Raw genomic sequence first — 139262 nt, forward strand, 5'->3', positions numbered from 1 at the left:
GGGACCGCACAGGTTGTTACGAGGCTGAATGAGGGGGCTGGCATGCACACGGGCTTTGGGGTCAACCAGATTGGGATAGCCCTGCACAGACGGCTGCAGAGCTGTGGTCGAATTATTTTCGTTCTCTAAACCTGTTTCCCACTCTAGAAAATGGACATAATGCTACTGACTTCAAAGTCACGAAGATTTGTAGTAGCACTTTGAAGATTAAGTGCCCCTGAGATTGGGGCGCCTGCGTGGCTCAGTCGGTTGAGCATCCGACTTTGGCTCAGGTCACGATCTCTCACGGTTTGTGGGTTCGAGCCCTGCGTCGGGCTCTGGGCTCACGGCTTGGAGCCTGGAGCCTGCTTCGGATTCTGTGTCTCCCTCCTTCTCTGCCCCTCCCCTGCTCATGCTCTGTCTCTGTCTCTCCAAAGTGAATAAAGATTTTTTAAAAATTAAAAAAAAAAAGAATACGTGTAAAATGCTTAGCACACTATGGGCACGAGTTATCAGTCCCTTCCTTTCCTCTTGTTTTCTGGAGGATTTTTACTTATCGCATCAAGGAAAGCAATGCTTTCAACACTTCTGATGCAGCAAAGCGGCCTGCCTGAACTACAACTAATTGGTTGTCTATTGCTGAAATACTATTCATAATGAACTTCTTGGTATTTTTTTTTTCTTTAAAATAGCTTCCATCAGTTTCCAGCTTAAAATTCTCCATTTGTTTAGCATCCAAACTTCTAAGGACCCAAGAAAGCAGTCAAGTGGAAAAAGCTGGACTGGGATAAAAGTCACAACTCTCTGGCGAGTAGAATCTTAAAACTGCGACCGATTTTTCACCTGATTGTGGAATTTCCCCCGAAGGTCTTTGAAAATGTGCACGAAATCAGGAAAAACCAGCTGTCCTATGACCAAGCAAGTTACACACTGTGCCGCCAAGCTGAGAAGTGAATTTGATGTTTTTCTCCAAACCACGGGACTTAAGATGCGTCAGGGCCTCGTTTTTCCAAGAAGATCACTCTCTGTAGGAACACCTGATGGACTTCCCCATGCCCCACGAAACGAAGCTTCAAGCCAAAGAACAAGAGTGATGTTTGACTTCTGAATGTATTTTTTTTTTAATTTTTTTTTTTAACGTTTATTTATTTTTGAGACAAAGAGAGACAGAGCATGAACGGGGGAGGGTCAGAGAGAGGGAGACACAGAATCTGAAACAGGCTCCCGGCTCTGAGCTGTCAGCACAGAACCCGACGCAGGGCTCGAACTCACGGACCATGAGATCATGACCTGAGCCAAAGTCGGACGCTTAACCGACCAAGCCACCCAGGCGCCCCGACTTCTGAATGTATTTACAGAGGTCTGGGGTCTTAAATATCAACTCTTTTGATAAGAAAAACATATGGCAATTATACCTTATTACAGCTGGAGAACATTAACCCGCTAATTTCTATAAGATTTCTGGAAATGTCTGGAAACTTCTAAATGGATACCAAAGATGATTAATAGTACTAGGTTCAAAATACAGATTCAGCTACTAGTGGCAAACTTTGGTGGATCCTGCAAAGTTAGAGGAAATGGAAAAACAAAACAGACTTGACTAAGAGAGCAAGGTTAAAAGCCAGCTTTGGGAGATCAGTCTTTGCACCTCCTCCGGGCTTTTTCAGGCGATACCTTAAAGTTCAACGTCCCTTTGAAAATGTTGCCAGGGAGAAGCAGGCATAACTTGTTCTATTGCTCAACATGTCTGTTTCCAGTTACAGCATCATGATTATGCAAATAATCTTTTGTTGAAACTCTGAAATTATGTGCCCGAATAGGATTGTCAAGAGAGTTTTCACCTTATTTGAAAAATAATTATCTTAAAAAAAAAAAAACAAAACAAAACACTTCACTTTTAAGTCTTTGTAATTAGCGCTCCCTTTCATAATTCTCTCAATTTTAAACTAATGACTGGCACAATATGGTTCTCAAATACGTGAAGGAAGATACTACTTATAAACTTCTGGACAGATACCATTGGTACGTGACCCGGCGAAGGTCACAGAATAATTCCCAAGGGGAAAGCAGCAAAGAGTAAGAATCCAACTTTAAGCCCTTGTAAAGTTGTTCCCCAGAAACTTTAAAAAAAAAAAAAAAAGGCTTTCTATTTTATAAACTATTTAAATGTTTCATGACTATTATATCACTTAATGAAATTAAGACTCTTCCTGGTCATTCCGTTTTTAGAAGACAATTAGTATGTTCAAATTAAAAACCAGAGAGTCTCAAAAATGGTATCTCACTTTACAAAGTATAAAATCCAGGGGTGGGGCGGCTGGGTGGCTCAGTTGGTTAAGCGTCCGACTTCAGCTCAGGTCATGATCTCTCGGTCAGTTGAGTTCAAGCCCTGCGTCAGGCTCTGTGCTGACCGCTCAGAGCCTGGAGCCTGTTTCTGATTCTGTGTCTCCCTCTCTCTCTGCCCCTCCCCTGCTCATGCTCAGTCTCTCTCTCTCTCTCTTTCCCCTTCAAAAATAAATAAACATGTTTTAAAAAGTGTAAAAACCGGAAATACTCTAAAGCATTGCAGACTGCCTTTAAAAACGAAACTGCAATGAAAAATCACCTTTTCCTTGAACGGCTTGTTTCATATTGACATGAGAATCAGTTAACTGTTGTTGAAGTGTCCTCTTGATACCAAAAAAGAAAGGATCATTTATTTTATACTCTTACTATGTTCTTTCATATTGCTGGTTTGTAAAATACGTTCTGAACATTTTTCTAGCATTTGATAACACACCAGTTACTTATATTCTGGGCTTTTAACTTTTTGAAATATTAAAACGGTGATAATTAGAAAACCATGCAGGGTTCAGTGCCAGAAGCACAGACTGGGCTTTGTGGTTGGGCCCTGAATGAGAGTTTGGGAGTCCCATCTGGGTTATTTGTGAATGAGGAGAGGCCTTTGAATAAGTCGCATCTTTTAAAAAAGGAATCAAAACAGGGGCGCCTGGGTGGCGCAGTCGGTTAAGCGTCCGACTTCAGCCAGGTCACGATCTCGCGGTCCGTGAGTTCGAGCCCCGGGTCGGGCTCTGGGCTGATGGCTCGGAGCCTGGAGCCTGTTTCCGATTCTGTGTCTCCCTCTCTCTTTGCTCCCCCGTTCATGCTCTGTCTCTCTCTGTCCCAAAAATAAATAAAAACGTTGAAAAAAAAATTAAAAAAAAAAAAGGAATCAAAACATACATCTTTTATAAGGTTTTGGTGACGTTAAGTGAGATCATGCGTATGTAAAGTACTGAGCAACATTTTGGCAAATTTAACCACTCGACAAATGAATTTAACTATTATTATCTCCCTGTGTGGATTTGCAAAATAATAGTTTCTTGTGCCCCGTTTCTTCATCTGTAAAATGGGGTAGTGAGAGCAGATAAAAATTCTGTGCAAAGATGTAAGATTACGTATTCGTAACGGATGGCCAAAGACCAGAGGTTGGGGAAAGATGTGCCTCACCAGCTGGTAAACAGTGCCTCCCTCTTCCGGGCTCCACCTCGTCGCCCTACTTTCGTCCTTACGGTGTGACAGAATTTGTACAGATTGTTCATTCAAGGGAGGAATTCATTGATTCATGATGTTACCAAAATTGCACACAGCTAAATAAAAAATCTAGGACCTTCCCTTTCTCCCATCCCCCTCATGCTTCCTTCTCCTATTCTGTATTTGACCGATTTTTTTTTTTTAATTAATGTCTATTTATTTTTGAAGGAGAGAGAGACAGAGAGTGAGCGGGGGAGGAGCAGAGAGAGAGGGAGACACAGAATCCCAAGCAGGCCCCAGGCTCCCAGGTGTCAGCACAGAGCCAGATGCGGGACTGGAGCTCACAAGCCGTGAGATCATGACCCCCTGCGGAAGTCAGACGCTTAACTCACTGAGCCACCCAGGAGCCCCACCCCCATTTTTTTTTTTTTTTTTTTAAACCTGAGTGCAGCCCATTCAAATAGATCATGTTAATTTCAGTTCCTCGTTCCAGGGAAAACTTTAAAAATCGGACTGTGTCATACAATACACTAGTATACTAGTTTTTTTTACTTTTTCCTCTTTGATGATTTCACACGAAGAGCACGCATTGCTTGCGTGGCAAGCTACAAACGAAATCTAAAAACTAAATAAACTTGTCTAGTTTATTGGCAATTTTCATGATCATGTTCCTTTGTAACTTTTATTTCAATTTTTTAATGTTTATTTATTTTTGGCACAGACAAAGACAGAGAGAGACAGAGTGCGACTGGGGGAGGGGCAGAGAGAGAGAGAGGGAGACGCAGGACCCGAAGCGGGCTCCAGGCTCCGAGCTGTCAGCACAGAGCCCCACCCCGGGCTGGAACCCCCCAACCAGGAGACCATGACCTGAGCTGAAGTCAGACGCTTGACCGACTGAGCCACCCAGGCGCCCCGTTTCTCTAGCTTCTTGATAAAAGGTGGTGAGAGAGGGAACCCACTACTGAATTCGCTATTGAAGATCTCCCTACAAATCCCAGATTGGAAGCAAAGAAAGTCTCCACACAGAACTCAGGGACAAACGTTGACCCTCAGGCTCTAGCGGTCGGATGAAATAATATGGGGCCATACAACACAGTACTTGGAAGTTTCCGTGTGATCCTCAGCTCAACCTGGAACAAACGACTTATCTCAGAGCCTCAGTTTGCTTACCTGTAAAGTGGGGATAACGGTCCTGCCTACCTCCTACCTCACCAGACTGCTCCAAGGATTCAACGCAGTAATGCAACACAAAAGGCCTAAGCACCTGATGAGGGCTCAATAAATCGTCTCACTGCAAGCATTTCGTCTGACACTTTAGTGTGAGGTGCCTCCACAAAACCAAGGGCCCTACGACAAGCCCGGAACTTGGTATTTTCCACCGAGTCCACGCCGCTCCCGAAAGCAGGCCGATCGTCGGCGGGGCACGGTGCTGTGGCCACAGCGAAAGACTCCCCGCCCGCAGACGACCCGGATCCCCCTGCGGCCGCGGTCCTGCAGGCCCAAGGTGGCTTTCGAAACTCCGCGGGGCGGAGGTGAGGCCCCTGGGTGGGTGGGGGGAGGGTTTCCTGCCCGGGGCTTTTGCCATGGCAACCGCCACAGACTTCCCCACGGGGGGAGGAGGAAACTCCACCTCTTCCGGCTAAACAGAGAGTCTGCGTCGGAGAGGCCAACTGAATCGCCCCAAGGTGGCCGCTCTCAGCCCCTCGGCGACCTCCCGGGCCGCACGCTCCAGGTCAAGGCCCACAAGCCCCCGGCGGCCGGCCTCCGAGCCCCGCTTCCAGGCCCTTCCGGGGGCCGGCGCCCTTTGCCCCCGGAAGTGGGCGGGAGAGGAAGCGGCTGGTGATGCTGGAACAAACATGGCCGCCCCGGCGCCCGTCGGCCCTTCGGGCTCCCGCCGTCCCCCGCTGGCCGCCGGCCTCCGGCTGCTGCCGCTGCTGGGGCTGCTGCAGCTGCTGGCTCAGCCCGGCCTGGGCCGCGTCCACCACCTGGCGCTCAAGGTAAGGCCGGCCAGGGCCGCGCGGGGGGCGGAGGCCGAGGCCGAGGCCGCTCTCCGGGGCTGGGGGCAACTTTGGCCCACGGTGGGCGGGAGCCTCTGAGCGATGGCCCTCCGCCCCTCCTTGCCCCAGGCGCCGCCTCTTGCCGAGGGAGGGTTCTGCGGGGAACTGTGGTCACGGCGGGGGTCCTCGGACCGTCTGGAAGGGGCAGGAAGGTTGGGAGCTGAGCCGCCGAGGGGAAGGGGCTGAACTGCGGCGTAACCCTAAGGACTCAGGGGGCCGCCCTTGCTGACTTTCCGCGCTTCCCGGCCGAGAGCGACCAGCTATCCGACTGTTATCCCCGCTTCACTTGTCCGCGGTGCCCACTCTTCCATCCTCTTGTGCCCCTTGAAGGGACGCGAAACCCTAGCCTCAGTTTCCCGGTTTGGCGTAGGGCGCTCTCTGGACTGATGAAAGCGGGAATCTCCTGGAGGAGTTGCAAATGGTTGTTGTTAAGGAATTTCAAATCTTGCCGGAAATACACGACCAGCATTAAAAATGTGTTTCTAATTAGAGGGCCTGCCCTTTCTTCCCCTCGCTCCTGTCACTGTCAGTCTAGGGAAGAGACTTACACAGGCCTAGAATGATCTTACCTTACAGTTCACCGCTAAGAGTCGTCTGAGGCTAAAACGTGCCTCCAGGCGATTCAGCAGGTTAATCTATCTGAGGAGTAGAAAAATAAATCGTTACGACCCAAAGCCTTGTACATTATTTTCACAACGTACAGTTTTCTAAGAAGTTGTGGGATTGTAAGAACTTTGTCTTACAAGAACACATTACTTGAAAACCACGAAGCATTGTTATTTTGTGACGGTGGAGTTTGAAGAGTATGGAATCCAGATGAAAAAGCCTGCCCAGACCCATGCACCATACTTTGGGTTATCAGCTTTTGCTGTTTGTTAAGTAAAAATTATCCTGATTAAAATGGCTCCTAAGTGCAGGGAAATAGGTGAGTCTTGGCCCCTTTTGAGAATCCGTTGAAAACTATAGAACCTTTCCCCAGAAAAGTACAAGTAGAAATGTAGACAACACATTCAGGGGAATTTCTGTGGCTTTATAAGCCCCCGATGATTATCCATAGGCCCTAGTCCCCAGGCTTATGACTGTGACTCCAGATCTACAGAATTCTTTCTTTTATAGTTCAGGATCCTTGATGTTAGATTAAGTGGTGGAACTGAATTGATACAGGTTATAAATTGGAGACAGCTAGTAATGACCACACTGGACCGTGCCTTTTGGTTCCCAATCCAGTGCTCTTTGTAGATTTTTGGAATTAAAGTGTCAGGTGTTCAGCACCATTGGGTAAATACTGACAGTATTGATATAGGTGAAAAACGTACACTAACCTCAGTGGTGGAAGCAAACCGAATTGGTGTGATTCTGGTGATGGGTTTCTTCCTGTTGTGCTAAATTACGTAATGTTTTTCATCCGTGTACGTGATTCGTAAGTACTGTGGTAGTTATCCCGTAATAATACTGTAGTGGTTTCTTTCCTCTTTGGATAAATATTCTGACTTCTTCCCCCAAGGAAACAGAAATCACCTGACGAGAGCCTTTCAGAGCAGCAGCATTAGATGGTCTTGTTTTGCTTGAGACGGCATGAACTAGGAGACTTGATCAGGATATAGACCTAGAGTGGCAAGAATAACATGAAGAAGTCACTGAGCATTATAAATATGCATTGACCTGTTTGAAAACTTCATGGAGTTTTCATGGAGAGAAATTCATGGAGACTTTCAAACAGACATCCATAGCAGCCAGAATGAACTCCCATGTACCTGTCATCCAGCCTCAATAACCATTAACCCGTAGCTACTTCTGCCCCATCCCCATACACATGACTTCTCTCTTGACATTCTTTTTTTTTTTTAAGTTAGAAATGAGTCTTTTCATTTTTGATTCACTTTTCTTATCCCATATTGTGCTTTTCTTTCTTTTTAAAATTTATTTATTTATTGGGTGCGGAGGGAGGGGGAGAAAGAGAGAGGGAGGGAGGGCGGGGAGAGAGAGAGAGAGAGAGAGAGAGAGAGAGAGAGAGAGAGAGAGGGAATCTTAAGCAAGCTCCATGCTCAGTGTGGAACCTGATGCAGGGCTCGAGCCCACGATCCTGGGATCATGACCTGAGCTGAAATCAAGAGTCAGATGCTCAACTGACTGCACCATTGGGCGCCCCTCTTCCTTTCCTTTCCTTTCCTTTCCTTTCCTTTCCTTTCCTTTCCTTTCCTTTCCTTTCCTTTCCTTTCTTTCCCTTCCCTCCCCTCCCCTCCCCTCCCCTCCCCCCCTCCCCCTTCCCCCCTCCCCTCCCCTCCTTCCCCCCTCCTGTCCCGTCCTTCATTCCTTCATTCTTCTTCCATAGGCTCTAGGCAAAACCTGGGGCTTGAACTCATGACCCCCAAGATCAAGAGTCTCACGCTCTACCGACTGAAGCGGCCAGTGTTCATCTATCCTTTAAATTGTTAATCGGATGTAGAGGCTTGATCATGTTCAGGTTTGATTCTGTTGGCAAGACCGCTTTGTAGCGCTGTGTGCTTCCACTGGGAGGCGTAGTGTATGATTTTCTTTCTGTCACGTTTGCCCCATCGATGCCCGATGCTTATATCTCTGTGTTCATTTGTGTCTTAGTCTTTTCAAGCTGCTGTAACAGAATACCACACACTGGGTAGCTCATAAACAACATAAATTTATTTCTCACAGGTCTGGAGGCTAAGTCCAAGATCAAGGTGCTAGCTTTGGTGAGGGCCGTCTTCCTGGTTCCTAGCGGGTGCCTACTCACTGTGCCCTTAACGGTGGAAGGGGTGAGGGATGTCTGTGGGGTCTCTCTTACAAGAACACTAATCCCATTCATGAAGGCTCAGCCCTCACGACACAAGTACCTCCCTGCTAATACCATTACCTTTGGGGATTAGGATTTCAACATACGAATTTTGGGGGAGAACAAACATTCGGACCGTAGCAATTTGGCATTTGATCTTTACATTGTCTGGTGTCAAAGTGTAGGACTGTCTTGATTAAGTTTTATGTTTTATTGTATAGTAGATCTGGTTATATTTCTCAAATTTGGCACACAAGGCAAAGTGTATGAAGTGCAAACAAGTATTGTTCCTTAGACGTTTATTTGCTCAGGAAACATTTATGCATCACATGTATTAAGCGTAATCCCTACCCCCAGGCTGACCAGGCATGGAAGTTTTAGACCAGCAAAGAAAACAGATACGGTCCTCCATCTTCTGCGTTGTAGTATAGACTTCTCTATCGATGGAAATTTTTCTCAAGTATTTTAATACTTCTTGACTTCATAAACCTAAGATACGGGATAAAATTAGCTTTTCCTGGATAATGGGTGGTTTCCATTCATTTATTCACTAAACGTTTATTTTCTGACTCCTAACTTTGAACAGATGGAATATTTGTTTAAAAAAAAATTTTTTTTTTTTTTTGTTTATTTGACAGAGAGAGAGACAGGGTATGAGCGGGGTGGGGGGGGTGGGGCAGAGAGCGAGGGAGACACAGAATCTAAAGCAGGCTCCAGGCTCCAGGCCGTCAGCACAGAGCCCGTCGCTAGGCTCGAACTTGCAGACCGCGAGATCATGACCTGAGCCGAAGTCGGCCGCTCAACCGACTGAGCCACCCAGGCGCCCCTGAAGTTTCCTTAGGTTGGGAGTGACCGAATTTACATTTTAGGTAGGTTTCTGTGGGCACGTGATCAGGGGGGCAGGACCGGAAGCGATAGGAGCCAGTGATGACTCTGGGTACAAGATTAGGGCTGAGAGCAGGGCGCTGTGGGGAGGGCGCTTCGTAGCCAGCCGGGCTGGGAACTTAGGAGCGGCGTGCGTATTTATCCTCAGACTGTAAACACACGTCCTCTGCCTCCCACTCGCATTCGCATTCGTGGTACAAGGATTAAGTCTGGGGATCTGATGACCCAACCGGCATATCTCGCAGGGTGTGAAGGGCACTTCCTGCGTAATTACCCATTTGCGTAGCTGAATTACTCTTTTCCCTCCTGTTAGACCAACAGAGCGAAGCGCCAGTTTGGCTTGCGCACATGCCGTCCTGTGGTTCTGGGCCTGGCCAAAAGGCAGCGGGTTCCCGTTTCGTTTGGGCTTTTGGGTCATGCGAACATACGGACTGATCCGCGCCCCACCCTCGTCTTTCATACGTTCTGCTGCCTACTTTCATGCACCGCAGCGGAACAGTCTATAACACTCTGAAGGTTCTTTTCACACCGGCACCTGGCATTTTTTTTTTTTTAATTTTTTTTTCAACGTTTATTTATTTTTGGGACAGAGAGAGACAGAGCATGAACGGGTGAGGGGCAGAGAGAGAGGGAGACACAGAATCGGAAACAGGCTCCAGGCTCCGAGCCATCAGCCCAGAGCCTGACGCGGGGCTCGAACTCACGGGCCGCGAGATCGTGACCTGGCTGAAGTCGGACGCTTCACCGACTGCGCCACCCAGGCGCCCCGGCACCTGGCATTTTTAATTAGCCTCCTAACTTCAGTGTATGCTTTAAATGGCTTCTGTTTGTTTGTCTGTTTTTAATGTTTTTTTTCCGAGGGGAGCCAGAGAGTGCGTGGGGGAGGGGCAGAGAGACCGAGAGGGAATCGAGAGAATCTGAAACAGGTTCCAGGCGCTGAGCTGTCAGCACAGAGCCCGACGCGGGCTCGAACTCGCTAACTGCACGATCGTGACCTGAGCCGAAGTCACACGCCTAACCGTCGAGCCGCCCAGGCGCCCCTTTAAATGGTTTCTCACACACGCCGCTCAGGGTTTCATCCCTTTTAAGTACAACGATCTGTTGAGTATCTGTTCCTCGGTATGTGTGTACATAAGCACATAACGTGCCCTTTTGCAGTGACTCTCGTCACTGCACGTGTGCCGGCTTGCTTTCTTCCGAGAATACTAGCACGGAAGAATCAAGTATTTGATCGGTGGAGTTTCTTAATAAGACAGCCCTGGAAAATTCTAGTGACCGCTTTGTCTTTTTTCCACTTTTCCTGCCCCTGCCCCTTCCACGGCTGCTGTTATACATTTTTGCTGCTGCTGCTGCTTCTTCTTCTAATTCTTCTTCTTTTTGGTCTCCCCCCAGTGCACCCTCACATGTAGTTTACTACTTTTGTAACTTGTAGAAAAAAAGTTGGGGTCAAAAAATACTCTCTGGACTAGCCGACAGGTTTTCTTCTCCTTCACCTCTTTACTTGAAGGATGACGTCTACATGGGCCAGGTAAGTAAGCGCTGAAACACTTCACTGTGAATGATTAGGAAGATGGGTATATATGCTGCGGTGACAGTGTCCCTCCAAAATGAACGTCTACCTGGAACCTCAGAATGTGGCCTTGTCTGGAAATGGGGTGTTCGCAGAAGTGAGTGGTTAAGATTAGGTCATGCTGGCTTAGGATGGGCCCTAATTCCAGCACGACTGGTGTCCTTACAGGAAGAGGGGACACACACAGAAGGAAGAAGGCCGTGTGAAGACAGAACGGAGATTGCGGTGAGGTGTCTGTAAACCAGGAAACTCCAGGGCTTGCCAGCAGCCTCCAGAAGCACAGAAGACACGGGGAGGATTTTTTTCTTAGAGCCTTTCCAGGGAGAACAGCCATGCCCAGGCCTTGATTTTGGACTTGTAGCCTCCAGAACTGTAGGAGTAGAAGTTTCTGTTGTTTTAAGCCGCCCACTCTGTGGGTATCCTGACAGCAGCTCTCGAAAGTAATCAATATGTAGCAACCTTACTTCAAAACTCTACCTTCTGTGGCAATGTGTTATTACTGTGTGTGTGTGTGTGTGTGTGTGTGTGTGTGTGTGTGTAATTTTTATTTATTTTGAGAGAGAGAGAATCAGAGCGCAAGCACGGGAGGGGCAGAGAGAGGGGAAGACAACAGAATCCGAAGCAGGCCCCAGGCTCTGAGCTGTCAGGACAGAGCCCGACGCGGGGCTCAAACCCACGAGCCATGAGGTCATGACCTGAGCTGAAGTTGGACACTCAACTGACTGAGCCACCCAGGGGCCCCACGTTATTACTCTGTTTTTGAGTAGTAACTTTTAGAGAACACCTTTGGCAGTTTGACGTAGCGGTGATCCCCGGCGCGTAAGCCCAGTCCCTCTCTGTACAAATACTCGAGAACCTGACCGCATTAGCCTTCTGTGGTGGGTCTTCCTTAAGCCGGTGGCTGCAGCCCCACTGCACAGACTGCTCTGTGAGGCCCCCTCACCCCCAAGAGTTTCTGAAGAGTTTTGGGAAATTGAGAGAGCATCTTCCTCCTCCACGCCATGCCCCGTCTCAGGGCGGGGCCGTCCTGGTAAACCTCAGACCCTTCCCAGGCAGCCTCCGGAACTGTGGTCAGCATGTAAAATGAATGTGGGTAGCCTTGTCTGTCCAGAGTACTGATCAGGGCGGTACGGAAAAGGATGCAGTGTGTTCTGGCAACAGCAGTGTGAGGTCAGACCCGTTACGTGGGCCTTGTGAGCATTGCAGAGAGCTCGGTCGAGGCAGCCAACAGCCCGTCCGCGGCAACGCAGAGCGAGACACGAAGGAGCTGGGACAAACGTGACACTGAGGTAGATGCCGTTGGCACATTCGTTGTTGTCTTAAATCTTTTTTTTTTTTTTAATGGTTATTTATTTTGAAAGAGAGAGAGCAAGTGAGCAGGGGACGTACAGAAAGAGGGAGAGAGAGAATCCCAAGCAGGCTCCACACCGTCAGCGCAGAGCCTGACGCAGGGCTCGAACCCACGAACCGTGGGATCATGACCTGAGCCGAAACCATGAGTCGGACGCTCAGCCGACCGAGCCCCCCGGGCACCCCATGTCCCTCTTCAGGGTGCCTCCAGGGCTCTAGTATGTGAGACTGCCGTGTTCACAAGAAGGTGGACACTGCTCCAGTGTCAGATGTTCTAGGCTCACTTGGAAATGAGGGTTCTACAGAATCTAAGTTTGAAGTGGTGGTGATAGCAACTTGTTATTAAAGTGCCCCCTGTAAGCCAAAGACGGGGCCGATATTGGATGTTTTTATTCATTGACTCCTCATAACAGCCCTTTGTGGTGAATGTTACCGTTCCTACTTTGTAAATTGGGAAAACAGAACTTGGGTTACAGAAGTGGAGGCGACAGAATTTGAACCCAAGACCAGGGCTCCTCCCATCTTCCCCCTTGCACTGGGTGAGCAGCCCTCAGTGACTGTCCCCGAGGAAAGCCCTGATTGCCAAGACCCCGGATTTCGGTGTTTCTGTGTTTTTGTTTGGCATTCTCTTTCAGCTTTTTGTAGTTTTTCTCTCGTGTGTGCTTAGCTGTCACAATTTTGCTTCTTTGAGTAAATTGGACCTCATTCCTTTTGTGAGTTGCTGTCTAAATACAGTGAGCCAAGAATTCAGATACTAAGCTTCTTACGGGAATGTCTCCTAGCGTTGATAGTAGGCAGGCAAGGAATGGGGATGGTAGATGGCATTATTCTTGGTTTTCTCTGTAGTAGAGAAATTGATTGTGGGTGCCTTTTGCTGAAAGGCACTGTTGCTTGCCTTGGAGATGTGAGGTTTGTTTTAATCCGAGGTCACCAATTTAGATGCTGCTGGAAGCCAGCTAGATACTGTGAGCAGGCTGGCTCCAGGGGACCCCGGGGGGCACGGCCGGCTGAGGGGCACCTGTTCCTTCTACAGGGGGCTGCTTCTCTGCTTTTGCCGCGTTGGAATGTGGCCCAGACATAGTGGGTCTTGTGGGTTTTCTCCCCCCGCCCCCAAGAAAACCTAGAAGTTTCGCCTTTTGTGTGAAATTAGCCAGCAACTAACTGAAGTTAAAAAACAAAAAACCACCATTTTAGCCAAATAGAACACATTTATGGGCCCACACAGTCTTACTGCCAGTTGGTGAGCTGTTTAAAACGAAGTGGCCAGGTAGGTGACCTTGAGCTAGCTCAGTTAAGTGTTACTGTACTTACCCTCTCAAGTTCAGTTCATGCGAACAACTAAACTGAAGCATCATTATTCTCCTTGCTTTATATGTGAAAACAGTTTAATGTGAAGTTGTTGAGGAGGTTAAAGCAAAAACACTGCTTATATCCTGATATTTAGTCAAAAGAACAGGATCGTCCGCAGAAAACATTATTGTTACAGGGAGGAAAAAAGGAGAAAGCACACCAAAATAGTAGTTTTCATTAGGGATTATGAGTCGCTTTTTTTTTTTTATGTTTATTTGTTTTTGAGAGAGAGAGAGAGAGAGAGAGAGAGAGCGCTTGAGTGTGTGAGCAGGGGAGGGGCAGAAAGAGAGGGAGACCCAGAATCTGAAGCACACTCCTGTTTCAGATTCTGTGTCTCTCTTTCTCTCTGCCTCTCTCTCTCAAAAATAAACATTAAAAAAATTTTTTTTTTTAATAAAAAAAGAAACAGGTGCCCCAAACTCATGAAGTATCAGGAAATGCAGCTGAATTAGTGTCCGCAAAATGGAATGCCTGACGTCAAGGTTCGGTGAGGATGTAAGGAGGAAGCTCTCCTATACCTTGGAGAGCCCTTTGGCAGTTTCTGGCAAATTGAAAAGGTGCACATTCCGTGTCCCAGAATGTTCACACCTGGGCGTACGCATGTACTCCCGATCTCTGCACAACTATGTGTAAGAAGGCACGTACAGGGATGTTCATGACAGCATTGTGATGGCAAAAGGTTGGACATTCCCTGAATGTACGCAGATGGGGAAATGGATATACCGATGTTCCTCGACTTACGATCAAGCTGTGTCCCGATAAACCCAGTGTACGTTGAAAATGCCTTGATACGCCTACCCTCCTGATCATCAGAGCCTAGCCTGGCCCACCTTCAGCTCCCGGAACACTTACATTCGCCTACATCTGGGCAGAATCACCTCACAGGCTCATCAAACGAGCCTGTTTTATACCAAAGTGCCGAATGCCTCGTGTAATGTACCGAATACCGTCCTGAAAGCGACAAACAGAACGGTCGTCCGGGTAGGGGTCGGTTACGCTTGTGACCGCGGGGCTGCCCGAGAGCCGCGGCCGCTGCCGCCGCCCAGCATCCCGAGAGAGGATCGTGCACACCTCTATCTAGCCTGGGAAGAGAGCCAAATCCAAATCTCAGAGTCCGGTTTCTACTGCGTGTGTATTCCTTCTGCACCATCGAAAGGCCAGAAAATTTGAGGCTGGACCGGTCTTCCTGTGATGTACGTGTGGTGAAATACAAGCCGGTAAAGTGGGACCCGGAGCATGATAAATGTATCAACACAGATGGGTCCTCAAAAACAGTGTTGTCTGAAAATGCAAGTTACAGATGTGCTTCTACGTTATGACACCGTGTATCCAAAGTTTTAAAACACCGAATGATACTGTATGATGTTTACGGATATGGATAGATGTATCTAGTAAAGGTACTGTTGTTATCTTTTTTTTAAAAACGTTTATTTATTTTTGAGAGACAGAAACAGAACGAGCAGGGGGGTGGGGGACGGAGAGACAGGGAGACACAGAATCGGAAGCAGGCTCCAGGCTCGGAGCTGTCGGCACAGAGCCCGACGCGGGGCCGGAACTCGAGCTGTGAGACCATGACCTGAGCCGAAGTCGCACGCCTAATGACTGAGCCACCCAGGCGCCCCCGTAGTAAAAGTACTTTCAAAGGGAGAGCAGGAAGGCCCCTAATCAGTTCATGAGCACAGGGAGGGGGGGGTGAGAGGGGACGAGGGTTCGACAGAGGGACGAAGGCATTTTTCTTTGTCACCAGTGTTTTATTTTCCCTTCTTCACACCCTCCCTTCCTGTGAATCCAAAGCAGCTGCAACACAGGCATCTAATAAGCCCGGAGAGCGGGGGATCTGGGTATTTGTTGTTATCCCTTTTACTTTTCTACAACTAGGAGGGTGGGGAGGCCCCCGAGGCCGCGGGCTCGCTTGTCCGGCTGACCGCTGATGCCCGGTGCCCGACACGCGCTGGGGCTTCAGCAGGCGTTTGTCGAATCACGGAATGAGTGCATTTCTGTGTCCCAGTTTTTCTCAAGTGAACACTTGTTGCTAGAAAAGGTATCGTTGCCACGTTGGTAAAAGCAGAGGTTCTCTGGGTCGCCTGGGTGGCTCGGTCGGTCGAGTGTCCAACTTCTGCTCAGGTCATGATCTCGTGGATCATGGGTTCGACTGCTCAGAGCCTGGAGCCTGCCCCTCCCCTGTTCGCGCTTTGTCTCTCTCTCAAAAATAAACAAACATTAAAAAAAAAAAATTTTTTTTTTAAAGTAGAAATTCCCTGAACCTGGGTGGTGGGCTTGTGAGTGCTTAGTCCTACACGCCTGATCTTGTTATGGATGCCACCAAACAGCAAGATTATACGTTGTGGCTGTGCTTATATCTTTCTGACGTGTGTGTGTGTGTGTGTGTATAGACACACACACACACACACACACACACACACACAGAAGATTTGAAGCGGGCTCCACACTGACAGCAGCGAGCCCCGATGTAGAGCTTGAACTCACAAACCATGAGACCCAGTTGGTTTATTTATTTTTAGTAACCTCTACACCCAGTGTGAGGCTCAAACTCTCCACCCCAAGACCAGGAGTGGCACCTCTTCCAACCGAGCCAGCCGGGCGCTCCTCTAACATGGTATTTGGTTGCTGCGTACCAGTTCAGAGCTTTGAGATCTGAAGTACGTGTTTGACATTTTCTTAGATCAAAAGGAAAACCCCGAACCGTTATTATGACTTATCCCTGAGTGGTAAGGTTGCAGCTACTTTTCTGCACGGTTCGCTTATGTTTTCTCTGACCACGTACAGGCTTTATAATTCACAATAACTGATGGTAAAGTAGGTGAGGAGCTTCCGGGGTGGCGGGCATGTGGGGGTGAGGGGGGAGTGGCGGGGAAGCTTTGCGCCCCTTCCTTCTCGCATTTCTTTCATCTGACTCTGAGTTCTAGTCTTTTGTAATAACTCTGTTCTACGGGGCGCTTGGGTGGCTCAGTTGGCTAAGCGTCCGACTCTTAATTTCAGCTCAGGTCATGATCTCACGGTTCGTGAGATCGAGCCCTGTGCCGGGTTCTGTGCTGACCATTGAGAGCCTGCTTAGGATTCTGTCTCTCTCTCTCTCTCTCTCTGTCCCTCCTTCCTTGCACGTGCTCACTTGCTCTATCTCCCTCTAATAACTAAACTGAAAACAATTTTAAAAACCAGTGAACTAGTGAAGTAACAGGACATTAAATTCCATTAAAATAGATTAGAGGAAAATCTCCAAATTCTGAATGGTTTTCACACATTGGTGAAATTGAGGTACCTTTTTTTCCTTTGGCTTTGGCTCTTTTTTTCCCTAGTGTAGGGGAAATTTTTATATTTTTTTAAATATATTATTAATTAAAACCGTTGTTTTTAAATTTTAAGTAGGCTCCACACCCAACACGAGGCCCGTACTCACAACCCCAAGATCAAGAGTCGCACACTCTACCAGCTGAGCCAGCCAGGCACCCCTGTCATTTATAATTTTTAAAAGTTATATTTGATTGTAAAAACGATCCTAAATCTCACTCAAAGGTAAAATAAAAATGATTTTTTGAATATAATGCTTCATTTTCGGAGGCATAGTTTATAGAAAACCATATTTTCATTTGGGTAAGTACACATTAGAACAGCTCAAGTTACAATTACCTTTCCTAAAGCATTTGAAAGAGGAAAATAGTTTCTAGCATGTGACAGGTGACCTTTTCCTTTTTGCTGATCCAAAAGCTTGTCTAACACAAGAGGACGACGGGCGTGGTGAAGAGTCCTCTCTTCTCCCCATCCCTGTGGGCAGGTTCCTCAGACTTAACCACTCTCACCCTCCGTGGGTCCTTCCACGTTTTTCTATATAACTTTAAAGATCTTCGTCTGTACATTCCCCACTTGTAGGTTTCTTTTTTTTCTTTTCTTTTCTTTCTTTCTTTCTTTTTTTTTTTTTTTTTGGCATAATCACACTTTATAAAAATCTAAGGTCAGGGGGCTTCTGGGTGGCTCAGTCGGTTAAGTGTCCGACTTCGGCTCTGGTCATGATCTCACGGTTTGTGGGCTCAAGCCCCGCGTCGGGCTCTCTGCTGTCAGCACAGAGCCTGGAGCCTGCTTGGGATTCTGTGTCTCCCTCTCTCTGTCTCTGCCCCTGCCCTGCTCACACTCTGTCTCTGTCTCTCAAAAAGTGAATAAACATTTAAAAAAAAAAATTTTTTTTTAATTTTTAGAAATGTATTTATTTTGAGATAGCACGAGTAGGGGAGAGGCAGAAAGAGAGGGGGGAGAAAGAATCCCCAACAGGCTCCATGCTGTCAACACAGAGCCCCATGCGGGGCTCGAACTCTCATGAACCGTGAGATCATGACCCGAACTGAAGTCAAAAGTCAGATGCCCGACTGACTGAGCCACCCAGGCGCCCTGCCTTTCGGTGACTTCTAAGCCAAAGTCCAGCCACAGCGGTGTCTTGTTGTCCTCAGTCCACCGAGCTCCGTGCCAAGGTCCAGAACATCCTTCCCGCTGACGTCTACATGGCCTGTGCCCTCACTACGGTGCCTTCTCAGTGAAGCTCTCCAGGACCACCTTCCTCCAAGTGGCCTGCCCTGCCCCCCACCCGGTGCTGTTTGCTGGTGCACTCCTCACGGACTGATAGACCGTGGCCTTCACAGTGCGTGTGTTCTCATCTGCTCTCTCCACTAGACTGGAAGCTCAACAAGGCAGGACTTTCTGTTCACCTCACTCAGTGCTCCATTGTCACAGCCTAGGGCAGTGCCTGTTCAATGAGTGGCCTTGTCTCTTTCTTTTTTTTTTTTTTTTAATGTTTACTTATTTATTTGCGGGGGGTGGGGGGGTGCAGGCAGAGAGAGGGAGAGAAAGAATCCCAAGCAGGTTTCCACGCTTAGCCCGGAGCCCGATGCAGGGCTTGATCTCACGACCCGAGGACCATGACCTGAGCCAAAATCAAGAGTCAGACTCTTAACCAACTGAACCACCTGGGCACCCCATCTTTTTCTTTATTATATTACAGGCTCGCTTTATTTATTTATTTATTTATTTATTTAGTATGTATGTATGTATGTATGTATGTATGTATGTATGTAGGCTCCCTGCCCAACAGGGGGCTTGAACTCACGACCCTGAGATCAGGTGTTTGCTCTTCTGAATAAGCCAGCCAAGCGCCCCTCTCTTGCAGTCTTTTTTCAAATGTTGGTATACGCGGGCCTACATCCTTCTTTTTAACCACTATGATAATTCTTCATTGTAAAGAGCACTCAGCATTGATAGAAATCATTCGTTTGTTGACAGAAATTTATACTGCATTTTGACTGCTTGATTTTAGCTATTGTAAACAGAGCTGCTTTGAATATTCTTGTAGAAATATCTTTATGTTTCAGCTCTAGTATTTCTGTCGGGGTAGATTCCTAGGCATGGGATTACTTTAAATGGAAGGCTCCAAAGAGCCCTGTATGGACAAGGTTCTGTCAGTTCACACTACCGCCAAGTGGCGTGTAAGTGTTTGGTGTTCATTTGCACACATGCGTCACAAGGGATCACGTTGTAGGTCTTAACTTCCACCAACCTGATCAGAGAAAGGTGCCGTTTCATGTTGACTCTTGGTGACGTTCAGGATCTCAAGCGTGTTTATTGTCTTTTAGTTTCAGACTTTCTCTGTAACCCAGAAATTTTAGGAAAACTTATTTCAATACGAGTTTACTTCTCGGCGCGTATATACTCTTAAATGCGAGGAAAACTTTTGTGGTAAAAATAAAGGTGCCTGCAAACAGCTAACAGGAAGGAGAGGGGAAACGTACGCATCCGTAATCATGCCCTGAAACCGCACATTTTAAAGTGTACTTTTTGGGTAAAGTTTTGGTTTAGAACTTTGATAGTGATACGATGAAGTTTTAATTTTACAAGTAGTTTATTGAAAATAGAGACAACCCATTTAGAATAATCTGAAATAACTCAGAATAATCGGCCAGTGCCACATTTTCTCTCATTGGATCCTCTGTAACAAATTAACTACCCGTTTTTTAGATCGTTTCTTCATCATTGTCGTCAGAGTAATGCTTAGGTCCTTATTTGCCTTAGTGCCTTGGAGATTGTAATTGTGTTTCCACTGATTTCAGATAATAAAAGTCGACTAGGAGAGCAGGAGTTTACAACCAGCCGTAGAGATAAGTACCTGAGAACAGTCCTGTGTTTTATGTTCCTGTAAACGTCTCGTGGACGAACAGTCTTGTGTACCTAACTTGATAAGCAGTTTATTGTGGTTACGAATATGCCATATTATCATGGTTATGTTTTTTAAAGACGTTCTCATCAAACATACACTGAAGTATTAATGGATGAAATGATAGCACATCTAGGATTTGATTCCGTTGAATCCAATCTATTGATTGGAGTGAGATCCTATTTAGATGAGATTGGGGGTGGGGAGAAGTACAGAAGAACAAAGTGGACCGTGAGTCGATGGTTTGAAATTTCCTATAATAAAAAATGCAAAACAAACAAAAGATAGACTGGTTGGTTGGTTGTAATGAGGTGGCTAAAACCATAGGTTGGGGTTTAAACAAACCTGAGTTTGAATACTGGCTCTGTCGCCTACTGACGTCTTGATTCTAAGCAGGTTTTACCACTCTGAGCCTCTATTTCCTCATCTATAAAATGGACGTAATGACACCTGCCTTGTAGTGTTGCGATAAGAATGAGTGGCGGTAGGGGTGCCCGGGTGGCTCAGTTGGTTGAGTATCTGACTCTCGGTTTCGGCTCAGGTCATAATTTCGGGGTTTGTGGGATCGAGCCCTGTGTCAGGCTCTGTGCTGAGAGCGGAGGCCTGCTTGCGATTCTCTGCCCCTCCCTCCGTGCTCGCTCACTCTCTCTCTTTCAAAATGAACAGATGAGCCTAAAACTAAATGAGTGGTGGTAGATAAAGCTCTTAGCATAGTACTGGCTACAAGGTCAAGTGTTTGCAGTCTCTGAAATCCTTGGGGAAACAGACATTACTGCTGTGTCGGTGCTAACAGAATTAATGGGGGCGGGTGCTTCTGGCTGCCTCAGTTGGAGCACGAGACTCTTGATCTCAGGGTTGTGAGTTCGAGCCCCATGTTGGGTGTAGAGCTTACCTTAAAATCTTACCAAAAAAAAAAAAAAAAAAAGTGTGGTTGTTGCAAATGTAATTAAATCGTCTTTGTGTCTGATATTGTCGTTTTCACCCTACTTTGGCACCCGCCCCGCCCCGTGTCTCCTTTTTGCTTCCTCATCCAGTCAGACTGACCTCGCCGCTCCTCCTAGGAGAGTGTCTGGAGGGAGAAATGTGACGATTCTGACTCACTCCTACCTCCTCCCCAGACGCTGGCTGGAGCACTCTGGCATAGGAGTTACGGAACAGATGGGGCATTTGTCCCAGGGTACCCAGGTCTGGAAGGAGCGTTTTTTGTATCCCTCTGCACTCAGAACCGACTACTGGCCGTTTTTTCTGGGACTGAGTATTCTTCACGTTTGGGGCCTCAGCCATTCGTGGTATCATGTGAATGTTGGTTTATTTACACTACATCGAATCAAATGAAGTTGAATGAACAATTAGAATGGATGACCTTCCCGGTTCCTTCCAGTTTCAAAGTGTCCATGTATCTACGGTTTGTATAGTAAAATAGGGTTTGCACAATGCCTTCCACACACACCTTATTTGACACAGCGACGCGGTAACTTAAAACAGATGGGGGTTAGGTTAGGTGCAGGTCGTACAGATGATACTGGCAAATGGTAATACTGAACACTTTTTTTATTTTTAATTTTTTTTGTGTTTTTTTTATTTTTTTTTTTAACGTTTATTTATTTTTGAGACAGAGAGAGACAGAGCATGAAGAGGGGAGGGTCAGAGAGAGGGAGACACAGAATCGGAAACAGGCTCCAGGCTCTGAGCTGTCAGCACAGAGCCCGACGCGGGGCTCGAACTCACGGACCCTAAGATCATGACCTGAGCCGCAGTCGGCTGCTCAACCGACTGAGCCACCCAGGCGCCCCTTTTTGTGTTTATTTTTGAGAGAGCGAGAGAGAGAGAGAGAGAGAGAGAGAGAGGAAGAGAGAGAGAGAGCATGAGCAGGAGAAGGTCAGAGAGAGAGGGGGACACCGAATCGGAAGCAGGCTCCAGGGTCCGAGCTGTCAGCACGGAGCCCAATGTGGGGCTTGAACTCAGGAACTGTGAGATCATGACCTGAGCCGAAGTCGGACGCTTAACTGACTGAGCCACCCAGGCGGCCCGATGCTTTGCCCATTTTTAAGTCAGGTTATTTGGGTTTTTTGGGTTTTTTTGTTTTGCTGTTGAGTTGTTTGAGATCCTCATGTATTTTGGGTATTAGCCCGGTATCAGATATATGATTTGCCAATATTTTCTCTCCTTTCAGAATGTTGTCTCTTCACTCTCTTGTTTTCTTTCCTGTGCAGAAGCTTCTCAGTTTGATGCAGTCCCCATTTGTCTGTTCGTGCTGTTTTTTTTGGTTGCCTGTGCTTTGGGTTTTACCCAAAAAGTCATTGCCCAGACCAGCGTCAAGAAGTTTTTCTTATGTTTTCTTCTACTAGTAGTTTTACAGTTTATAATCTTACGTTTGAGTCTTCAGTCCATTTTGAACTGATGTGTGTGCATGGAGTGAGAAAGGGTCCGGTTTATTCTCGTGCATGAAGAGATCTAGTTTTCCCAGCGCCATTTGCAGTGGAGACTGTCCTCCGCTTTGTCAGAGATCAGTTGGACATACACGTGCAGACTTATTTCTGGGCCCTTTGTGTCCTGTTCCATCGGCCTCTGTTTTCATGCCAGTGTCGCACTGTTTTGATCACTGTGGCTTCGTAATAGACTTTGAAACCAGGCAGTGTGATGCCTCCAGCTTTGTCCTACTCAAGAGTGCTTTGGTTATTTGGGGGCTTCTGTGGTCCCGTAGGAGTTTGGGGTTGTTTGGTCTATTTCTATGAAAAATGCCGTTGGCATTTTAGTAGGGTTGACATTGAATGTGTAGGTTGCTTTGGATAGTATTGACGTTTTTACAATAGTAAGTCTTCCGATCCATGAACACAGATGATTTTTCCATTTATTTCTGTCTTCAGTTTCTCTCATCATTGTTTTTATGGTTTTCAGGGTATATATAGATCTATCACTTCCTTTGCTAAACTTATGCCTAAGTATTTTATTGCTTTTGATGCTTGTAAAATTTTTTTTCTCTCTCTCAGATGCTTTGTTGCTAGTGTATGGAGATGCCACTGATTTTTTTTTAAGTTTATTTATTTTGAGAGAGGCAGAGACAGTATGAGGGGGGAGGGGCAGAGAGAGAGAGAGAGAGAGAGAGAGAGAGAGACACCGAGCATCCCAAGTAGGCTCCGAGATGCCAGCACAGAGCCCGATGCGGGGCTCAAATGCACGAACCATGAGATCGTGACCTGAGCCGAAACCAAGAGTCAGACGCTTGAGCAACTGAGCCACCTCAGTGCTATTGATTTTTGTATTCTAGAGCTTTAAGGAATTCACGTATTAGTTCTAACAGTGGAAGCTTATTGTTTTCTATATAAAATAGCATGCCATCTGTAAATAGTGACAGTTTTACATCTTCCTTTGTAGTTCGATGCCTGTTACTTGTTTTTCACGCCTGATTGCTCTGGCCAGGACTGCCAGTACTGTGTTGAATAAGCATGGTAACAGTGGGGAACCTTATTTTGTTCCCGAGCTTAGAGGACAAATCTTCCGCTTTTCCCTGTTAAGGATGATGTCAGCTCTGGGCTTGTCATTTATACGGCCTGTATTATACTGCGGTGCGTTCCTTCTGTACCTGATTTGTTGAGGGTCTTTATCATGAAATGATGTGTTTTTTTTTTGTTGACTACTTTTTCTGCGTTTATTGAGGTGATCATAGGATTTTTTTCTCCCTTCATTTTGTTATTGTGACGTATCACATTTCTTGATTTGCATATATTCAGCCATCCTTGCATCCTGGGGGTGAATCGCGCTTGATCATGGCGTGTGATCCTTCCATGTGCTGTCGAGTTCAGTTTGGTCGTATCGTGTTACGGAGTTTCTCGTCTGCGTTCATCAGGGATATTGGCCTCTACTGTTCTTGTCTTGTAGTGTCCTTATATGGCTTCGGTTTCAGGATAAAGCTGGCCTTGTACAGTGGCTTTGGACATGCTCCTGCCTCTTCGGTTTTTTGGGAAGAAGTTGAGAGGGGTGGCTGTTAATTTGGCCTCAACTCTTTTTCCCGTTTGATTGGTCTCCTTACTCATTGTTAGTTTGTTCAGATTTTCTCTTTCTTTAGGAGTCAGCCTTGGGAAGTTGTGTGTTTTTAGGAATTTGTCCATTTCTTCTAGGTTGTCCAGTTTGCATTTAATATCATGTCGTGATTACCTTTGCATATTGGGAGGGTGAAATGGCTTTCCCGTCAGATCTGTGTTGCAATCCCAGCTTTACCACTGATCGTCTCTGTTGTCTTGGGCCACGATTTCACCCCTGAACCTGTGTCTGCGTCTCTACCGTGGAGCTGCCGCTCTGAATCACACTGGGCTGGGTGAGGATGGGATGCCCTGGGAAAGCCCTCGGCCCGTAACCCGTTTCTCGAAAGGTGTGGAAAATGTGGAGTTATGATGCTGTTACGAATGTTTAAAAGGAAACTTGGAGATTTTAGAGGAGTATTTCTCTCAAAATGTGGTTTCTGCATTATAAGTAGCCGTGGTGTTATGTTAAATATGATGATTTGTGTATTTTTACCATAATTTAAAAAATAATGGAGGGGCACCTGGCTGGTTCAGTCGGTTAAGTGTCCGGCTCTTGATTTCGGCTCAGGTCACGATCTCGCAGTTCATGGAATCGAGCCCCGTGTTAGGCTCCGCGCTGATAGCGTGGAGCCCGCTTGGGATGCTCTCTCTCTCTCCCTCCCTCCCTCTGGCCCTCTTCCACTTGCGCGTTCACATGCACGCTCTCTCTCTAAATAAAAAGCAAAAATAAAATTATTCAAAAACATGTATTTTGTGGCAGTGTTTTATCAAGTGAAATGCTAATATAAAAGTGAGAAAAAACAATAAAGGAATGTAATGTTTAAATAGAAAAAACAACTGTTTTAAGCTTGCTATTGAAACATTTTCCCCCAAATATGCAGAAAATATCTTTGGTGGACTGAATGAGTTAAGCATTTTTTTTTTTTAAAACCAGGCTTCCAGGGGCGCCTGGGTGGCTCAGTCGGTTAAGCGTCCGACTTCGGCTCAGGTCATGATCTCACAGTCTGTGGGTTCGAGCCCCGCGTCGGGCTCTGTGCTGACAGCTCGGAGCCTGGAGCCTGCTTCCGATTCTGTGTCTCCCTCTCTCTCTGCCCCTCCCCCATTCATGCTCTGTCTCTCTCTGTCCCCAAAATAAATAAACGTTAAAAAAAAAAAAATTAAAAAAAAAAACAAACCAGGCTTCCATTTTGTCACGTAGCATCTAAATGCTGGATAAATTAGAACAAGCATACTTGTAGGACTTAAACCTTCGTGTATAATACACATGCTAAAAAATAGTCATTATTGGCTCATAACCTGGTGAATTTCCACAACGTAAATAAACACAATTGTGCAACCACAAGAGTGTCACCAAACACTTCCAGAAGCTCCTTCCGACCCCCTCCTGTAGCCACTGAAGCCTCTTCCTCCCAAGGATCCCCCTCACCTGACTCTATTCCCGTAGACAATTTCCCTGTGTTTGAATGGATCGTACCTACGGCGGCCTCGTTTATCTTAGTGTTCTGTTGTGAGGCTCCGCTCGGGGCAGGAATTTGTTTATTCATTCTGTCTCTGGGGATCCTGCCAGAGCCTGAAACCGCAGTGTCCCGAGGTGTCCGTCATATGGAGTTGAATTGATTTCTCTCCCGTGCATCTAGGACTGTGCTAGTCTTGTGCCTTCGGGAGCATTGGGAAAAGAGGCACTCACATCATTCTCTTAGAATCCTGAAAAAGGATGTGAGCTTTGGCATTTTGGGGTTTGTGGTCGAGCCTTCCAGCGGATGACTTCTAATATCTTCTCTGCTTCTCTTGTCCTCCCTGGGAGTTCCCGTGTGCTGCAGGCTACTCTCTCCCACCCGGGAGTGGGAGTCCAGCGACGTTCTCTAAATGCACAGCTGGCTCCTAGGAAAATTAGGGAAATTCCTAGAGGCCAAAAAAAAAAAGACGGTGGGGGTGGGGAAGCTGCAGCCTCTGGAGCCAAAGCCTTGGGTGCAAGGAGGCAGAGGGGGTGGGATGGTCAGGGTGTGGCTGGAGCTTTGTCCCTCTCCTTAGCCCCTAATATTATAGGACCCTCAGAGCTGGAGTCCTTGAATTGATGAGTGGGCTAGGAAACATAACCCTCCTAATGGCAGTAAAGTAAGTGTTTTCGCTATCGTGTAGGGGGTTACAGTTTATGATTTTTTTAAAAAAATGTTAATGTTTATTTATCTTTGAGAGAGTGCAAGCAGGGGAGGGGCAGAGAGAGGGAGACACAGAATCCAAAGCGGGCTCCAGGCTCCGAGCCGTCAGCACAGAACCCTACGCGGGGCTCGAACTCATGAATGGCAAGATCGTGACCCGGGCCGAAGTCTGACGTTCAACCGACCCAGACACCCCCAGTTTATGATTTGAATGCTGCAGACTGATCCACAGCCTCTCCTCCGAGGCCTTTGGGGTTTGCGATTTTAGACTCCCTCTGATGTCCGGGAGACCCAAGTCTAGAGAGAAAATTAGCACTCACGCGAAGAAACAGCCGGCTGTGAAAGCCAACAGAGAACACCGGAAGCAGAATTAGAGCCCCCAGAGCATCTCAGTGGATTGTAACGTAGTTTATGTTTAAAACTGGAAGGAACAAAGGGTAGAATTAAAAAACATGAGCCAGAAGCAAACAGTAGCAAAAAGGACTGTGCAGATTGGAGGAAGGACCAAATGCAGGATTTAGAAAAGTGCTCGGCTTAGTGCCTTGCATCTAGAAGCTTCCTAATTAATAACTGTTAGCTTCTGAAGGTGCTCAGATTTAGGCACGTGATTCTCAACATAAAACTCCTGACTTACCCAATATGCACTGTCTTCACGGAGCCTCCGTTTTAGAAGTATTCCCTAGAGCTTTTGTTCTTTTGGCCTTAAAATGTATTAGTTGAGATTGGAGTCCCAACTTTGAGATGGCTTCAGGCGGCCGTGGTAGCACCTGCCCACGTGTCGCAGTTTCAGCAGATCTCAGGGCTGTCCTGTGTCCGAGACATCGCCCTCCACCCGGCTAGTGCCTGGATTCCTGCTGCATAAGGCTTTGTTTCCTGAAACCCCATCGTGTGTGACATCATTTTAGATGCAGATGTTAAAAAATTGTATCGTAGGTCAGAAAAATAATGTCAGGCGTCCTTCATCGTCCCGCAGTGGGAGGAGCCGGGTAGGTGCGTAAAACTCTCATAGGAAGATTTATATAAATGAGCGTATTGTCGGAGCACCTTTGGCCACTTTTCCCCTCCCCCCTCCCCTCTCCCCTCCCCCATCATGTTTTGAGCGCCTCCTGATGCCAGGCCTTGTGCTAGCGGGAAGCTTGTGAGGATGACTAAAACATTGTTCCTCCTTCCCGGGGAGTCACATTCCGCTTGACCACCAAGTCTGCCCCTGGGGCCCTTACAAATGCACGGGGATGAATTGAATCTATTGTATGCCTCTTTCTGCAAAACTGTTGATATGAATTTCTGATGAGTCTGCTTCAGCCTTTGGAGCAGGAAGGTATATGTATTGTGTATATTGCCAAGTATACGGAAACGTGAGCTAGCTAGCTAGATACTGTAGTTTTTCAAGCAATAAATAGGTTACATAAATCAAGTTAACTTCTCCCTTTGACTAATTCCACCACGGCAAATCTTTCTAGGACGATGTGAGGCATAAGGTTCATCTGAACACCTTTGGATTCTTCAAGGACGGGTACATGGTGGTTAATGTCAGTAGCCTTTCAGTGAATGAACCTGAAGGAGCCACAGACAAGGACACAACCGTAAGTGCCTTCCAGGAGGTCAAGGGCTTTACCCGTTTCTGTTGTGTAGATGAGAGCTTCAACCCCCGCCCCCCACTTAAATATGAAGTATCCCAATGTAGAGAAAATTAAACTTGGGCGGTGGGCATCAGATAGTTTTATTTATTTATTTATTTTTTTTCAACGTTTATTTATTTTTGGGACAGAGAGAGACAGAGCATGAACGGGGGAGGGGCAGAGAGAGAGGGAGACACAGAATCGGAAACAGGCTCCAGGCTCCGGGCCATCAGCCCAGAGCCTGACGCAGGGCTCGAACTCACGGACCGCGAGATCGTGACCTGGCTGAAGTCGGACGCTTAACCGACTGCGCCACCCAGGCGCCCCGATAGTTTTATTTTTTAACACTTAAGTTGTAATTCTTGAATAATTTTTCGTAACTGGGGTTGCTTCTTACAAAATGAATGCTCAGAAGACCAAGAGCAGGCTAGGCCAAAGAATCGCCTTTTCTGCTCCTTGAGTAAGAAAGGTGTGGATGCCAAAGCACTGTGTGGACACTTAGCTCTGCCCTTTCCTCCCCCTCTTAGATTGGATTCAGCCTGGACCGTACAAAGAATGACGGGTTTTCTTCCTACCTGGTGAGCATCCCTTGCATGACCCGGTTCCCCTCATCACCTTGAGCCCAAGACGCTGGGTGGGAGCCTCCTGCTTTTGTCAGTGCTGTGTTCCTGGCGGTGGGGGCTGCTTTGAGTCCCTGGCCTCTCCGAGCACCCACAGCTGTGTGGTCTGGGGCGGAGCACGGGTCACTTGCTTGCCTTGGTCCTGAAAACTTTCTGTTCTTATTCTGACGTGAGCGAATGAGATGATGTACCCCCGGGGCTTCCTTTCTCAGGATGAAGATGTGAATTACTGTATTTTAAAAAAAAAGTCCATCTCCGTCACCCTTCTAATCCTAGACATCTCCAGAAGCGAGTAAGTAATTGCAGTGTTCCTTCAGTCCCATCCTAGAGGAGACTTAGGGGGGGTTGGGTAGCTAAGCTGACATTCGCGGAGCGTCTACCAGGTACTGGGCCGAAGGCAGGACGTCAAGAACGTGATGAGGGGGACAGAGGCGCCGCCCCCGAGAAGCGTGCAGATTAATGACGGAGACCCAACGGCAATACACGTGGTCACGGCAATATAGAGAGGAAGTAGGGTGGAGAAACGGGTGACTTAGAGAAGAGGAGGGAAGGCTTCAGGCAACCGTTGGCTCCTTGGCAGGACAGGGTCTGCCGAGCGGGGAGAAGGGAGGGAATGCACGTTCGGCAGGCCACACATAGCGCCCACTGCCCCTCACATGCCCTCCCAGAGTTCCCTTTAACATCTTACTCGGTTTTTTTACCCCTCGCTCCACTTCCCTTGTGCGCCAATTCGTTGAACACATTTTAGACGCTAAGGGGGAAAATACGTTCATCAGAGCCGTGTGGTCGCTAGGAATGTAAGCTTCGGAGTGAGAACGTCAGGTCCTCGCCCGGCTGCTTCCGGCCTCACCACTCTTGGGCAAGTTATTAACCTCCCCGAGCCCCCATTTCAGCAGGTGTACAAAGCAGACAGTAGAATCCACATCAGGGACCTCGTAAGGCCTACCTGAGATGATGGGTTTAGACCCCGGGACAGTGTGTAACACGGGGCACTCAAAGGGCCCTAGCCTTCCTTTGAACTTGTTTACTTTTCTCTTATTTGAACTTAGGGTGAGAGTAAGATCTCCACCAGATGCTGGTACCCAGCTACCAAAGATCATCTTCAGCAAGGATGAGAAAGTCCTTGGCCAGAGCCAGGAGCCTGGTGTTGACCCTGTTCCAGCGGGCAACCAGACTCAGCAGAAACAAGGTAAACTATAAGGTGGAGAACAGCATTTTCTTTACCACCCTGCTTCGTAGATTCTTCTTTGTCCCCAGGTAAAAACCACACACGGTCATAGCATTATTTTATTTTGGAGGTTGTCCAAGAATAAATAACCATCAAAGAAAAAGGTGGAAACTGGGGGAAAGGAGAAACAGAACAGTAATTTCTCTGACCTTGTTGTGTTAGAATTTTAGTATTTCTGTTTTCTTTTTCTTTTCTTTTCTTTTTTTTTCTTTTTTTTTAAGTTTATTTTTGAGAGAGTGAGAGAGAACCCTTACACAAGTGAGGAAGGGGCAGAGAGAGAGAAAAACCCAAGCAGGCTATGCACCAGCCCAGAGCCCACTGCGGGGTTCGAACTCAGGAACTGTGAGATCATGACCTGAGCTGAAGTTAGAGGCTTAACCGACTGAGCCATTCGGGTGCCCCCGTATTTCTGTTTTCTTCTGAGCTGTTTCCTGGGTGGGTCTAGAACATTTGATTTTTATTTCTTGTAAAAATTCTTTTAATGTTTATTCATTTTTGAGAGAGACAGAGTGCAGGCAGGGGAGGGCCAGAGAGAGAGGGAGACACAGAATCTGAAGCAGACTCCAGGCTCTGAGCAGTCGCACAGAGCCCAATGCAGGACTCGAACCCACGAACCGTGAGATTGTGACCTGAGCCAAAGTCGGAGGCTTAACTGACTGAGCCACCCAGGCGCCCCCGATGTTTAAGAGTCATAGTCATGTTTGTAATTTCCTAAGCATCCCTGTTCACTCAACTTTAAGATAGTTCATTCTTACCAGCCATCCCATTATATGGATACTGTAACTTGCTCAAGCTTTCCCCTTAAGGAGACGTATTTCCATGGTCATGCTATTATAAATATTGCTGCACTGGAGGTTCTTTATTGTAGAACTTTGGTCATTTCTAGAACTTTCTTTAGGATGGGTTCCCTGAACTGGAATATTCGCTTCAAAGGATAGGAGTACTGAGAGAATATTGGTACTATTTTCAGCTCCTTTCCAAATGAGTTGTATGAATTGATACTCCTTTTGGAAAATATATGAGAATAGTGCCCACATCACCTTGTCCTAGCCAGGACTGGGATTTTGGTGTACGTTTGTTTGTTTTGGACCCAAAGTAAAAGGCAAAAAGGACTCCTGTTTGGGTATTTACTCTTAACTACCGAGGTTGCACTTTTCCTCCATATGTTGATTAACCAGTTTATATTTATTGCCTCTTTTATTAACTGTCAGGTTTATCTGATAGTTTAGTTCTTAAAGAGAACTTACTCTTTATTTTATTTATTTATTTATTTATTTATTTATTTTTTTAAACATTTTTATTTATTTTTGGGACAGAGAGAGACAGAGTATGAACGGGGGAGGGGCAGAGAGAGAGGGAGACACAGAATCGGAAACAGGCTCCAGGCTCTGAGCCATCAGCCCAGAGCCCGACGCGGGGCTCGAACTCGCAGACCGCGAGATCGTGACCTGGCTGAAGTCGGACGCTTAACCGACTGCGCCACCCAGGCGCCCCGAGAACTTACTCTTTATTATTGACACTTTTTTTTCTCAGTGTGTCAAAACTCTAATCCCAATTAAAAGACATACAGAAACGTTACCTTTGCGTGATGGTGCAGCTTAGTGTCTGCGTACCATTTCCTCCTCGTGCTGGTTTCTCATGCTCACGTACACATTCGCTGCACGGAAAGTATCCTTTCCCTACTTTTATTGTGAAACTCTCTCCCTACAGCGAGGTTGAGATCCTGTCTTCCCCATGAAGATATCTTAAATAAAAATAAGGCCCAGATGCCCTCTCTGTTCCATGAAAGAAGCCATTAGCAATCTTAACACTCCCTGCTGTCGGGAAAAAGCATCAATTATGCTACCGTTATTTGCTATGAATTTTTCCGTATGTGTAAATAGATGTCATACACACACACATATATATGTGTGTGTGTGTGTGTGTGTGTATATATATGTGTGTGTGTATGTATGTATGTATATATGTATATATACACACTCATATTTTGTTGTTGTTGTTTATTTATTTTGAGAGGGAGAGAGTGTGTGTGTGCATGTAGAAACAGGGGAGGGGCAGAGAGAGAGAGGGAGAGAGAGAAGATCCCCAAGCAGGCTCCACGCTGTCAGCACAGAGCCCGATGTGGGGCTGGAACTCAGGAACCATGAGATCGTGACCTAAGCCAAAATCAAGAGTCGGATGTTAACCGACTGAGCCACCCAGGTGCCCCGTGTGTACATATTTTGAAACAATGATCTGTTTTTAAATTTTTTTTTTCAACGTTTATTTATTTTTGGGACAGAGAGAGACAGAGCATGAACGGGGGAGGGGCAGAGAGAGAGGGAGACACAGAATCGGAAACAGGCTCCAGGCTCTGAGCCATCAGCCCAGAGCCCGACGCGGGGCTCGAACTCACGGACCGCGAGATCGTGACCTGGCTGAAGTCGGACGCTTAACCTACTGCACCACCCAGGTGCCCCTGATCTGTTTTTAAATGTGATTACTTAGAAAATGAGGAAGGTCACTCCGTGTGGCATCTCTGGCAATAACATACACTAGATTATTCAGAGATGAGTTTCCCTGTTGGGACTGAATGTTATCCTTTGTTAGAGAGCATTTATGGGGCACCTGGGTGGTTCAGTCAGTTAAGCGTCCGACTTCCGCTCAGGTCATGATCTCGCGGTTCGTGAGTTCTAGCCCCGCGTCGGGCTCTGTGCTGACAGCTCGGAGCCTGGAGCCTGCTTTGGATCCTGTGTCTCCCTCTCTCTCTCCCCCTCCCCTACTCGTGCTCTCTCTGTCTCTCAACACTAAATAAACCTTAAAAAAATTTAAAAAGAGAGCATTTATAAGCTCCAATTTGCTGCTTCTGCAATTGAAGAATCGTTTTAGAATCTGAGGAGTTGGTATTCTACAAGATGGCATACGGCCTCACCTTGTTTGTTTGATTTATTTGATACTAGACAAGCGAGAGCCTCATCACGTGACACTGTAATCTATCTAAGAGCTGAATCGTGCAGTAACATCTTTTAAATGTTTCTGCTTCTAGACGGTGGAAAGTCTAAAAGAAGCACGGTAGATTCCAAGGTAAGAACTGACCACCCACTGCTCAGCTTTTCTGCGTATATTTGTAGCTGTGTGTATATGTGTGTGGCTGTATGTATGTGTAAGCGACTGAATGTGGGGATACGAATGTGGGTATGAACGTATGGGCATACACACAAGCAGGTACACACACAGGTGCGCGTGCCTACTCCACGGGGCGTTGCTCTCTGTCGGGAGAGCTATTACTACACTGGAAGAATAAGCCTGACAGGTGCCGGGCGCCGGCCTGTGGGAAATAGAAGGTGTGCCTTGGGCAGAGCGGGGGATCTTAGATAATATAGGTCCAGACAATAGAGGGTGTTTATTGATGCACCCAAAATAGGAAGTCCTCAGGAGTTCTTGGTTAGGAGAGACTGATACAGATGGTGTTTGGGGCAGACGCTGCCCTGCAAGTAACGTGCAGAGGAGCCTGGGAGTGGGGGAGAGTGGAACGAGGAGGACCCGGAAGAGCGCCCGCTGTGAAAACACACGGTGCCCTGACAGCGTCGCGAGGGTCTGCAACCAGAGCAGAGCCTCGGGATGGGAAGTAAGGGCTGGGGGCGAGGCAGGGGAGGGAGGTGTTTATCTTCTACTGTTTGCAGTAGACGAAGAGGTGGTAGAAGTCGCAGAAGGAAAAATCGGCAACGTCTGGGCTTGGGGTATCTTGAGTTTTCAGCGAGGGGGCACCCAGACGGCAGCGCTCCGTCGGAACCGATGCGTTGAAGGGTAATCGTCATACGGTTAAGTGCGCACTTTGAAAAGTTTCGCCCTAAGCGTCCACCTGTGAACCCGCCACCACGATCGAGACCGGGCACCCATTCACTGTCCTGCAGGCTCCTCCTCCCACCCCCGGCAGCCACCGATCCGCCTCTGCAGATCAGTGACGCAGAGCTTTGTAGAAGTGCCTTATGCGGCACGCGCCCCGGTTGTCGTCTTTGAGTCCGCGTGACCGTTTTGAGTTCGGCCATGTTGTTGGCTGTATCCGGAGTCCCTTCCTTTCCGTTGCCGAGAACTTGTCGGTTGCGCCGATGGCAGCAGGCCGGTGGTTTGAAATCGGGAATGGCGTCCAGGTGGCATGTCGGGGTGTGACCTGGGCAGGCATCCGTAGTCTTGCTGAAGCCGGAAGAGCAGAGATGTGCTCCGGGGTGGGGGTGGGGGCGAGATCGGGAGGGCGGGGGCAGGGAATAGGGGGTTATCGGGGAGGCAGAAGAGACCGCAGGGAATAGGAAGTAGGCGAGGAGGAATTCCCATTCTCTGGGAAAGGGGATCTCAGACATCTTGAAAGGATGGTGAATTTTATTTTCAGAGAGCTTTTGAAGGTCAGCCAACTCAGGATTTTTTTTAAAAGGATGTGTTTTTGGTTTCGTTTTTCCATTTCCATTTTTATGAGCATACGTTTTTTGCCAGTGTCCTCCTAAAACAGGCGATTGTGTTTTGTTTTTTGTTTTTTAGGCCACGGGAGAAAAATCCTTTTCTGTTCACAACAGCGATGGGGCAGTTTCTTTTCAGGTATGTATTCTCTTTGAGTCATCTCCGTAGGATTTATCCCTACAGCGTAAATGGGTGAATTTGTGAAGGAAGTTTGAGTTTAGGAACGATAGTTTAGGCATGCTACACATCGGTCACTCGAACGCGGTCACTCTTTCCCTGGCAAACCTACAAGGTGGACACGGTTACCCACCGCTTACCAGATCATGTCTCTGAGAATGAGCCACTTTGTGAATGTCCAGCGTGAGTGACAGGGTCCAGATTCCAGCCCACGTCGGCCCGGCTGTCCCCACACCTCTGCCTCTTTAATCCCGTGCTGCCCCCTATTCAGAGTGTTCTAGAAGCACAGAATTCTGTACCTAGGAAGACCTGTGGCGATCATTGACGATGCTGGTAGGATTTGAGAGATGAATTCACCGGGGCCCCTAGGCCTTGAGTGACCGGCCCAGCTGGTCCCGCTGTTCGGTGCACGAGACCACGTGTGGCAGCCTTACAGCCTTGGATGGGGTCCAGCGCCCACTTACTAGGTGGTGACCTCAGACAACTCAGTTAACTCCCGGATCTTGCTCTCCAGTCATCTGAAAGTGAAACATGATGGAACCTATCTCATAGAGTTCTTGTAAGTGTCATTTTTAAAGATATAAAAGTGCTTTGTGAAACACTATACAAATAATCTTTTATCGTGAATTTGTAAGAATCGCTGTCTCTTTTCTAAGCAGTTTTCATTAATTGAGGTCTAATTTGCTTCGAGTGAAACGCACAGGGCTTACACACGCAATTTGATCAGTTCTGGCAAAGGCACGCTCCCATGTAACCCACTCTCTATCGAGATTTCCGGTATTTTTAGCACCTCAGCGCCCCCCCATCCCTGCATCCACTGTCCTGATTTCTTTCAGCATAGATCATTTTGACTCTCTAAACAATTTTATATGTTCTTTAAATTTAGTACCCCCAGGTTTTAGTAGCTAATTGAGAGCCTGTGGACGCTCGTCTGCTCAGAACCCTTGGCGGCTTCCCATCTGCCTCAGAGCAAAAGCCTCGAGCCCTTCCCGGTCTGCAAGGCCACGTGGTCTGGCTGCCGTCTTGTCTTTGACCTCGGCTCCTGTTTTCTGCTCCAGCCACGGAAGCCACCTTGCTGCTTGCTCCCTCCCAGAACCGATCAGGCCTGAGCCTCTGCTGTGGCTGTGCCCCCTAGTGGGAATGCTTGTCCCTCAGAATCCACATGATTAATTTCTTCCTCTTTCGAGCCTTTGCTCGAATATCATCATCTCGTCAAAGCTTCCTCCGTTCGCCCTGTTTTAAATGCAGCTCCCTTCCTTCCCCTGTCCCTGCAGGCTTTCCCTTAGCACTTTTCCTTTAAAAATTTTTTTTTTCAACGTTTTTATTTATTTTTGGGACAGAGAGAGACAGAGCATGAACGGGGGAGGGGCAGAGAGAGAGGGAGCCACAGAATCGGAAACAGGCTCCAGGCTCCGAGCCATCAGCCCAGAGCCCGACGCGGGGCTCGAACTCACGGACCGTGAGATCGTGACCTGGCTGAAGTCGGACGCCTAACCGACTGCGCCACCCAGGCGCCCCGAGCACTTTTCCTTTTTCCAACCTGCTGTGTACTCTGCTTATTTATTATGCGGATGTTCTGTTGCTCCCGTTAGAAGGTAGCCATAAGGGAGAGGTTTTTTTAAGTCTGTTTTATTACTGATGTATGCAAAGTCCCTAACCTCGGGCCCTCCCATGATAGGCTGTGTCCATTAGTAATCACGGAGCCAAGTAACTGGGCGCCAGGCGTTGCGCTGAGTACTTACACGTTGTCCTTACCCCAGTTCATCCTTCCAGCACCTCGGTGAGGTAGGCACTGTTACCATTCCCCTTTTACAGATGAGGAGACTGAGGCTCAGAGAGGTTAAGTAACTTGTCCAAGGGGAGGATTCAAGCCCAACTTTGTCTGACCCCAAGGCCCATGTGTTTAACCACTTTGTTCCCTGCCTCCTTAAGAAAATACGAAAGGTACTTTCCTTTTTCCTTCTCTCATTTTAAAATGCTTGCTAATACGGTAAGCTTTTTGAAATTTCTCTAAACCGTTTCTTTAAAAATCACCAAGGAAAGAAAACGTGGTGGGATTTACACATTTGTCACTTACTGACGCTCTGTGTCAGGGTGAGGGTCGTGGGGAAGCAGCTTGTGTGATGGTTAAGAACGTTAAGATAAACAGTTTGTAGCGTTCTCGGGGTGCGTGCATGCGACAGGCAGTGGATGGCCAGTCTGCCTTCTCTCTGGCTTCCCTTCTCCTCGTAAAGAAGTCGGTACATGACCCCTTGCCTTGCTGTTCGCTAATTTTGGACAAGGCAGTCACTGTGAGCCTTTCTACCCCATCCACGGAGCAGGGATGATAGCTTATCTGCCTAAAGCAGGAAGGGGACCGTTAGGCCTTATTCCTACTCTAGAATATACATTCGTGTTTGATTTTGTTTGCCGGTCAGGTGCCTCCTGGGATCGGCCATGATATTTCTGCTGACTTTTTTAGAAATTTCTATTTCTTAGAATCTTCATGGGCATCTGACTTGTGGAACTAAAAGTTACCAAGACGTTAAGAGTTTTCTGGCTACCTTGCGTGGACTAAGACGTACGCTCTGACGTTGACAGCTGAGCTTGGGAGATGATTTAACAAAGGAATAATTCCAGCTTGAATACCTTTGGTCTCTTATTTCCGTCTTCTCGTCAGATACCTGTTTTTTTCCCTATCCTGTCTAAGTGGACCTTTGTAACCATCAGCGGGGGCCAGAAATACAACAGTGCCAGCACCCCAGAAACCCCGTGTGACCTTCACATCCCTTCCCAACTGTTACGAGAGATGTTATAGCCCCGTCAGTTCCTCGCTTTTCCTTATGGTTTATCGTGCATCTGTGTAGCCCTCAAGAACGTATCTTAGGCTTGTAGCAAAATGCTTTTGACCAAGGAGTCGTATTTTCTAATCTTATCTACAAAATGTCTTTGGATTTACGTTAAACTCCGTTTGAACACCTGAAACATGCAAGAAACAGGAAAGTGTGCAAATGTAGAAAATATGGCCCGTGTCCCTGTTGTCTGAAATCACAGGTATACATTTTAACGAGGGAGTGTTGGTCCTCTGCCTTTTCAAGTAGCAGGCGGGCCTCCTTCCTTTTTCGGGAGTTTTTTGTTTGTTTTTGTTTTTGTTTTTAACCTAAAAGAGCAAGGCGACGTGTTGACTGAAAAGTAGGTACCTGCATCGTAGGTCATCCCTGCGGCCCCCAGCCACACCTCCCACAGCTGGGGAGTCTGTGACAAAACCAGGGTGGTGGGGAGTGGACCGTAGACCCCAGGTAGTGGGCATGCGGGTACTCGCCAGCCACTTCCGTCCCCTTTCCTGTCGCCTGGACAGAGACCGAATCGCAGAGGAAGAAAACACCTGTTTGGTCTCTGCCCTGGGGGAATTCGGTTAGGTAATTCGTCTGTCTGTATTTGTTTCCGCCCTTAGCATCCCTGATTTCTTCCTAAGATTTAAACACGTCGCCGGGGATCTGGCATTCTGAAATCTTTGTCCTCTCCACTTACAGTTTTTCTTTAACATCAGCACCGATGACCAAGAAGGCCTCTACAGTCTTTATTTTCACAAATGCTCCGGGAACGAATTGCGGTCTAGCGACGAGCTCTCCTTCAGCCTTGATGTGAGTACTGCGCAGGAGGTGTTCCACGTGGATTTTGTCAGCCCGTAAAACGTGAGGCATTTGTTTCTTTGTAAGAGTGGGTTTTAACAACCCTTAAAACGGAGTCGGAGAAAAAAATGGCCGGAATCTCACCTCTGCAGAGGATTCCTAAGCTGGAAAATACAAAGCAGTTTGGGGTGTTTTTACACTTTACGCTGTGCGTTAGGAGTGTGGCGGCTATCTGCCGGTACTTTCTTCGGCCCGAGTGAAGCAGCTAAGGCGACAGACTGCTGGCTGTGGGGTGATCTGTTCTTGAAAAAGAAAAAATTAATCTCACGTTCGTTGCAGATTGAGATCACAGAGAAGAACCCTGACAGCTACCTCTCGGCAGGAGAGATCCCTCTCCCTAAGTTATACATCTCTATGGCCTTTTTCTTTTTCCTTTCTGGGACCATCTGGATTCACATCCTTCGAAAACGACGGTAAATTGTTACTTCCTTGAGCCATGCAGCTTAGAGTATGTTGAGATGTGTATCATTTCACCTTTTGCTGGCTTCTGTGCCTCGGGGGCATTGGCTCTAGCAACCCTGCCCTCTTCAAAGGGCATCTTTCCTGAAACAGGGAGACTTTGCAGTGTGTGGGGGGGCTTGGCATGCCGTGGTGTTTTCTTCCCTTTGCTTTGTTTATTTCTTTATGTTTAAGATTTGTTTTTAACATTTTTATTTGTTTTTGAGAGAGACAGAGCATGAGCGGGGGACGGGGAGAGAGAGAGGGAGACACAGAATCCGAAGCAGGCTCCAGGTTCTGAGCCGTCGGCACAGAGCCCGACGTGGGGCTTGAACCCACAAACCGTGATCTGATGTTCTGAGCCGAAGTGGGACACCGAACTGACTGAGCCACCCAGGCACCCCCCTCCCTCTTTGCTTTGTTTAAACAGCAGATCCAAGCATTTTGATGATTCAGGGGCTGTTTGTTCATGAGGAGGAGGAGAGTGGCAGGGAGCCACAGCCTGGCTGAGAGCGTAGCCTTACTGCCCGGTGCTCGATATTGCCCGTCTACCGGGCAGAGGTGTTGGCTTCCAGAGACTTGTCACTGGAGGAAAAACCTCAAAGCCCACCTGCCCGGCTCTTGGCCTCTCTTCTGAAACCCGAAGGCTTTATCTGCCTGTACTCGGTTCTTGAAGGGAGCAGCTGCACGTGTGTGTGGGACCAGCGTTTAATTCTGTCTCCTTTCCCCCAAAAAACAGAATAAAGTACTACTTTTCAGTTAGAGAACAGTGTGAGCATTTGTTACATAAGATCTGTAAACTAAGTAAAGGACGGTATATGCATATGGCACTGTAACGTGGTGTCGTTTAAGTTCATAAGATAATTAGGCATCCCAAATACGGAATACCTCTTTCTGTGGAGCATTGGGCACCCCGGGGACCTGTGTTCTGGCAGACATGCTCAGCTGGGGTAGCGAGCTCAGGCCAGGGCAGTGCAGGCTCCGGTTTAAGATTTGGATTGATGGAAAGAGCCACTCGTCTACTTGTGAGGGACCGTGCATGGTTGTGTTTGGGGTAATCAGTCAGGTGGCCCTTCATAAGAAAACAAGAATCTTAACCAATTCAGGCTATAAAAAGGTTTCTCAGTGAAGTGTTGATTCTTCCTTTATTAGAAAAATCAGAACTGGGACTCAGAGACCCAATTCCAGGTGTAAACACAGACCGCTCCCACCTCTGTGTCTCGCTTCACTCCCTGGGCCACAAAACTGGGGCGGGGTCATTGCCCTGCCTTCCTCTGAGTGTCTTAGAACCTTAGGTGTGTCGTGTGATTCCCCCGCCTTCCCCCCAAATCCTGTGCGCCAGAGGACTTTGCAAATCAGGGCACTATGCAAATGCGAGGTGCATACGAAATACCTGAGCAGACAGGTGCTCAGGGGTATTTCAGTTTCTGTTTATTTAGCGATGAGACCGTCCCTCTCGCTGGTCCGCTTACATGAGATGACGGTGAGTTTTAACTCTGTGGCCAGAAGAGGCGCACCTGCTGCACGCAGCACGTGTGTAGTTCACGGCACTTCGCGTGGAAGGGGAGGACAGACAGCCGCTCGCTTTCCAGTGCCTGCTCCCTGCCCGGTCCAGCGCTGGATGCGGGCTCTGTCCGCTCACCTTGCACCTCCTGGAGGTGGACGATGCCCCATCTTCAGCAGAGGTTACTGGGGGCCGAGAGGGGTGAAGGTTGGCAGGGTAGAACCCGTGTTCGAGCCAAGTTACTGGGGCTCTCTTTCGAGCCTCTTCTCCCTCCCGTGTCATCACCGCCCCGGCCGCTGGCGCTTCGAGCAGGATGGCAGGTTGAGGGGGCCGGGGTGTGTGAGCGAGCCGTCTCGGCAGCGGGCGGTTCTGTGCTCTGGGTAGATGTCGTCGCCACTCTGGAGTGGCAGACTCGTCTGGCCTCGACTTCCTTTTTGACCTTGGAGTAGGTAGGCGTCGGAAGGGAAAGGACCAGGGGGAAATCGGCCGGAAAGGGAGCGTGCGTCAGTTTGTGACACACCCTCCCTATGGGTCTGTGCCAGGCCCCTGTTCTTCATTTCCCCTTCGTCCCGACCCCCGACCCCTCTCTCGGTCCTTCCCAGCTGCTCCGGTGCACGTGATGCGTGTTGTTGGGCGTGGGTGTGTTTACTGTTCCTGCGTATGTTTGTGACTTTCGTAAACCATGCCAGCTCTAGATTGCTGTTCGTGCCGTTTGTCACGCAGTAGTAGCTGTTTCAAGGCCTAGTCACGCTGCCGTGTGTCCATCCGGTTCATTCATTTTTGGCTACCCCATAGTGCGCCTCCCCACGTTTTACGCACCCATCGCTTTGGTGAGGGACCCCTCCCGCGGCCTCCCCCCCGCCCCGGTCCCCCCAACCGTGTTGTCATGACCTCCCACCCCCTCCCTGGCCTGTCCCCTTATGGCTCCGTGCAGCCTCTGAGGCGCGCTCCCAGAAGGAGGTGCACTGGGCAGGGGGTAAAGTCTTCCTTAATTTCATTAAGCGCCCGCCACCAGATGGCCCGTACCAGCTTCGGCTCCTGCCAGCGGTGCAAAGGGTTCCTGTTTCCCCAGACCCCACTGGCATCTTATTTTTGGGTATAAACTGGTGCTTCATTCTATTTTGCATTTCTCTGACCACCAGTGACGTGAAATCTCCTTCCGGGGCCTTGTTAACCGTCTGGGTTCCCCTCCTTGTGACCGTCTCTGTGCTTTGCACATTTTCTTTGGGTTTTCTGTCGTTTTGTCGCTTTACGTGAGTTTCTTGCATAGTTTGGACATCGATCCTTTGTCTGCCCCAGACATGGCAAATTTCTTCCCCCAGTCTGTGAAACTTACCTGTGGTATTCATTGTTGAACGGAAGTCTTCCATATTAACAGAGTCAAAGCTATCTAATCTTGGGCGGGGCTTCTCGGAAGAAGCCTTTTCCTACTCCAGGGTCACAAAGGATGTAAGTTATGTTTGGCACTGAAATCCATCTGGAGTCCTTCTTTATGTAAATGTGAAGTGGGGACACAGCTGCGCACACACGCACACGCACACGCACACACAGGATTGGGCGGATTTTCCCCATGCCAGTTATTAAATGGTCCGTCCTTCTCCAGCCGGTTGGCTGCCCCTCGTCTGTCGTAGGCCAAGCCTCCATACACGCAGGAATCCATTGCCAAGCTCTCGGTTCTGTTGGCTTATTTGTCGGACGCTGCACCCCTTCCACACTTTTCGCTGCTGTGGCTTCGCAGGATGTCTTGATGTCTGAGAGTGTGACTTTCCTCCGTAGCTCTTATTCAAGTCTCAGTGTACTTTCATAGTTTTAAATCTGTCTCCAGAGGCGTCTTGTGTCCCATTCGGTTAGCTCCTAGGGTGAGGTCGGAAAGGGTCGAGGAATTGAATGGCGGGCAGCCCGAAGGTGGGCGAGTACCTGTGTAGGCCTGGTGGTGGGAGTGGGCGCTTCTCCCCACTGGCCGGTCCCAGCCCTGAGGGCGAGGGGACGGGGCACCACCCCGGGGCTCTCCCTTCCGCCCTGCCCGCCTCCGGGCCGCAGTCCGCCCGCGCCCCTTCTGCTCTCCCAGGGAGAGCTCGCGCCAGTTCCGTCGATCCCGCCGCCTCGTTCTCGCCTCTGTGGCCTTTCCAGGGTGGTTTCTGGGCACGAGGCTGGCCAGCTGTGTGGATTTCCATCTTCTCGGGAACTGGGACTCGTCCTGTCTGGCTTCAGTGCCTGACGCTGCTGCGGTCACGGCACAGACTTGTGCGCGAGAGGCGACTCTGGGGCTCCGTCGGGTCTGTTTCTGCTGGTGGAAACTAGGTCTCCAAAAAGGCTTCGTGTTTCTGGTTTGCTTAGGTTGTATTTACTTCTTCCTTGTACATGTGTCTGATGACTGTCTTTTAATTCTTTCTTTTCTGTTTTTATAGGAATGACGTATTTAAAATTCACTGGTTGATGGCAGCCCTTCCTTTCACCAAGTCTCTTTCCCTGGTGTTCCACGCGGTATGTATTAATATTTCGGGTGATTTATGAAATGATGTGCTGTGCCTCTAATCAGGAAAAATGAGTTGGAAGGAAGGGGGGAAACAGTAGATTAAAGAAGTCCTTTTGTCACGGAGCCTCCTTTGGTACGGGAGGGACCATCACAGGGATGAGTCATTACACCCTCCCTGACCTGGCCCGAGACCTCTTCTAATACTGCCTACGTTCCCAGAGTTTTCCTAGAACGCTTCCTTGCTTCCTTGCTTTTATTCCACTCCCCCCCTTTTTTTTTTAAGTCCTTTCTTGGGATTAGAGTGCCACCTGCTGAATTGTTTCCGCGATTTTACTTTTCTAAACATCTTTCCCATTTGATTTGAAACATGTTCCCATTTGATTTGAAGCCCAGTGTTAGCGTACTTCCTCAGGGGGAAGTGATGCCCTAAATACTGAGGCGTGTGAATCGAGCTCGCACTTTGCCTAGTTAGTCCAGGTGCGAGCTGAAGTGAGCCTGCCCGAGGGAGGAGTGCCACAGCCTGCCGGGTTTCTAGGCCCCTGAGGCTCCCGCGGCTGCGCCTTTGAGGGCGACAGCATCCAGACATGCGCTCTCCTGCAATTACAAGGGTTGTCGTAGGCGTCGTGATGTGTCCACTTACAGTCTCTAGAAATGACAGTCGTTTGGATAATTTCCCATTTGGATCTGAGTTAAAAGACTCTTTCTGGGGCACCTGGGGGGCTCAGCCGGTGAAGCGTCTGACTTCAGCTCAGGTCATGATCTCATGGTTCGTGAGTTTGAGCCCCGCGTCGGGCTCTGTGCTGACAGCTCACAGCCTGGAGCCTGCTTGGTATTCTGTGTCTCCTTCTCTCTCTGCCCCTCTCCCGCTCGTGCTCTGTCTCTCTGTCTCTCTCAAAAGTAAACGTTAAATTTAAAAAATTCTTTCTGGAACCTTCTAGATGATGAATGGCAGGATCCTTGAGTCACTTTAGTATCTAAGTAGCCATTTGTAATAGAATGAAGAAATTGCTGTCAGCGTTTGTGAGTTGTGCCAGGAAGCATTTTGGGTGTGCTTCTGAAACCTGCCACTTTATTTACTTAAAAAAAAAATTTGGGGGGCGCCTGGGTGGCTCAGTCGGTTAAACGTCCGACTTCGGCTCAGGTCACGATCTCGCGGTCCGTGAGTTCAAGCCCCGCGTCGGGCTCTGGGCTGACGGCTCAGAGCCTGGAGCCTGCTTCCGATTCTGTGTCTCCCTCTCTCTCTGACCCTCCCCCGTTCATGCTCTGTCTCCCTCTGTCTCAAAAATAAATAAAATGTTAAAAAAAAAAAAATTTTTTTAATGTCATTTATTTTTAAGAGAGAGAAAGCAGGCACATGCCAGCTGGGAGGGGGCAGAGAGAGAGAGGGAGAATCCCAAGAATTGCTAACAGTGCAGAGCCTGACTCGGGGCTCAGTCTCGCGAACCCGTGAGATCATAACCTGAGCTGAAAGCAAGAGTCGTTGCTGAACCGACTGAGCCCCCCAGGCGTCTCTGAAACTTGCCACCTCAATTAACATACATTGGTGGCTTTAAGTAGCTCTAAATTCACAGATTTCTTCCAAACAAAAACAGTTGAACCTAGATAATTCGACATGGCTTTTTTTTTTTTGCTGACCCGACTGACTGACGTATGGAGTAAGCAGCTGGGGTAGGCAAGGGGAAGTTCTCAGCTGGGATCCCATAAAAACCTGTGGCCTTTGGGCAGTGGAGATTTTAAAGACCAGAACAGGCAGCCATTTGTCCCCGGTGAATCCCCTGCCCCAGAAGAGGGACCTGGCCTGCGTGTTGGCGTTGAAACCTCGTGGCTGGTTTCTCACGCTTCCTGACGTTCCTATCCTTAACTGTGGATAGACAAGTGAGGGATCAGGGCGTGGGATGCAGGGGACATCCCCCGTCGTGAGGTCCTGTGGTGGCTTTCCTGTTTCACTGTGCACACGAAGACGCGTGGTAGGTGGACCTTTCTGAAAGACACTTCTCTGGTTGCAGATCGACTACCATTACATCTCCTCCCAGGGCTTTCCGATCGAGGGTTGGGCTGTCGTGTACTACATCACTCACCTGTAAGTACGCAGAGGGACCCGTGAACCCTTGTCGCGTGAGATGATGCGCAGGAGAAGTTGGGGAGGCCGTGGGAGCAAGAGCCCTGCCCTCCCGTGGCGGCCCTCTCTGGGTGCCTGCCGCGCCAGGGGTGTGTGGCACGCGGGTGGCTGTGCAGACGACAGCCCGGGGCCGCTGGCCTGCTCCCGGGAGGGGGGCTGCCTCCTTGGGGGGATGGGCTGCTCAGGTAGTGGGGTGCACAGCGAACTCAAGAGGCGTTTCCTGAAGTTGGCTGCCTCTCTTTTCCGAGACGCGCACGCAGTCACGAACGAGCTGTGCGGCGGAACCGGCTGAGAAGGTCTGGAGAGACCGTTGGCATCTGAAATGCTTTCTTTTCCAGTTTGAAGGGGGCACTGCTGTTCATCACCATCGCGCTCATCGGCACCGGCTGGGCTTTCATTAAGCACATCCTCTCCGACAAAGACAAGAAGATCTTCATGATCGTCATCCCGCTGCAGGTAAAGGGACCCGAGTCCCGCGTGTCCTGGTGGTGTCCCGGCGCTTCTCAGGGCTCAGCTCCCGGCCTGTCCGGGAAGAGGGCGTCGGCTCACCCAGAACCGCAGCTCATGCCCCTGGGACTTGTCTGGCCGACCCGGGCCTCGGGTCGTTGCCCCAAGAGCTGTCCGCCGTCACTCAGCTGGCGAGCGGTGTGTGGACGCCTGTGCCTTGAGTAGGGAGCTGCTGGGAAGTCTGGGAAGCTGCCACCTGCCTTCCTGCGCCAGGCTCCCCTCTGACAGAATGGTCCTCTTAGCCTTGCCCAGGCACACAGTGATTTTATTAACAGGTGATTTTAAAACCGTGAACGACACCGGTGAGGCTTCACAAGGTAGAATACTAAGCGGACCTCAGGACAGCTGTTCATCAAGCCCTTCCTGGCTCAGGACCCTGGGCTGAGGCCAGCCTTCCCCGGTCGTGAGCCCCTGGGGACAGGAACCTTGTCGCCTGCGTAACAGTCTTATTGGAGGCAGACACTGGGCTTGGAGAACTCACGAGAAGCAGAGAGGGCCTGGCAGGGGTGCAGGACTGCTCTGCTCGACCGAGGAGCGTGGGTTTGGTGAAACTGTTCTCGGCCGCCCTCCCTGGGGAGCACAGTGTGGGTGTGGCGGGCGAGGGGAGGGCGGGCACCCCCTGGGCCCCCAGGTCCGCCTCCTCACCCTGGCGACTGGTACCTCCACGTTGATGACGCGGGACCTGTGTTAGCGCCAGATGAATGGTGCGGACCAGTTGCTGTAGATTTCCCAGGAGAGACTCATCACCCGAATCGGAACGATCTGGAAGGCTGCAAGGTAGAGAAGGGCCTTGCCTAGACATTTAAGGAAAGACCTGTGGCCGGCGGAAGAGGAGCAGTGGACGCGGGTGGTCTGTTGCCGAGTGAACAGAGAGGCTGAGGATCTGTGTGGGTCTCGGCTGTGGAGCTCCCAGGGCCACTCGCCGGCCCCGGGCCAAGTTCTACGGCCTGCCAGAGCGTCGGAGCTCGTGAGGGAGGGCCCGGGGCCTTTTCCCCCAAGCGCCGCAAATGCCCCCCGCCCCCAGTCTCCCCCCCCAGACTCCATCCCTCCAGGCGAATCTTGCATCCTCACCCCACCCAAGCTGGGATGTGATGGGGCGCGGCCTTCTGGCTCTCGCACCCCCAAGGGAGCTGAACACAAGGTTACATGGCCGGCCCTTCTGAGGAAACGGCATTTAAAGAATTGAATATAGGGAAGTTAGGCATCGATAAGCACAGAGGCCAGCCTGGGAAGGCTTTGCACGGCAGCCGGAAAGCTAAAACTATTTCTTCGTGGCCACGGGGAGCCGGTGCACAGCTCTGAGCGGGAAGGGGGAGGTGCACAAAACGTACGCACAGACCTTGAAGGACATTTTTGACATTTCGTGCCACACCAGGGAACGTTCTGTCGCGTGTCAAGAGTGTCAGCTGAGCACGGAGGGAGGTTAGGGATTTAAGGTGAGAAAGCCTTTGTTTCCACTTTGTCTTCAGAGGTGGAGTCCCACGTGCAGGCGCGCAGGATAGAGGAAGGCCCGAATTGCAGAGTAATTTTTGCATTCATACCAAGTAAAGTGTGGCTTCTGCGATCATGTCACTGAAAGCTCCTAGATAGGAAAACCTTACTTGGAGATGTCCCGAATAGCGGCGTGACAGGTTTTGCACTCTTTGTCAAAGTGTGCAGGGTGACCTTTACAGCAGGCGAGCACAGTGTTTGGGACAGAGGGCTTGTGATCTGTGCATCCACACCTACCGGAAATCTCCCAGAGAGCATCTCCTAGGTTCTGCAGAGTACTGCCTGCCGTCCCAGTGTAGCCAGGCCCTGGGCCTCTCGCAGCGCCCTCGTGCCGGGACTGAACCCCCAGGGCCAAGTGGAGCGGCACGCGGTCACAGGTGCACCTCAGGGGGAAGAACTGAGCCATGTCCCATGTGGAGGGGACCTGGGTGGGGTTACTTCTAAGGAAGAGCAGCGTGGCCTCTCAGGCACTGGGCCCAAACCTGCCGTTCTCGTCGCCCTGGTGTCTGATAACACCCTCTGGTACTTAAAAGCCCGTCTCTGAGAAGCGGCAGCAGCTGCCCAGGGAGAACCCGGGCCTGAGGAAACCGGGCGTCGTGGCTGAGTGCGGTGCCACCCGTTCAGGCCACCGCCTGGCCCTGCTGAGGCCCCAAAGGCCTGGAAAGCAAAGCAGAGGGTCCCAGTGGTCTGTGCTGCGTCGCAAATCCCCCCAAACACGGTGGCGATAAGCATGTATTCTCTTCGCGTTCGGTGGGGGTCAGGAATTGAGGCGTGGCGGGTCCGACGGGGGCCCTCGCGCAGCGAGTGAGACCGTGGCTGGGGTCACCTCAGTCTCCACCTGCCTCTCCTGGGTCGGGAAGACTCGATGAGGCGGGGCGAGAACAGCAGGGGCTCCTCCACCTTTTTTCCTCTGCCTGGTCTCTCCATGTTGCCAGAGACCGACGTCCCCCGAGAGGGCCAGCCAGAGGCAGTGTCCTTTGTACGACCTACCTCGGAAATCATATGGCCTCACTCGCGCCTGACTGTCGCTCAGGGCAGTCGCACGCTCAGCAGGAGGGCACAGACACCGCTCCTGGATGGGAGAGTGGAGTGTTCTGAAAAGCACGTGGCCCTGGAGAGAATGCCGTGGCCGTGGTTGGGGGCCCGCAAGCCCGAGTGCCCACCCCCCCTTGGGGCCGCTGTTGTGGAGGCCTGCCCTTGCCTTAGGGCCTCAGCGACTTCTCGCGTCCGCAGGTTCTGGCAAACGTGGCCTACATCATCATAGAGTCCACCGAGGAGGGAACGACGGAGTACGGCCTGTGGAAGGATTCTCTGTTTCTGGTAGACCTGCTGTGCTGTGGGGCCATCCTCTTCCCCGTGGTGTGGTGAGTACCCGCAGGAAGGGGGGGCCGCGGTGCACCCCGAGGCTCGTGCATCCGATGAGTCCGGACCCCCAAATCAGCCGTTCCCAAACCAGTCCAAATCACACGGGGCGTCGGTTTAGCAAATGAGCTTCCCGGGTCCTCAGGCGGACCTGAATCCGCCTCCAGGAGCAGGAGCCTGGAGTTCGGGCCTTGATCTTGCCCCTCCGTGGCAGCCGATCTGGCACCTTGGCTTTTAGCACAGCCCAGATCATAGAGGAGGGTCTGGAAATGAGAACTCAGGGGCGACGTGACGGCAGCACGAATTGGCAGGGAGGAGAATGGAAGAAATCCTGTAAACAGCTTTCTTGCCAGGTAGGCGGAAGGTGAGGAAGTGCGTTAACATAAACTAGCGAGAGTTCCCGACACGTTCCCAGGTCAGGGGTCTTCAGAATGGCGGGCTTCGGACGCACGTGTGGCGCTTTGACCATGTGTGAAGAAATGTTAGTGCCGGTGGCTGTTGAGAGAAGATGTCCTCATTAAATCTTAATGCCGCGTGAAGGAAACTACCGGTTCAGTAGGAAGCGAGGAGAGGAAAAAAGGCTAGCGAAGATTAAACACCCTTACAGTGATCTAGGTCCGTGGCTGTTTGAAAGCGGTTACTCCTTTTGGAATAAAGTCTTGAAAAGTGGCCTTACCTGTGTTGTGTTAACGGTAGAGTGGTCCATGCTGCGGTAAACTCCTATTTTTCAAGGTCCTGGGGCTCATCACCTTATTCTGTCACTCCGATTACTTGGAATATGGTACCAGCGGAGGGTAAGCCTCATTCCAGCCGGTTGGACTCACTCTTGACCCTTATTCCATCGTACGTGACACGTTGTGCCTACATCAGTGTAGCCGGCAGCTTCCGGAAGGTGGGGGAGTCTCCCCGATCTCCCCCCGCCTCCCTGCGTCGTGCCCGGGACCAGGTAGCCCAGGCATCCGTAGCAGGACGACCAGCACCGTCTTCGGGTAGAAAGAAGCGTCTTTCTGTCCGGAACAGAGCGCAAGCCCTACTCTCCGTCTGCCGCCTTCGGCAGAAAGAAAGGACCTGGAGGTTTGGGGAAGACGCAGGGCAGCGACAGGGCTGCAGGTGGCCATTTCCCTCGCCTCCTTCGTTGTAGCACGAAGGGGCAGACGTCACACGGCGATGCTCTCGAGAGTGCATCTTCTGAAAGATGCCGTAAACGAAAAGCGTCGAGCACTAGAGGTAGCTTCAGGAGCGGCACCGATGACTTCGGAGCTGGCTTTGTGCCGGCTCACTTTTGAGTGCTGTGCCATTCAGATCTCCCAGGTGGGCAGGTGAGGGGGCGGGCGCGGGGGTCTCAGGAGAAAGCCCTCAGCCGGGGTCAGGTGGAGGGTGGGTGGCCCCATCTGTGAGCCCCCCCCCGCCCCCCCCCCCAGGCTGTCCTCATCCTTTGGAGACAGACCTTCCCGTAGCGCCTTTAATAACGTTCGTGTTCCCCTGTCTGAACAGCGATGATGGTAATTAGTTACCCGGCACATCGCAGCAGGAGAAGAGGCTCCCTGGAGGCTGCCAAGTGAGAGATTTTAGGTGGAGAGAGAGGTCAAGAGCGTCGAAATGATCGCATTTTGCTTTTTCTCCTCACACCCAGGCCCCTGGCAGACCTTTCTCAGCCATTAGAGGGCGTCCTTAACGCTCGGGCTTGAGTACCGTACGCGGCCCGGTGCTGGATGTAGAGGTCACGTTGATTCGGGAGAGTGCTCCGAAACCATCTAGTCCAGCCCGTCAGCTTATGACTGAGGAATTCAGGGCCTTGAGTTACTAGTGTTGGAAACACAGAAGAGTGCAGATTGGTGTGAGCTAACCTTTTGTTCTCCAAATGTTCATTTTTAGGTCAATCAGGCATTTACAAGAAGCGTCAGCCACAGATGGAAAAGGCAAGTTTCCTTGTGCCCCTTTGTGCTGCTGGGCCTTCCCTGAAGCCCCTGCCCGGGCGCTCCCGGGAGGCGGAGGGGCCGCTGTCTCTTGGGGAGGAGTCTGGGGGAGCCCTGGGGGCTTTATGAGAGCAGCCGGGGTTGGGGGGGGGGGGGCTGTTTGCTGGAGAGGCAGGTGGTGAACGTTGCGGAGGTCAGTTGTGTAAGGAGGCGTGGGGGCGATTGCTGCTTGCTGAGATGATTCATTGCGTTTCCACGTGTGAACGTGGTTTTCACCTTCTCCGAACTGAGTCAGGAAGAGAAAATCTTGTCTGGGAAGGACCGGATAGCACTTCGCTGTGAGAACAGGAGGTATGATGGATTGGGGATGGCTCTGTGTAAAGCAGCCCTTCCTGCTGATTTAACACGCTTTCAAAATAGACGTGTCGGTATTAATTTAAGAGGAGGCTGATGCCAGAGAGAAGCTCTGAAGCTCTCTGGCTTTTAAACGGCTGTGCCATCAGAGCCTTCTGTAGCTCCTCGCTTTTCCAACCAAGCCTCCTAAGAAAAGAAGCCACAAAGAAAATGTTTTGTGTGGTTCTGCGCGTATGTGAATAGTACCCGGCCACAGGCCGCTGTGGCATAAAGGGGGAACCTCAGGCCCCGGGGACCACGGGAGCAGGGCTTTCTCTGCTCTGAGCTGCCTCCGGGTCTGGGAAATCGTGTTCTTGAAGGCAGATCGTTCCTTTGGTGGCGTTCGTAAAGTTTTGTCGCTGATGTGTGTTTCTTTTATTATAAAAATGACGTGGATGCATCTCAGGAAAATTGGAAATCAAGTAATAGGTACAAATCTTATTTCATACTTGCCATAAAATTAATACCGTGTTGTTTTCTCTAAGTTGAACTAGACCCGATTTCAGGGCTTCACCCCCGGGTCCAGAGAGATCCCGGGGTTCTTCTGTGGAGCACGGCCCCCAGGGCATCTGTGGCTCCTACAGTTTGGGCCCACAGTGGTTGCTGGGGAGACTCCCGCCATCCGGCCCGCGTAGCGCTCTGGCTCTGGGCGGCCTGGCGTGTGGGGGTCCTGCCTCGGCTGGGAGCCCCAGTCAGTGTGGTGTCCAGCCTCCCCAGGCCCGCCCGCCCTCTCAGTGGGTGCAGGCTCCGCTCACAGAACACGCCAGCTCGTGTTTTCTTTCTAGGCCCGGGAAATAGCTCTGATTTTCTCCCCTTTTTTCTTCAGAGGGACTGGGTTCCCTTCTCCCTCTGGGACAGATTCTTGCTAGTGAGTTTCAGCTTGAACTTTGCCTAAATGTGTCGCTTGCAGCCTGACTGCAGCGCCTCGCCCTGAGCCAAGGAGCTCAGAGAGCGCTCTGCCTTCTTGGAGTGGGGGAAAGGGAAATTACAGAGAGCAAAACACAAACTGGAATCTTCCTGAAGCGCCTGCCGTAGACGGAAAAACCCAAAGTAGAAAATGAAAGCTCACCTTCTGGGAATAACTATTGTTTGGGGATAGCCTTGTCTTTTTCTCCTTTTTCTGTGCCCGTCATATCAAAAGGTGGCTTTGTTATCATTTTTATAACAGCAAATTGGTCGTTCTCTTCTTTTTAACACATTGAGGGCACCTGGCTGGCCTGATCTGCGGGGGAAGTGACTCCTGATCCCAGGGTGGTGGGTTCGTACCCCACATCAGGTTGTGGACGGTACTCAGAATTTTTTTTTATGCACTGAGATGAGACATTCTACTTTTTCATCTTGATACATTTCAGTATTTCTGAATTTGTTTTTCTTACTCCTTGGCTGAAAATATGTAAAAATTCCAAGGGTGATGCCTTTCGGTGGATGAGTTTTGTTAGTACTTTTCTTCCTAGTCTCGCCTTTTCCCCTTGTGGGTTCCTCTGGCCCTTCCTCACCAGCTCCCTTCCCCCCGCTTCTCCATCATCCTGCATCATCTTGCATCATCCTGATCCCTCCGACTGCCTCTCCGCCTTCTGCGCCCAGCTCTTACCCCCAGTTTGAGGGTAACCGTGGTAATGAATTGCGCCTGTGACCGTTTATTCCCCGAGCTCTTCATCAGGTATTTTGCCTGGGGTGGATAGCACAGCAGGTGACGCCCAAGATGGGGTTGGAATTGTCCCCAAGCAAGCATCTGTAGTAAAGGGAAACCATCGAACTGGAATGCTCTTGTCATTGCCTGGTTCACACGCAGTTTCTTGTTTTTTCCACCAGGTGACAGCATGGGACCTCTTCAGCAGAGAGCGGTCCCATGAGCACTCCAGGGCCCTCCTTCTCGGGATGACAGACTGTTGAGAAAGCACCCATTTCTCATCAGCAAACATCACAAACCCTTTGAGGGGGACAGAGTAGGTTAGATGGGGGGGGGGGTGCCTTGATCCACGTTCTTTCCCCTAATCTGCAGTTGTGTATTTCATTCAGTACTTTGAGAAATGGTTACACCTGTAACAGTTCTGGAGTCAGGGTGGCCTCGTTCCCACGGGCAAGTCCCCCCTGCAGAGAACTCTCAGGAACAGCATCCCCCCACCCCTCCCTGGCACGCCGCCCAGGTGTGACTGCAGAGCAGGCCAGGTCAGAGCGGGGCAGAGGCTGGAGTGGGGACACGGGCCACCACCCGACCGCAGCTTCCCGGGTGCTCTGAGTGACCCCCCCCCCCCGTGCTCCTCAGTCTGCCCCTCTGAGATCTAGCCCGTCCCAGAGGCAGCTGGCAAAGTGAAGGCCACGGGCAGTAGCATTTTTGCTGGATGGAGGCTGAGGCTCCGGGTCCTGTTTATAGGCTCGTTAGGCCATTGACTCAACACGCGACCCTGACAGTGACTTGGGCGGAAGACTGTCCGAGTAAGTGCAGTTCGGGCTGACTTCGTCGGGGGAGCGCTGCGTGTGGGCCGGTGGGGTGGCTTTCAGAGTGCTTGTTTGGGTGGTGGTTCGTCTCTGGAGTCCTCCTGACTGAACCGGGGGAAGCGTTAAGGATGCAGTCGCCCGCTGGCCTTCAGCTGTGTCTTTGTCTCCTCTGTCACACGCTGGTGCTTCTCTCCACTCCCGTGTCATTTAGAGCCACTGCCGCGCTGTGCTCCCCGAGAGGAAGCTTAATTGAGTCACACGCAGACGCCCGAGCTCGGGTTCTACTGTGTTCTGCCTGCCAACATTGACTGGCTGTCAGTGCCCTTGAGCCTGGACCTGCTTCCTTCTTTCTCCAGTGTCCTTCCCTTAGGGGACTGGCCTGGGGGTAGACGTTGTTCACCAAATTAACAGTCTCTGCTGCTACTGCTCTTATCCGCACCCCCCCCCCCCACCCCAGGTTTCTAAGGAAGATTCAGAGGAAGTGTTCTGAGGCCTCTGGGCTTTTATGTGAGCTTCAGAAGCCTTTAAACAAATGGTGATGGGCTAGTTGTAGGGCTTGTAGAGGAACGGCTTCATCCTGAGCTGCTGCCGTGTTCGGGAAGTTGCTGTGGCCGTGGGAAGTGTTTTTCAGGGCAGCCGTCCTCAAGAGGGCCCTCGGGGTCCAAACAGTTTTCATCACCGGACACGGTCATCCTTTTCTGCTGTTGATGTTTGCACTTGATGGTACAGGAGGGACGGTGGGTGAGACAGCGGGTGCCTTAGCGTGACTCGAGGCGGTAGCACAGGACTGTGTCAGTGGCCGTGGCCCTCGGCATTGGTGCTGCTCGCAGGGGGTGGGAGAGGCTTGTTCCACTTAAGAGCGGCCTCGATGAAATAGTAAAAACGACTGGTGTTATTAAACCTCAACCCTTAGGAACGCCTTGGTGGTTCAGTTGGTTGAGCACCCAACTCTTGATTTTGGCTCAGGTCATGATCCCAGGGTCGTGGGGTCAAGACCCACAGTGGGCTCCACAGGAGTGTGGAGCCTGCTTAAGAAAGGTTCTCTCCCTGGGGCGCCTGGGTGGCTCAGTCGGTGAAGCGGCCGACTTCGGCTCAGGTCATGATCTCGCGGTCCGTGAGTTCGAGCCCCGCGTCGGGCTCTGTGCTGACAGCTCGGAGCCTGGAGCCTGCTTCGGATTCTGTGTCTCCCTCTCTCTCTGACCCTCCCCCGTTCGTGCCCCGTCTCTCTCTGTCTCAAAAATAAATAAACGTTTAAAAAAAAATTTTTTTTTAAATAGAAGCTACTACTTGTCAAGTTTTCATGTGGAATCAAAGACTATTCACAGTTGTCTGGAAAGGCCCCCATCTGCACAAGGCCGTATTTTCTTCACACACTTCAACCAAAACAGCTCCTGGACAGCACACTGACTGCAGAAGCAAATACCAGCGTCCAGCTGTGTTCCATTAAGCCAGACCCTAAAGAGATTTACAAAAACAGAACACGGTTCCACTCTCCTCGTAAATTGTTTTTGAGTGAGTTATTTTTTATTAAAAAGATATTTAATATGAACACGTAGTGGATTCCTTCTTTCACTTTTGCAGCGATTACGAAATACTTCCGAAATTTGTTTCATCTTCTAATTTGGTGAATAATGACAGATGTTACCAAAAACAAACAAACGTTCTTTGAGGTCCTCAATAATTTTCAAAAGCGTGAAGGAACCCTGAGGTCAAAAGTTTGAGAACCATGTGTTAGAGATGAGGCTTGTTGAATCTCTCGTCACGACAGTCACGACCGAAAAGTCTGCCTGGTTCTTTTTTCCTGTGCCTACAGAGTTTATTTCAGGCTTGGCCAGATTCTTCGTTCTGGGCCTCTCGTGCCAAAAAAAAAAAAAAAAGAAAAGAAAAGAAAAGAAAAAGTTTTGTTGGGTGTGTTCATGTAAACAGACCTAATGAAAAACCCATTGATGAGAAAGGAAGAAGAATTCCCCTCGCCTGTTTTTGTAAATAAAGTTTTATTGGAATGCCCCGTGCCCACTTGTGGAAGCATCGCCCGTGGCCGCTCCCTGCGCTTCAGTGGCAGGGTTGAGTGGTCGGGGCAGAGATCGTCTGGCCCACGAGGGTGCTCTCCAGCCCTCTGCAGGAAAAGGTGGCCATCTCCTGGCTGTTGTGGACATTGAAGAGACACCATTTTTAAAGATCCTGGGTGTAATATGATGACGTTGATACACTGACCGCTCACTCTTTACTGGGTGCTGTGAGAGCTATAGAGCTCGCAGAGGCCTAAGAAATTCCTGTTTTTAAGTATTTACCGAAGTCCGTCTTTGTGTCCCGAACGGTGTTCTTTGTTACTTGGGGCAGTAGCTTTTGCATCATTATCCAATGTGATCTTTTACCTCATTGCTCTGATGGGAATCTGTGCTTTTCTTTAACAAGATGGCTTTTAACATCAGTCACCCTCAGTTCACCAGCAGGGCTTTGGGTTAGACGTTTCGGCCTGGGCTGATGTTTACGAGCACTGTCTTCCCTGACTGCTTTGACCCGGTTCCTGGTTATAACTTCAGGTGTGTCCGATCTTTATTTACATTTTCCAAGCAGAAACCAAGGTGCCCTGCGGCCCACCGATGCTCCAGGCAGTGAGGATTACTATTAGGTTAGACCTGGGGACCCTAGGTCAGAAGCCCTAGGCTGAGGAGGGAGGTCGGGAGAAAGGGGAACTTCCCAGCTGCGCTGTGATCTCCCTTCCCCAGCATGCGGGGATGGCTCTAGGACCGGGTGCAGCCTGGGAAGGAAGGAGTTCCCCTGGAATTACACTGTGCTGTTGTCTGCACTGCTGTTGAGGATGGCATGGGGATTACCCCCTCCGGAGCACTCTTTCAAGATAATAAGAGAGGAGAGGCAGAAAAAATGAGACGCCCTTTATCTGGTCGCTCCGAAGTTTCATCCTTCCCTTTGTCCCTGGGTATGTAGCTAGAGCATAAGCTTGTAATCGTCTCCTGTCCCTGAAGCTGCAGCAAGAGTGTACCGTAAGCAAGTCTTCTGCTCCAGGAAGGCGCCTTGCTGGCGGGCGGAGAACGCTCTCTCTGGCTGGTGTGGTGCAGGGGCTTAGAGAGCTCATGCATCTCAGGAGTGAAATAAAATCAGATAAAAACAGAGAGGGAGGCAAGCCGTAAGAGACTCTTAACTGTAGAGAACAAACGGGGGGTTGCTGGAGGGAAGGTGCGTAGGGGGAGGGGCTAAATGGGTGATGGGGATTAAGGAGGCTACGTGTTGGGACGGATGAGCACTGGGTGGTATATGTAAGTGATGAGTCACTGAATTCTACTCCCGAAACCAAAAAGAGGAGGAGAGGGGGAGGGAGAGAGGGAGGGAAGCTTGTGCATCTCCTAGGGCACGAGGCAGGGTGGCATTCTGTCCTGCGCTCAGGGCCACCTTAGGTCATGTATGTGTGTGGCCAGCCATCTAATTGGCATGGTTTTCACGGGGCATTTGTGAGTGCGTCACAGGAGGCGGTGTGTGGTCGCCAGAAACTTGGTGAGATTTTTGTGCCTGTGTGCATTTACCCGGGCAGAGGGTTCATGGCCTTCAGCAAATTCTCAAAGCCGTCTGTGACCCTAGAAAGGCTAAAACCACACCTAAATAGACTATTATGAAGACATAGAGAGCAAAAGGATCTGATTAGACTGGCTTAATGCAATGATTTTTCATTTCTTTTAATCACCAGATTCCCTCTCTTCATTACTTTCCCCTCACAGATCACCCCAGATTCCTTTAATGTCATCAACATCACAGCTTCAGCTCAACATTTCAAAAGAATCAACCTTTGTCACCACCCCGAGTTAGTAGAGTCTACAACCAAAAGCAATGAGGCCTCTATATGCCCCGGCCTGAGAAACAGCCACATCGTGGACACATGCCATTTTTTAAAATGAGGCCTTTAAGACATTCGGCACCTTACTGTCTGGGGAGGCCCTTGGCCGCCCAGCAGGCTGGTTTGCGATCTCAGTTGGTGTGCCCTCCCTGCTTCTGGACGTGGTTCTCCTGCCTCGTGGCCTTGGCTTGCATTTGACCTCCGTGAGTCCTGAGACAGCAGTGGAAACCACCTCTTCCTGGCTGATGACTGCAGTATTTAGGGAGACCCGGGTCCCTTAGGGAGAAGGTGTTGTCTGCTGTTGACCAGGCTGTGGCATTAAGCAGTGGGGCGTCGGGCCTTCTTCCTCGCCCAGCTCATTGCCGGCCGCGAGTCTGTGCCGTGGGCAGCTGGGGACAGCCGGGGGCCGCGGTGTGCTCCTCGGCCGGGCCCAGCCTCAGCCGCGACGTCAGACTAGCGAGGCTCCCGGTATCGCGCAGGCTGCAGGCTGGCCGAGAGACGGGAGGGGAGTCAGATCAGCGCGGGTCCTCAGCACCCCACCCCCCGCCCCCACAGGGCCTCTGATGTGGTTCTAGAGCCCACGGGCAACAGCAGAGGCTCAGCAGATGGGACAGCAGAAATCTGAGAGTTGTTAGCCTTCCCCTAGAGCGCCGTGGTGGTCGGCCAGTCCGTTGGGCCGTTTCTGCTTCTTTCTTTTTGCTGTTGCCGTACAATAACGTTTGCTTCCAGTAGGACGCAGAGCCCTTAACCGTGCAGTCTGGTGAGCTTTGCCCACTCCTGGATCGCGGTTTTAAATGCATGCTGGAAGCCTGTCTTGTACCACTTTCTCACGTGACCCTCAACAGTTTGAAAATCAGGGTGTCCTTCTCTGCAGCGTTCTTGTCTTATCATGGCCGTCCCCATGCTTGCTCCCGATACCGTCTGAGACGGATTCGTGGGATCTCCTCTTAGGGGAGGCCACGGGGCGCCTGGGGAGCCGCCCTCTCCCCCAGACGGATGCCTTCAGACCAGTGTGGGCCCGGCTCAACGTGCAGCCTGGCTTTCGGGCCTGGGAGTGACCACGAAGATGGGGGCCGCTGCCGTGCCCTCCCCTGCAGAGGGACTTGAGCTCGGAGCTGAGGCAGACTGTGGAAATGCTGAGCTCGAGGGTGAGTCAGAGCGACGCCGACGCCATCCAGGCTTCGCCATCATCCTTATTTCTTTAATTTTTACGTTCGACTCAGAATTCCCCCCCCCCCCCCCACCGAAGCACGCCAGGGAGGAAGCAGGAGAAAAGGGCGGGGGGGCAGGCGGGGATGGTTTTAAGCCTCACGGCTCTCCTTATACCCAGGGAAGGGTCGTTTGGGAAATTTCTCACCCTTTGAGAGACTGTCATGGGCCTTCGCGTCTGTGTGTCTCAGAAATCCTCCGGCATTAACTTCTCGAGATGGACTGCTGCGGTTCCTGGGCATTGCCGGGCGTTTTGAGCCGTGGGCTGCCGGGGGATCCCAAAGCTGTGAGTTGCCTTTCTCTCGGTGCAGAGCGTGGGCACGGAGAGCGCGGTCTCTCGAGAAAAGTAGGCTGGGCTGGGAGTCCTGGCCCCTTCACCTACGAGCTGGGTGACCTCGGTAACTTGCTGGACTTCTCCAGGCCCCGAGGCTTTTCCTCTGTGAGGCAGCGGTAACGGCGGCTCTTCCTTCGTGGAGGCCGTCGTGAGGTTTGCACCAGGCGAAGCGTGAGAGGTGCCTGGTGTGTCTGTGATTCCCTCTCGGTCGATGGTGACGACCAGTGTTACGGTTCCACGACCCCCCGGGGGAGTCCCCTGGGAAGGAAGGGGACCGTCTGTCTCCTTGCCGGCCCCTTAGTTCCTCTTGGGTGTACAGAGGCAAGGCGAGAGTCTAGGGAAGGGACAGCACCTCCTCGAGCCGGGCACATTTGCTCTCGTTCCTGGTCACAGAGGTGGCTGCCTTGGTGAGCGTTTCAGACAGCTGGGTGCTTCCTGTCTCCTGGCACCTGTTCCAGTCTCATCAGTAGAAAGTAGTTGCCGGAATCGGGTCCCTGGTCCTCCGTCCCCCGGAGGTCCTTCGGAGTCCTTCCGGCCAAGCCCTGTTCCGTAGTAGGGGCGGCCGGGCCTGGGCACCGGGAGAAGCCCTCAGGGTGATTCCGATGCTCGCCCCGGCGAGAACCCCTGCCACGAAGACCTCCTCCTGCCCGTGAGCAGACCGGGGCCCGGGAACGGAGGGACGGGCCACGGAGGTGCAGGGGCCGGAACGCGGGGCCCTGGACTCCCGTCCGAGGCTTTTTTTCCTCCCGCCGGGCTCGCTCTCTGACCGTCTCTGCCGTTTGTCGCGGTGGGGCCGGAAATGGCCAGCCCGGGCTTGAGGAGCCCCAACTCCCGGGGAGCCCGGCCTGCTGCGGCCGCTGAGCGGTAGGCTCGGCAGCCTGCTCCGCTCCAGGGGACAGCTCGTTTGGAGCAGAGCAGGAGGCGGCTTGGGAGTCGGGGCTGTGACCTGTGCCTCTCTGCCCGTTGCGCAACTGCTGGTGAGGTTTCGCCGTCCGGGGCCGGCCCCTCCCCGCTCGGTCCACTTGTACCCACCGGGGCCCGGGCTCCTGGCAGCCGCCGCAACCCCGCCGATGGCCCGCTTGGTATCGGGTCGGTACTCCGTCCTCCTAATCCCGGGACCTCAGACATTGACTGAGGAGTGCTTACCGGCTGCTCTTTGCTTTCCAACGGCTGCCTCGTCAGTTTTGCCGACAACCCTAGGAGTAGGTGTGGTTATCCCCGTTTTAGAGACGAGGAAACTGAGGCCCGGCAGCTCTTTTCAGCCCCCGGGTCCTGCCCCCGTGCTGTGATAAAGCCACCTTTTTGCGCCAAAAGGGAAAAAACAAAAAAAAAGGCAGAAAGAAATGGAGGCCCAGAGAGGCTAGGAGGCTCACCTGAGGTCACACAGCCAGGACGCAGCACAGTTGGGATTTGAACCCAGACGTTCAGAGCTGCACCGCCCTCGCTTCTGTCTCCCTGCCTTCGCCGCCTCGGCTGTGACTAGAGCACCCACGGGGGGGCCGGCAGACTTGTCACCAAATGTCTCCCGTGTGACTGGAAGTGGTGTCCCTCCCGACCGGTGGGTTTTGCAAACAGCCTCGAGCTTCGCTTTCTGTGGCTGCATTCCCTATCGCCGCTTGTCCCCAGGTCTGTTTGTCCGTCCTAGCACGCGTCCTGCTGTGGGACAGTGCCTGGGCGCGGGCTCATCTCTGAAGCACCTCGTGGCCTGCCTCGGCCCAGGGTGTCTTAGGCGGCAGGGGGGACGTTAGAGCGGCGTCTTCCGCACCCTTCTCACACGAGGGTCCTCGCCCTGCAGCGTCCTCCCCCCTGTGCTGCCTCTCACCCGACCCCAGACTCTTCACCCTGCTGGGAGCGAGGGGTCGTCAGACTTCCCTTGTCCCTCCCAGGCGGGATCTGCCTCCCCCCTCTCAGGGAGACCTCCACCAACTCGAGGGTTTGGGCCTCAGTTGGGCTCTCTTTCTTGGTTCTTAACATCCTTTCTCCAGAGAAGTTGTTCTCGAATGTGGATGTGACCGAGGCAGCCGCTGCTCCAGACCCTTCAGGGGCTCCCCGAGGCCCTCACCACCGCCAGGGAGGACAGCCGGTGGTGTCTGTTTTCGGCTCTCCCCACGGCCCCCAGCCCCCAGCCTCTCCACGGTGCGGCCCGCTTCCTCCTCCCCGCGTGGTGCTCTCCCCCCTGCGCCGTCGTATCTGTTCTTCCCGAGCACTCTGCCCGCTGGCTTCTCCGCTCTTGCTCCCTCCCGAGCCCCGCTCAGGCCTCTGCTGCGACACCAGCTCCTGTGGGAACCCTCTCTCTCGCCCTCGTGCCCCTGGTCTAAGTTGGGCGCCCTTCCTTGGGCGGGGCCTCCACAGCCACGGCCTGTCATGGCCCCTTGGAATCTAGGACTCAAATCTTGATGCTTCTGTCCATCTGGCCGACGGTTCTTGCCGAAGCGAGGGCAGGAGTTTCATTTGTAGGATTTCTTTCAGCCAAGGAAATTCGCAAGACACTTCGCAAGCGTTCTTACTTACTTAAGTGGTCTCCTTGTTAATACTGTCCTTTCTCAGTGATTCCCAAGGAGAATCGAGCGTTCGTATTCCAGAACTAGTTGGCTGGTTTGGGAGGGCGGCCATCCCCTTGCCCACGTGAAAAAGAAATACAGAAGCAATCCTCGTTCACACAGACGTGCGAGGCTTTAAATTCGTGGTGGTTTAGCCTTCTGACACTTCTCAGTCCTAACGCTTGGTCCTCAGCGAAGCTCTGCCAGCCTCCAGCCGGGCAGGGGCACCTGCTTGCGTCACAGGCTCGCATCACTCTCGCTGCCCTCGACGCGCCTCGCATCGAGTGTGGAGCTCCTCTGTGCTGCGAGAGGCTCGGGGCCTCTCTTTCCCTGAGGGACAGCAGCCGCCCTGGGGACAAAGGCCACAGCCGCCCCGACTTGGCCTGGCCCAGAGACAGAGTGAATGGCAGAGTGGGTAAGATTTGATTTTGAAAACAAGACTGCCAGAGAGGTTGCTAGATAAGAAAGCCTTTGCCGATCGGCCTGCTTTAACGTAGCTTCTTTAAAGGTTGCGTGCGTACGTGAGTCCGTTCCAGCTCGAGACGTGGATGTCATGGCCGCTCAAATCTAACGTGGGGTTAGATTTTCTGTAAAGATTTTCTGATGCTCCCGTGAGGGAGGCATTCGGTTCCTCCCAGGAGGTTCTCGCAGATACTGTTCGTTGGTAATCGTGTTGAAGGTTAGGATTCCAGGGATTTCTGTTGGAACCCTAAGCTTGACTGCCCCCCACTAATCATGAGCCAGAGGAGGGGGGAGGGGAAGGGGAGCCTCCTCCGCCCACGGTGCCATTGTTAAACGGAACCAGTAATTGAATGCTATTAAGCCAAATTAATTTGCCTCCTGCAGGAAGGTCTATGATGAATGAAAGGCTTGCTAATCAGGGAGGGAGCCAGGCTACCCTCTGTGGTCATCAATATTTCATGGCCGTGGGCGGTGGCAGGAAGTTAGCTGTCCTGGCTCCCTGACCTTGAGTGATCCAAAGGTAGGACACAGCCAGCAGGGTTGTATTTAAAGGGCTTGTTACAAGTGAAATTTGCAAGATGCACCCGTGGGTTCATGGAATTTATACCCTCAGCTAGTGGGAGGTGCGGGGACTCATCCGAGACAGTCCCCGGTCCCTAGTGGGGAGTGCAGCCGTGTCGACCACGGTGGCAGAGCTGAAATGTTTAGCAACGGCTTTGGGGTCGGGGGGGTAGGGGCCGATCTGTAGTGTCTGTCTGCCGATTTCTGTGGTGTCAGCACACCCCCAGCATGGCGAGTTCAAAGCTGCTGAACCCAGACTGGGGAGACGTACACCAGCAGACTGCCGGAGCTGGGGACCCCAGCCTGCTGCTCCCACAACTCCCTGATCCTCCCTGGGGACCGGGGAGCGGGGGGGCGGGGGGGGGGGAGCCTCCCAAGCTGTCGCGGGTCCAGAAATGTAGATGTGCCCCCGGCAGCACTCACCTGCATTGGATTCGGCCTCTTGACAGAGGGCGCTTAAATGTCACTTGCTTTTAAAAATGAGAAAAGAAATTAACGTGCCTTTCATTTTGTTCTTTCTTCTCCCTAGCTGCTATTAACTTAGCAAAGCTGAAACTTTTCAGACACTATTACGTCTTGGTGAGTAAAAAAAAAAAAAAAAATCCTAAATCTGTAAATAAGCCCAGGTCAAGGAGTAGAGCAAACAGACTTCCCAAGAATTGGCAAAAGCCCAAGAAGTCTACCTGGAGCCGTGTGGGTTTCATTTTATCCGACCGAACTGTGTCTTTTGCGAAGAGAAATTGAACAGCTGAGTCACGTCTTTTTAAATGTTAGTTTTAGGGGCGCCTGGGTGGCTCAAGTCGGTTGGGCGACTGATTTCGGCTCAGGTCATGATCTCGCAGTTTGTGAGTTCGAGCCCCGCATCGGGCTCTGTGCTGACAGCTCAGGGACTGGAGCCTGCTGCGGATTCTGTCTCCCCCTCTCTCTAACCCTCCCCTGCTCACGCTCTGTGTCTCTCTGTCTCTCAATAATAAATAAACATAAAAAAAAAAAATTAAAAAAAAAATAAATGTTAGTTTTAAATTTGGCTTTAAATACTCAGAGAAGTAACACATGCTTGATGGTTTCCTACAATGCAGGGACTATAGAGACAGAGCAAAAGCCCTTTCTGACCCTGACCTTCTCTCCCTCCCCTCCCGTCCCCCTAGGTCATGACTGGTCCCAGTTTGGTGGTCATTTCTCTAGCTGCTCTTCAGGCATATGCCATACACGGCCGTCCTTTGGCTTGCTCGTTTTATCCGTTTACAAAAACGAGATCACGCCTAAAATCTGGACGTGAGGAGTCCCTATGAGCGGACGCCAGAGGCGGGAGTTGCTGTAACTTCTTAGGATAATAATTTCTTGGAGTACATGAGGCGTCAGCTCGCCCGGTGTTCGCTTCCTGACTCGTAAAAGAAAGTTTCTGAGTCGTCTTCCATCTGTGGTTGGACCTTTCCTTCCCGGCAAGCGCAGCCACCCCGGGCGAGGTCCCAGTGGCCATCTCGGTGAATCCTGGACTCACTCTCCGTCACTAGAGTACTTAGTGTTACTTAGTGTCGTTGGTACTTCCTCTCCGCGTGGGCCTCAGGCGCTCACAGCGTCCGCTCAGGAGGCTAAAGCAGTGTTGCCATTACTCCTCAAAACGTTCCTCAGAGCCTGGGAATAAAAAAAAAATACTGACCTTCGGGGATGGAGATCAATGGGGTGTGTGTGTAGAAAAGGCGAGGAAAGGGTGACTGGGGAGTTCAGAGCAGCCACACCAAATGTTTTGTCCCCCCGGCGTTGGGTGGGCACCTGGCGATGAGAAGCCGTCTCTGCCCACGTGTTTTTTTGGTTTTGGTTTTTTTTTAATGTTCATTGATTTATTGTGAGAGCGAGTGAGCGGAGGAGGGGCCCAGAGAGGGGGAGACAGAGGATCCCAAGCAGGCTTTCTGCTGCCAGGGCAGAGCCCGATACCAGACTCCGTCTCACGAGCCGTGAGATCGTGACCCGAGCCGAAATCAAGAGTCGGACACTTAACCGACCGAGCCACCCAGGCGCCCCTCTGCCACGTTTATTCATTAGCATCACATGGTTGTGTTCAGGTAATTCTGTCTCTCCTCTGTGGTTGCTTTGTGGAAGCCGGTTGCTAGAAGAAGTGCCGTGATTTCTCTGTTGATTTGATTGCTTATTTCTTTTTTCTCCTTCTAGATCGTTTGTTACATCTACTTCACCAGGATCATCGCATTTCTCCTCAAACTCGCCGTTCCGTTCCAGTGGAAGTGGCTGTACCAGGTGTGCTGCTCGTGGGGGACAGTGCTAGAGACTTTCTGGCTGCGGATGAAGTCTCGGGGTTTCACTTAAGGTCGCTCCAAAGTTCCCAGACAGCGGCCACTTTGCTCTCTTCTGATCCACGATTCAGATTCTCTGTTTGTCCAGGAAAGCTGCCAGAATACGTGAAAAAAATCTGAAAGTCATTGCATTGTCGATTTTACTTTGCAATTTTACAAGACTTCGAAGAGAAAAGCCTCAGGCAGAGAGCATGAGATTTGCCCTGTAGAATTAAAAGCCAACGAGTCGTGGTCTGTCCTTCAGTTACGGGGCTTAGAACGGCTTAGAGTCCAGAGCTCCCTTCTTCTGTGCCCGTCAGTGTTTCGATACCACGGGGCCTTTGCCACGCGCTAGGGCTAGTTAGCTACGAGGGTAAGCCGCCAGGTGACTCGGAGCCTTGTCTGCTTCTCGTTCTTCTCGAAGCGTAGACTTGGCGTTCAGTGCCGTGTTAGTTCCGGGTGCACGACACGGTGACGTGGAGACTCCCTAGAGCCACTCGGTGCCAAAGGGCGCTGTAGGAAGCGCAGGGATGTGCGGGGCTCTGAAAACATACCTGTGACGACAGGTCGAAGCAGGGCGTCGTACGCGTCCTCTCGGGGCAGCATGCTCCTAGCCGGGGCGCGGCCCACCTTCCGAGGAGACCCTGCCCTGGCGTTGGAGCGGCCGGCCAGCCGGGGGTCGTGGGGGGCTGGGGTGGTTCGTTTTTAGTTCCACGGCCTTCCGAAGAGCAGCGTGCTGATCCCTCTGTTGGGGCGGGTTTTAATTTGCAGCTCCTGGACGAAATGGCCACGCTGGTGTTCTTTGTCCTAACGGGATGTAAATTCCGTCCGGCCTCAGACAACCCCTACCTGCAGCTCTCTCAGGAGGACGACCTGGAAATGGAATCAGTGTAAGACATCTCCTTTCTCGCGCCTCCTCCTTTGCCCGGGGACCCGACGTAGCGCAGAGCAGTGCGGTGTGACCTGGGGCAACTTCTCCGCGCGTCGTGTGGCCCCAGAGACGGTACCTCTGTGTTTCGCAGAAGGACGTGGACGCCTAAGCCCCGGGCTCTCCCACTCCTTGCTTGTTGACCGACGAGCTGCGATGGGCCAGGTCCCTTGAGGTGTTTGATGATTAGCCTGAGGCCGAGTTTCAGGGGTGCTCCCTCCAGCAAGACAGGTGGCCTTGCGACTTGTCCCGGTTCAAAGGCTGAGCCTCTGCCCGTGCTGGGCCCTGCTGGGCCGTCAGGCAGCGTTCGACCGCTGTGTGTGCTCAGCCCCACTGCGGGAACAGTGACCGGAAGGCAGATCCCAGACGGGCCCCAGACAACAGCTCTGTGTGGAAGAAGAAATACCTTTTTACAGATAGCAGAGGGGAAAACGGTAGGACCATCGGACGTTCTAGGAAGAGCAGAATCTGAGCAAATAACTCGGTCGAAGGGGCCCAGATGAAAGTCCCGTGAGCGGCTGCGTGACCAGCAGGCCGTGGTGGATTCATCCGTTCCCCTCACGGCAGGGCTTCCCTGGGGGCCGCAGCTAGAAGCTGAACGGCTGGGTCATTTGATGTCCCCCATATCCTTTCCATCAGCCATTGCAATCGGAAGCAAGGATGCACCGTAAAGGTATTTTTGTCTCGTGGCAAAAAAAATGTTAGAGAGAGAGAGAGAGACCGCACGTGTAAGCAAGGGAGGGACAAAGGGAGAGGGAGACACAGAATCGGAAGCAGGCTCCGGGCTCTGAGCCGTTAGCACAGAGCCCGACGTGGGCCCCGAACCCACGAACCGCGAGACCATGACCTGAGCCGAAGTCGGACGTTTAACCGACCGAGCCACCCAGGCGCCCCACATGGCAGACGTTTTTTTTTATTTTGTTTTAGGTTTTGTTCCTCTGTGGCAACCCGTGATGGCGGTGGTGACCGTTTTGGCAGGGGGGTCTGTGTGTGTTCAAGTCAGGGCAGGGTAGTGGGGGGAGGGGGCACGAGTCAGGTGGAGCCTGGAGAGGGTGTGGCCTTTATCCCGGAGGCTTTGGGAAGGTCGGGATGTCGAGGGTTGTCCGTTGGTTGCCTCAGCTGCCGCTGGCGTTCTGAGGGAGGACCGCTCTGATGGCGCCGTCTTCTGTGGCCGGCCAAGCGTGAGCCGTCCTGTCGTCGTGAAGGGGGCTGCTCTTCGGTGGCCGGAAAGCCGAGTATGCACCAGCCAGGGAGTCAGACCACAGAGGGAGGTTTCGTTCAGGGTGGTGCCCCTGGAAAGGAAGTCGGGGAGCCGACTGAGGCCACGTGCCTTTAAGTCAGCGCAGAAATTGTCCTGGGGCCTCCCTTTGGCTGAGAGAAAGTTTCGCCAGAGAGAAAGCCCCGTGGGCTTAACACGATGTGACAGAGCGGAACGGGCCCGAGGTGGAGAGACGCTGCTGTGACCTCCTGCCGTCCGCATTCACCCGCAGCTGGGCGTGAGGGCCGGTGGCAGCTTCTCCGGGACACCACCGCGCCCCAGGCTGCCCGCTCCCTCTTCTGTTTGGACCTGCTGTTCCTGAACGGCACCTCTTCAGTCTTCCAGAAACAACCGAAGCCAGAGGCGAGCAGAGCCACCGTGTTTTCTAGAAGGTCGGGAGCTCTCTGCCATCCCCCTCGGAGGCTGTTTCCTCAAGAAAGGAGCTTGCTCTGATCCTCACCACAGAACAGATATCGCTTCCTCTTGGTGGGAGGAGGGACTACTCCCTAGGCCTCACACACCCGAAACCAATCCTCCTGACGAGTCTTACCCCCTGGTGGCACACGAACTCTGCCCTGGGCCGCTCACCGACCTTACTGACTTGCGATTCAGGGTAGTTTCTTTTCTTCCTGTTTTCGCTTCCTTTCTCTGAAGTGCGGTGCATCTGGGAGGTGAGTCTCGGCGGTTGAGCCCAGGACAGGCCGTGCTCCTCCCGGGGTCGAGTGCTCCCACCCTTCCTCCGGCTCAGGCCTCGTCCGGCTTCTCCCGCTGAGCCTGCGAGTGAGGGTGCAGTGAGAAGTAGCCGACTTTGTCTTTTTCTCCTTTTACTTCTGTGCACACCTCTCACTGGGCTAACCAGAGCCTTGCCCATTTTGATAAGAGAATTTATCCTAAAAAACTCAGGTTAGAAAGAATTGCGTGCGTGCGGTTTTCGGCGTTCAGACTTGGTCACGGCCCCCTGTGCTTTGCGTGTCCTCGAAGATCTGAATTATTTTCTGCTGTCTTGAGAAGTCACAACGGAAGAAACGTTTGGTGTGGGTTCCAGGGCCGGGAAGCTGCCTCTCTGGGGTTCCCGTTGCAGAATGCTGGCCTCAGGGTTGCGGCCAACCTTTTCCCACTCAAGTGGGTATGTAACAAAAGTGGAGATGGGAATTCGAGACTAGTAGAATTGTTTCTCGACCAGTCCTCCCCACGTTTCCAGTCCGGAAAAGAATTTTCAGTTGGGTCGTACTTTACAGTTGGGTTCCAGAAGCAGATGTGTCCAGGGGCCACTCAGGCCCAGGATCGCGGTCTGGTGCCGCAGAAGGGGCAGCCGGTGCCCGGGGCTCCCTCTTTCATCTTGCTTGCGGCCAGTAGGCCTGTTCAGTTGCGAGCGCAGGTAGGGTTCTGCTAGGAAAGGAGATGCAGAAGGGAAGTGGGAGGCGGCCGTGGGACCATCTGCTGTCTCCGGCTCTGTTACACTCCCCTGTTCCTCCTCTCGGGCACGTCCCTGCCCCGCTTTCCTCTCTGTCCTCCACGCCTCTCCTGATCCCGCAGGGAGCGCATCAGCCGGGCTCCACACCTGCCGCCGTCACTCGGGCCTTGAGGCCGGTGCCCTCCCCAAGTCAGGAGTGGCCACTTGGGCTCGAGGAAGTGCTTCCCCGAGCAGGCACCGGAGGCCACGACAGCCCCGGGTGGCTCCGTCAGCCCCGCAGGCGGCTTGGAGCCCTGCCCCCGGGGAGCTCCCGGTGTCCCTCGGGAACAGTGTGCCGGGGCGCAGACCGCACCACGACAGGGGGGTGCGCCCGGAGCCCAGAGCAAGGGTGACGAGGAGCTAGTGAAGCAGAGAAAGAGTGAGCAGAGGTGAGAAGGACAGAGCCCGCCCTCTCCCGACCTCACTGTCCCCGTTTGGGAAGTGAAAGGTGACGGCCGCGCGGCAGCCCCGGAGGCTGAGCCTGCCTTCCCAGAGCTGCTGTTGGGGCTGGAAGTCACTGCTGCCCGTTGCCTGACCTGAGCTCGGAGGGGCCTCTCCACGCCGTGCACCGCGTCGCCGAGCTCTGCCGGCTGTGCTGCGGGTGCTGCTCCGGGGGCCGGTCACCTGGTGGCTTTTCTGCCGTTGTCCCCCCTTCGGCATTTGCGTTCAAGGCGGGACCCTCCGGGAGGTGGCCGCGGAGCCCCGAGGTGGCCGGAGCCTCACGTCCCGTCCCTGCGTGCGGGGCTTTCGGGCGCCTGCTTTCTCCTGCCGCAGCGTCTGAGCCCCAGTCGGCGGGGGCCGGCCAGTCTCGCCTGCCGCACCTGGGCACCAGATGTCCTTCTTGCTTCCCAGCGGTTTGCTGCGCGACAGGACACGGAGGCCCGCCGGCGTCACTGCCATCCGCTGTCTTGACCTTCCGCCCGCCGCCCCGCTACCTGCTTTCGTTCCCCCTGTGCCGGCGCACACCCCGATTCCTCCGGCCTCGGGGCCTTTGCCCTCTTCCTGGCGGGTGGGCGCACCCGAGCCCAGGGTCGCCTCGGCCGTCTCCCCACTGACCACTCCCCAGTCCCCGGCTCCAGCCACGTGCCTCTGGCCGTCTGCCCCCCATCACCCAGGCTTGCGCCCCTGCATCCCTTAAGGGCCTCAGCGGCACAGCCGTCCACCCGGTCACCACCAGCAGAATGTGGCGGTTGACCCCAGCACCTACCTCTTCTCAGCCCACCTGGAGTGAGTGGCCACTTCTCGGGGACCCGATGTCGTGTCTCCTCCCCCCGCCCCCGCTTACCCCAGCGGCCCCGCCTTCCTCCGGCCCGCACGGCAGAGCAAGGGTTTTCTCGGCTGGTTCACCAGCCAGAAAGCTGCATCTGATGAGGGAAAGACAGGGGGCAGGTGTGTGTCCCAGGCCGCAGCCCGAGCCCCACTCGGGTCCTGCGAACGGGCTGTGCTCTCTCTGCAGCCGGGGCCGTAGCCCCACGCGGCTGCTGTGTCCTCGAGCAGCTCTGGGAGACACGAGGCTGCATTTCTTGTCAGACCTCCCGTGTTTGGAAAGGCCGTGCTGGGTGTGGAAAGCCTCTGGTTCCCCTGGGCCTGCAGCCACTCCCCCCGTCCGTCCCAACCAGAGACAGCCGGTCCCTTGAGGAGCGGCCGTGCGTGCGCGCGCCTGTCGCCGGGGAGAGCCATGCCCTGCCTCCCTGGCCGACGGGAAGCGACGCTGGGTCACGTGGCCAAGTGAGCCGGTTTCCTGTGTCCGGGGGCCGCATGTACACTCACTGACCGCCTCCGCGGGAACTCCCCGGTTCCCCCGAGGTCTGCGTCTTGGCGGCCCACCTTGTCCTGACTTTGCCAGAAGTACAGCCAACCCGTGAGTCTGAGGGACTCTTGTCTGAGAAAAGTCCCAACTCTGGGGACGACTGGATGGCTTTGAGGCTTGGTCACAGCAGCAACATGGTGGCAGGAATGAAGGGTGGAAAAGGGTGGAAATTTTCCCTTCCCCCCGTAAAATCATTTATTTGCCTTTAGCTCCAGCTGGACCGACTCTAGATATGTCACGTTATAGGGCCACCGAGTTACCATTCGTAGGTGAGAGGATTTGGTAGCTGGTGGAGGGGGGTGGGGACGAGAGTCCTTGGACAGACTGAGTCGACTGAATTTATTTATTTATTTATTTATTTATTTATTTTAATTTTTTTTTCAACGTTTATTTATTTTTGGGACAGAGCGAGACAGAGCATGAACGGGGGAGGGGCAGAGAGAGAGGGAGACACAGAATCGGAAACAGGCTCCAGGTTCCGAGCCATCAGCCCAGAGCCTGACGCGGGGCTCGAACTCACGGACTGCGAGATCGTGACCTGGCTGAAGTCGGACGCTTAACCGACTGCGCCACCCAGGTGCCCCTAAATTTATTTTACTCACTGGGAAATTCTCGTTGGTCTGGGCACATAAGTGCCTTGTTGTCTTCTAGAGTTCCCCTAGTTGCTTTAGCTTCCAGAGGTTTCCTACGTGCTCCTTGCCCCACACACGTATCCTATGTTACCAGCATCCCCCTCCGGAGTGGTAGGTACATTTGTGATCCTCGATGAACTTAAGCCTGACGTGTCGTCGTCACCCAGAGTCTGTTACTTACCTCCGGGTTCTCTCCTGGTGGTGTGCATCCCGTGGGTTTGGACAAACGTGTCATGCCATGTATCGGTCTGACAGACTTCGAGTGGTTTCACTGCCCCGTGACCCCTCTGAGCTGTGCCTGCCACGTGGAGCCGTGTCTCTGTGTGATGTCTCCTGCTACGAAGCCGCCCGGCCCCTTCCTGGGTCCAGAGAGCATTAGAACCTGTCCAGCTCACAGACTGTGAGGCGGGGGGTTGTCCTGTCGTTGACCCCACCTTCTCGAGAGATGCCGTGACCCACTCCCTGGAAAGGGCCGCTGTGCTTGGCTCGTCGCGCTCCCGAAGCTGATGTTCTTGCGAGTCTGACCTATGCATTCGGCACGGCTCCGTGGCGCCTGCTCGCCTCTAGGCACCGGCAGAGATAAGGCCCCTGTCCTGGGGTCACAGCGTGGAAGCAGAGCCACGTGCTTGTTGATAGCCGCGCAGCCTGGCCCCGCAGGTTTGTAGGCAGCCGCCGGTTCCCCATCTCTGACGGCCAAAGAACCTTTGGGCCAGAAGGTTCCTCTGCACCCGTGGTTGTGTCTCGTGACTCAGAAAGGATCCGTGTGGCCGGTATGATGAGCTCTGTGTTCGCAAAGTTCTGATACAGACGTTGCTCTCGTCATCCGTGTAGATCTGCAACATAAAAACTCGTGGAGGCCGCGACAGGGAGAGAGAAGGAGAGAGGCCGTCATTGACCGTAGTAATAACGGCTGGTGTGCATTGATTGGGTGCTTTGGAGACTCTCGTCTTTCTCTGATGACGGTTCTGAGAAGCGTGAGTCGTTTATTGTACTTGAGAACAGGGAGGTCAGATGACTTGGCAGAGGTCACACAGCTAGCCCGGAGCGGGGTCAGGACCCAAACCCAGGCCGGTCTGTTTCTAGAGCCGACGCACGTAAACCACTCGGCTGTGCTGTGGTGACGATGGCCTTTTGCTCCAAGACTGAGATTTTCCCAATTTTTTTTGTTCTCCTCATTCAGAGTGACGACGTCAGGGGTGATGGAGAATATGAAGAAAGTCAAGAAGGTGACCAATGGGTCAGTGGAGACCCCAGGCGACTGGGAAGGCACCGCGTGATGGAGCAGCCTGGCGGCGGGGACTGTCGAAGAGAACATTTAATTTATTAATAGTCCTAGTGGTGAGCGGGGGCGGTCGGCACCTCCCGACGGTGACACCACAGAGCACGTGGCCGGGAACAAAGCGCCACGGAAACCTAATTTTTTACTCTCTTCTATGGAAACTGGACCTGTGGCTGGTTATAGGCAGCTAGAAATCTCCTTCAGGTGGGAATGGTTGGGGGCGGGGGCAGTGTAGCCAGGAGGAGGATAAAAGGAAGACTCTGTTTTTAATTTATATTTCTTTCTTTTTTTCACTGGGAACTCTCCGGAAATAGGTAGTCACGCCCCAGGTGTGTCACGGTAGAGACCTTGGGGGAGGGGGCAGGGAGGCGGCGGTGCGAGGCCAGAGCTGGTCACGGCTCGGGAGCAGGGTCGCAGGGGCTGAGCAGGGGCTGAGGATACAGGGACAGAGAAGGGAAAGAGAACATATCGTCGCAGCTTTGGGGGACAAAAAGGAATGAAGTTAGGTTATTTTAGAAAGCAAAGCCCAAGCCCAATTTAGTTATACGGAGCCTGCCCCAGGATTCCTGGCCCAGAGTGTCGCCCCAGACCTTGATCCCAGATTCTGAAAGTGACCAGGAACCAGCAGCTCTAGAGGCCCGGTGGTCGTCTTCCCAAAGGGGCTCTGTCGTCTGAGGGCTGAGTGTCACTGTTAGAGTCACGGCTCTGGGACCGTGGTGGGAAGTGCTTTTCTTGATTGAAGGGTATTTGGTGTTGTCTGATGGGTGGGCAGAAATGTATTTTTCAGCTCAAAAAGCATCTTCCAGTAGGGTTTCCTCAAACAGCTGGCTCCTCTGACCGCCCAGAGCAGGGCCACCTCGCTTCCCCCTGTGCTTGTGTTCGCGTCTGTCTCGTGTCCTCAGAACCCGGGGAGACATGGGGAGGAATCTTCCTTAAGGAGCAGCTGGGGGCAGAAAACGTAGCGTTTAAGCAAGTACTTAAGTACAACTAAGTCATCATCATTAAAAAGCTTTTGCTGTAAACCGGGTAGGCTTTCTAACAGGAACGGAACAGACTCGTGCCTGTATCCCCGGAGCGTGCATGCGAAGAGAGCGGGTGTGGTTGAGCAGAGCTTTACCCTCAGGGACTGGCGATGGCGACGGCGAGTTCTTCCTCAGACCCCGCAGAGGGCCCCTCCCAACTCCCAGAGCCTAGAGATGGACGCAGGTAGCCGCTTCCTGGGGGGACCGGTGGTGCAGCTGGTGGCGAAGTCATTTGGATAACGGGCCAAGCTCGGAACGCCCGCTGTGACGCAGGGAAGGAGGGCTTGGCAATAATTTCCCAACGTGGTTTTGGTCGCACGGGCCTGGGGCGGGAGGCTGAAACGCGGCCTCGTCGGGAATGCTCCCAGGGTACCGGGACCCCTTGCCTGCCTGGGCCTCTCGGGGGTGGACAGCGGCCGTCTCCCGGGGTGGCTTTCTCACCCCTGGCTTGGAGGAGTCCATCAGAAGCCGCAGGATTTGGGGGTGGCACTCAGGATCCCAGGCTTGGGCACCTGAGCAGAGTCCTCAGAAAGCGGTTGTTTTCCGTCTCCTGGGCCGCTTTCTCTTCCGGATGAAGGGGCGGGAGAGTTTTCACGTGCTCACCTTAGTCCCCTCTGTGGTCTGTGAGGCTCTTCCTGCTCGAAGTTCTGTCGTGGCCAGGCCTGTGGTGCAAGGAGGCTCCTTCCCGGGCCGCTGCCGCTGCTGACCCTGCCACAGATTATAGGGAAGGGCCATGTGTCTCCCCACCTTCAGGAGTGAAGAAATCTGCCCAAAGGATTTACTTAAGGGACCTTTTCTGTTTTCCTTCCTTCCTTCCTCCCTCCCTCTCTCCCTCCCTCCCTCCTTTTCTTTCTGTCTCTGTAGTCAGGTTGGGGCTACAGGACAGAAGAAGGAAGTTGCAGGGAGGACGGGAACATTAAGACTTTGCTTTCGTGGCATAAACACGGTTCCAGTGCTTCTGAAATGTGTCTTGTGCTGTGGCCCAAACCCCCGTAGGCACTTCCCTCTGAGGGACGCATCCGCTGTTTGTCCTGCGAGCAGATGTTCTAGAGCAGGCCGTAGACTTCTTGGCAGGACCCAAAAGTGCAACGAAAGCTTCCCCCTGGAAGGGTCCCCATGGAAGCGAAGCAGTGAGGGAGCGAGGGAGGAGGAGAGCAGCCGTGGGCAGCGCCGGCCTCACGGCCGTCCCGGAGCCGGCCATGGCGCCCGCCTTCCTCTGGCAGAGCCCGAGCCTCAGCCACCACGGCGGGCGTGAGCCAGCGCGTTGGGCTTCTCTGTGCGACACGTGTGCCTCTCGGCTCGCGCACACCGCAGCTGAGTGGCCGCACGTGACCACCTGACCCCTCCGGAACCGGACGGTGCAGGCGAGATAAGGCAGCGATTTAGGAATAAAGGCTAACAAGTGGGTCGTCTGCCCGCAGCCCGTGTTGTGACTGGCAGGTGTGAAGTGAGGCCAGGGATCCAGAAGAATCAAAACCCCCACCCAAGATGGGGAAAACTGGTTCTCCCACATTTTTACAAGTTATTTGTGCCCTCCGTCCTGTCCTGTAAAAATATCCTCTCTTTGTCCGTCACGGAGTAGCTGTGGCCAGCGTTCAGCTCTGCCCCCGAGGGAAGGGGACCGACCGATGGGTTCCAAGCCAGGCAGGTGCGCCGGCCCCTCCAGCAGCCCGGTATTCACGGCTACGCGGGCTCCCAGGGACGCGGGGCTACAGCGGTTAAGCCCTTCGGTATTCCAGGGATCGGGCGGGAGGGACTGGGTGCACGTCGTGGAGGGATCGGCAGTATTTATGGCTTTGTTTTGTGCTCCAGCTGCCTGTTTCTGCCTACGCCTGCTACCCGTGCCTCCTTTGAGAGCTCTGCTGTGGACGGGAAGTGCGGCAGGCCGCGAAAGGTCAGGAAGTAAGGGGGTCTGTCTTCCTCCGATGAGATGTGTGCGTTTTGCTAGAAAGCTACTACTTCGGCGATAAGAACAGTCATCGATCTCTTAGTCCTGGCTCTTAACAGTGGCCGGGGACTCCACCAGCCTCCTTGTCGGTTCCTTGCTGCTTTAATTTCAGTAGCAGCGCACTTGAACCTGCCGAATGCAACTCGGGTGAATCGGAGGCCCATTCTCCCCTTAGGAGGTGCTTCCTCTAGTGTAAAAACTGGTTTCTCAGGTCATAGCCCGAGTCCGTTCCGTTTTCTTCCAAGAAACCACTTTGGAGTAAAATATCCAGGTTTGGTTTGCTTTCGCCCGGACACAGCCGGCCAGCCAGCCCCAGCAGCGCGGGCTCGTCGTGAGTCTGCTCCGAGCGCCTGTCGAGGCGAGATTTCTGCGCCTGCCTTACGATCTCATCGGGATCCCTGCTCCGTCCTGTTCCGCAGCTGCCCTCCTTCCTCCCCCTCCGCCTCCCCCTCCCCCTCCCCCTCCTCCCCACACCTCTCTTCCTCCCGCCTCAGCCCACGGCTATCAATTCCACGGAGGCCCCGTCTGGGAATACGGGCCGAAGGCTTTGGTGCATCGCAGCATTTGCTCCCAGTAGCTGTGTGAAGGATGTACTTCCTGAGCTAAGGAGAATTTGGTCCAGAGCGTAGGTACTATGCTGTGTTTTATGCTCTGGACCCCTGCACTCAAAGGCGTTCTTATTTAATGCTGAGGAGTCTGTTACCAGCAGCCAGTCCTTACGGACCAAGAAGAGCGTGAAAGATGCCTGTTTGAACTGCCAGTGGCGTCCTGGCCGTCTCCCACATTCTGCGGCATCTTCTCCGAGGAAGGTCCTTAGCGCGTGTGACGGTCCGGTGACGTGGTTGGTCCTGCTCCACAGCGCCCGTGGAACAGCGGAACCAGTTATGGCTCCTGCTCACAAGGCGCCGAATTCCACGGGAGGCAGACCCCAGCCGCCTCCTCGGCCCATTCCCACACTCCATGCTCCCCGCTTTGCTTCCCCCCGACCTGCCCCGGCCTTCTCACAGACTGAGGGTGTGCTGAGTGCACGGCGCCCCTGGCCTCTTGCCTGTTCCTCCTGTTCAGGATTCCGTAAACGAGTAGCTTCCGCACGAAAGACGTCAGGCTTCGACTTGCTCCTTCTTGGTCTGTCGGGAAGGTATTCATCTGGAACGTACCATATGTTCCAAAAGATCGCTCTTTACTCCAGGTTTCTCCAGGGTGTCTTGGGCTGGAAGTCTTTAAAAGAGACCCGCCTGAGTTGATGCTGATACTTGGCACGCCTGGAATGTGGTTCCTGACTGGCGTACTGACCACGCCAGGGTCCGCAGGGCCCTCCTCTTATAGCCTGGCGTTGCAGCTGTGCCCCGCTGTGGGGTTTGTGCTTGAAAAATGCCTCTCGGTGGTTCTCTGCTAGGGTGTGGGACATGTACATCCCCTGAGGTACCGTGTGAGGGAAGCAGGCTGGCAGAGAGGGACCAGGCGTTCAGGGAGCAGGGATCTGGTCGGGCTGCACCGGGGACTGTTGGAATTCTGGGGGCAGGAAGTCTGCAGGCAGGCCCTCTGGGAAGGTGGAGTGCTGGACAAAGTCAGCAAGGGTCCAAGTGAGACAGAAAAGCTAACTCGCTTCCAAAACAGTAAGCTGATTTCGAGGCAAGCCTTGAGGTTTTGCGGTGGACAGCCAAGTCAGACGGGCGGGGGGCGGGGCAGAGAGTCAACCTTCTTAGCATTTAAGACACTTAATACAAAAGGATCCCCAAATCTTGTCCACGTGGGGGCGGTTCTTGACGCCCTAAGCAGCTTTTGCCCACCGTAATTTGGATTTGCCTGGTCACGTGACCTCCAAAGAAGTCAGACACATCCAGTCCAGGAGTAAGTTTCATTTGGGGGACAAAATGTCTGTAAATATCATTTGCTTTTCAGGTTAGATTGGGATGCAGGAGTTTGCAGTATTTTTTTTTTTTTTTTTAACACTGCTGATCACGGAAAAGTATTTATGTAAACATGTAACGGGTGGGGCTTCCAATCAGGGTGACGTCTGGGATGGATTCTCTTGCTGTGATGCAAACATAGTACAATAAAGATTCTCTGACGGAAAGGTACGTTTGTAATCCTGGAGGGAGTCGCCGACTCCTGGCTGCTGTCTCTCTTCCTCCCCCTCCCTCTCATCATCATTTTTTGGGATTCTTGTTCATTAATATAGTTAACTGCCTCCCACCTGCTCGCACTGCCAACAGTGACTCCTACCAAGAGAAGTTCCGTGCGCCTCAGCAGACCCAGCGGCTGTGGTGAGACGCAGACATGTGACTGCAACCCCAGGGGCTCGGTTTCGGAACAGACTAGAAATCCCTTGTGGTTTCCCGGATGCCCCTGCCTTCCAAATCGGCACCTGCGGCTGCTGCTGCTGGAGGGGAGGGGACCGCGCAGCCTGGGGGCAGAGCCCTCACCGCGACGGCCTCCGGTTGGCCCTTCCCCGCACAAGTTATCCCACGGCAGAATCCCGGAAATCCAAGAGTTGAGACCCAAGGCGTTTTTGTAGAAGTCGTGCCCTTAGTTAACCACAAATGTTCTACGTGGAGGCGTGACTTAGAGTAAAATCCACCCTTCAAGCGTATGGTTGGGGGATTTTGACAAGTGTGACACTTCTCTGGGAAGTGACACTTCTCTGGCCTCCGCCGTAATCGGGATGGAACGTTCCCTTGTGCCCCTTCTCGGCCGGAAGCGCCTCGTCTCGGCCACTGCCACACCACGGCTTTGCCTGTCCTGGAGCTTCGTGTGAACGGGGTGCGTCCGTCCGTCCCTCGTGTCCGGCTTCTCCATGAGGCACACTGTGTTGTGATTTATCCATCCAGTGCCCTGGCTTTAAAGCCACAAGAATTGGGGCCAGAGAAGGCTGTGCCCCCTCCCCACGCCTCCTGGCTCCGGCCTCGTTGGGGGTGGTGAGGATCACGTCGAGGGCTCGGCCCAGTAATGGCTCTGTTGGTTTCTGTTTACAGGAACGTGAGAGTGGTCCTCATTCACCTCTGCCGAGACAGAGACAGGGGCCTCAGAATCAGTGTCATTGGCCTCGGTTTTCCAGTTAGTGGTCACGCTTCCCTCCCCGCTCTCGTTCCTGATCCCCTGGGGGGCTTGGCTCACCAACAGCGGGATGAGCAGTAGAATGGGCCTCTGATGGGGATCCCAGGAATCGGGCAAGACTCTCAGGGATGAGCGATGCCGGGGCCAGCCGGGAAGGGGCAGCCGAGGGGAGGCGTGGCAAGGACCTTAGGGACCACCTAATCCAGGCTTCTCATGCTTGAGCAAGCATCAGAGTCCCGGGGTGGGGAGGAGGGCGGGGGGCAGAGTCTCCCGTGGGACCTGAGAAGTAACTGCTGGCTCCGCCGGTCCCAGATCACACGTTGAGAACCACCACGGCAAGCCAGCCAGCTCCCTCCTGGAGACCTGCCTCCGCCACGTGTAGGAGCAGCTCTCGCACACAGCCCCGGCTGCAGGTGCAGTCAGCAGCCAGAGCGCCCCGGGCCCGGGCCTGCCGGTGGGGCCGCGGCGGTGAGCACGGAGGGGTACCGGCAGGGACTGACAGCCGTCAGCTGGTCAACATCGGCTTCCTCCTCCCCGGCAGCCAGGCTGGGGCTTTCCCGGTTGGAAAGCAGCCGTCTAGGCCGGAAGCCGCAGAGCCTGCAGCTCGGGACCTGGGCTCGGCTCAGGAAGGCCCTGTTCTGATGAGCCGCGGAGCAGGCTAAGTCAAGAGCCTCCTCGCTGCCTCCCGGGCCCGGGACCCTGGCGAAGCCCTCCCAGGGCCCAGGTGGGCCGCCTCCCCGCTGCAGCTGCCGGTGGGTGACCTGTTCTCGGGGAGTCGGTCGGGCCCTCGGATGGATAGCCGCACACGCCCTCCAGCCGCGGAACGGTGAGGCAGGTAACAGGTGTAAGGAAAGTGCGGACTTCCCTCCTGCAGACCTGCTTCTCCTGGCGTCACACGCACCCGCTGGGGCGCTCCTGAGAATTCGCAGAGCCCCCAGGGGCACCCGCTCGCACCCACCCGCCCGCCCCCGCCTGCCAGGAAGCCGAGTTCAGGGGGCTGGGGTGACCTGCTCAGGACCGTGCCTTATACGGGGGGACGCTGACCTTCACGGAACGAGGAATCCGCTCACTAGAACGGATGTGCAGGGACGGAGCCCGAGGCTCCCAGGCTGTGCACCGAGAGCAGCGTGAACGACACTCGGGGCTGAGAGTCGTTCTCCCCACACCGCTGTTTGCAGGACACCCACGGGGAGAAGCGTGGGCCGCGCCGGGAGCCCCCCCCCCCCAGTTCCTCCCTGTCCGTTGGGACAGGCCCCTTCCAGTCTGCAGCACAGCTCAGGCTGAAGTCTCTCCACCCAAAACGCGTCTCCAGCTCGAAGGCCAAACCGCTCAGGCGTGCCTCACCTTCCAGTTCTCCCAACTCCCCGCAGGCCCGTTTCCACTGGCCTAAGTCACCTACAACCCCTTGGGACTCCGCTATTCTCTGCAGCGACTTCAGCAGCCCGTGAAAGGTAGGACTCCTCCCCTCTTGAGATGCACCCTCGGCTCCCTGTGCACCTGCCAGGTTCGACCTCCTGCCGGTTCCCTTCTCCCTCCAGCTGGGCGCCCACAGCACTCTGGGGTCCTCAGCCTGTCCCCGAGCTCCTCCTGGCCGTCTCCTCCGCGCTCCCGCTCTCCGGCGCCCAGGAGGTTGTCTCCAGCCTGGAGCTGCTCTGAGCCCCTGGTGGCTTGTCCTGCTGTCTCCAGGGCTGTTTTAAAGGCACCTCATGGCCGCATGTTCCAAATGAAATTGCCACACCTCTTCCTCAGTCCAGGCCCAAAACCCGGGCCTGACCCTTGGCCCTTCCCTATCCCCCAACCCATTCCTGCATCCACTTGTCTCCCCACTGCCCCCGCAGGGCCCCCTCACCCGCCCCCGGATTACACCACCAGCCGCTGCCTTCCAGCTGGAGGCCTGGCCTCCAGTCTGGCCCCACTTGGCTGCCAGCCCTGTGCCATGCCGCAGCCCAGCCACCTTTTAAAAAGTGCCCGCCTACTGGTTCAGCAGAGAGACAGACACAAGCCAGCGAGGAGGATACAAGATCAATATAAAAAAGTTAACCACATTTCTATACACTTGTAGCGAACAACCCCAACGTGAAATTAAAACCGTTCCATTGGGGTGCCTGGGGGGCTCAGTCGGTTGAGCGTCTGACTTCGGCTCAGGTCATGATCTCACGGTCCGTGACTTTGAGCCCCGCGTCGGACTCTGTGCTGACAGCTCAGAGCCTGGAGCCTGTTTCAGATTCTGTGTCTCCCTCTCTCTCTGGCCCTCCCCCGTTCATGCTCTGTCTCTCTCTCTCTCAAAAATAAATAAACGTTAAAAAAAAAATTAAAAAAAAACCTGTTCCATTGACATGGGCACCTGGATGGCCCAGCCAGTTGAGCATCTGATTCTCGGTTTCAGCTCAGGTCATGATCACACAGTTCATGGGTTTGAGCCCCATGTTGGGCTCCACACTCACGGTGTGGAGCCTGCTTGAAATTCTCTCTCTCCCTGCCTCTCCCCTGCTCACATGCATGCGCGCGCTTTCTCTCCCTCAAAGAAAAAGAGGGAGGGAGGGAGGAAAGGAGGGAGGGAGGGAAAGGAAAAGAGTCATTAAAAAACAGTTCCTTTTATTGTAGCATTGGAGAGAGTAAAATACTTAGGAATACATTTAACAGAAGTGCAAAACTTAAAACTCTGAAAACTGAAACATTGAAAGAAATTCAAGGAGATCCAAATACATGCAAAGCCGTCTATATTCGTGGATCAGAAGACAATATTGTTGGGGCACCTGGGTGGCTCAGCCAGTTGAGCATCTGACTTCGGCTCAGGTCATGATCTCGCGGCTCGTGAGTTCAAGCCTCGCGTCAGGCTCTGTGCTGACAGCTCAGAGCCTGGAGCTGCTTTAAATTCTGTGTCTCCCTCTCTCTCTGCCCCTCCCCCGCTCTCTGTCTCTCAAAAATAAACATTAAAAAATTTGAAAAAAAAAGATGTTCAACCTCACTGGTCATTAGCGATATGCAAATCAAAACCACAATGATACCAAATCACAGCCATTAGGATGTCTACGATAAAAAATAGTAACAAGTGTTGGCAAAGTCCGCTTGTGGAGAAATCGCAACCCTTGTGCACTAACTCCTGGGGGGATTATAAAATGGTGCACCCGCTATGGAAAATGGTTATGGCGGTTCCTCAAAAATTAAACACAAAACTACCATATTATCCAGCAATTCCACTTCTGGGTATATAGACCCAAAAGAACGGAAAGCAGAGACTCAGATAGATATCTGTACGCTCATGTTCACAACAGCATAATTCACACCAAAAAGGGGAAGCGATCCAAGTGTCCATCAGTGGATGGATGAATAAACAATGTGGTCTATACATACAATGGGATATTACTCAGCCTTCAAAAGGAATGAAATTCTCGTACATGTTGCAACGTGGATGAACCCTGAATGTGACGCTAAGTGAAATGCCTTTTCAGATCTTTTGCCCATTAAAAAAAAAAAAAAGGCTTATTTTTGGAAGGGACAGCGGGGGTAGAGGAGGAGCAGTGAGAGGGAGACAGAGCACCCAAATTGGATCTCAAGTGTGCCGACAGCAGAGAGACGGATGCAGGGCTCACACTCACAAACTGTGGGATCATGACCTGAGCCAAAGTCAGATACTCAACCAACGGTGCCACCCAGGCTCCCCCCTGTTGCCCATTTTTAAAATGGGTTATCCTTTTATTGAGTTGTAACGTATCTTTACGTATTCTAGAAATTTGACCCTTATCACATCCGTGATTTCCAAATAATCGGGTTGTCCTTGCACTTTGTTGATATGTCCTTGAAGCACATAAGCTTTAATTTTGATCAAGTCCAGTTTATCTATTTTCTTTTATTGCTTATGCTTCAGTGTCATATCTAAAAAACCTTGCCTAAATACAAGGTAGTGAAAGCTTAGTCACTTCCTTCTTAGAGTTTTATAGTTTTACGTGTATGATCCATTTTGAGGTAATTTTAGTATATGGTGTGAGGTAGGGCTACATACTTACTTTCTGCATGTGGATGTCCAGTTATCCCTGCACCGTTGGTTGAATTAAAAGATGATTCTTTCCCCATTGAATTGTTTTGGCATCCTTGCCAAATATGAACTGACCATGAACGTGTGAGTCTTTTTTGGACTTCAATTCTATTACATTGAACTTTATATATCTCTACTTATGTCAGTACCACACTCTCTCTCTCTTTTTTTTTAATGTTTATTTTTGAGAGAGAGAGAGCCAGAGCATGAGCAGGGGAGGGGCAGAGAGAGAGGGAGACACAGACTCCGAAGCAGGCTCCAGGCTTTGAGCTGTCAGCACAGAGCCCGACACAGGGCTCAAACCTACAAACTGTGAGATCATGACCTGAGCTGAAGTCGGGCGCTCAACCGATTGAGTCACCAAGGTGCCCCTTGAGGTTGCATATCTTTTTGCATGCTTATTGGCCATCTGTATATCTTCTTCAGACACATGAATATTCAAATTCTTGGCCCATTTTTACTTTAGTTCAGTTTGACTTTAATTATGGCAAAATACCCATAACATAAAATTTACTATCTTAACTATTTTTTACTGTGGAATTCAGTAGTGTTCAGTACATTTGCATTGTTGTACAACCAATCTCTAGAACTTTTCATCTTGCAAAACTGATACTCTACACCCATTAATCAACAACTCTCCATTTTTGCCCCGCCCCCCCCCCCACCCCTCCAAACCCTGGAAAACACCATTCCAGGTTTTGGCTATATGAATTTGACAACTAGGGGTACCTCCTATAAATAGAACTCTACAGTGTCTGTCACGTTGTGACTGGCATGTTTCACTCAGCATGATGTCGTGCCTTTGCCCATTTTTTAATTAATTAAAAAAAAATTAAAAAAAATTTTTTTTTCTCAACGTTTATTTATTTTTGGGACAGAGAGAGACAGAGCATGAACGGGGGAGGGGCAGAGAGAGAGGGAAACACAGAATCGGAAACAGGCTCCAGGCTCTGAGCCATCAGCCCAGAGCCTGACGCGGGGCTCGAACTCCTGGACCGCGAGATCGTGACCTGGCTGAAGTCGGACGCTTTAACCGACTGCGCCACCCAGGCGCCCCCAAAAAAAATTTTTTAAGTAGGCTTCACGCCCACCGTGGAGCCCAACACAAGGCTTGAACTCATGACCCTGAGATCAAGACCTGAGCTAAGATCAAGAGTTGGACACTTAACCGACTGAGTCACCCGGGCGCCCTTGAACTGGATTTTTTATTACCGTTGAGTTGTAAGAGTTCTTTATATATTCTGGTTATTAATCCCTTATCAGATACAGAATTTGCAAATATTTTCTCCCACTCTGTGGGTTGCCATTCATTTTCGATAGTTTCTTCGATGCACAAAAGTTTTAAATTTTGATGAAGCCTAATCTATTTGTTTTTTATTAAATTGCCCGCGCTTTTGACGTCATATACAAGAAATCACCGCCAAATCCGTCATGAAGCTTTTCCTCTACGTTTTCTTCTAAGAGTTTTATAGTTTCGGCTCCCGGGTTAGGTCTTTGATTCGTTTTCAGTTAATTTTTGCATGTAGTGTGAGACAAAGGCCCAACTTCACTCTTTTGCATGTGGAGATCCACTTTTCCCAGCACTGCTGGTTGGAAGAACCGTCCTTTCCCCACCAGATGGTCTCGGCATCTGAATTGGCGGCCGGCAAGCACAAGAAAAGATGCTCCACATCATTACTCACCAGGGAAATGTAAGTCAAAATTAGTGAGACACTGACTCACACCCACTGGTGTGGCTATTTAAAAAAAAAAAAGACATAAGAACAAGTCCTGGGGAGGATGTGGAGAAGTTGGAGCTCTCATCCATGGCTGATGGGGACATAACATGATGCTCTGGAAAAATCTGACAGTTCCTCAAAAGATTAAGCATAGTCACCGTGTGACGATTCCACTCCTGGGTACACAGTCAAGAGAAATGAAAGCAGATGTCCACCCAGAAACTTCTGTACAGTTGTCCAGAGCAGGATGATTCCTAGCAGCCAGAAAGTAGAAATCGCCCAAATGTCCATCACTGATGAGTGGATAAAAAGAAGCGGTCTACCCAAAGGATTGTATTATTCATCCATAAAAAGGAATGAAGACGTGACATCTGCTACAACTTGGATGAGCCCTGATAGCATTATACGAAGCAGAAACAAGCCAGACGCAAAAGGCCACCTCCTGTATGATTCCATTTATATAATATATTATATATCTCTAAGTCTGTAGAGATAGAAAATACGGGGGAGGGTGTTGTTTTTTAGTTTATTTATTTTTTAATGTTTCATTTTTGAGAGAGGGGTGGGGCAGGGAGGGGCAGAGAGAGAGGGAGACACAGACTCCAAAGCAGGCTCCAGGCTCTGAGCCATCAGTACAGAGCCCGATGCAGGGCTCAAACTCACAGATTGTGAGATCACGAAGCTAAAGTTGGATGCTTAACCAACTGAGCCACCCAGGCACCCCTAGTTTAGTTATTTTTGAGAGAGAGAGAGATCATAAACGGGAGGGGCGTAGAGAAAGAGGGAGAGCGAGAAGCCCAAGTAGATTCTGTGCTGTCAGCACAGAGCCCGATGTGGTGCTCGAACCCATGAACGATGAGATGACCTGGGCTGAAACCAAGAGTCAGACGCTTAACTGACTGAGGCACCCAGGTGCCCCTGAGACAGAAAACAGGTTAGTGGTTGCCAGGGAGAGGGGGTTGTGAGGGGTAACTGCTGAAGAGTACAAGGTTTCTTTTGGAAAGTGATGAAAATGCCCTAAAATTGTGACACTTGTGCAACTCTATGAATTTACTAAAAACCATTAAATGTACACTTGACATGGATGAATTGTATGTGATTTATATCTCACAAAAGCTATTAAAAAATACAATGGGGGGCACCTGGGTGGCTCAGTTGGTTGAGCATCCAACTCTTGATTTCTGCTCAGGTCATGATTCATGGTTCCTGGGTTCAAGCCCTGCGTCAGGCTCAGCACTGACAGTGCGGAGCCTGCTTGGGATTCTCTCTCTCTCTCTCTCTCTCTCTCTCTGTCCCTCCTGGACACTTTCATTCTCTCTCTCTAAATAAATAAATAAACTTAAAAAAAAAATACAGTGGGGGCTCCTGCCTGGATGGCTCAACTGGTTAAGCATCTAACTCTTTTTTTTTTTTTTTAACGTTTATTTTTGAGAGAGAGGGCACGAGCTGGGCAGGGGCAGAGAGACAGGGAGACATAGAATCAGAAGCAAGCTCAAGGCTCTGAGCTGTTAGCACAGAGCCCAACGTGGGGCTCGAACTCATGAACCGAGAGATCGTGACCTAAGCCGAAGTCGGACGCTTAACCAACTGAGCCACTCAGGTGCCCCAAGCATCCAACTCTTGATTTTGGCTTAGGTCACGATCTCACCGTTTGAGGGATCGAGCACCAAGTCTCAGGCTCTTTGGGATTCTCTCTGCCCCTCCCCCTGCTCATGCTCGCTCGCTCGCTCTCTCTCTCTCTCTCTCTCTCTCTCTCTCTGAAAATAAATATTAAAAAAAAAAAACAACCAATGATCCAAGCTGAGAGGTGTCTGGCGACACAGAGCCTGGGTCCCCAACCCCGGCTAGGTCAAGCAGAGCTTCAGGGAGGAAGTACCATCCTGTGTAGAATGAATTACCTCCATGAAGCCCGTGGTGGTGGACAGGTGTTCAGGCAGGGGGAACAGCATGTGCTAAGGCCCGTGATGAGAGAGAGCCTGGCCTATTTGGACAAATCCAGTAGAGCTGGAACCATGCGTGGGAAGTAGGGAGCCAAGAGGTGAGACCAGAAAAGCAGGCGTGGCTTGACCGCAGTAGGCCGCTCTCTGCTGGAGCTTGGACTTACCCCAAGGGCAGTAGGAAGGCTCTAGGAAGCTTTAACAGGGAACGGACGGGGTCAGACGGCACCGTGACGGGCACCCTGGGAACTATAGCACCAAGGAGCGATGTGGGGGGACATCTCTTGGCTGCCTCTCTGGCTCCTATCCCCACTTCTTTATCCCAGACTGGACTCCTCCTTTCTCAGGATTCTGGGTTGGGCGAGACTGACCCCACATCCCTGGCTTTAGACTTGAGCCCTGATTGGTTTAAACGGATCAGTATATATCCCTTGTCTCCCTGCCCCACTACCTTGATTGGAGACTAGACCCATGACCTCCTTCCAGCCATCTGAGACCATGAGGCATCATCTTAGGGTCGTGGTGGGCAGGGTGAGGAGGACACGGGTCACTTTTACCAGGATGCCCTTAGAATGGCCCCTGTGCTGAGGAAGCAGAGCCAGACATGGGGAAAGGAAACCCAGTTCCTATCATAGCTGAAGCCTGGATCGAGCCTTGCCTGAAAGGAGAGACTGCTGGACTCCTGAGTTATACGAGTCAGCTGAGTGACACGAATCAATAAAGTTCTCTTTTGCATTCGTTTAGGTAGGTTTTCTGTTACTACAAAGCGCTGGACAGAAGAGACTCACAAGGCACAGGTTGCCCTGGAAAGTCCCAGAAGACTGCCCAGAAATGCTAGGGCAGAACTCTGAAAGAAGAGAAGGAGGTAATTAGCAAAGGAGGTGGAAAGGCTGTCATGGAGAGGAATGGATCATTTGTACGGTGTCTTTCCTGAGGATCTGCTAATGACATTCATTCATCATCAGTACCAGGAAGGCAGGTGGCCGGGGGTGGATGTCATCAGCCCGTCGGGGGGGGGGGCCCTCACCCCCGACCCACACGGAGCATGAGAGGGGCCGAATGGGCCCTGCCGCCGAATTAGCTCATCCTCCCTCGCTGCTCCCCCCCATCCAAGGCGAGGCCCCAGGGGGCAGATGATCGGCCCACGGCCACACAGCAAGTGCTCGGACCTGGAGCCCAGGCGTGCTCTCCCCCGGGCTGAGTCCTTTCCACTCACCAGTCCGGAAGCCACGAACCTTCCAGGGCCGAGTCTGGGAACAACTGATGTCATTGCTTTTGAGACAAAGCTCATTTACCCCATCTGGAATTCACCGCAGGCTCCTTTGCCCTGCTCCTTACCCGTGGGACCCCTGGCTGTGGCTCCTGCCTTTTCACTGTCGCGGCCTCATCAAACCCGTCAGTGGGTGGCCTCGCTGACTCCTAGCCGGGTTTGACCTCCACGTAATGAGCCTCTCCAGGCCCCTAGGAACTACTCTTAACGCGGATCATCCAGAGGTTTCTGCACCAGGGTCATTCAGAGTTATTAACAAGGCGGTGTTTACTCCTCCGGAGGGGCTGGCTGGGGACCGTGACCTTGCCGCAGAGCAGGTGAATCGGGGGCCACTCGGGCAGTAAAGGGCCTAGTTATTATAGGGCTTCCCCACCCGCAGTCTCAGAGACCAGGTGGAGACAACCAGGAAGGGGCAGGGTGGGGTGGGGCTTGGCCTCCCCCAGGCCATGAGTTCACGTGCAAGGAGCCCAAGTTGCACCTGCCCCTCCCTCCGCGCGTGTCTTGCGTCTCTTCCCCGGCCCGTGAGGGTCACCGAAGGGCACCCGGGCGGGCTGCTCGGCGTTGGTGGGCTTCCTTCAAGGGGAGCCAGGAGCAAAAGTGGCTGGGGCGGGAAGCCCCAGGGAGATGGGGGCTGTGAGTCCAGGAAAGACGTTTCGGGAACTCCACCCCCAAACTCAGCCCTGTGCCTCCCGCCTACAGGTGGAGCTTTTCCCATGTCCTCATCGACAACATTCCCGAGACCCACGGGAAGGCCCAGTCTGAGCCCCCGCAGCGGGCGGGTCGTGAGAGGGCGGGAATCCTGTGCTTGGCACGGACTTCCCTGGGCTGGGGGTGGGGTGGGGGCGACGGGGTGCCCACCGTCAGCATGTCAGGATATTCCTGACGTCCCGAGGCCACCGAGAACGAGGGCTTTAAAGATCCACTGCGGGTGATGGTTATCCTGTTTGCTGGACCCCGGGAAGGGGGCTGTCGGGCCCCACCTGCAAAACTTCAGGAGGCCAAGAGCAGTCCCCACCCCCAGCTCCCCCAGGGCTCACTCATCTACACAGCAGTAAGTCCTTGGTAGCCCCGGATCGTGCGGACCCCCTGCCTTCTGCCAGCTGGGAAACCGGAGTAACACAAACTAAGCGTGGGGCTCAGCAGAGCGCACGTCTCTCCGTAGCCAGATTCAGGGATGTTTCTGTGCTACAGAGTGAGCTCCCAGGCTGCGGGTCAGACAAGCCTGACTTGAATCCCTAGGGCCGGTCAGCAGCTGTGTGGCCCAGGCTCGGCCGCTCAGCCTCTCCGGGCCTCACTGCTTAATTCACAGGATCCTGCGAGAGCTCCGGGGCTGATGGCACGAGAAGCCCTCGGCCCGCCGCCAGGCACCCTGCGAGGGTGCCGGTGAGTGGTGGCTGTGGTGGTTACCCGGGGACCTGCTCTTTACCAAGTTCAAGTCTGAAAGCAAGAGAAGCTGAGGGATTGCAAGGGAAGGAAGGTGTCCTGCTTCCATCCCGGTCAGTTCTGACCCTTCGAGACTGGACCCCGACCCAGAACCGTTACAGCACCCAGTGGCCCAGCTGGAAGGAACCTCAGAGCCCCGCGCTGTACAGACAGGGAAACTGAGGTCCAGCGGGTGACAACAGCTGTCTAGGTCTGCACCGGAAGTTAGTGGACCTGGGCATTATGGGATTCTGTATGTGGCTGACCTCAAGGGGACGGATGGACTTCATGTCATGGCCAATGAGGAGGTGAGGGGCTGGGGGGGTCACCACCGACCCATTTATCGCTGTTGTCTGAGCTTCCCGTCTGGGCTGGGCCCAACAGGGTGCGTGTGGTCCAGCCTTCCTGGGGCCCCTGCGTTGGCTCAGGGGTAACTGATGTGTGGGGGACCAGGCCCCCAGAGGCCATCGGGGGCTCTTCGAGGAGCCACCCCTTGGATCTGCCCAGGGGAGCCCATATCCTGTTCCCTGGCCCCGGCACCCCCTGGGATGAGGAGGGGCTGGGCCCGGCTCAGAAACCAACAGGCATCTCGCTGATGCCCTGGGGACAGGCCAAGTGGCGGGCAGCTCCCTGGCATTGAGGGTGGTGATGGGCTCCTGGCCTTGGGCCTCCAGAAGAGCTGCTCCTCCGCCCCCGCCCCCCCACCCCTTGCTCTGATCGTCTCCGAGCTTGACCCTGGGGGAGCCCGCTGATTCCTGGAGGCTTCACCCTGCATCTGGCAGAAGCCACGGGAGGTGGCATCTCCTCTCTGCCATCTGGAAGGGGGGCATGTGGAGGCTTCTCGAATTGTGTGGTTGGTGATATTTGGCGGGTCAACCCAGTTCCCCTTTCCTGAGGGCAGACCTCAGAAGCCCTGAGTATGTGACTTGCTCCTCGTTGGCCAGGGCTCGTTGGACCGGGGCAAACACCTGACTCTCATCGGCCAATCAGACCCTCTGTCCCAGAACCGGGCCCTGTGACTCACCAGTCGGTCTGGTGGGCAGGTGCTGGAGGGAACACGAGACCCAGGCTGGGGCAGGAGGCGCCGGGGAGGCTGTCTGCAGACAGAGAAAGTGCCCGGGTATTTTATCGGATCCCACCCCAACGCCCCAACAGTCACTCCCCATCCTTCTGGAAAAAGCACCCGGTTCCTGGGGGAATTTCCCACCCCACGTCCGGTGTGGGCCCGAGACCCCGGCACAGCCCAGACAGTCTCTCTCAGGACTGCACTTCGAGCACAGACAGGGCCGCAGAGGGGGAGACGGGGACCCGAGCTGATGGCTGCTTGAAGACACTGTTTTTCCTCGTTTTTGCCGGCGGGTCCCACATCCTGGAGATCGGGGGACCTGCCCCCCAGTCCCCTGACGCTTCTGTGTGCACACACATTGCCCCTTCTGCTGCCCTCAGCTGCTTTGGTCTCTGTTCCCTCCCAGGGGTGCCCTTACCCTCGGGTGCCCTGGCTTGTCTCCTGTCCTTCAAATTGGCCCACGCTGAGACAGCAGGCAACGGGTGGCCAGCCGTCCACTTGTAGGAAGAGCCTCACTTTGAGAGCCTCGCCGAAGGCCGCAGTGGGGAAGGTGAAGTTCAGAGAGGGTACGTGCCCCCGGGCTCGCGGGGCAGAGAGACTGTGAGGCCCGGAACAGTCTGCCTGTTAGGGGTTGTCCTTCGGCAGGATGGCCACGAACTCCCGGAGTGAAGAGACCTCCTCTCTCTTCCGGGGCATCCGAGAGAACCGAGGGGGGAGGCCTTTACCCCCAGGCCAGATGGGCTCGGCACCTGTTTCTTGTTCCGAATGTGCCCGCTCAGCTGTTCCACGCCTCCTGCCACCAGAGAAAGCGGCTCCGACCCGGGGCACCGTGGTCCCCGCTTACACATGAGGACACCGAGGCCCAGAAAGGCCACATGCCTGAGCCCGGGTCCCACCGGCGGGACCAGCACGCGGGCTGCTGGTTTCCATGCTTTCCACAGATGGTTCCATTAAAGCATTGCTTTCCCCCCTTTGTCAATAACAGTGTGGATATTATTAAAATAAAATATTAGTCATCAGTAACAACAGCCGATCTTTACTGAGTAGTGCAAAGTACTGACTTGATTCTTCTGTCAAAACTTTTAAAATTTTTGTTTTGAGAGGGAGAGCGGGCACGCCTGAACGTGCCAGCAGAGGAGGGGCAGAGAGAGAGAGAGGGAGAGAGAGAGAATCCCAAGCAGGCTCTGCACCGCCAGCATGGAGCCGGACGCGGGGCTCGAACCCACGAGGCGCACGATCATGACCCGAGCTGAAGTTGGACGCTTAACAGACTGAGCCACCTAGGCCTCCCCCACGCTTCATTCTGAGAATGGCTTTGTGGGGGAGGTGGTATCTTTGTTACGCCCATTTTCCAGGTGTGGAAACTAAGGCTTAAGGAGTTTAAGCAACTCGCCTCAGGCCACATCACCAGTAAGTGGCTTCGGGGCTGTGCCAACTGCTTCCCTCAACGGAGAGGAAGTGATTGGCCCCTTCCCCAGGCCCCTAAAACACGAGGCTGGCCAGAGGGCCCTCTGACACGGGTGGATGGTCCTTCCTCTCTGAGCCCAGAGTCCCCTGGTCCTCTCCGACTGCCATTTTCCCTGAGTGGGTAGTCATTTACTTAGGACTAATGATGCAGCAGCTCCTGGGCAGGCAAGATGGGCGGGTCAGACCAGAGAATTCTCTCGAAGGAACATCGGGAGGCTCGCGGCCCAGGCTGACCCTTCCTCCCGTGACTGTGACCCACAGCACGAGGGTTCACGCCACTCTCTCCAGCCACGCCCGAGCTTGCCTCGACTCCTCCCAACACAGTGCTCCAGCAGCCACCGTATGGGCATGAAGCATGTTGTAGGGACAGGGCGGATCCGCTCAGTTGAGCCCAGTGCAAGGTTATGGAGCTCCGGTGGGTGGGCTCTCTCTAGCCACGCCCACCCTGTGAACACACCTTCTGAAGGTTGACTGCTTTACCTCCATCCGTCTAACCCTCGTGGAGGCTCAGTGTTGCCCCACTTACCTTGAGGGCATGCTCTCCCCATCATTTCTCCCAGGGGGGTCGGACCCATAAAGCAGTGGGTTCCTCGTGGTTATTTATTCCACAGGACACCAATTTTTCAAATGCTAATGAGAGTTAAGGGGGGAGGGGACAAAAAGGTGTGCTGGCCAAATAAGTTTAGAAAATACTTCAATAGAATAGATTCCTTCCCTGCAGGACTTCTCAGAGCCTTTATGGTACTAACATACACCTTGACTTCCGGAGGGAGGGGGTTTATAGCATGGCGATTCCCCACAAGCAGGGGAACCCTCCTCTTCCCGTGGGACACATATTCCGCACAGACTGGTGTTTTAGGAGGCACTGAATTACATACATTTAACAATTCTTTTTTACTGGAGAAAAATATGTTAAAAACTACTTAATTAAAATACTCAATGACGTACATACGTTTTTTTTCCCCCCCTCACATAGTTGGGATCATCCTATAAGTTTTTGAAATGTGTGTGTGTGTGTGTGTGTGTGTGTGTGCTGTAAACAGATCTACACCATGTGAGTAGCTTTCCAGCCATGCTATAATATGGTGTAGAAGTCCACGGTTTGGTAGGTGAATCCCTCCTTTGGGATATGCAGATGACTTCCGTTTTTTTACTGTCGTTATTATAAACGCTGCTGCAGTCACATCTTTGAGGCTTGACATTTGTACAGATCTCTAATTGGTGGCTGAGGATAATTTCCTAGAAATGGAAGTGCTGAGTCAGAGAATATGGATATTTATTGTCAAAGTGTTCTTTAACAGGACGTACCAACTTGCACCCTGCTTGGCGATGTCCGGATGCCCATTTTCTGGCTCCTTTGCCAACACTGGGTATGTTTATTAACTTTTTGTTTGTTTGTCTTGGCCGATTTGTATTGTGCTTCTTTGATGGCTTGTGAGGGACAGCTTTCCTGTGGACTGGCCACTTGCATTTGCTTTCGTGTTGTCTAACCGGGTTCTTTCCCCAACTTTCTAATGAGGGCTCATCTTTTTCTTGGTGGCTTAGAAAGTTTTTTTTTTTTTCAACGTTTTTTATTTATTTTTGGGACAGAGAGAGACAGAGCATGAACAGGGGAGGGGCAGAGAGAGAGGGAGACACAGAATCGGAAACAGGCTCCAGGCTCCGAGCCATCAGCCCAGAGCCCGACGCGGGGCTCGAACTCACGGACCGCGAGACCGTGACCTGGCTGAAGTCGGACGCTTAACCGACTGTGCCACCCAGGCGCCCCTGAAAGTTTTTTTTTTTATGTTTATTTATTTTTAAGACAGAGACAGAGACACAATGTGAGCAGGGGAGGGGCAGACACACACACACACACACACACACACACACACACACACAGAATCCGAAGCAGGCTCCGGGCTCTGAGCTGTCAGCACAGAGCCCGACGCGGGGGCTCGAACTCACAAACCGCGAGACCATGACCTGAGCCGAAGTGGGAGGCTTAACCGACTGAGCCACCCAGGCGCCCCAGCAAGTTCTTAATAGGTTGAAGGTATTAACTCTGCGTCCTGTGCTTGTGCAAAGCATTTTTGATCATCATAAACTCACCCCCCCATGAGAAGACCAGATTAGCTTATGAGATAGGAAGTGATCTGCTAAAAGCCACATGGTGCTTGAGGGACAGGACCAGGCTCGGGGGGAGGGTGTTACGTTCCACGCTGGAGGTTCAGTGGGACCCCTCCTCCTCCCGGATCCCCCTTCCACTGGGTCAAATTTCAGCACCCCCACCCCCCGCAGCTGACACTGCGCTGGGCACCCTCCCCACTTGCGCCCCCAAACCACCCGAGGCCTGTGGAAAGGAAAGGATTTCCCCGGACACACCTCTTTATCATATAAAGTGCCCGCAACCCCAAGGACCAGGGGGGCTGGAGTTCACCCGGGGGAGCCAAGAAGGCTCCACGGAGGTGATGTTTACGTGGAGACCTGAAGGGACATCAAGTAGCACTGCCCATCATGTGCAACTTTTTCAACGTTTATTTATTTTTGGGACAGAGAGAGACAGAGCATGAACAGGCGAGGGGCAGAGAGAGAGGGAGACACAGAATCGGAAACAGGCTCCAGGCTCCGAGCCATCAGCCCAGAGCCCGACGCGGGGCTCGAACTCACAGACCGCGAGATCGTGACCTGGCTGAAGTCGGACGCTTAACCGACTGCACCACCCAGGCGCCCCCATCATGTGCAACTTTTAAGTTTCTGGTAGGCACTTAAAAGTTAAGACACCGAGGGGCTCCCGGGTGGCGCAGTTGGCTGAGCGTCCAACTGTGGCTCAGGTCATGATCTCGTGGTTCGTGAGTTCGAGCCCCGCATCCGGCTTACTGCTGTCAGCGTGGAGTCCGCTCTACTTTGGATCTTCTGTCCCCCGGTCCTCCCCCGCGCCTGCTCTCTCTCTCTCTCTCTCTCTCTCTCTCTCTCTCTCAGAAATAAATAAAGCATTAAAAAAAATTAAGGTAGTGAAACTTTACATCCAAAGTATTACCAGTTCGATATGCAATTAACTTTTGAAAAATAGGAATGAGATATTTTTCGTTCTTTTTATTTTGTACACACCTTCAAATCTCTTTGGGATCTGGCGACCTTTCACGTGCTCAGTGGCATTTGCATGGAGGGGTCTCTGTGTTGGACACGGCACGCCTAGGCGGTCGCTACAGCACCGGAGGGGACAACAGCCCTGGCAGAGCAAAGTCAATGAGCGGCGAGTCAGGAGAGAAGGCGGCTCAGAGAGGGCAGTGGCTGGATTAGCCTGGCTGGGGGTGGGGGATGGAATAAAGTGTTCAGCCTTGAGGTCTATTTAGGGAGTGACATCCAATGGCCGAGGTGCATTGGACGGATCTAGAGAGTGGGTCCCTGGGAGGGCAGGGGGTCTAAGATGTTGTACATTTCTGGCTAGAGCCCCAGAGAATAGGAGAAACCATTTGCCTCAGGAGAGAAGATCCTTTTCTGGGGGTGGGGTGATAAGTTATGTTTCTGGCCTGATGGATTTGGGGGACACTCAAATGGGCACGCCTCGTGGCACACCAGATACGCAGGCTAAGGCTCGGAAGAGACTGGGCTGGAGCCGGGAAGGTCACCGTCGCCCAAGATGCAGTGACATAGGGAATATCTGATCCAGCCTCTGCCTACCCCATGTACGTCATTTTTGTTCCCCGAGAGCTTTCTGGAAGAACTACTGAGCAAGCTTCTGGGGTCACACTCCCAGGCCACTTATAAAACAAGACCAGGGATTCTCTGCTGAAAGGCAGGGGGAGATCTAGAGGCTGGGTTAAGATGCGGATTCTCAGGCCACGCCCCCATCTCGTTCAGTCCCGCCCCTGTCTGGATGGCATCTGGGCATCTGGGTCATCGATTGACTCTGGCAGGTGACTCGGGAAGGCACCTTCCCTGGGCTACCTGCACATGAGCAAAACGACTTGACCAAATGTTTGTCTTATTCAAAAGCAGTGTGTTTAGCCGCAGAAAACAATCTGTCTAAAATACAGAGGACTTTCTGAATTTAGTAGTGGCGATGGTTGCACAACCCAGCAAATACGCTGAGACCACACAACTGTGCGCTTTAAAATAGTGAATCTTATGTGAGTTACATCCAATTTTTTATTTTATATACTTTATTTTTATTTTATTTATTTTATTAAAAAAATTTTTTTCATGTTTTTATTTACTTTTGAGACAGGGAGAGACAGAGCATGAGCAGGGGAGGGGTAGAGAGAGAGGGAGACACAGAATCCCAAGCAGGCTCCAGGCTCCGAGCTGTCAGCCCAGAGCCCGACGCGGGGCTCGAACTCACAGACTGTGAGATCATGACCTGAGCTGAAGTCAGACGCCTAACCGACGGAGCCACCCAGGCGCCCCGTTTATATACTTTATTTTTAAAGAACGTGAGCAGGGGAGCGGGGCAGAGGGAGGGGGAGAGAGAGAACCCTAAGCAGGCCCCCATGCTCAGCGCGGAGCCCATCGGGGGTACTCGATCAACCCTGGGATCATGACCTACGAGATCAACAGTCGGCCGCTCAACCGACTGAGCCCCCCAGGCGCCCCCAATTTTTTTAAAATACAAGGAAAAATACAGAAGAGAACAGAAAACAAAGTGACCCGCATTCCCACCTGTGCTGGTAACAACGGGTAGAACACCCAGGGGGTGTAGCCTTCAGACTGCTTTTCACAGGGGTATGTAGTTAATTCGATTATACTATATGCACGGGTTTATAACCCTCAGGGAGCCGCCCTTGACCCCCTCCCCCACCCAGGGACCCATCCCTGTTTCTGAGGGCTCAGTCCTCATGCTCCCTCCTTAGCGACCTTATCCTGCCACTCAGCTCTTAATTCCATCTGTCCCAGGACGACTCCCCAGCTTATCGCCACAGGCTCCGTGACCCTGAACTCCAGGTGCCGGCATCACCTGCTTCCTCGGCATCTCATCCAACGTGCATCCATGCTTCACACGGCCAGAGCCGGACTCCTGCTCTGGGCGCCTCCACACCTGTCCACTCCCCACCTGAGCAACGGACAACCTGTCCTAACAGTGGCTCGGGTTCAAATCCTCGGCATTGACCTTGACGCCCTTCTCCTTGTCCCCCACCCAGTCCATCAGGCGATCCTACCGTCTCTGCTTTCAAAATATAACCTGAGTCTCAACTAGTTGACCCCATGTCCTCACCTGCCTCACCGGACTGGCCACCGCCACCCTGGCTGGCCATGCGGCGCCCTCCCGTGGGTCCTGCCTCTGCCCAGGCCTGCCGGGAATCGGTGCTCTGAGCAGCAGCCAAGGAATCCAGTTAAACGTCAACAGATCCGGAGTCGGACTCCCCTCCCACCTCCCCCAGGCTCTCTAAGCCCCACCTCGCCCGTCACCTCCTCCTTGCCTCTTCCTCCCGCGCTGTCCACCCCCAGGCCCCCAGCACCTTCTCATCACAGAGGTTTGCTGAGTGACCACTGCAGAGTCAGGTGCCTTCCAGATGTTGGAGCTACAACTACAGATAACACAAGAACGCTGGCCCCGAGGGGCCTGGCGCTACGGGGGAGGGGACACACGCGAAAGAAATACAACCACCCAGTGACACAGACAGTCTGTGATGGTTGCTAAGGCGTAAAAGGATAAAGCTAGTTAAGGGACAGGAAAGGTCCCAGCATGTTGACAGTGTAGCTGGTGTGGCCAGGGACGGCCTTGTGGACTCTCTTCTCTTGCCTCTGTCCGTCCAGGTGGAGCTCTGGCCACTGGCCTCAGCCTCAGCTCCCACCCGGAGCACCCCTCCACAGGGGGGCCACCCCTCTGCGCGGAGGCTGGAGAAGATCCGACCCTGTCCCCCCTCGGCTTAAAGCCCAGAGGCCCAGCTCTTTGAGGAGGGGTCAGGCCTGACCCCACGGGCCCTGGTCCTTCTCTCGGGCATCAGCTCGTACCCCGCCTGCGCCTGGGGCCCTGTGCTCTGAGAGGAGCGCTCCCTGGGGTTCAGGCCTCCCCTCCTCCAGGTTTTCTGGGCCTGGAACGCGGTCCCAACCACCCACCCCTCCCTCCCCTGGCCTCGGAGGTCACCTTCCCCCGGGCCGCGGCAGGTATCCCCCATCATACACGTGACATCCCGCAGTGGCCCCCCCCCCCGCTCCGCCCCCCCCCCCCCCCCGCGAGGGCTGGGACCGCGCCCGTCCCGTTCCACGGCGTGTCCCCAGCGCCCGACAAATCCGCGTCGAATGAATGAGTTTCGCCGCGCAGAGAGACTCGGCCTCATTCGCGTCAGATCTTCCGGGCCCTCCCCCACCCCCCACCCCTGCCGCGCCGCGGGGGGTGGGGGGTGGGAGGCCGGAGCGCGGGGAGGGGCCGGGGTGACCGCCCCCTCCCGCCGCGGGCCCGGCGAGGCCGGGGTGGGGGGCGGGGGGCGCCCCGGCCGCCGGCCGCCTCCGTGGCCGCGGGGCCGCCGTTCCGCGGGCGCAGGCCCGGCCGGGCGGGTGCGGGGCGGGAGGTGGCGCCGGGCGCTGAGTGGCGGCTCCGGGTCCACCCCTGGCGCGCCGGTGCGAGCGGGAGGCGGGAGGCGGGGAGCGCAGGGGCGGCGGCGAGAGGGAGCGCAGCAGCGAGCATGTGCCGCGGAGCCCAGTAACCAGGGACGACCGCGGCCACCCCGCGGCCCGCGTCGGCGCCCAGCCCAGCGCAGCTCCGCGCCGCGGCGCCCGGAGAGGGCGGCGGCCGGACGGCCCGGGCCTGCGAGCGGCCCGCCCCGCGCCCCCGGCCCCGCGCCGCACCCAGGGGGGGGTGGGGGCCGAGGCGCCGCCAGCCGCGCCGCGCCGCGCGCCGGAGCCCCCGCGCCCGGGCCCACGCGGGCCCGGCGCAGACAAAGGCGCGGCCCCGGCCCCGGCCCTCCGCGCGCCCCGCCCGCCGCCCGCCCCGGCCCGCGCCGGCCGAGCCGCTCCCGCCGGGCGCCCCGACGGGGTCCGGCCGGGGGGCGGGGGGCCGCGGCCGCCGAGGATGGGGAAATCCAACAGCAAGTTGAAGCCCGAAGTTGTGGAGGAGCTGACCAGGAAGACCTACTGTGAGTGCGCGCGCTCGGACCCCCGCCCCGCGCTCCGCCTCCGCCCGCTGGCGCCCCTCCCCCCGCGCGCGGCCCCCTCCCCCCGACCTCTCCCCGGACCCCCTCGGCCCTCCCCCGGGCGCGCCCGCCGCACCCCTCCCCCCTCCCGGCCACTCCCCGCCCGGCCTCGGCGCGCGCCCCTCCGCAGCCCCCGGCCGCGCCCCCCCCCACCCGGCCCCACACCTGGCCCTATTGTTCTAGGGCACCCCTCCCCCCCGTCGCCCCCCTCCCCCCCCCCCCCCGCGCCCGGGACCGGTACCGCCTGGCCGCGCGCGCGGGGCCACCCCCGGGCCGGGAGGGCCGGCTCCAGCCCACCCGCCGCCCCCCCTGTCTGCAGAGCTGTCCCGAAGAGCCGGGGTGTGCCCGGGCGAGGGGCGGTGGTCGGGGAGGGGGCTCCCGGTTGCGCGGTGGCTCGGACTGGCACGGGCGCAGCGGGGTGGGTGATTCATGCATCACGATGCCGTGCCGTTGCCGCCGCCGCCGCCGCTGCTGCTGCGAGGTTGGCCTGTCGCCCCCTCCCTGGCCCGGATCGTGTGTGTTGGGGTGGGAGGGGGGGGGCGAGGCTTGTCAGAGAGCTCCAGGCGGCGGCGTGGGGTCTCGGGTGCCCTGTGGGCTGCAGGCTTTAGGGGGTGAATTCTCCCCTGGCCCTGATCCCACCTCCCCCCCCCCCTTTTTATCCCTTGTCTGCCACACCGGAGAATGGGTTTATACAGCGGGGGAGTGGCGGCGGGCGGGGGGAGGGTGGGTGGTGATCTGGGCGATCTCTACAGGTAAGCATTCGGGGCATCCCTAGGACCCCCCTGTCTGCGATCTCGGACTTCTCTAGAGCTGTCTCCGTGTCTCTCCACTTGGCCCAACTTCACAAGTGTCCTGTACCCTCGGATCTTCGGTGTCTCCATGACAGACCTGTCCCTTCTCTGCAGCCTTTCCCCAACCCCCCGGGGGGGGGGCGGGACACCCCAGCTTGCCAGGGGTTAATGGCGCTGGGTCCTGACCGCTTGGTCTTTCATTTTGGGGACGGGGAGAAGAACCCATACATGGTCTGGAAGGGCTTCTGCCTGGGTGTCTGACTCGGAAGGGGGCCCTGGCCCTGGGTATGGGTTGCAATTCGGAGCGGGCACCTGGGCAGCAGCGAGGGTCTAGCCCCTCTGCACTCTTCCGGGAGGCAGCAGATTGACTGTCAGCCTCCTGCGTTGACGGAGGCCGGGGAGGCAGCTTCTGTGGTGCATTGCACAACCTCTGCCCCCCTCCCCCCTCCATCGGTCTTCTGGGCACGTTTGCAGGTCTGGCCAAGCCCACGGTTCAGCTCCGTGCCCCTCGCCCCCGTGTGCTGGGAACAAAGGGGGCTCTCCTGAGCGGGTGCTAGTCCGCTGAGAGGCACTGGTCCTTCTCCGGTGGAATTCTCCAGCAAAGAGCTCACATCCCAGTAGCTTCTCCTTGAAGCGTGGAGGCTCTGGGGACCGAGACTCAGTCCCTTACTTCTCTTACCCTCTTTCCTGGGGTGTGTGTGTCTGGGGGGGGGTGCTTTCCAGTTTGGCTACTGTTTTGTGACATTCGCTGGGCCTTCCCTCAGGCCCCGTGCAGGTGTGGGCCGCAGCTGTCCGCAGGCAGGCGGCAGGTGGGGCTTCCCAGATTCCTGTGCCCGGGGAGGCAGAGGGCACCACAGGCTTTGTCAGGAGTGGTGGGCTTGGGTTGCACCGGGGCGTCCCCGTCGTGGTGGAGCCTGAGAGCCACCTGCGAGCTGAATGAAGCCAGGTCGCCCGCTACGGAGCATGTGACATGCCAGCCTCTTTGCGTCACCAGCTCATAGGATCGTCAACCGCCCTACACACGGTGGGCACTGTTACCAACCTCATTTACCGATAAGGAAACTAAGGCTCCCAGGGGTGAAGTCACATGCCCGGGATCCACCCGGGACCGCGGGTGGCGGCAGGACTTTCAAAGTCCAGTCTGTCTCCGAAGTTCTGCCCCTTAAAAGACCTCGCAACTCAGGCCGAGAAGTCCGGAGGGGGTCTTCTTCTGTGTGTCCCTGCCCGGTGGCCGCCATCTGGCAGTGATAGTGGATTGTGGATGGGAAGGGGCGTGGGGCGGTCATTTTGTCCACCCCCCCCTCCCTGGGGACATCCGTCAACTTTGGGAGAAGTTGAGTCAACAAGGCTTTGTTAGGAAGGGGTCTGGTGCTGCTGGGCTGGCCTGGGCTATTTTTAAAGGCCTTTGGAGACGTGGAACAGTTTTGATCGGAGAGAGCGAACGGAGTCCTTTCCTCGGTAGAGCCCTTATTAGGCGTGGGCTGGGGGAGGTGGCGGTGGGTTCATTTGCCTCCTGTCCGTCTCGCTCGCCGATGCTTGGGTGTGCTGGCACTTAGTAGGCCCACAGATATTTGCTGATGAAAAGCCTCCCAGCAGGAAGAGCAGAGAAAGCCTCCAGCTTGTTCTAAGGCCCTAGATGGACTTCCTTCTGATGGGGACTGGAGTCATCTGCTCTTTGTTCCGGGGGCGGGGGGGGGGGGGAGGAGGGAGGGTTCTATGTGTGAGGTCAAGAGAGGAGCACTTAGCAAGGGCCGTCAAATGTCAGAGTCTCCTGGAGAGCCCGTTAAATACCAAGTGCCCGGTAGCTTCGCTCTGAGTTCTCGTGCTTAAGGTCTGGGCCGGGTCCAGGGCCTTGCATCCTGACGGGTGTTTGTCATGCGGATCTGGGTTCCCAGGAGCCCCACTTGGAGCCCGGTACTGGTTCTGGGGGTCCTGGCATGCGTAAGCATCGCCCGGTGTCCTAGGCTACCTCGGGATACCGCAGCTGGCCACAGCGCCCGGAGGGGAGCCCAGATGTTCGCACCTGAGTCATTGCTGGCTGTCGCCCTTGGTGGTCATTCTCCTGCTCCCTGGGAAGGACTGTCCTGGTGGTCTGTGTGTGTGTGTGTGTGTGTGTGTGTGTGTGTGTGTGTGTGAGGAAGTCCGAGAAAGTCTACGAACACATCTGGATTCAGCCTAGCTAAAACCCTCCGTCTTTCAGGCTGAACACTGCAGAGGTTTTTTCCGCCTCTGCAGATAAGATTTTGTAAATCATCCTGCTCCATAACCCAGTCCTCACCCTTCCTGGCACGGCGCGTATCCAGAAGCAGCAGGAGGGGCTTCGACACTGGTGGGGGCCCCCCTGCCCAGAGCAGCAGTCAGCCGGCAGCCCGGTTTCTTTGAGGTCTGGCCCACTTTCTTCCGGCTCGTCGGTGGGGGCTGATCCCTGCGTGCCCAGGCTGTGGCACAGGCCGGCCCCTCTCCGAACCGCACCTCGCTTGCCTCATCTGCCAAATGGGTATGTCATGGCTCCTGGCTCCCCAGGGGATGTAAGTCGGCAACAGGACAATTCCCTTAGAGCCTAACTCGCGGCCTGTGGCATAAAGGGTCCTTCTGAATGCACGACAGTTGTCAAGGAGGCCCGGGAGCCGTCATTACTGAGGTTTTGACTACACACTTCAACTTCATCTTGAATTGGGCTGAAAGGTATCTTGCGGGCAAAGTTCGTCTCTCCCCAGAGGAATCCTCCCTCGGCCCTGGACTTGGTGTCTAACACACAGGAGGCATGGAGAGGAGGGGGGGGTCTTTGGTTCTCCCGAGTTTCAGCAGTTTCCTGTTTTACCTGCCGTGGTCTCCCCGCACCCCCGCTTGTTAATTCTCGGTCTGCCCAGACCTGCCGTCCCCTGAGCGCTCGCTCCGTGCCGGGCGCAGACGCTGGACTGTGGGGAACCACAGAGATGTGGTTCTTGCCTTCGGATGGAAACCAGCCAGATGGCCCCAAACGCCAGGCTTACGGGGCTCGAGGCGTTTGTTGTGGTCTGAGATGCATTGGTTTAAAGGCTTCTGGGCCCCAGCCAGGCAGCCCCAAGAGGCAGACCCCTCCACCCTGCCTCCCTTATCCTGCCCAGGGGAGGCCCTCCCCTGGGACCCTCTGCCCAGGGCCCAGAGGAGGTCACCTGCTCCTTGCCGCTCTCGGTCAGCCCAGGCTCTGCCTTGACCTTGCTTGCCAACCTTGAGTCTCTGCAGCCTTTTCCCTGATGCCCAGAATGGTGCCCGACACGCGGCAGCTTGTGGAGGGGAGAGGCCTCCAAATGGGAGGTCCGGGGAGCCGGCGGCTAAAGCCTCTGCCACCTGGGGTGGAGAAGGGGACCCTCGTTCACGGTCAGGAGCCTGGGGTGATGCTGGGTGTCACCATGACCCTTTGGCTTTGGGAAGCGTCCCTTCGCGTAAGATGAGGAATATTCTCTGATGATCACTCCCCCCACTCAGTGCCGCTCAGCCAGAGGGGGCAAGACATCGCCGTGGGCGGGGGCGGTATCTGGTACCCAGTTTGGGACACATAGGGGGTTGGGGTGTGAAGGGGCCCACGGCCAGGCTAGGAATAAGCCACCCAGGAGAGGGAGGGCCCAGAGGGAGGAAGGCGGCTTCTGTGATCCCTACGCGTCCTGGGTACAAGAGGGGAAGACCGAGGAGCCTGGCTCCCTCTCTGTCCCGAGGGTGAGACACAGCGGCAGCCACAATTGAGATCGGAGTCTTTACGCCAAGGTGGGCATCTGGGCAAGAAACGCCAAGTCCGCTGTTAGGAAAGAACTCAGCATCCTGGAGAATGGAGCTGGGGCCTCAGTCGGGCTCTGTGACCTTGGGCAAGTCACTGACCCTCTCTGAGGCCCAGCTGGCTCGTCTGTGATACCTGCTCACGTGACTCTGTGGGTCCAAACGGGAGGGTGCTTTGAGGTCCAGAGCGTGGGCCAGAAAGGGAAAGGGGGTTGTTCAGCGGCAGGGTCTCGGGGCGGGGGTGGGGGGTGGGGGTAGAGGGCCTCCGGGACCAGATGTGCGGGTGTTCTAGCTCCTGTCTCCTGCAAGCTTTCTCCCAGAGTTTTCCTTTCCTCCCGGGGAAGACGGGCCTCACAGAGGCCCCAGAGTTGGATTCACGGCCACTTGAAGGGTTTAGCCCGGTACCTGCTTCTGAGGGGACCCTTGAAACTTCCGGTGGCACTTGGTCCTGGGATATGTGTCCTCTGTCTTCTAGAACAGGACACGCCGAGTGGGGGGTCTGCAGCCTGCCCCCTTGTGCAGAGAGAAGCAGAAGAAACCAGGGAAGGTCGGGACTTGCTGGGGGTCCCAGAGCCCAGGCCGCCTCCTCACACCTGTTCTGGCACTTTCTTTTTCTTTTTCTTTAATTTTCTTAACGTTTATTCATTTGTGAGAGAGAGAGAAACGGAGTGCAGCCGGGGGGAGGGGCAGAGAGAGAGGGAGACACAGAATCCGAAGCAGGCTCCAGGCTCCGAGCCGTCAGCCCAGAGCCTGACACGGGGCTCGAACTCATGAACCGTGAGATCGTGACCTGAGCTGAAGTCAGACGCTTAACCGACTGAGCCACCCAGGCGCCCCCCTGAAAACATTATTTTTTAGTGGTGTACCATGTGAATGCAACATTTCATTTGATCCCCGGCCATTGGACAGTTAGGTTGCTTCCTCCCTCCCTCCCTCCCTCCCTCCCTCCCTCCCTTCCTTCCTTCCTTCCTTCCTTCCTTCCTTCCTTCCTTCCTTCCTCTTTCTTCCCTCCCTCCCTTCCTTCCTCCCTCCCTCCCTCCCTCCCTCCCTCCCTCCCTCCCTTCCTTTCTTCCTTCCTTCCTCTTTCTTCCCTCCCTTCCTCCCTCCCTCCCTCCCTTCTTCCCTTCCTTCCCTCCTTTTGCCAATATCAACAGTGCTGTGATGAACATTCTTGTACTAAATCTTTGTAAGAACAGCTTTGCAATAAATTTTGCACCAACTCTTCCTGAAGTTAATGCCCCAGAATGAAGCTGTGGCATTAAAGCCTGGGGACATCTTACAAGGCTTCTGATGGAAAAATTGTTAAATCACTCTCCGGAGAGTACGTTCCCATTTACATCTGCAGGAAACATGGACGAGAGGGTGCCGGTTCGCTTGCATTCTTGCCAGCACTGAGTCTTGCTGCTTTTCTGGACGATTGCTGATTTTGTGGGGGAAGAAAAGAGTGGCTCACTGTTTCAGTGTTCATTCCCTTGATTAGGGGAGGGGCAGAGAGAAAGAGGGGGACGGAGGATCCGAAGCAGGCTCCGCGCTGACCGCGCAGAGCCCGACGCGGGGCTCGAACTCACAAACCGTAAGATCGTGGCCCGAGCCCAAGTCGGGCGCTTAACCCACGGAGCCCCCGAGGCGCCCTTGATTACCGTTCGATAGAATTCTAGAATCTCTGAGCGAGAGGGCACTTTGGGGTCATGTAGTCCAGTGCCCTTTTTTACAAATGGAAAACCCTAGTCTCAGAGAGGCGAGGTGTCTTTCCCAAGGTTACGTGGCAAATACCAGGCAGAAACCCAGGACGGCTGGCTCTCGTTGGGGGCGCCTCCCACTGTACCATGATGGGGTGGCTGTTGGGGTTGAGATGGTGAGGTCTTGCTTTTTTCTGAGATGGTTCGTCTTGTCCTAAATATCTCTTACTCTCGGATAAGGAGAAAACCGGCATCCATTAAAAAGAGCATCCTTTTTACTGGGATCGTGAGATGAAATGCTTCGCACGTCCTGGGTGTGGTCTATTTACCAGGGCACAGAACCTCATAAATTAATGTGCCAAGTTTCCAGGTAGCTTGAAATCGGGGTCAGATTCCCGGCTGAGGGCAGGACAGCAGCGTGTTGAGGGCTTGTGGGCCAGCTTGCTGTCTTGTGGCCGTGGCCGTCCAGCCCCTGACCCCTCTGAGTTCTGGGTGTGCGTCTGGTGTGTGACACGGGGATGGACCACAGGCTTCTTCCCAGCAGGAGGACACAGGGAGCGGTATGTAGTAAGTGCTCAGTAAATACTGTCACAGGAAAGAGGCCGCATAGCTGTTGGTGTCAGGGCACCGCGGTCCTCGGCCCCTCCCCTGGGCGGTCACAAGCCCTCTGCTAAATTGGGAGGGAGTGGCCAATAGGAGGGCCTCTGGATTTGGCCTCGCTGGCTGGTGGCAGGATCATTCTGAGTCGGGGAGGGAAGGCCTGCTCGGAGACGCTGGCCTTTCGATCCCTTGCATGGACGTGGCCTTGGAGGGCCGGAGAGACACCTGCCTGGGCTCCAGTCCCAGAACCCTCGCAGCCTGGACAGTGACTGTGGAGTCACCAGCGCCCCCTGGGACTCAGTTTCCCCTTCTGTGCAATGTTCACATTGCCGGCTGGCGAGACTGCTGTGGGGCGGCTACACCGGGGCCCCCGGGGATGGAGCGCGCCCCGTGTCTGCCTCTGGTGTCTCCCTGGGAGAACGCGCTGTCGCGGCCACAGGCACAGTTCTTAGTTTCTCGTGCCTTGGTTTTCCGATCTGCGGGTTGGGTCCGCTGTGGGTGAGGTTAGGAATAGCGGAGGCGTGAATTTGGTGGCTCATCAGCGAGGGGGGAGGACCCGTAATCAACAACGCACGAGGATCAGCGGCCGTCTCTGCAGTAGGTTCGTGTGAGTGTGTGTGTGTGGCGGGGGGGCTCAGGGCTCCCATGTGCCCATCACCAGTTCCTCCCAGGAGTCCCTGGGGCGGGAGGGAGGGGGTCCTCGCTTACAGATGAGAAACCGAGGCTCACAGGGGATCGGGGTTGGCCCCAGGTCACCCGTCTGCCGTGAGGCAGGTGGCCCTTGATTCCGGGCCGGGTGCGGGCCCTCGTGGGCGGGGGTGCCGCGAAGCTGCCGTGGCCGCGTGTGCGGGCGATCGTGAGCAAGCGTGGGCGCCTGGCGTGGGTGTGCGGCGGGGCGGGGGCTGGGATCACATGCGCCAGCCCCGGTCCCCGTGGGCGTGCTCTGGGTGTGAGTGACGGGGTCGCGGCGCGTGTCAGGAGTGGGCGGGCCGGCTCGTCTGGGCACGCACGTGTGCATGCTGGTGTGCGTGAGGGCAGCTCCGTGCAGGTCGTAGATGTGGATGTGCGCCGGCGGGGGGGGCGGGGAGCGGGGGGGGGGGGGGGGGGCAGCCTGGGAGCCTGAGTCACAAGCTGATTGCGCAGTTGCCGGCCCTGGGACCCGGCGACCTGGCTGTCCCTTCTCGGCCTCCTTCTGCCCTCGCCACCGTGGTCTGTGGGGGCCCGTCTGTCCTGGGGCAGTTGGGGGGGGGGGAGGAACGTGAGAAGAATAACAAAGGTGACATCCCCCGTTTACCAAGGGAGCATGCGGTGCCCTGAATCCCGAGTGCAGATTTATCCCCGCTGTGGTGTCACCGCGACCCGGGGAGGAGGGACTGTTGTGCCTACTTTACAGGTGAAGAAAGAGAGGCCCGGGCAGATTCAGAGACATGCCCAGGGCCTCCCCGCCGGCCAGTGGCCAAACTGGGGCTCAGGCTCGGCTCTTTGTCTGACAAAACAATGCCCCCCACCACGTGCCTGCCTCCCACGGTCTCTGTGATCCTTACGACCTTGGAGCTCCTGAGGAGGGCGGTGAACACCCCAGCACTGGAGGCATTCAAGCAGCTGTTGGACATCAGATGCTGGCCGGGCATCCCAGCTTCCCGGGGCCGGATGTGAGCTCGGACAGCGGGTGGGATCCTTCTGGTTCCGTAGCCTGTTTCGCCTCCTGCAAGGGATTTGGGGCAGCCTCGGCCTTGGCTGCCTCTGGGAGTCGGGCCTCTCTCTCAGCCCCTGCCCATCCCAGCGGAGGCTCTGGTGCTCGCTAGGTGCCCAGCGCTGTGCTCGCCTCACGGAGTCCTCCCGGCCCGTGAGCTCAGGAGCGGTGTGTCCCCTGGTGCGGTGTTGGCCCCATCCCTGCTCCCGGGGAGCCTGCAGGCTGGGGCCGGGAAGCAAGAGGCCGCCCAAGGATACGGCCGGCCGTGGAGACCAGTGGTACCCCTGGAGCGCCCCCGGCTGTCCCGACCTGCCAGTGCCTGGTGTGGGCTGGGTACCTCGAGAAAGGTCTGTTGGACAAAGGAAGAGACCACAGGTGCAGTGTGAGGCTCGGGGACATAGCAACAGAGGGGACCTCAGAGGCCAGAGGTCTGGTAAGCTCCTTGAAGGTTGGGACAACGTGCGGTGGATTTGTTTTTGTGCAGTGCCCAGCCTGGAGCCACGCACAGGGCAGGCCTGTGAACACCTCCGCGTAAGGCTTTGGGCTTCCCAGAGTGTCCGTGTGTTGCTTTGTTTCGGTCGTCCCCCGGCCAGGGTGGGACCTGACTGTGCTCCTGACCCACAATCAGACGAGGCCCGGGGAACCTCCAAGGGAGTCGGGGTCTGGGGTCCTGGTTCCAGCCAGACTTGCTGTGGCTTTCGGCTACCCCCTCAGGGTCTCCATTTCTCCAGCGTCCTGCTGTCTGTGTGATGGGATGTCACCTTTTCTTTTTTTTTTCTTTTAATTTTTTGAAATGTTTATTCCATTTTTGAGAGACAGAGTGCATCCGGGGGAGGGGCAGAGAGAGAGAGAGGGAGACACAGAATCCGAAGCGGGCTCCAGGCTCCGAGCCGTCAGCACAGAGCCCGACGTGGGGCTCGAACCCACGGACCGTGAGATCGTGACCTGAGCCGAAGTCGGACGCTTGACCCACTGAGCCACCCGGATGCCCCTGGATGTCACCTTTTCTTAGCCCAAGGGTATCCTGACGGGGCCCCCTAGGGGGCGGTACTCCCCAGGTTGGGGGTGCCCAGAAAGGGGTGCAGGGCAGCTACTGGCTGTGGCACTCCTGGTCTCATGCGGTGGCACCGGGAAGCTGGCGGGGCGTCCAGGCCACCAGGCCACCGTGCTCTGGATTCCCTGGCAGGGGAGAAGGAGGAGGGCGGGAGGAATGTGGCTTTGAGGAATGTTTAACCCAAAGCAGAAATAGCACTCTGCTTTTTTTATTTCAGGCTTGGGTTTTCAGCTAGGAAGTGGGCTCAGAGTGCGCCTCTCTCTCTCTCTCTCTCTCTCTCTCTCTCTCTCTCTCTCCAGCCTCCCCCGGCTTCCCTACTGCTCTGGCCTTTTGGGGACAGAAGGTGGCCTCTTTTCTTTTCTTTTTTTTTTTTTTTAAACGATGAAGCTTCTGCGGGAACCAGAAAGGGCCCTGGCTCTGGCGGCCCCCAGAGCCGCGTTCACTTCCCATCCCTCCTTCTCCACCTCCCAGCCCCGACTCCTGACTCCGCTTTTTCTTCTGCGGAGCAGGGGTGGGAGGGGCGGGGGTAGGGGGGTGGGGGGGGAGGACGACGGGAGCTGCGATGGCTTGTGCGCAGTGGGGCGTCAGGCGCTCCCGGGCAGGGTCCCGCCGGGCCTGCGGCCGAACCCCGGCTCCTCCCGTGAGCTCTGGGACCCTCGGCCAAGCTCGTTCCCTCGAGCTTCCTTACTTCACCTGTGAAATGGGCAGATGATGACAGTCCCACTTCCCAGGACTGTGGCCCGAACGAGTGTGAAAATACTGGCAAAGGGGCCTGGCCGGTCCCAAGTTCCCGTACCCCTTCCTCTGAGCCCCGGCGGCCTCAGGGGATGGGAGATGCCTCTTGTAGGCTCGCTGCCAGGCTGAATGGGGGTCCGTGCCCGGGGCGAGGGGTCGCTCCGAGGTGCTTTTCACCCTCCCCTCCCCTCTGGTTCACCCTCTGCGCGTGCCAGCACCCAGCGGCCCCTTTACGGCAGGAGCCCAGAGACCGGCCAGTGGCCTCCCCAGATTGGGTGGCGGGGGCACCTTCAGCTCGGCCCCTTCTCACTCAGCGATGAGCACCTTGAGCACGGACTCGTCTGGTCGTGGGGTCACCGCTGTCCGCCCCCCCACCCCCCCGGCTCCCGGAAAGAAAGGAGCCCGGCGCGTAACTGTTGGAAGAAATGAACAAATAGGAAAACGCACAAGCTAACAAGTGAACAGAGCTGCTTGTCGCCCCATCGGGTCTTCACCCTCCGTTCCTGTGTGGCCCCCTCTGACCTCCTGGGCTGGGGCTGGGGGTGCTGACCCTGTCTGCTGGGGGGTGGGGGCCCTGAGAAGGCAGGCCCGGCGAGGACCTGGGCCCCCCTCTCCTTCCGGGGCCGGGAGACGAGGAAGGGGTCCAGCCGGCCCACAGGGCCCCTCCTTTCAGCAACCCCCCCCCCCCCCCCCGCTCCTGTCTCTTTGTTAGGAACGGAGAGATTCCTGTTCAAAGGCAGGAGATGGGGCTATTTTTGGCACTGTGGGGGAAAAAGCGAATGCTTCCCTTCTGTTCAAAAATGGTGTGTGTGCTGGGCAGACGAGGCTCGACAGAGCTCAAAGCCCGTGCTGCCTGGGCCTCTGCCCCCGCGGCCCCCAGGGTCCTGCCTCCCTCCCGTCCGTGGCTCAGTAGCCCCCACGGCCTCATGGGGAGGCAGTTATTTCCAGACATGAGGACGCCCTTGCTGGGCCGGAGCGCAACACGATCTTAATTAAAACTAACAGCAGCCGTCAAAATACAGAAGAGGGGCCTACGAGCCGCCCTTACCTGGATTCGTGTTTCCTTGGCCCTGGCTCTGTGGAGCCGGGGGCGGTCGTGAGAAGTGTTCTGGGCGCATCTCAGGAGAAGGAGGCCCAGCCAGCTGGGAGGGAGCGGCTGGAGGGCCCGGGTGCCCGTGCGGGGCGAGTTTGGCCAAGGGTATCCCCGGGCCACCTTGCCACCCTTCACTTCAGAGGCAGAACACCTCTGCGGATCCGCTGTCTCATGCCAGGTCCTGGGGGGCGCCAGGACGCAGGGCAGTTGGATGGATGGATGGATTTCTGGTCTTCTGGCATTCGGAGCCGGCCGGAGAAACACGAGGCTAGGATAAGCGTCAAGACAGGACGTTCTGCAATGCTAGGGGAGGCTACCAGGTCTGGGGTGGGGTGGGGAGGGGTATCTGGGAGGGCTTCCTGGAAGAGGTGATGTTTCAGTTGAACCCTGGGGATAGGGTGGCCAGCCATCCTAAACAGTTGCTCGTTGTTCACCTGAAATCTAGTTTTAACCAGGCATGCTATATTTTTATATGCTAAATTTGGTGGCCCTACCTGAGGGAGATGTGGAGAAGGCACAAAGAGATCTTGGGGGGATTGGTTTATGGGGGGGGGGGGTGTCGAGAGTGTTTCGGGCAGAAGGAGCGGCGTGTTCCAGGTCTGGAGGCATCTGGGTATGGCAGCTCTGAGGGGCTAGGGAAGGTGTAGGGGCCAGAGTGGAGGGGAGGTAGGTGGGAGGGCAGAGGCCTGCCTGGTTAGCCCTGTGGAGGGGGGCCGACCCCACCTGGGGGGAAGCGCTGCTGGGGGCCGGTCTGGGGACCGAGGTGAGCCACGCGAGGCCCCAGGCACGCCTGGGGAGGTGGGCGCCCGTCTGGCCTCCGGTGGGTTCTGGCCAGGCCGACAGATGTGTGGCTATGCTTCTCTGTGTCCCATGACTGCTTGGAGTCCCAGTGCTGGGGTCCTCCTCCTGCCTGGGACCAGGAGAAGGACCGGGGTGGGTCACTTCTGTGAGGAGGGCCCGTCAGGGTCAACCTCTGCCCTCGGTTCTTTTATTTTATTAGTTTTTTTTTTTTTAATATCTTATTTATTTTTGAGACAGAGACAGAGCACGAGCAGGGGAGGGGCAGAGAGAGAGGGAGACACAGAATCCGAAGCAGGCTCCGGGCTCCGAGCCGTCGGCTCAGAGCCCGACGTGGGGCTCGAACTCACAGACCGCGAGATCACGACCGGAGCCGAAGCCGGACGCTCAACCGACTGAGCCCCTAGTTTTTTTCTTTTTATTGTTATTTTTTGAGCGCGAGCTGGGAAGGGGCAGAGGGTGAGTGTGTGAAGCAGGCTCCACGCTGGGGCTCGATCCCATGAGCGTGAGATCATGACCTGAGCCGAAATTGAGAGCCAGACCCTCAACCTTAACCGCCTAACTGAGCCACCCAGGCAGCCCAGCCCTTGGTTCTTAAAGGGCCAGAGCCAGAGCGCACAGCGCTGCTGACCCCAGGGTGCCTGGTTCCCATTCCCGGTACAGCCCCTGCTTAGTCTCAGTATCCCTGCCAGTGCTGCCTTCAGCGACCTGGTATGTGAGGGGGGGTTGGGGGGGCTGTCACCTTCCCTGGGTCTCTCAGCCTGCCCTCTCCGCCCCCCACCCCCCCCAGCTGGGTTGGGCTCCCGGTTTACACAGATCATTAGACGGCTGCGCTGTCGTGTGCTTTAGGTCTGTCTCTCCTGTTACATCGGAGACTCGCGGGACAAGGACCTGTGTCCGGGGGCCAGTGCCGTGTCCCAGCTCAGGGCCTGGCCCATACGCTGCTCAGCAATTCGTTATCGAATGCGTGAAGGGGGGAAAATAATCCCATTTGTTCTTTCTAACTACCCTGTTAGGACGGTATCGTTGCCAGCATCACCCCCCGTTTTATAGACGAGGACACGGAGGCCCAGAGGGGTGAATTCCGTTTCCCAAGGTCACAGAGGGGCTAACGAATGATTTCGCTCAGGGGCGCCTGGGGGTGGCTCGGCCGGTTCAGCGTCCGACTCTTTAGTTTCGGCTCAGGTCACGGTCTCGCAGTTCGTGGGTTCGAGCCCCACGTCGGGCTCCACGGAGCCTGCTTGGGATTCTCTGTCTCCCTCTCTCTGCCCCTCCCCGCCTCAAAATAAATACATAAACATTAAAAACAACAAAAAGAGAAGGATACATTGCAGAAAAAGACCCCTCCTGCCGACCGAGCAGCCCGGTGCCTCCCACAGCCTCCGGTCTCGGCAAGTGCTTGGAAGAGGTTAGTGGAGTTGGGCCGAACTGAGTCCCTAAGCACTTGGTTTGGTCCTCCCCGGGGAGTCCTGAGAAGACCCTGTCCGCCGACCTTTCCCCGAGGCCTCGAAGGAAGCAGAAGAAGGCGTGTGGTTCACCTCCTTCAGGACCGACTCCCGTGGGAGATTCAGAGATCCCGGGTCTCCTGACGAGGAAACCGACGCTCAGAGAGGTTAACTGACGTGTCTGAGGTCGCCCGGCTGGAACGCAGGGGAGCTGGGGGTTGGAGGCTGCGAGCGGGCCTTGGTCTGGATCGCTCAGCCAAAGCGAGCTGTTAATAGATCGGCAGATTTCGAGGACCTTTGCTTCCCAGCCCGGGTGGGGAGTCAGAGAAGCCGAGGACTCGGGGCCTCTTTTGAGGAGCACCAGATGATGCAGTTCAGGAGTCAGGCAGGAAGTGAAGAAGGGGACCCCCTGAAGGCATCTGTGGGATGTTTGCAAAGCTGTACTTCTCCGGCAAGTTCGGGGAGTCACGCGGACCCTGCTTCTGGTCCCAGCCTCCCTGCAGACTGACTTTGGTCCTTGGGCAGGTGGCTTCAGCTGTTGGTGCCTCAGTCTCCTGATCTGTAGAAGGGGGTTATGAAGTCCTTGTCGGACGGCATCGTTCGGGCACTGCTTGTGTTTAATGCCTGCCAGGTATTTAGTGCGCGTGGGTTTGCGGCAAATGCTAACAAATGGAGACGTTCCGCACGAGACAAAGTACATCTTCCTGCAGTTCTCACAGTTTGTGGGGGGAGGGGGAGTTATTTAACTTATATAGAAATTGATATATTTTATGACTTTATTTTTAGGGTAAAATAACTATTTATAAATGATGACGCAGAATGCGGACCTTGTGGAAATAGCTGAGCTGGAAAGTAAGATTTGTTTTTTTTAATGTTTATTTGTTTGAGAGACAGAGACAGAGCACAAGCAGGGGAGGGGCGGAGAGAGAGAGAGGGAGACACAGAATCCGAAGCAGGCTCCAGGCTCCGAGCTGTCAGCACAGAGCCCGACGCGGGGCTCGAACCCACGAGCCGCGAGGTCGTGACCTGAGCCGAAGTCGGACGCTTAACCGACTGAACCACCCAGGTGCCCGTGGAGCGTAAGATTTGAGCCACACCTTGCTTTTGGCGGCTGCCCTCAGAGGCTCTGGCGAGGGTGCCTTCGGGGAGCCCCTGGACGCCTCCGGCAGGTGGCCCTGCTCCGGGGACCAAGCACTTTCACCCCGCGTGAGCCGGTTGGAGCAAACATTCTCACCCCGTTTGTCAGACGAGAAAACAGACGTGAGAGGCGTGACACAAACTGAGCTTTATCTGGAGGATCTAAATGTGGGGAGGGTCTCAGTGTCCAGGAGAAAGGTGGAGCCGGGAGCCTGGTTCTCAGGGGAGGGAGCGGCAAGGGCCGCTGTGACGGTCGGGAGCCCCTGCTCCCTGCAGGACCATGGAGCTCACACTCCGTGCACCCCGTGCCTGGCCCGCCGCAAGTGCTCGGTGAGTGCTGGCCTCAGCGGGTGGCCCCCTCCCTGGGGTCAACCGTCTCCAGGTTGAAGCCTCTTTGAGCGCACGGGCGACCAAGCTGGAGGGACCTGGGCGCCTGTCTCTACTCCTCCGCCACTGACTGTGACCTTGGGCGACTGCCTTTGCTTCTGTGAAGCCTCAGTTTCTTCACCAGCTCGGTGGGCCGGCAGGGACCCCCACGTGTCAGCACGGGGCCTGTTGCAGCAGGAGGGCTCAGCCAACTGAGCCGGAGCCACAGCCACCTGGGGCTCGGGAGGATCCTGAAGAGCCGGGAGGGAACAAGGGGCACCCCATGTCCTTCATCACGTGCTGCGCCCGCTGCTTTTGGCCTGCACCCTCTTTTTTTGGCTCTAACGGCGGCTCCATGAGGGAGAGGGGGACCAAGGCTCAGAGAGGGGAGGCCGTTGACGGAGGTCACGCAGCCGTGAGAGTGTGGCGGGCCTGTCTGCGCGAGGCCCGCCCGTGGTGGGGAAGAGCCTCCCTGCTAGGGCTGCGGGCAGGTCAGCCAGAGGCGGTCCCAGCAGTGGGGGGAGGGGGAGGGCCTAGAAGGGGGGGGCAACTCACCTAGTGCTGGCCAGAGCTGTGACCCCTGGAGCTTTGTGAGGCTTTACAAAATCCTGGGTGCAAAGGGCTTGGTCTGGGGCTAGACAGCTCGCAGATCTGGCCGCAGTGGGCCTGCGGATGCCTGTGGGTCCCCTCAGGCGAGCCGGCACCGAAGGTCCAGGGTCCGGTGTGAACTCGTCCCCGCAGGGGGCCGTGGGCCCCAGCCCACGCGGGTGGGGATAATGCAGAGGAGGCTGGGCGTCCGTCACCGTCACCCCGCCACCAGTGGGGAGAGGGGACCCAGAGGGGCGGGCTGGGGGTGGGGGGGCAGGCGGGGGGCCCAGGGCTCCGGGGGAACTTGCTCCTTCTGGGTCAGCTAGAGGGGCTTCCGGCTCAGCCTGGAATGCCCTGGAATTCTGGGCGGGAGGCCAGGCGCCTTTCTGATGAACTCAGGCTGGCTCCCTCCAGCTGGGCATTTATGGAAGCCAGGAGAGGGGTGGGCGGGGGGCTGGCGGTCTGTCTCCCCCGCCTGGAGGAGGCGTGGAGTGAGGGTCAGCACCAGTGACCTGTGCGTGTTGTCGGCTTATAGCTGATCTCCGAGGCAGCCCCCTCTTACAGATGAGCTCCCCCCGCCTCCCCCCTACCCGCCGGCCAAGGGCACCTAGCACCGTGCCTCCGGGACCTGGCCCGGGTCATCTGGCCCCGGGCATGTGCCCCCCTCCCATTTCCGTCACGCTCCTGGTGGGTGTCCACAGCCTTCTCCCCGGGACACGGGGCCTGTGGGGTCCGCCGTCATTGGCTTACTGCCTGCGGGTCACTTCACGGGGTGCGGAATCCAGGGACTGGAGGTCTCTGGAGTTGTGTGGCTGAGGGCGGCCGAGTCCCCTGCCCCCGCAGGAACACGAGTGTATTTCCATGCTGTCGTCTGAGCGCAGGGATGGTGGGAAATGATTTGGGGCTGAGGGGAGGGGGGGAGTTGAGGCACCTGGATGCTTGGGGAGTGTGGGTGTCTGCTCACCCTGCCCTCGGGTGTGGCCGGACCCCAGGGAGGACGACTCCCAAGCATTTAACTCTTTCTTGTCTCCCCACCTGCGCGTGTGTGGCCAATGTGCGGGTGGTCCCGTGTTTTCTGCCAGGTAGAGCTGGAAGAGGCGTCCCCCCAGGAAGGGGAGGTCCAGGGGGAGGTGCGGGTCCTTATGGGCCACGTGGAGCGTGAGGGGCCCCTGGACCACCGTGAGGAGCGTAGACAGGGGCTGAGCTAGAGGGGGGTGCGGGGTGCACAGGCCGTGCCCCCGGACAGCCGTGTGAAGAAGGGGCTCAGACGGACCCCGGTACTCGGAGGTTGAGCAAAGGAGAGGCCGGGGGCCCGTGGGCAGGATGCCGCACTTCTGGAAGCTGCCCTTCACTTCTGAGCGCTCTCTTTGTCCGAGTGCTCAGAGGCGTCAGGGCGGACGGAGTGTCAGATTTAGTGACAAGGGGCTGCCGGTGGCCAGGCCCGAATTTCCCCACTTCCTCTTTTTTGCGTGAATCGAACCAGAGAGGCCTTCTGGCTGCCCTGGAGGTGGGAGGTGCGGGTGACCCTGGCCCTTGATCCAGCCTCCGTCCCTGGAGAAGAAAACGGAGCCTGGGGCGGTCACAGGACGGTGGCCGAAGGGGCCCAGGGGAGCGCGGTCCGCCCGCCATCCCTCCAGCGCCTCTGTGGGGGCCGCCAGCCCCTGCTTTCCGTTCCCACCGTGTTTGAGCTGAGCCTCAATCAGCTGAGAGGTATTTTGCTTTAGGGAAATCAAAATCAGACTCAACATTTATCCTGGGCTCCAGGGACCGGCTCTCTCGTGTTCATTCCTGGCAGACAAGAGCTTCGTGCAGGGGGAGGAGGTGCAGGGAGCCGCCTCGGGAACGGGGGGGGGGGGGGGGGGCTGTTCCTGCTCTTCCTGCTGGGTGTGGCAAGGAGAGGGCTCTGTCTGCACCCCTGCTGCAGGGCGTGCGGGCTTAGTGGCAGCGAGCCAGCTGGGGGAGAGCTGGGCAGCGGGCAGTGGCTGGGCCCCTCCCCACTCGGGGCCATTGAGCCACCCACAGGCCTTCTCCCCGCCGCTCCCCCTTCTCAGGGAGGTCCGTGGGAGGGGAGGGGAGTGGAGGGGACACCCAGCCCCTCTCCTCCTGGCTCTCTGCCCTCTCTAGGCTGGGACTTTTCTTTCTCTTGTTTTCTTTTAAGATTTTTCTTTTTAAGTTGTCTCTATACCCTACGTGGGGCTCAAACTTACAACCCCGAGGTCAAGAGTCACATGCTCCACGGACCGAGCCAGCCAGGCGCCCCTAAGCTGGGAGTTTTCTATCCACCTTTTAAGAAGCCCTCCCAACGGCCGTGTCGAGTAGGAGTTTATGTAAACCCCATCTTTCAGATGAGGAATCAGAGGCTCAGAGAGGTTAAGTAACCTGTTCAGAACAACACAGCCTTCAAATGGCCAAGACAGGATGCTGACCCCGAGCCTCCCAACGCCTCAGCCTTGGGGTTGTCAATACTGGTTTCCTATCGAGTTCGGGCTCCCCCCCCCCCCCCCCCCGCCCCCCGGCCTGCCGGCAAGAGCGAGCTGGAGAAAGACAGCTCGTTTTCAAAGTGGGCCAAAGCCGGTCACAGGTTTCGTGAAGGTAAACCTGTACGTGAGAAACATATTGTAGGATGTGTCCCACATGCAGCCGGGTGGCTTGGTGACGGTGGGAAATCACCCGGGGTTTGTTCTCTGCCTCCGGTGTGCAGGAGGCTGGGCCGGGTGCCGAGGGCGATGCTAGGGTATGCCTCGGTCTCTGAGGGCTTGGCATCCAGCCGGGTAGAGGAGAAAACGGTGCTTCTGTTGAACATCTGCTAGATGGCAGACGTCGTGCCACGTGCTTTAAGGACACCCTCCTCTGGTAAGACAGAGGCTGTCACTTGTCCCATTTTCAGATGAGCAAACCAAGGCTCCAAGGTGTGGAGTCATTGTTCAAGGCCGCACCAGCAAAGCCCTGGCCTGGAGTGCTGGCCGAGCCGACCCCAGAGCCCTTTCTGTGGACCTCGCCACTTCACCGCTGTCCCCCTCGCCGACTTGGCCCCGGGCGGTCAGACAGACCGCGTGGCAAGCAGGGATTGCCACGGATCGGGGCGTTTCAGAGGGGGCCGTGGCAGGCGGGAGGGCTCTGTAGGAAAGGGGCATCCCAGAGGGGACCAGAAAGGTACATAGGGCTACCGAGGTGAAAGAGGTGAGGGAGGACGAGTGTCCTGGGCAGAGGGACAGCACGCGCAAGAGCCAGGAGGCGGGAGGATGGTTAAAGCGGCTTGGAGGCAGTGGTCCCGGGGCAGATAGCCCTGAGGACGGCCTTCCTTCCTGCTGGGCCCTGAGCCCTGAACTCAGCCTTGAGCACGGACCCGCCCGTTACAGGTGCGGTGTGAGCGACGCCTGTTCATTTCTCACTTGGATGCAGGTTCCCCGGGGGAAAAAAAAACGAGCCTGGGAATGTGGCTCTGGTATCTGGGTGGGGCGTGGAGCAGGGGGACCCCATGATGTCCCCCCACCCCCCTCCTCCCGCCCTCCCAGTGTCTGTGGTAGTCAGAGCTCCAGGACCCCCGGCCCTTCTGGCGCTGTGGGTGGGGTTGCGCACCCAGGCTGTGGACCTGAGGGCTCTAAAAAGCTCTCCCCCGCCCGCCGCCCCAACTTTTTATTTTGAAAAATCCAGAGAAGCAATTGAGATGACAGCGCAGCGAGCACCGGTGTGTCCTTCATCTCGAGTTGCCGGTGTCGACGTTTTTGCCAGGGTTGGCTTCTCTTTCTGTGTGTGTGTTTCTGAACCTCGTCCCAGAAGCTGCCGGTATTGCCTCTAGATCCTTCAGGGCACATCTGCGATGAGAAGGGACATTCTCCCACATAACCTGGGTGTCACTCCTAAGCAGATCGGCTGCGAGCCCATCAGGGCATCTAATCCCCCCCCCCCCCCCACCAGTGGAGTTTCCCCAGCGCTCAGAATAAGGTTTGCTATTGCTGCTCGTTAACGCCAGATCCAGGACCCCATCCAGGCTTTGCGAGTTGCATTTGACGGCCTTGTCTCCTTTTCTGGAACAATCCCCTGCCTTGTTTTACCTTTCACGGCGGCCGACTTACTCAAGTGTCCCGGCCAGCTGTCTTGTAAGACTTGTCCCGCCTTCTGGATTTGTCTGCTGCGGTCCTCATGATTAGACTATTCTCATAGTCTATTAGAGTCTAAAAGCCTAATGGGTTGACTGTTTCTGGCAGGAGAACTCCGTGGGCACCACGTCCTTCCACAGCACCAGATCGGGGTTGGGGGGGGACACATGCTGTCGGCGCGTTTCCCCACTGGCGAGGCCAGGTTTGATCAAGGACGGTCATCTTCATGGTGATACTTTTGTTGTGTCTTAGAAAAGATACGACCAGCACACGTCACGGGTAATTTTCCGGCTGTTAGTGCTGAGGCTGAGGCTAGATGAGGCAGGTGAGTGAGCTGCGTTAGAGAAACGTCCCGAGTGAATCATCAGACAGGTGGTTAGGGAGGACTCGGGAAGGTGGTGCCGGGACGGCTGAGCTCCCGGAAACCCAGACAGAGTGGCCTCGGCATTGGGCGGACCTGGGCAGTGACATCCTGCCGTGCCTCCTTCTGGCCGTGGCCTTGGGTCCCTCCCTCGGGTCCCCGGCCCAGCTTCCTCGCCTGAACAGTGAGGTCCACCCTGGTCACCTCCAGGACTCCTGATCCTGGTGGAGGGGCCGGGGGCAGGTGGCTGGGCGCCCCGAGGGCTGCCTGATGCCCGCCCTACTCCAGACCCTCCATGGTGCCATCTGTTCCCTAAAGGTTAATTGGCTCCTTAAAGCATCAGCAGGGCCCATCGCCCCAAGCCCCCCAGCTCGCATCCCCTGGGGCTTGGCTGCCTGCCCGACAACCAGTGTTCTGTGTTGAGGACCATTCTGATGGGGGAGGGGCAGCTAACTCTGCCCCTCCCCCACCATAGCTGCTCCATCCTGGAGACAGGGGCGACGGGGGGCGGGGACTTCTGAGATAAGGGATATTCCAGGGGAGCCTCCTCGGGCCTTGTGAGGCCAGAGGCCAGCGCTGGGTCTGCTCCCCGGCTCCTGCCGTTCCTGTCATGTGATGCCGAGGTCACACGAGGTCAGGCAGCTCGTCGGCACCCATCCCCACTGTGCGCTCATCCCGGGCTCCGAGGGCCGTCGCGGCCCTGCCCTTTCCTGGCAAGGTGGCCTCGGGTGGCTTCAGGCCAAGTCCGCGGACTTGTCTCGAACCTCAGCCTTGTTCGGGAAAATGGAACCACCACGTGCCTGTGGGATTCTTGTGCAGGTAAAGAACACCAAGCCAGTTAAGTCTTTGCAACGGCCCGTTTTACAGATGAGGGAACTGAGGCCCAGAGAGAGGAAGGACTCCCCCCCCCCCCCCAAAGGACACAGGGCCAGAAAGCTGTGGCATTGGATTTGAATCCAGGCGGTCTCGTCTGGCTCCAGAGTGCAGACCCGGAAGCTCCCGCCTGTGCCCTGGTGGGTTTCCTGTGTCTCTCCAGGTTTGGGCTTTGCACATCATCCCCTCCCCGCCCCTGCCCCGCGCCCCCCCCCCCCCCCCCCCCACCAGGCGTGCGTGGCAGTCCAGGACAGCTCAGCTCGGGTTCGACCAAGGTCTGCTTCCCTCTCCACGCCCCCTCCCCTGCCTGACCCCCTTCCTTCCTTCCACCCTCTGCCCGAACTCTCTTGGAAAATTGCATTCTCTAACACCGGGTCTGGCCGGGCCAGGTAATCGGCACCTCCCGCCCTTGTCGTGCCGTCCATGCACCAGCTGTCGGCTCTGGGACGGGCGCCTGGGATTTGGGCTTGTGGGGGGAGGGCTCTGACAGCGGCCTCCAGGCTTCCCCGGGAGTCTGACCACCCGATTCCAGGCTGTGGGGCAGGCGGCCGAGCCGCACGCCCGAGTTCAGACCCTCACCCCATCACTTCAGGTCCCGGCCCCTTCGTGCCTCAGTTTCCCCATCTGGCGCCAGGGCAGAGCCACGCTGTCTTCCCTCGGCGCTGTGGTCAGGGCAGCTGAGCCAAAGCACGGAGGCCCGGCCCTGGCACAGAGCCGGGCTTCCAGCGGCCCCTTGGTATCTGGCGCTTCGTACAGGCTCCCTTGGAGCGGCTTTTGGAGAGCGGCCTCCTCGTGTCCAATCAGCCACAGCAATTCAGGGACACCCCCTTGGGCCTCCCTTCCCTTTTCCCTGGGAAGAGATAGCAGTTCCTTTTCTCAGCTGACCTCCCCCTAACACCCACTTTCCTGTCTGTCCCTTCCTTCCTTCCTTCCTTCCTTCCCTCCCTCCCTCCCTCCCTCCCTCCCTCCCTCCCTCCCTCCCTCCCTCCCTCCTTCCTTCCTTCCTTCCTTCCTTCCTTCCTTCCTTCCTTCCTTCCTTCCCTCCCTCCCTCCACAAGCCTGGACCGAGTCAGCGTCTGTGCCAGGGAATCAGGAGCTCTCACACCGGTTTTGATTGAATTCCCAGGACAGCTCCCCTGGCAGCTACCGTTCCTATTATTCCCGCTTTACAAATGAGGAAACTGAGGCACGGCTTGCTGGAGGCAGTCTCCCGTGGCCACCCCCAGGGAGAGTGAGTGCGGCCCTGGAGGTGGTTCGACGCGCGCATTCACTGATTGTAGGGAGAACGCTGGTTTTGCCTCCAACCCGAGCCAATGCAGTACTTTTCAGAAAACAAGAGATTTTTTTGTGTGTTTCATGGTTCAATAAAGAATGACTCTTTGGGCTTGGCTGGATGGTCGACCACATTATGTGGCTTGTCCCAGGTTTTCGTTCTGGGTGCTGTTCTCATACTGCCTGTAAAAGAAGCTGGGACCGACCGCTATAAGGAGCTGGAGGGGCAGGCCGAGGAGGGAGGGCGGGGAGGGGGTGCTCAGCCTTTCGGTCCTGGGATCCCCCCGCCTCCCGTACACAGACAGGGCAGCCGGGTGCCCTCTCTGACTCCGCTGCGCTGTGCCAGGTCTGCGAGGCGGGGAACAGCGTATCTTAAATGTTGGCCTGGGGGTGATGCTCCTCCCTGCACCCCTGCATGTGGGAGGCTGCTCTCGCCGGTCCTCGTGGACGCCCAGCGGGCGCCAGGAGGGATAGGCCAGGGTGGCTCCCGCGGGGGTGGCTGGACACGGAGCTCCTGACTGGGACCGGTCACCCCTGGGGCAAGCTCTTACTCAGAGCCGGCAGGTGCCCCAACGTGGGGGGCAGAGGCGCCGCGGGGCGGGCTGGGGAGGGCAGGAAGGGGGTCCCCCGGGGCAGCCCGTCCCCTGAGACACCTCCCAGAGCTAAAAGGCTGCTTCTCTTTTCTCTTGCAGTTACCGAGAAGGAAGTCCAGCAGTGGTGAGTGACTGCTTTTTCCCAAACTGTCGGCGGGGAGGCCTGGGGGCGTTGGCGCTGGCCTGATGGGACGGCAGTCTAGCTGCCCAGGACAGGGGCCCGCGGAGGGGCTTCTGAGAGTGGCTCAGCCACCATCCAAGGGGTTGGATTCCTCTGTTCCCAAGGGACTGACGGAAAGCCACTTGATCCGGGGCGGGGAGGGGTCGTTGGTGAGTCCTTGCTTTCTGCGGCATCTCTAAGGACCACGGGGCCCCGCTCACCAGAAACGAGTCAGGAGGCTGGGTCCCAGGCCTGGCTTTGTCACTAAATCGCTGGTGGCCGTGACGAGTCTCTTCCCGTTTCCGGGGTTCAGTCACCCCTTCTATTAAGTGATGGGTGAGACCGGACCAGGGATGGCCGATAGGTGCCCTCTTGGATGCCATCTCTAATCAATCCGTAGCGGCTGCCCAGAGTGCCAGGTTAAGAAGGATTCTGAGGCTGTGTGCAGTGGAGCAAATGGAAAGTATACCAGTGGGGGATTAATGCCAGCTTAGTGATGCCCGCCTGGGCTGGCGAGAGGGGAGTGGCATATTGTCTTATCACCTGTGGAACGTAGAGCTGACAGCCGAGGTCACACACTAAGGCAGACCTGAGGTCGGGGCAGGGCGTGGGGGGCGGTGAGGGAGGGGACGAGGCAAGCTTGGACAACTTCCAGAAAAGTCTGGCAGTTTAGAAATGGACTTGAGAATCCGGACTTGGCCTTTCCTATCCGAGTGACCTAGGGTGACTCTCTGAGCCTCAGTTTCCCCGTGTGTATGGCGGGAACGATAATGCACTCCGAAGACATTCCCTGCAAAGGTCGTGGCACGGGGCCCAGGGGACGATGGCCACTGCCAGTGGCCTTCTGCGCACCGTTCAGGGGGAGCCTAGAGATGTGCCCCCCCGCCCCCCATTCACAGCCAGGCCGTGAGAATCCCGGGCAGCTGTGCAGTGCAGGGCCAGCCTCCCCCAGGGGCCACTCCGTACAGCTCGCTGTCCCTGAGCCCAGGCTGCAGAGGGTGGGAGCTGTGGTTGACCTGCCCAACCCTGCCGGCCCCGCGCTGGACGCCCGGCCGGCTGTTCCCACAGGGGGAGCGGATGTGGGGGGAACAGCCGCCGCCACCTCCCTCCCGCCCCCCCCCCCCCCCTACATCCGAGGACCAACGCGTGGATCTGATCTGCCTCCGACCTCATTTTCACTTTCCTGCTTCCCCAGGGGAGCGTTCCAGAAAGGATCCTGCTTCTAGGTCTTTATCTCCAAGGCTTTCCCTTCCAGAACTCGCCTGCCCTTCCTTCCTTGGGCCTTTGTCTACCCCTATCTCCCTTCTAGAACTCCCCGCCCTTCTTGCCTACCTTCCTAGGCTCTCTGAGCTCTCTTCTCCCAAAGCTCACCTAAGTCACCTCCTCCAGGAAGCCTTCTGGGGTCCCCCATCTGTACATAATCTCCCTCCTTCCCACCTGGCAGCCAGAGGGGCTTTTGCCTAAACCCTCCCTGGAGCTCAGGTGAAGTGCATGCCTCCGGCATGGCTATGTGGGTATGAGAACTGGTTTGGGCTGGCCCTGTTGACCCCTCCAGTCTCACTGCAAACTCCTTTCGCCCTCTGGCCTGCCTGAATTGCTGTGTGTTCCCGAACCCACCTCGCCCTCTGGGGCTTCCTGACCTTTGCTCGGGCCGTCCCCCCTGTTGGGGACACGCCTCCCCCTCTTTGCTTGGCTCCTATCTCCCCACCCTCAAGGCTTCCTCCCTGAAACCCCTGGGCCCTCCGGTTAGCTTCGGGGCCCCCACCACAGCCGGGGACACAGCAGGTAGCATTCATTGCCTCTTTTCCTGGCCCTGAAGGCTGGCCCTGCCCTCTTCACGCCTGTGTCCCCAGAGCCTGGCCACAGTGGGTGCTCAGGCCCCAAGAAGCACACCCCATGTGCTTCCCAAACATGGCTCTTGACCCCTGGGAGCTGCCCTGGGGGCCGACACGGTTTATCGTCTTTATGGCAGCTGAGGAAACGAAACAGAGGTGCAGAGAAGGGCCGGGCAGGGAGGAGGGTGGGGTCTGTCCCCTGGCGCCACTGTGTGCCCTGCAAGCTCTCAGACGCGGGCTCATTTTCCTCCTCGCCGTCACCCAGAGGAGTGTGCCATCGTGGCATTTCCTAGACAAGGCCCCTGAGCCCCCCCCCCCCCAGGTCCTGCCCTGCTCACACCTGTGTTTCCCCCCGGGAACGCAGGGCCAGGTGGGCTCCAGAACCAGGGCGCTGGGCTTGAGTGCCCGTGCCCCGCATTCTGTTTGAGCAACCTTGAACAACTTCCTGGGCTTCTCGGTGCCTCAGTTTCCCCGCCTGGAAAATGAGGGTAATGATAGTCACGCTTTATAGGAATACCGCAGAGAGGAGGTGATCTGATTCACGTGAGACGTCCGGAACAGAGCCTCGTAACCTCCTCTCCGTTAGCGGTGTTGGTGATAATGCTGACGTCGTCACCAACTGTAACCCACGGAGCAATCCGGAGACTCAAGTCCCCCTGCTCGTTATGAAGACGGGGAAACTGAGGCCCAGGCAGACGGAATGACTTTTGCTCACTCGCCAAGCTGGTGTGTCAGCTGCCCCCTGCACAAGGGCTCGGCCACGGGAGAGAGTTCCAGGCACAGGGCTTAGCAAGCACAGAGGCTCAGTGGGATTAGGCTCCGTGCGTTTGAGAGCCCTGGAGGCTGGCCCGTGGAGAGCAGTTCTTGGGACTCCCGTGACAGAACTGGGGCCCGAGGCCTGGTGACACCCAGTCCCTGTGAGAAGGGGGTTCTCTCTAAAGAGCTTACAAAGACCAGAACGGATCTTGCTTTGCCGGAAAGTTCTGTGGGCCTCGAACACATGTCCTTTGGTTCATTTTGGTGGTGCCTTCGAGGTTAGGAGGTAGGTGAATCGGTGCCTTTCTCTGGCCCTCCTGGGCCAGCCCACTACCCACCCCACTGTTGTGTTCTAGAATGGCTCTATCCCTTGGGGCGAAGCTAGACCAGGGATGGTTAAACAGGGACACTCCTGCCACCACTCTCTCCACCCGTGCCCACAGCAGACATTGGTAATGGATCACAGATCCCGGCGCTCTGGGTCATCTCCTGCAGTGCCCAGGGCCATCAGTGTCCTTGTTGTGGGCACACAAAACGAATGCATGTTATTATCCCTCGATTGCCCCGAACGTCACTGGTTTGCTGGGGCCGTGGGTGGCCCACTGTTCCCTCTGTCTTTTGCTCAGGAAACAGGTAGGATCCCAAGCGCCCTGGTCCATCTTCAGAGGACCTTTGTCACCAAGCCCCCAGCCAGCACCTTCCTGTTCCAAACAGCTCTCAGGGCCCCCAACATCTGGGGAATGTGCCGATACCCTGCCCTCCCTGGGAAAACACGGGGTTCCCAGGCCTAGTCCACCCGGGGCAGCAAACAGTTTAGGGCTGGGCTGTCTGGGTGGGGGTGGGGAAGCAGGGGGAGGGGCATGCAGAGACCCGCAGGGCCACCGCAGACACTTCCTGTCCCACCTGCAAAGTGCCTGCACGGATCCAGCCAGGACAGCGGCTCCGGCTTCCTTCAGTCTGTCTGTCTCTCTACACCCCACCCTCTCACTTAAAGCCCCTTAGGGCCTCCCACCGCACTCGAAATAAAGCCCCAACCCCTTCCCTGGCCCTTGGGGCTCCCCAGGGTCTCTCACCCCACCTTCTCCCCCGGCCTCACCGGGCACTTGCTACACTTCCTGTCCATCAGCCACACCAAACTCTTCCTACCTCAGAGCCGCCGTCCTTGCTGTTCCCTCTGCCCCCAGATCTTGGCGTCTCTTCGGAGAGGCCCGCACTGACCACCGAGTCCCTGTTTCTCCAGCATTCTACAGGATCACCTTGTTTTGTGCTGACTTTCAGCAGCCGCTATGCAGCGAGAGAACCCAGGGCCAGGCTTTTTTTTTAAGTTTATTTCTTCATTTTCAGAGAGAGAAAGAGACCGTGAGCAGGGGAAGGGCAGAGAGGCTCTGCCCAGCACAGAGCCTGATGTGAGGCTCGATCTCACAACTGTGAGATCACGACCTGAGCCGAAACCAAGAATCAGAGGCTTAACTGACTGAGCCACCCAGGCGCCCCTAAAGATTTTATTTTATTTTTATTTTTTAATTTTTTTTAAACGTTTCTTTATTTTTGAGACAGAGCATGAACAGGGGAGGAGCAGAGAGAGAGGGAGACACAGAATCTGAAACAGGCTCCAGGCTCCGAGCTGTCAGCACAGAGCCCGACGCGGGGCTCGAACTCACGGACCGTGAGATCATGACCTGAGCCGAAGTCGGACGCTTAACCGACCGAGCCACCCAGACGCCCCCAAGATTTTATTTTTTAAGTAATCTCTCTGCCCAGTATGGGACTTGAACTCACAACCCCGAGGTCTAGAATCGCACGCTTCACCCGCGGAGCCAGCCGGGTGCCCCAAGGCCCAGGGCTCAAAAGTGATTGTGTGATGGGCCCTGGGCCGGCCAAGGAGAGGAAACAGAGCCGAGAGTGGCACTCGACCTCAGCGCCGGTCGGGCCCAGGTTGTCAGGAGCACGGGCCAGGCCACAGCAACGGGGTGGCCGGACCAGCGTCCTCTGGGCCCTCAGCCGGCACCAGGTTCCCGCTGCCCTCGGGGTCAACTCTGCACAGCCCTGCGCTGCTGTGCCGCGATCTGTACTTGGAGGGAGGGGTCGGAGGCTGAGCGGTGAGGCCAGTGTCAGGGTCCACGGCCAGCCTGGGTCCCTGCCCCTTGCTCTCGACCGCCTCCGTTCCCTGAGCATGATTTGTCCCCGTGGACGATCAGGAACCGCACTGGGGGCTAAGAACCCGCAGGGGGTCCCGGGCCCTTCCAGATGATTGTGAAATTGCAGCCCCTCGGAGAGCAGAGAGGCAGCAGGGCACACATCACCTCCCCCCCCGCCCCCCCAGCCCAGCCCCAGGCCCTGACGGACAGCACAAGACGGGAGGGAAGCCGGCTGGAAGCTGGCGGTAGGTGCGTGGGTACCTTGGGTGCCAGCATCGTGGGTTGCGGTAGCTTTTTCTCTCGCATTTTCTATTTTCCAAATTTTTCCAAGAAACTAAAGCTCCGGAGGGCAGAGACGCTGGGCCCAGGTGGCCCAGGGCTGGGTGTATGTATGTGGAGTCTGGGTCCAGCCCTTTCCACCTCCGTGGCTCAGGCCGTGGGGGCTCAATCCTGCCGGCTCTTGCCTGGGCAGTCCCCCCAAAGCCGAAGACAGCGGGGGGCTGGTGGGGGAGGAGAGCAAGGAGGAGAGACGTCATCCTCAGGGGGTGCTGGGACCGGGGTGCCAACAGGAGGGGTTGTTTGCAAAGATCACGGGCGCCGCGGAGACAGCTGGGGCTCGGGGCTGATTGCCGCTGGGGGTGACGCTTCGTCGTTAACCCACCTGTTCCCTGCCTTTCCCACGACAGCGGGCAGCGCTGTACCCTGGACAGGGAGGGACGGGCATGCAGGGAGTTGCGGCCAGCCTCCCACAGGGCCAAGTTCATGGCAAGTGAGAGCAGTGAGTTCGGAAAGTCCCAGCAGCCTGGGGCCTTCGGGTCTCGCTCGGGGGTCGCAGAGAACAGGAAGCTGAATGGGAAAGGGATCCCCGTGTCAGGGCGAGCAGTCAGTCATTCATTCATTCCTTCCTTCACTCACTCACTCAGTCGTTTGTTTAGCACCTACTAGGTGCCAGGCCAGTGCTGGGCGGGGGGGGGGGGGGGTGTGCTGGAGGCAGCTGGGACTGAAGGAGAGTCCCCAAGGGGACACAGGCGTTGGCCCAGGCTGGTGGCGCTGGGGAAGTGTTTTTGTTAAGTGACACGCAGCCTCCCTCGCTCTATGAAATGACACGTTTCTTTTTTTCCCTTTCCCTTTCAAAGAAGCGTAAGAATGCAGTTGTCACATCTGCGACTCTCTCTTTTCGTCCCCGCCCTGTGTCGAAGAGCTGGCCCCCAAACACAGCCAACCCTGTCAGACACCCTTGTGGCCAGAAGCTGCCCGCACGGCGTTCGGGGACGGTGCCTGTCTCCCAGGCTCAGTCCCGTAGCTTTCCGTCTGATTCCCAGAGGGGTCCCTGGCCCCCAGAGAGTTAAGAGCCCTGTTCTCGAACACGATTTCAAGACTAGTGACAGGTACAGAGAGAATTGGTTTAATGAAATGTCTTCTTCGTACGTCCGTAAAAAGAAACGAAATAGCATCCACAAGTCCTGGTAACTAAGAATGGTTAGAAAAAGGCAAACCTAGGTGGAGGTGTGATGGTAGTTTGGTTCGGTTTTTATTTTTTTTATTATTTGTTTAACGTTTATTTCTTTTTGAGAGAGAGAGAGGGAGGGGCAGGGAGAGAGGGAGACAGAGAATCCCAAGCAGGCTCCACACTGTCAGCGTGGAGCCCGAACTGGGGCTCGAACCCACGAACTGTGAGATCGTGACCTGAGCCGAAGTCAGATGCTTAACCGTCAGAGCCACCCAGGTGCCCGCCCCCCCCCCCCAATAACTTGTAAAAAGTCGCTCATTTTTTGGTGGATAACGGCCGATCGATATCATGCTTCACCGATGTATCTGGATATAAACAACTCTTAGTATCTCCGATTTGTCGTGTTACAGCCGACACATGTTGCTACAACACGTGTTGTGTTTCAGCCGACCGTACCTGTGTTTGATATTTTTATGCCTGATCTAGAACATTCTGTAATACTTTTAATTACATTTTTTTTTTAACGCGGTGAGATACACACAATGTGAAATTTACTGGCCTAACCGTTAAGGGCCTCCCTGTATGTGCCCCGGGCTAAGTGGCTGGATGCGACAGGCGCATCAGGGGTCTTTGGTCTGTCAACTCCCCCTTGGGACGGCTGGCTGCTCCGGGCAGCCGGGGCAGGGATGGTGGTGGGATCCAGCCAGGCCTGATGGGGAAGCCTGAGCTCTTCCTTGTGTTGTGTTTACACTCCAACACAAAAATTTAACTTCTTGGGGCGCCTGGGTGGCGCAGTCGGTTGAGCGTCCGACTTCAGCCAGGTCGCGGTCCGTGAGTTCGAGCCCCGCGTCAGGCTCTGGGCTGATGGCTCGGAGCCTGGAGCCTGTTTCTGATTCTGTGTCTCCCTCTCTCTCTGCCCCTCGCCCATTCATGCTCTGTCTCTCTCTGTCCCAAAAATAAATAAACGTTGGAAAAAAATTAAAAAAAAAAATTTAACTTCTTTATATTACAGAATCCCTGCGTGCTCCGTACGACCAAAGGGAACCATGAGCACAGAGCTTAGTCATAATAAGTACAAGACAAAGATGGGTCCCCAACTCCTTTCTGCCCCACGTGTGGGGCCCTTGTCTGAGGCGGGTGGCCAGTCACAGTGGGTTTTTGCACGGTGGGCCCCCAGGGCCGTCCGTCCTCGACGGTGCCTGGGGATTCTGGGGCTGGGCCCCAAGATCCTGCCCTGAGGTCCTGCCTGGGCTGGGCACCCCTGGTTGCCAGTTGGTGGAGGTAACTGACAGCAGCACAGGTTTTGTGTCTCCCCCTCCATCGGGCCTGACGTGTGCCGGCGGGAACGCCGGGACCGCTGTGGCTTCCACCCTGGGCCTGGAAGCAAACAGAAGGCACCAAGGAAAGCAGGCCAACTGAGCGCGTCGGGCCTCGAAGGGCAGGATGCCCCATCCCGGCCCCCTCCCCCCATCCGACGCAAGCCCGGACGTGTGGCAGAGGGCTCTAGCGCCGGCTGCCTCATTTGCTGGCTGTGCGACTCCATGTAGCATTTACTGAGCACCTACTGTGTGCCAGGCACGGTGCTGGGCCCCGCAGACTCAGGGCCGGGTGAGGAGGCGTGGTCCCTGTCTCGATGGCCGTGTAACCGCCGCATGGGTCGCACGAGCCAGTCACCAGGCACAGCTGTACGAGGCGCCACCGAGGCCCGGGCCAGGGGCAGGGGGCTGGGAGTATGGCTCCGTCCGCGGTGGCCAGAGAGGGCTTCTCTAAGGGACACGCCGAAACCAAGAATGAAAGGGTAAGTGGGAGTCAGCAGGGGAGGGAGGGGAAGAGTGGGCTGAGCAGAAAGTGTCCTGAGTGAAGGCCCTGTGCCTGGGCCGGACGGAACCTTCCCCAGCCTCCATTTCCCCATCCGCAAAGTGGGCATAATAGTCCTTGCCTCCTGGGCTCCGTGGGACCATTGCGTGAAATTGTGCCTGGGAAGCACATAGCCGTATGCCTGGCTGTCAGTTGTTTTGCAGAATCACAGACACCGGGAGGGCAGACGCTTGTGTAGACCCCCTCAAGTTCATGGGCTTCCCACAGGCCATCTAGTTCGGTATTTCTCCGCTGGAGTGGTTCTGCTCCCGGGGGGATACGGGGCCTTGTCTGGGGACACTTTTGGTCGTCCTCACTTGGGAGCAGGTGCTACGGACACCTAGCAGACGGAGGCCTACGTCGTACGGTGCGCAGAATCACCCAACCCCCCGCAAGAATCACCCAACCCCAAATGTCAGTGGTGCTGGGGTGGAGAAACCCTGAGCTGGTCTAAGCCACTTATATACCAGCAGGGGACCTGAGGGGCACTGCAGGGGAGGGGTACACGGGACTGGCATACAAGGCCCTGGCCTCCTGGAACGGGTTTTCTGGTGGCAGCATGTCTCAAGGGGGAGGCGGGGGGGTGGGGGGCCCGGGCCTGTCGGAACCTGAGGCCGGGGGCCCTGGGTGGGGGCTGGAGTCACGTCTCTCAGTGACCTTGGAGCCGTGACGGCTCACAGGATGGGGTGACCGGGGTGTCTGGGGCAGCAGATCCCCCCCCATCTCTGCTCTGGCGAGGCAGGGTGCCCCCAACCTTCCCACGACGAACAGCGCTGCGCAGCGTTTGGGGAAGCAGGGCTCCAGCATGCGTTTGCACGGGGCGGTTTCTGCCTGGCCGGAGCTCTGATCCTGCTGCTAACTTAACCGTGTGACCCTGAGCCGGTCTGTCTCCCTCTCTGGGCCCCCTGCCAATCCACCGAGGGCTGGGAGCCCATCAGTGGTTCTCTTGCCGTCTGCAGGAAGCTCTCAAGTGCTGGCCAGGGTCCTCGGGGCTTAGGAAGAAGGCACTGGATAGCTGGGTCTCACTCCGTCCTTGTCTGGCAGTTTGTGCGTTCATGTGTTCGTCCGTCCATCCATCCATCCATCCATCCATCCATCCATCCATCCATCTCCTTGGACACACATTTACTGAGGGGGTAAGGGAGCAGAGGAACCTGTCAGGCTCTGGGGCAGGCGGGGGTGGGGGGCCCTGGCCAGCATTCCCGGAAGCGACGTCAAAGCTGGGACGAGGTAGGTGAGTGGCTGAGCCCAGCGAAGAGAAAAAAGATGTGTTCTGCGGCCAGAGGGGCCTATGGGTACCAAGGCCTGGAGGCCGGAGATAGTATGGCACGTTCTAGAAAGTGTGGCTGGGTGTGGAATATGGAGGTGGTTGGCAAGAGGAGGCTGGGCCCGGGGTTGCTTCCTGGGGATGGGCTTCCTGGGGCCCTCTGCAGGGGTACCTGGACGGTCCCCCTACCCCAGAAAGGCTCCCCACGGAGGCTGGCCTCCCCGCGTCCCCGCCTGCCCCCAGCTATCACTGCAGGGCCCCCACTGCAGCTGCTCTCAGCGCTGGGGGTTCCTGCAGCCAAGCAAACCGCCCCCCCCCACTCAGGAGCCACCCGCAGGGACCCTCTAGGAGCGGCTTTTGTCTTCTCTCCATTGTTTTTAACAGGCTTTCAGGATCACTTAAATACCACACATCCATCGTGGGGCAGTGAGAAGCCTGCGGGGGGGCCCCCATCCCGCCCCTGAGTGATCTGGTGGCTGGAGCGTGCCCCCGCACGGCCCCCAGACGGGCACCAGGCCCGTCCCCTCCTCCTGCCCAGGGACCTGTCTTGGCCAGGAGGCCTGGAGTCACGGATCAGGTCTTGTCCCTAAAACGCCCCTTCTCCCTGGCCGTGCGTCCTGCCCGGGTATGAAGTTGGGGCCCAGAGCACGCAGCTGGGGAGGAGGCTTTAGGGGAGGGTCCTGCGGGAGGCCGGGTCCCTTCCTGGTACCTGCGGTGGGAGGGGCACCCGACCTCTTGCCTCCGCGCCTTCATCGGTGAACCCCGCATCGCTGAACCCACCGCGCAGGGCTGGGGTGGTGACTGAGGGAGGAACGGCCGCTGAAGGCTGAGCTCAGCGCCCAGCATGGGGCAGAGGGCGAGATGGGGCAGCCGTCCCATTCCTGAGCAGGGACCTGGCCTCCCTGGGCCTCTGCTCCCTGCAGGTGTCGGGTGGGAGATGGGGAGGGGCGCGGAGGCCTGGCCTCCTTCACGGCCTCCCGCTGGCTGTGGGCGTCCACCCTGGCCCGACCCCCCTCCCCCGTTCCATCTACCCGCCTCCCCCTCACCCAGCAACCCCCATCCTGTTAACATCTGGCATCCGTCGTGCAGGCTGACGATCCCCGAGTGTCCTGTGGGTCCCTTTAGGTCCTTGTATGTGCAGCACCCACCCAGGCCCCTCAGATTGTGCCCTGTGGGTGGGAGGGCAGCGGCCTCTCCACCTGCGACCTCTATGAATGGGCCCCCGCCACGGCGCCACTTCCCAGGGCCGGGCACAGGGTGCCCGGAGTCCTCTCCCTAGACATGAGGGGAGAAGGGCGCCTTCACAAGGGTCTCAGGATGGAGCAGTGGGGCAGGTGGGAGTCTCGGCGACCCCGTGGCTCGGAGCAACTGGCCTCAGCCCCGGTCTGGGTTGCGAGGACGTGCAAGTCGGCCCCTCCGGAGCCTCAGCTTCCTCATCCCCCAAATGGGCTTCCTCGCAGGCTCGCTCGCTGGCCGTCGTGGGCGTTCCGGGAGAGTGGGTTTGCAGAGAGTGGCCCAGCGAGGTAAGGGCTGGGAACAGAGAATAGCTGATGCCCTGCTGGCTTCCCTTGGTGCTAGGAATCTTCCTCCTCCAAGGAATCCTCCTCCAGCTGCGTTGCTAAGCTACACCCAGGCGCCGACTCACCAACTGGTTTACGACAGCCCGTCTGAGTTCATAATACAAAAGATCATGCTACTGATGGCTTTTTTTGTGCCCAGCCCTATGTTAAGGATGCTACGTCATCCTCTCATCTGAGGCCGACAAGACAGACGTGGCAGCCGTCCCTTTTTAGGGACGAGGAGACTGAGGCTCAGGGGGGTAAAGACACTTGGCCACGGTTGCACAGCCAGCAAATGGCAAAGCCGGGGTTTGGGCTCCAGAGCCGTGCGGCGGTCTGCTGGCTGCTTAGCTGCAGAATCCTGGGCCGGGCGCTGGGAATACAGCGGGGGAACAAACCAGGGTGCCCTCTGAGCTTGCTGCCCCGCTCCTGTGTCTCTTAGCACGGATCCCCGGGAACAGACGTGGGGGAGAGGGGGTGTGCGTAATGGGGGGCGGGGTGCAAGCATGTGGGAGGAGCCAGCTGCTGGCCCCATATGGTGGCTCTGCCCACCAGCGGTACCACCGGCACCGCCAGCCTGCCCCCGCTCTGTGGTGCCAGGAGGGGCTCAGCGGAGACGGTGGGGAGGCAGGGGTGCCCCGGTGTAAGAGCGTGACTTTAGGGGAGCTCGTTCGGGTGAGTTTTGTTTCAGCCCCGCTGTGTGGAGTGCAGGGCTGCGGGGGTAGGGGGGTGGCAGGTGCTCTGTGCACGGTGTGCAGGTTAATTCTCACGGCGACTCTTATCCCCCTGGTACGGACGAGGCTCAGAGAGGTGCCGTCACCCGTCCCAGGTCACGCAGCTAGCCAGAGGCAGAGGGGGGATGAGCCTGTGCTGCGCAGTGTCCAGGCCTGTGCGCCCCCCCCCCCCCCCACGTGGCACTGTCTCCCTGAACAGCATTCACAGCCTTCCGGGGACGCTGGCAGGTGGGTGGGTGATGCTGGCGCCTCTTTGACCCTCTCTCGCCCCGTCTGCCGCCTCCAGGTACAAAGGCTTCATCAAGGACTGCCCCAGCGGGCAGCTGGATGCCGCAGGCTTCCAGAAAATCTACAAGCAATTCTTCCCATTCGGAGATCCCACCAAGTTTGCTACGTTTGTTTTCAACGTCTTTGATGAAAACAAGGTGAGCCGGAGATTGACCGGGCCTGCGCTGGGGGGGGGGAGGGGTGCTCAGCTTCCCCTCCTCCTCTTCCCCCTCCCCTCCCCTCCTCTCCCCCCCTCCCCCCCCCCCACCCCGCTCGGTTCCCGCAGGCACCCGCAGCGTCTCCACACCCACACTCCGCTGCCGATGTTCCCTTCTGGAGGAGGAACACACATACGTGTGCACACGCGCGCGCACACACACACAAACGCGCTGACGCACGCACATGCACACCAATGCGCGCGCGTGTCCCGGGCACACGCACTTCCACCTGCGCCGCACGGAGACGGGTACGCACGCCCGTACCGCGCACGCGCGCACGTACACACAGACGCACACGCACACGCACGCACGCCTTGCCCTTGCTCACGCGAGCCGAAAATGCAGATCCCTGCAGGGACCGTAGCAGGATTTAGAGCCGCAGCGGACACTTACTGAATGTTTACCGCGTGCTCAGCTTTTCCCGTGGATCGTTTTGAGTGAGGTTTTACAACCAAGCACCTCTGGGGCACGTCCTTTGAATACCCCCGTTTTGCAGATGGGGAAACTGAGGCTCTGAGCAGCATACAGCGTGGGATCTTTTGTGCCTGGCTCCTTTCGCGGAGCGTCATGTTTTCAAGGCTTCTCTGTGCCGGGAGCGTGTGTCCCCTCCCGGCGATGGCCGTGCTGACCTGTGGCGTATCCGCTGTGGGGCGCCCGCCGTCCTCGGCACCCTGGCCCACGCCTGCATTTTTCCAGGCTCCCTCCTGTTCATGGGGCACTTACCGGAACTCGATTTCACACTCTGGACCTCGGGCCCTCGGATGGTTTCCGTTCTGTCGTGCCCTGGCTTTCTCCCCCAGGTGCCCTCAGGCTGACAGTCACACTGCTTGGCCCTGGGAAGAGCTCTGCCCTCTCCGGGCCTCAGTTTCCCTATTGGCAAAACAAACAGGATTAAACAGTTGAGGGCCCTGCGCTCCTCAGAAGCCTCTGAGCCTGTAGTTTGAAGCGAGAAGGGGTTTCCAGACTCTTGCCCAGAGAGGGTGTGTGTGTGTGTGTGTGTGTGTGTTAGTGATGACTCTGGCTCTTTCTCCCATCACATGTGGGGTTGGGCTCTGCCTTGAGCCTCAGTCCTTCTTCTGTCCTTCCTACCTGACCTGACCCATCTGTAATCGTCCCCCGCTCCCCGCATCCCTTGTCCCTTCTCCCCCACCCTCCCCGTTTGGGTGTCCCTTAGCCGTGGGGTATTTGGTACCTGCCACTGCCCATCAGGCGCCCGAGGTCAAGCCTGACGGGTGACCCGGTGCTGACTGCGGCCGCCCCACCCCTCTCTCCTGTCAGGACGGGCGGATTGAATTCTCCGAGTTCATCCAGGCACTGTCGGTGACCTCGAGGGGCACCCTGGACGAGAAGCTGCGGTGTAAGTCCTGTCCCCGGGTTCCGTCAGGCGCACACTGGCTGGTCCCAGGCTGGAGGGAAGCCAAAGAAGCGGGCCAGGCCGTCTGTCCAGGGCTGAGAGAGCGGCACAGATGTCCTGCCTTTCCAGGTCAAGGGAACTTTCCTGAAGGTGGCCGTGTAGGAGGAACGTGGCTTAGCGAGGCACGGTGGACAGACGGGGCAGGCAACAGGTGCAGACACGGGCCACGGGCAGCTTAGCGTCGAGTTAAAAGGCCCGATGCCAGCGCTGGCCGCACCCCTTGGGAATTCACTGTTTTGACGACTGGTCTCACTTATTCACTTCATTCACCCATTCACCCAACAGATACCAGCCCAACACGGCCATGTGTGTGGGCCAGGAGGCGGGGACTCCACGGGGGAATCCGATAGGCAGGCACCTGCTCTCACCAGTGTCAGTCTGGCATGGGGACTTTATTTTTAAAAATCCCATAAAACTGCAGCTGAGGCAGGAAGGAGTGGGTGAGCCGACAGGAGAGGAACTGTTAAGAGTCAGGGGCTGAGGGACGCCTGGGTGGCTCAGTCGGTGAAGCGGCCGACTTCGGCTCGGGTCACGATCTCGTGGTCTGTGAGTTCGAGCCCCACGTGGGGCTCTGTGCTGACAGCTCGGAGCCTGGAGCCTGCTTGGGATTCTGTGTCTCCCTCTCTCTCTGCCCCTCCCCCGCTCATGCTCTGTCTCTCTCTCTCTCTCTCTCTCTCCAAAAGAAATAAACATTAAAAATTTTTTTAAAAAAGATCAGGGGCTGAGCTGGGGCCAGGGGAGAGCTGGCCGGGGTGGGAGGAGGGGAGAGGGTTGCAGGCAGGGGAAGAGCATGTCCGAGGCCCCAGGGGGGAGAGAGTTCCAAGCTGGAACACGGGGTGCAAAAGGGAGTCTGGAGAGAGGATGGGAACAGCTGAGCCAGAACTCCCTGCTCTCCTGGACCTTGACACTGCGTTGCGTTGGTAACAAGAAATGCCTGCAGTTTCTTTCTCTTTTTTTTTTTTTTTTTTAGGAATAAAGGAGGATTTTATTCATGTAAAAGCTATACCCCGCCCCCATCCTGGGGGTATTATTTGATTTTCTGAGTCAACCATAGCAGGAAGCTGCATGATTGTGGATGGGCCGTGGGTGGAGAGGAGGGCGCGTCATTAGGGGGTCCTCCTGGTCCCTACCCCACTCCGCCCCGGCCTCAGCCTCCACTCTGGCAGACCCAGAGCCCCCTTCCTTTCTACTTTTGGTTTCTTTCTTTCCTTCTTTTTTTTTTTTTCTTTTTTTTTTAGTTTATTTATTTATTTGAAAGAGAAAGATAGAGAACAAGCAGGGGAGGGGCAGAGAACGGGAGACAGAAGATCCGAAGAGGGCTCGGCGCTGACAGCAGAGAGCCTGATGTGGGGCTTGAACTCACTCACGGAACCATTTAATTGTGGCCTGAGCGGAAGTCAGAAGCTTAGCCGGCTGAGCCACCCAGGCGCCCCTGGTTTCTTTTTTGTTCTTAAACCCTAGTTGAAATGGTGTGTATGTCAGTGTGCGTGTGTCTGTCCGTCCATCCGTTTGTCCTGATGTGAATCCTCGTGGCCGATGAGTCTTGGGGCCCTTGGTCTCCCCTGTGTGCTGAGGGGCAGGGGGAAGGGGCGTGGCCCAGCCTGCCCTGCTCCAGGGTGACCCCGCCCCGGCTGCTTGCTCCCAGGGGCCTTCAAGCTCTATGATCTGGATAACGATGGCTACATCACCAGGAACGAGATGCTAGACATCGTGGACGCTATTTACCAGATGGTGGTGAGGCCTGGGCCCGATGGGGTGGGAGTGGCAGGAGGGCCGTCACATGTAGGGACAGGGCCTGGCCGCACAGCCGCTCTCCTGCCCGGGGTGAGAGTTGGCCAGGGGAGGGGTGGCGGGCAGGGGCCACCGCCGCAGTGGGGCCGGAGGGGGCCGAGTGTTCTAGAGCCGGACTGCAGAGAGGGTAGAGGTGTGGGGAGGGGGAGCAGTCGGCATCTAGAAGCAGCCCAGATCTGGGAGGCAGGTTTCTGGCCGGGAACCCACCGCCCACCTTGTCGCTCCCTGGCAGGGGAACACCGTGGAACTCCCTGAGGAGGAGAACACCCCCGAGAAGAGGGTGGACCGGATCTTCGCCATGATGGACAAGGTGAGCCCGGGGTGGGGGGGAGACTGGTCCTCGGCCGGGTAAGGCGTGGGCCGGCAGTGGAGACCCTTATAAATGCACGGATGTTCAGGGCAGTGGCTTGGCCTGCTGAGATATCCGCTGGTCGCCTGCTGTCCCCATCAGATGCCCAGAGTGTTAAATAAGTTTCCCTGACACTTTTTCTTCTCTCAATTAAGAGAGGGGCAGCTTTGTTTTTGTTTGTTTTTTAAGTTTATTTATTTTTGGCAGAGAGAGAAAGAGAGAGAGAGAGCACAGACAGGAGAGGGGCAGAGAGAAAGGGAGACACAGGATCCGAAATGGGCTCTGCTCTGAGTGCGGAGAGCCCAATTCGGGGCTTGAACTCACAGACCGTGCGATGGTGGCCTGAGCCAAAGTCGGGCGCTTAACGGACTTGAGTCGCCCGGGCGCCCCAGCCTCCACTAAGATTCTTAACCTTTTTTACTTCTTGCCATGGGCCCCTCTGACATATTGGAGATGTCTGTGGGCATCTGAGAATAAGGATTTTCAGTGGATCCAATCAAATCCATGGGGTTGAAAAGGAAGGGAATGATTTGGGAATATAGCCATCAAAATACTATTTTATTTTATTTTACTTTTTTATTATTTTTTTTATTTACCTCGGAGACAGAGAGAGAGTGTGAGTGGGGGAGGGGCAAAGAGAGAGGGAGACCCAGAATCCAAAGCAGCTCCAGGCTCCGAGCTGTCAGCACAGAGCCCGACGCGGGGCTCGAACTCACGGGCCGTGAGATCATGACCTGAGCCGAAGTCAGTCGGTCAACCGACTGAGCCACTCAGGTGCCCCTTTATTTTTTTAATGTTTATTTTAGAGAGAGAAAGGGAGAGAGAGAGAGAGAGAGAGAGAGAGAGAGAGAGAGAGAGAGAGAGGGCGCGTGAGCAGGGGGAGGGGCAGAGAGAGAGGGAGACAGAGGATCCAAAGCGGGCTCTGCATTGTCAGCACAGACCCCCGTGTGGGTCTCAGACTCACAGATCTCCGAGACCGTGACCTGAGCTGAGTTCAGATGCTCAACTGACAGCCGCCCAGGCGCCCCTCTGGGAGTCGTTTAAATGCCCTTGCGAGAGTGACTCCAGAGAAATGCATTCGGCTCTCAGCCCTTTGGAATTAACTGCCATTTACGGGATTTAATGGCCGTGATAGCAGGTATGGAGTTAGGGGCGCTCGAAGGCTGCTGAGCACTTTGCACATCTTGGGCTCCCAGAGCCGTCACCCAGGTGCCCTGAGGAAGCCACGTAGTAGTTACCTCTCGTGCCCAGGTGAGGAAACCGGGGCCCGGGGAGGTGGAACACGTGCCCAAGGTCACCCCGCCGGCAAGCGCCCAGGTCTGTCTGATGCCCGAGCCCTCTTACCTAGTGAGCGACACCGCCTCCCTCCTGACCTGACTTTGTTTCGAAGCTGTCTCTCGGCCAGTCCCGGGCCGGGCTTGGGGAGGGGATGTTCGGGGTCCGGCCCAGAGGCCCCTCTCCTAAGAGGCTGGTCGTCCCTCCACCTTTAGCTGTCTGTCTTTCTCTCTCTGCTTGCAGAACGCCGACGGGAAGCTGACCCTACAGGAGTTCCAGGAGGGATCCAAGGCAGACCCCTCCATCGTGCAGGCGCTGTCCCTCTATGACGGGCTGGTATAGTCCACGGCCCAGAGCCGGGGTGAGTGGAGGGGGACCTGGGGCCGGGGGTGGGGGGTGGGGCAGGACACCTCCGTTCTGGAAGAGAACTGTCTCCCTTTTTCTTCCTTATTCTCTCCTTCCTCTTCTCTCTGCCTCTTCTCTGTTATGCGTCGTAGACAGAATCCCAGGCAGGCACCATGCTGAGTGCGGAGCCCGACGCGGGGCTCGATCCCACGACCCTGGGATCATGGCCCGAGCCAAAATCAAGAGTCAAACGCTCAACCGACTGAACCACCCAGGCGCCCTGAAATTCACAGGGGTTTTGTAGATTAATCATATGTCTATGATCCTGCTAATGTCATTTATCAAATCTAAGAGTCTGCCTTTGATTCTTTGGGACTTTCTAGGCTTTCTTTCTTTCCCTGCTTTCTTTCCGTCATCTGTTTCTTTGCCCTGCTTCCTTGCACTGGCTGGGCCTGCAGCACAGTGCCCCCTAGGAGTAGAGAAGATGAGCATTCCTGTCTCACTCTTGGTCTTGGGGGAAAAGTTTCAAGAATTGACTATTAGATTAGTTCATTTAGAATTAATCCGGTAATTATTACTAGGATGTCTGGTATAGGTCTTCTGCTGGAAGGTTTTATCAGATTTAGAAAGTTTCCCTTTCTAGTTCGCCAGGAGTTATTTTTTATTTTATTTAAATTATTTTTTACTTTTTTTTTAAACGTTTATTCATTTCTAAGAGACGGAGAGAACAGAGCGTGAGCAGGGGAGGGGTCCATGAGACAGAATCCAAAGCAGCCTCCGGGCTCTGTCTGGGCGGTCAGCACAGAGCCCGAAGCGGGGCTCGAACCCACGGACCTCGAGACCATGACCTGAGCCGAAGTCGGCCGCTCAACCGACTGAGCCACCCAGGCGCCCCGTGGTTTTTGAATGCTAAGTCACCCTTGGGTTCTCAGAATAAAACTCCACTTCCGGAGGTGTGCTCATCCTTTTGATGTATCGTCAGATTTGGTTTGCTGATAACTTTCTTCCGGAGGCTTATGCCATTCCGAAGCTTTTCTGGTGATGAGGGTGGTGACTGTTTTACACAAGAAATCCTTTTCCACTGAAGAGACGTCACAGAACAGGTTGAGGGGCTCCTGGCTGGCTCAGTCCGGTGGAACACGTGACTCTTTGATCTCGGGGTCGTGAGTCTGAGCCTCGCGCTGGGTATACCTAAAAATAAGATCTTAAAAAAAAAAAAATATGTTGAAGAACACCTGCCTACAAAAAGTTTATTTTTACAAGCCTTCGTGTATTCCCCAGATAGAACCGCTGTGCGCGTTTTTGTGTCCGGGGTGATTCAAAAAGAATTGAACGCTCACAAAAACTGAATCCTCAGTAACTGGGTCGGCCTGGGGATAGGTAATCAAACCGGTTTCTAAAGGAATCATCACAGTCCCTTCTCTAATCTCAGAAGAGCCCAGTGTGTCTCTGGATCCCACGGTGCGTATGATCCTCTGTCACATCTCCCAGAGGCTCCTTTTTTTTTTTCTTTTTTTAAATTTTTTTTAACGTTTATTTATTTTTGAGACAGGGAGAGACAGCATGAACGGGGGAGGGTCAGAGAGAGAGAGGGAGACACAGAATCGGAAACAGGCTCCAGGCTCCGAGCCGTCAGCACAGAGCCCGACGCGGGGCTCGAACTCACGGACCGCGAGATCGTGACCTGAGCCGAAGTCGGCCGCTTAACCGACTGAGCCACCCAGGCGCCCCTCCCAGAGGCTCCCTTTGTGTGGTAAATGTCGCCTGTGGCCTCCGTGGCAGCTGTCACGTGACAATGTTGCTTGGTCTCCTGCAGGCCGTGGAAGAAGCGGTCCGCACAGAGGTTCTTGATGTTTCTGTCCCCCAGAAAAAGTCACATGGCGTCATTAGTCTCTTTACAGCAGGTGATTATTTTGGAATCACCCTAATTGTTTCCGTCTCACGGTTTTCTGTGAACACATATGGGTTTGTATTTCCCT

At 55.0% G+C, this 139262-nt stretch overlaps 2 protein-coding genes across 3 annotated transcripts in view; both read left to right on the top strand.

Moving 5' to 3' along the window:
- The first annotated feature begins 5134 nt into the window (after positions 1-5134).
- Positions 5135-75929, top strand: GPR107 (G protein-coupled receptor 107). Of its 2 annotated transcripts, XM_043566462.1 has the most exons (18): positions 5139-5489; positions 27348-27470; positions 28034-28084; positions 28339-28418; positions 29176-29315; positions 32380-32417; positions 33867-33923; positions 37475-37585; positions 37913-38046; positions 41984-42059; positions 44058-44131; positions 44509-44626; positions 47402-47532; positions 49406-49449; positions 61764-61813; positions 63404-63487; positions 64294-64412; positions 70784-75929. In XM_043566462.1, exons 1-18 carry the CDS (start codon positions 5349-5351, stop codon positions 70878-70880), a joined length of 1668 nt encoding a protein of 555 aa, XP_043422397.1. In that variant the 5' UTR covers positions 5139-5348; the 3' UTR covers positions 70881-75929. The 2 variants fall into 2 exon arrangements, with proteins under 2 accessions (XP_043422398.1, XP_043422397.1); XM_043566463.1 differs by lacking the exons at positions 61764-61813; positions 63404-63487; positions 64294-64412; positions 70784-75929 and adding an exon at positions 51652-53827 and having other exon boundaries at positions 5135-5489.
- A 20819-nt stretch (positions 75930-96748) lies between these two features.
- The window catches only part of NCS1 (neuronal calcium sensor 1), a 51031-nt gene continuing 8517 nt past the window's right edge, over positions 96749-139262 (top strand). Inside the window, exons 1-7 of the mRNA XM_043566464.1 lie at positions 96749-96880; positions 119968-119992; positions 131911-132049; positions 133388-133466; positions 135169-135257; positions 135547-135624; positions 137182-137299. Coding sequence (XP_043422399.1) covers positions 96817-96880; positions 119968-119992; positions 131911-132049; positions 133388-133466; positions 135169-135257; positions 135547-135624; positions 137182-137280 — 573 coding nt within the window. The 5' untranslated portion in view covers positions 96749-96816 and the 3' untranslated portion in view covers positions 137281-137299. The remainder of the gene's footprint in view (positions 96881-119967; positions 119993-131910; positions 132050-133387; positions 133467-135168; positions 135258-135546; positions 135625-137181; positions 137300-139262) is intronic.

This window comes from Prionailurus bengalensis, chromosome D4 (assembly GCF_016509475.1).
Source record: "Prionailurus bengalensis isolate Pbe53 chromosome D4, Fcat_Pben_1.1_paternal_pri, whole genome shotgun sequence".
NCBI classification, from domain to species: domain Eukaryota; kingdom Metazoa; phylum Chordata; class Mammalia; order Carnivora; family Felidae; genus Prionailurus; species Prionailurus bengalensis.

Bases quoted from the DNA above. Each gene is read 5' to 3' on its own strand.
- GPR107 (XM_043566462.1), top strand. From the start codon at position 5,349: ATGGCCGCCCCGGCGCCCGTCGGCCCTTCGGGCTCCCGCCGTCCCCCG. The intron at 61,814-63,403 runs GTGAGTAAAAAA...TTCTCCTTCTAG, and splicing joins TCAGACACTATTACGTCTTG to ATCGTTTGTTACATCTACTT. The intron at 64,413-70,783 runs GTAAGACATCTC...CTCCTCATTCAG, and splicing joins GACCTGGAAATGGAATCAGT to AGTGACGACGTCAGGGGTGA.